Below are 144,179 nucleotides of genomic sequence, written 5' to 3'. Positions count from 1 at the left end.
TACAAAGACATGCCAGGATTGGACACAGACTTGGTGGTACATAAGATTTCCATATATCCCAGTGCAAAGCCAATAAAGCAAAAGCTCAAGAAGCTTCATCCAAAGTGGTCCCTAAAAATTCAAGAAGCGGTTAAGAAGCAATTGGAAGCAGGACTTCTAGAAGTGGCAACCTACCCTGAATGGTTAGCCAACATTGTACCAGTGTCTAAAAAGGATGGGAAGGTTAGGATGTGCGTGAATTTCCGGGATTTAAATAGAGCTAGTCCTAATGACGATTTTCCCTTACCAAACATTGACATTCTTGTTAATGACATGGCCGGATATGAAATGTCTCTTTCATGGATGGATTTTCAGGATATAACTAGATCAAAATGGCAGAGGAGGACAAAGAAAAGATGACCTTCATAACACCATGGGGAACCTTCTACTATAAGGTCATGCCATTTGGGCTTAAGAATGCTGGGGCAACTTATCAGAGAGCAATGACAACGCTCTTTCATGACATGATACACAGAGAATTGGAGGTATACGTAGTTGACATGATTGCCAAGTCCAAAAGGGAAAAAAATCATTTGAAGGACCTCCCAAAGCTCTTCAAAAGACTCAGGAAATTCCACCTCAGGTTAAATCCCTAGAAATGCATATTTGGGGCATCATCAGGAAAGCTATTAGGCTTTGTCGTTAGTAAAAAAGGGATTGAGTTTGACCTTACTAAGGTTAAAGCCATTGTTGATATGCCTCCTCCCTAAGCAGAAAAGGAAGTTAGAAGTTTTTTGGGAAGGTTGCAATATATCCGTAGATTCATAGCGCAACTTACACCAATATGCGAACCAATTTACAAGTTGCTAAGAAAGAATACCCCAGTGAAATGGAATGAAGAATGTCAATGTTAGATCCCCCTAGGCCTGGGGAACCCTTGCTTATGTATTTTTCAGTACAGGAAGATTTTGTTGGATGACCGAGGCAACATGATGAGATGGGAAAAATGGAAAGAGCCATTTACTACCTAAGTTGGTAATTCTGCGACTATGAGACAAGGTACACCATGCTCAAAAAAACATGTCTAGCCCTCATTTGGGCTTGTCAAAAGCTATACCATTACTTGTTATCTCATTCGGTGTTGCTCATTTCTAGAATGGACCCCATCAAGTATTTGTTTGAGAGACCAGCAGTTACTGGTCGAGTCTCTCGTTGGATCATGCTCATTTTTGAATATGACTTTAGGTATGTGACACAAAAGGCAATCAAAGGGCAAGCCATTGTAAATCACTTAGCTGATAACCTCACCTTGGATTATGAGACAATCCCAACAAATTTCTCTGACAAAACCATTTTGGAGATACAAGTGGGGAAAATGTGGAAGGCATACTTTTATGGAGCATCAAACCAAAGCAGATGGGGAGCGGGAATGGTCCTTGTGGACCCCCAAGGCACTCACTTTCCTTTATCTATTTGCTTGGACTTTCCCAACACCAATAATACAAGTGAATGGGAAGCATGCCTAAGAGCAATCAGAATGGCACTAAACTAGGGCATCAATGAATTGGAAATTTATGGGGACTCTTTCTTAGTCATTAGTCAAGCCAAGGGTGACTAGGAAGTACGGGATGAGCAACTAGCATTGTATCATAACTATCTCAAGGAGTTGATCAATAGGTTTAAGTGCATTTCCTTTAATTACCTGCCTAGAGAGGACAACCGCTTTGCAGATGCTTTGGCCTCTCTGGGATCAGCCATGCATTTACCTCTCAACATGGCGGTAGAACCAATTGATTTATGTTGGGATAGTGAGCTTGCCTACATGACTAGCATACTAGCAATCGCAATAGAAGATGAAGAGTCAGATGGTAAACCATGGTTCTATGACATCAAAAATTTGTTGGAGCACCAAGCATTCCTAGAAGGAGCAGATTCCAAGGTGAGAAGAACTATAACTAGGCTAGTAGGGCACTTCATCATAACAAGAGGGGTATTATATCGAAAGTCCCCCAGGATTACCTTGGTTGAGATGTTTAGATGAAGAAGAAGCATAAAGAAAGATGGAAGAGGCACATGGTGGCATATGTGGCCCTCACATGAATGGGCACATGTTGGCCAAAAAGTTGCTCTGAATGGGATTTTATTGGACGACAATGGATGATGATTATTGTCGACATGTGCAGAGATTTCATGCTTTTCAAGTCTTTGATCGAAAGATAAATGCACCTCCCTCGGAGGTATATTGTTTCACTACACCTTGGCCTTCCTCAGTGTGGGGAATTAATATGGTCGGTCCGTTGCAACCTGCAACGAATGGGCATAAGTTCATCTTAGCTGCCATTGATTATTTCACTAAGTGGGTAGAAGCAATGTCCATAGCTCGTCCAACAATGACAAAGACAATTCAATTCATCAAGAGCAACATCATTGCCAGATATGGAGCACCTTGTGAAATCATCTCAGGTAATGGAAATAATTTCGTTGGAAAGGAAGTTACTTCCCTTTGCAATCATTTCAAGATTAAGCAATTGCATTCATCCCCTTATCGACCTCAAATGAATGGAGCAGTAGAGGCTGCAAACTAGAACATCGAAAAAATTCTGAAGAAGATATCTCTTACCTACAATCCACTATTAAATCCACCGTTAAACCAAATTTTAGCCCAAATGCCCATAAATCCACCATTAAACCTACTTGATTCCTTTTTGATGGTCTTGATTATGCCACATCACCATACCTGATACCTGATCAAAATACATCACGTGAAAAAAACCCTCAAACAAACAATCACACAAGATTTTAACCATAAATTCCTAGATTTAGCCAACATTCATCAAAGATTTCATTTCGACGCGTTTAACACTACGATGCTCGTTGAACCTAAAACCCGTGATCTTTATATACTTAACACAATCAAACCCTTCCAAAAGCCCCATAATCCTGATCCATACCTACCCACCAAATTTTATCCCAAAATTCCCTCATTTGACCTAACATCAAGCCTTGATTCTGTTTTGGCGAATCTTATTGATTAAAAGCTCACTTGTCACAAATCTCCATCATCTAAACCTTATTTGACCAATTAGACCCCACCACCATGTTTAGATACCCAAAGAACCCTAACACATCAAATTTTATATCCAAACACTTCCATTTGACCATTGAAAAAGTAAGATTCCATTTTGGACCCTCTCATTGATTGAAAAACCATAAGACTGTAATCTGAACTGAACCAGTAAATATATACCTCTGATCAAAGATTCATCACTTCCATCAGATTCATGACGTTTTACAATGCCTACCCACCAAATTTCATCCCAAAATTCCCCTGTTTGACCCTTCATCAAACAAAGATTCTATTTCAGCAAATCTTATTGACCCGAAATTGTCAGCCACAGATCTCAATCTTCCTGACCCCGTTTGTCCGATCAGACTTCACCACTGTGTTCAGAGGCCCAAGAAACTCCACCACACCAAATTTCATAGCCACATTCATCCATTTGATTGTTAAATTGGAGATATACCATTTTGACACAACAGATTGAATTGCCACATCAGCGGTCCAACATAGCATCTTAAGTGGGAGGGGACTGATGTTAGCTCCTTACTTAACCCCCTTTAAACACCTGGACTAATGAATTTGAGCCTAATAGGCTTAAAAAGCTCAAAATACCAAACATGTCCGTACTTAAAATCAAGAAAAGACAAAATAGGATTTAAAAGTTCTTCAAATTTATGTTTTTTGCCACTATCAGCCCCAAATACGGGGCTGCAACATCTGGCATGCCCCAATCCCTCATTGGACGCATGAAACCCATAAGAATCCACCCAAAATCGAAAAAAATTGTTGCACAAAGAAGGAATGGTCAACTGCAAGCCCCTTTCTCTCAAAATCCTTGCATATTTCAGTGAAAAAACCCTGCTAAGCTACAGACACTGTAGTTGGATGTGTTTTAAACCCATCTCCCTCCATTTTATCTATAAATAGAGGACCAACTCGAGCTTGAGGGGGAGAAGAGAGTTTCTCAACTCCTCTAACACACTTAGTTTGTTTGAAACCCCGAAATCCTTGAAGCCAATCTTAAGCCTCATCCCCTGTTTCTATACTCAACACAAAAAATGCCCAGCTTAGTTTCTACCTTGCTCAAGTTCATTTGAAGTCCTTTCAGTTACTGGAATGCTTATTTCAAGGTCATACACAAGAGGTAAGCCTCCCATTCCACCATATATTTGCTTTTAGTTTAGTTTCAAGTTGCTTAAAGCCTTGAAATCTTGGGAAACTTGTATTCACAACTTCTTCTGGATTGAGAAAAAGAGGTAGTGAGGTGAGGGTCTTAGGGAAACTAGTATCTAAGACCCGATAACATCACCTCAAATAAATTCTGCGCGAAGTTGGGAATTCTTTTGCTAGATTTCAGGAGCTTTGAGCAATCATGTCAATTTGACTGCCGGCAGTTTTGGTTTCCATCAGAGAGAGTACATCCTCAATCATTTACATTGTCCAGCAAAGGGGCTGATCTTGTCATTATGATCACCCACTCAGATGAATTCTTGGACTGTTCCTACATACCCAGGTTTTGACCGCCTCTTAGGATTTCACTGATTGGCATATTGAAGACAACCCAATCTGACACCTAGTGTAGTATCATAATCGAGTCTAGGGGTCAGGTGTAACATTCTAGTTTTGCTCATCTATCTCCAAGGTCTAGGAAAATACTGGAATTTTGGTCTGGTTCATGGTTTCTAGAAAACCCACATTGCATGTACCTCAGTTCTCACCCTGGCAGCTAAGACAAGCCGCCCCAACCAACTTGGCGGCACATCAGTGTCGGCCTTGGCATGATAAATCTCCCCAGATCTATCCAACGACTGTGAAGATTCTAAACTAACACGAGTCTCATAAGTGTCCAGTTTAAGGGTATTACACAGAAACACACCATAATAACATGAATCAAATATATACTTTATTCATTTACATTAAATGTCATAATGTACATCATTCTGATTGGAGCTTAGGGTATACACTGTCTAATAGCTCCCACTTGCACTTAGGTCCAATCGGGTATAAGCCCAAGTCCCATGCTTTCCACGTGTTTCTCAAACCCTTTCTATGTTAGTGGCTTAGTCAATGGGTCTGCTACATTTTCCACTGATGCTACCTTCTGAATCAGGACTTCCCCTCTTCCAACTATCTCCCGCAGTACATGGAACTTCCTCTTGATGTACTTCGACTTCGAGTGGGCTCGTGGCTCCTTAGCCTGAGCAATGGCTCCAATGTTGTCACACAACAATGGAATGGGTGATGTGCTGGATGGAAGTACTCTTAATTCCTGAATGAACTTCTTCATCCATATAGCTTCTTTGGCAGCTTCACTTGCAGCAATGTATTCGGCTTCGGTTGTGGAACCCGCCATGGACCCCTGTTTGCTGCTTTTCCTGTAAACAACGCACGGTCTTATCGTGAAGATATAACCAGATGTAGACTTTCTATCATCTGGATTTGACTAGAAATCGGCATCAGTATACCCTTGGATCTATAGTAAACTACCATCGAATACCAGACAAAACTCTTTTGTCATTCGAAGGTATTTTAGTATGTTTTTCACAACGGTCCAATTCTCCTACCCCGGGTTAGAGTGGCATCTGCTTACCATACTCACTGCCTAAGAAATATTAGGACAAGTGCATAGCATGGCATACATGATGCTCCCTACGGCTAAGGCATAGGGATCCTCTTTCATGCCCTCAATCTCTTCGGGAGTCTTGGGAGACATACCCCTGGAGAGAGTGACTCCATGCCTAAAAGGAACACTTCCTTTCTTGGAGTTCTCTATGCTATATCTCTTGACTATTTTGTCAATGTAAGCAGACTGGGATAATCCTATTATCCTCTTCGATCTATCTCTATAGAGTCGAAGACCCAATATGTAGGAGGCTTCTCGAAGATCTTTTATGGAGAATTGCTGTGAAAGCCATACTTTCACTGTAGTTAACATTCCTATATCATTCCCAATGAGTAGAATGTCATCTGCATACAAAACCAAGAACATAAACTTATCACCACTGGTCTTCCTGAAAACAGAGGGCTCATCCGGATTTTTCTCAAAGTCAAACTGTTTGACGGTAGAGTCAAACCGTATGTTCCAACTCCTAGAAGCTTGCTTAAGTCCATATATGGATCGATTGAGTTTACATACCATGTGTTCCCGACCTGCAGTTATGAAACATTACGGTTGCTGCATATAGATGTCTTAAGTAAGATCTCCATTCAGAAACGCGGTTTTGACATCCATTTGCCAAATCACATAATCATGGTATGCTGCTACAACTAACATGATCCAAAAAGATTTAAGCATGGCCACGAGAGAAAAGGTTTTCTCATAATCGGTTCCTTCTTTTCGAGGGTATCCTTTCACCACAAGACGAGCCTTCTAGGTCTCAACTTTACCATCGAGGTCCTTCTTCCACTTATATATCCATTTTTAACCAATTGCTTTTACCTCGGGGGGCGGATCTACCAGAGTCCAGACTCCATTGGTCTCCATTGATTCCATATCTGCTCTCATTGTTCGATAGTTTTGTATGCCCTTAGCTTCAATCAGAATGATGTACATTATGAGTTTATTGTTAATGAATAAAAGTACATATTTGATTCATGTTCCCTTGGTATGTTTTTGTGTAATACCCTTAATGAGGAAACACACCAGAAAATGGGCTATCCATTTGCTGTTGGGCTTGTCTGAGTATTTCATAAGATGATAGGGGCGTCATAGATCGATGTGGGGGGGGGGGGGGCTTCACCAGAAAATGGGAACTCTCTTACGATAATGATGTGGGAGGGGCATCATAGAACGATGTGGGAGGGGCTTCACCAGCCTGTAGGCATGTTTGTTAAAGCTAGCAAGACAGGCAAGAGAAAGAGGAAGGCAAAGAAGCCTCAGAAGAAAGCCACTAAGGGTAAGAAGCAGAAGAAAGACACAGCATCAGATGCCTGTCACTTCTGCAAGAAGACTGGCCACTTGAAAAGGAACTGTCCTGCCTACCTGGAATCCAAGAAATGTAATTTCAAAACTTATGTTATAGAAACCAATTTATTGGTAGCTTCTGCATCTTGGTGTATTGACTCCGGGCTTCAACTCATGTGTGTAACTCACTGCAGGGGTTCAAGGTAAGCAGAAGGTTGAGTGAAGGAGAAGTCACGCTCTACTTGGGGTCTACTGCAACTGTTGCAGCCGCGGCCATAGGAACCATGAAATTAATTTTAGAGAAGGAACTATTGTACTAAAATATTGTCTTTATGTACAAAATTTAAGAAGAAATTTGATTTCTGTCTCAAAACTATGTGTAGATGGTTATTCTGTCTTCTTTAGTAATACGATTACTATTAAAAGAAATAACAGATTCATCGCATACGAGGAACTGGAGAATGGTCTCTATGTTCTACATTATTCTCTAGAAACTAACATAACTGAAACCACGTCGGCTGAAATCCCCAAGAAGAGTGTCTGTGATACAGTTAATTCCACTTGCCTGTGGCATTACCGATTTGACCACATCGGTGTTGACCGGATCACAAGTTTGGTAAATGATGGTCCTTTGGATTTTCTAACTGTAGAATATCTTCCCACTTGTGAGCTTTGCCTACAAGGCAAGATGACAAAACGTCCATTTAACGGTAAGCCTGAAAGATGTACAGGCACACTTGACCTTATACATACTGATGTATGTGGTCCCCTGAGTGTTAGGACACGAAATCAACATGTGTATTTCATCACCTTCACTGATGATTTTTCACGATATGGTTACGTGTACCTAATGAGACACAAGTCTGAATCTTTAGAAAAGTTCAAAGAGTTCAGACAAGAGGTCAAGAAACAGTTAGGGAGAGAAATTAAATCCCTTCGATCAGATCGAGGTGGCGAGTATCTCTCTGACGAGTTCAGAGACTACTTAAAGGACAATGGGATAGTATCACAATTAGCTCCTCCTGCCACACCACAACTTAACGGTGTTTCAGAGATGAGGAATAGGACCTTATTAGATATGGTCCGATCGCTTCTCATACACTCAAAGCTACCCACATCCTTTTGGGGTTACGCATTAGAGACTGCGATTCACGTCAGTCTCTAATGCATAACCCAAAAAGGATGTTGGTAGCTCTAAGTGTACGAGAAGTGTTCAGACTATATCTAATAAAGTCCGGTTCTTCCTCTCTGACACACCGTTTAGTTGTGGTGTAGCAAGAGGAGCTAGTTGTGAAACTATCCCATTGTCCTTTAAGTAGTCCCTGAATTCGTCAAAGAGATACTCACCACCTCGATTTGATCAAATGGTCTTAATTTGTCTCCCTAACCGTTTCTCTACTTCTTGTCTGAATTCTTTGAACTTTTCAAAAGATTCAGACTTATGTCTCAATAGGTACACGTAAATATACCGTGAGTGATCATCGGTAAAGGTTATGAAATAAACGTGCTGGTTACGTGACCTAACATTCATTGGACCACACACATTAGTATGTATAAGGTCAAGTGTGCTTGTCAATCTTTTAGGCTTACCGTTAAATGGCCATTTCGCCATCTTACCCTGAAGGCAAGGTTCACAGGTTGGGAGATCTTATACGGTTAGAAAATCCAGGGGATCATCCTTTACCAACCATGTAATGCGATCTATGTTAATGAGGCCAAGTCGGTAATGTCACAGGCACGTGGGACTAACTGTATCACGGGTTCTTTTCTTAGGGTTATTATTTGACGTAGTTTCGGTTATATTTGTTTCCAGAGAAGGATGGAGAACATAGAGACCATTCTCAAGTTCTCCTTTTGCAAAGAATTTGTTATTTCTTTTGATAGTAACCATATTACTAACGAGAACATAATATCCATCAACACACAGTTTTGAAACAGAAATCAATTTTCTTCTCAAATTGGGTACATAAAGACAATCTTTTAATGTAATTGATCCTTCTCTGAAATACAATTATACAATCCCTATGTCTGTAGCTGTAACATTTGCTGAAGTCCCCAAGTAAAGAATTACCTCTCCGTCACTCAGTCTTTTGCTTGTCCTGAACCCCTGCAATGTATTACATGCATGAGTAGAATCCCCGGAGTTAATACACCAGGAAGCAGAAGTTACCAACATATTGGTTTCTATGACAAAGGATTCGAAATTACCCTATTTCTTTGTCTCCAGGTACTGAGGACAGTTCCTCTTCCAGAGGTCGGCCTGCTTGTAGAAGTGACAAGCATCTAATGCTTTGTCCTTCCTCTACCTTTTAGGCTTGCTAATTTTCTTATGAGGCTTCTTCTTTGCCTCCTCTTATTCTTGCCCGATTTGCCACCCTCAACAAGCATGGCAATGGCCTCATCCTTCTTTATCAGTTCCACGCCCCTCTACAACATATTGCTGAGTTCCTAGATGCTAACATTTATCTTGTTCATGTTATAGTTCATGATGAACTGCCTTAAGGAAGGAGGCAAAGAGTTTCGGATGGCATCAACCTTGGTGACATGATCTAGCCCTAATCCAAGAGCCTCCAGTTCACTGATGTATCCCATCACCTTAAGACAATGGTCATGAACTAACTGGTTCTTGGACATTTGTGTGGTCAATAACTGTTTTAAGACCTTTTGACGAGTAGAACAATTCTTCTCCTCATACATTGTCCTTAGACTATCCAAGATATCATTGGACAATTCGATCTGATCGAATTGTCGCTGTATCTGATTATTTAAGGAGGCTATGATATAGCACTGGGCAAGAGAATTTTCTCCTCCCAATCTTGATAGTCCCTCTTGCGGGCCTCAGAAGCCCTTTCACCCGAACGTTCCGGAGCAGGGTCCTTAGCTACCTTGTCCAATTTTTTGGACGTTAGGACCAGCATAAGGTTATGATACCAGTCAACGTAATTTGGGCCCTTAAGCTTGTTGTCATCCAACAGTTTAGCGAATTGACCGTTTGCCATTTCTGATAAAGGCAAAGCAAATATTAGTCCACAACCTTATTTGATTCATGTTATCTACATAGATATGGCTTTTAATCTATGTTCCATTTCCATTTATTCATCTCTGAGATTTCCCTCCTGTCTCAGTGATGGAGACTATTAATTGTGTCTCTGGAAATGTGGGAAATCACATAGGGTGTGTGGAGCCAACTGTTTCAGCTGCATAACCCCACCACATTCTGTGAAGGATCATATCCACTCATCTCATGAGCTTTCCCTTTGGCCTCTGCCAGACAAGGTTCATTGCCATTTTAGGTTAAACCTTTCTGTCTTGTGAGTGCTCACCCGTCATATTCGTGAACACCAAGGTACTGTGAGAGAGTCTTCCATTTTAGGATAGGCCCCTCCCACATTGGTCTATGATGCCCCTATCATCTTATGAAATAATCCAACAGATCCAACAGCAAATGGATAGCCCAATTTTATGGTGCATCTCCTCATTTCTGAAGGATTCATCTTCATGTTAATGATGGAAGGCCTTTAGAGAGTTCATCACATGAATCTCCCTATCACATGCACTCATATTTCAGTGGAGGGAACGAAATATTATGCCCTAGTTTAATTTAGGTAAAACCAAAGTGGCTCCCACTGGCTTTCATAAAGCCATATTTAGATGGGCACTAACGGCTGGGGTTCCGCACTGTTCCTCTTGGGGAGGAAGCTGGTGTGGGTCCCACCATGATGGGAGATCATCCACTGATCTTAAGGACACCATGGCAATGATGTGCATTCAACCATGGTGTGCGCAAGAGCCATTATCGAATCATCATGGGCCAAGTACGTATGGCCCAGGAACGTAGCACATCACACATCCATACATTACATGCAGGAAATCCATAATTGATCCAATCAATTAAATAACTCTAAAGCCCATATGTAAAGCTCATTTAAAGCCCATAACATTATCAAATAATATTATTTAGGTATATGGGCTGAACTGCAAAGAGGAGTTCGACATTTATGCTGAATTGGGCTAAAGTAGTTTTAACAGATTAAAACTGGGTTTTACAGAGATGGGCGGAATTGCATCTTGCAATTAATCATCAACTCCTGGACCCATATATCATTTTTTAGGGCTGAGAACAGCCCCCATCGAACCATAGATTAGGTCCGACCAGTTTGGTCCAATCTGGGTCGAATGGGTCTAGGGTTTGATTTTAAATTCAAGATTCAATTCAAGAATGATGATTTGAAATTAAATAATTGATACAAGACAATCAAGAATCAGTAGGAGGGCTGTTCGAAAGACTGCTACCCTGCAAAACAAAGATTAGATCGCAGTATGTAGATTCCAAAACTACAAATCGCAGATGGTTGAACCCATATCTGCGAAAATTTCTCCTCTGTGCAATCCGCTTTATCATCGAATGAAATAAAATAGAAAACCTATTTTTCTATTAATATTACATCATATTCAAATCCTATACATTCTGTCTAAAATTAAAAATAAATACTTACAGACCAAGAATAAATAGAACAACAGATGCCCAGATTTCTTGCGCCATTAAAGAATTTGATCTCCACAATACGAACAGTCCAAAAATCAAGAAAAATATATAGAACAATTCTAAATATAAATCAGATTTATAAAGATTTAATTTCAGATAAATCAGCCAAAAACTAGGAACTAATTTCCCATAAAAATGCTAACTGCGCGAATCGGGCAGAAAGCCTTCTGTCCATTTGTGCGGATCCAGATCTGGTTTAATTTGGTTCAAGATTTGAACCTGGCTCTGATACCACTGAAGGGATGAGAAATCCATCATATGGATGGACAAACTCTGCAGGAAGGTTGGGCAAAATTTCAAAAATTTCTCTCTCCCCCATGTGGGAATCACATTCCCTAGTTTAGAAAACTTCATTTTTAAGGATCAATCTTAAAACATACCAGACCAGATCTGAAACCAAAAGGTAGGAGAGGAATATACCAGATATAGAGTAACACTAACTCCCAATGAAGGTGTTCACACCCAAGGAAAAAACCAAAGATTGCTTCCACCGAAGATGACATGGTGTGAGGTGAAACAGAATCAACAGGACGGTTCTTCAACAAGTACCGAATTCTTCAACAAGAATATAATGGATGCCTTCCTAATCAAATTACGAGTTTTCTAATCCAAATCTTTATTTAGATATGGACTCTTTGAGTGGATAGGGATAATCCCTTCTCCTATCAGCTGATCCAAATCCCAGAACTGCCACTTATTCAATAAATCTTATTAAGCCAGTTTGAATGGGCTTTAGGCTCATTAAGTCTATGTGCTCACTTAACCTCTTAGCCTGCTGCCTAGTTGCCTATCCTTGTAAGGTGTGGGACTCAAACATTGATCTACACATCAGCCACATGGGTTCAGCCCAGCCTTTGTTACAAAGCCTGGCCGAATTCACTGTAGGAGACAATGAACCTCTGAGTCCATCACCATGGGCTCTTAACAGGCCCAACATTTACACTAAATGGTCCTTGGGTCCAGCCACCTTATGAAAATCCAAGGACTGTGGGCAGATGCAAGATTAGCCCATCAGGCATTACCCTTAATGGTCTTACACTTAACCCTTCAGCCCATAATAATCCAACACTGCCCGACAAGAGAGGATCTCTCCCTCGGTTGCAAGGTACAGTGCTGGTCTCTCTACTCACATGGTTCCCGGGAATTAAAACCTTTTGCAAACATTTTGAAACCTTAATATATATATATATATATATGTATGTATATCTCTATATAAATATATTTTGCAAAAACAAATTTCAAACGTTGAAATTGATTGTTGGCAGTTTTGCTTTCCATTAGAGAGAGTGCATCCCCGATCATTCACTTTGTCCGACAAAGTGGCTGATCCTGACACTATGATCACCCACTTAGATGAATTCTCTGACTTTCCCAACATACACAAGTTTTGACCCCCTCTAATGATCTGACTGATTGGCATATCAAAGACAGCTCAATCCGACATTCTAGTTTTGCCCATCTATTATCCAAGGTCCAGGGTAATACTGGAATTCTGGTCTGGTTCAGGGTTTCAAGAAAACCCACACTGCATGTACCTCAGGTCTCTGCCTGGCAGTTGAGACAAACTTTCCCAACCAACTTGGCGGCACATCAGTGTCAGCCTTGACAATATAAAACTCCCCAGATCTATCCAACGGCTTTGAAGATTCTAAACTAACACGAGTCTCACAAGAGTTCAGTTTAAGGGTATTACACAGTAACACACCATAATTGTTAGATAGTTTTGTATGCCCTTAGCTTCAATCAGAATAATGTACTCTATGAGTTTATTGTAAATGAATAAAACTGCATATTTGATTCATGTTCCGTTGGTATGTTTCTATGTAATACCCTTAAACTGGACACTTATTGAGACTCGTGTTAGTTTGGAATGTTCACAGCAAGTGGGTCGGTATGGGGAGACCTATCCTGATAAGGCTGACACTATTGTGCCACCAAGTCGGTTGGGGTGGCCTGTCTCAGCTGCTAGGGTGAGACCCTAGGCACATACAGTGTAGGATTAATTGAATCCTTGGACTGGAGCAGATTTCCAGTGTTGCTCTGGACCTTGGAGATTAATGGGCAAAACTGGAAAGTTACACCCGACCCCTAGACTCGATTATGATACTGCACTAAGTGTCGGATTGGGATGTCTTTGATGTACCAATCAGTGAGATCCTTAGCGGGGGTCAAAACCTGGGTGTGTTGGGATAGTCTAAGAATTCATCTGAGTGGATGATCATAGTGACAGGATCAGCCCCTTTGTCGGACAAAGGTAATGATCGGGGATGCACTCTCACTGATGGAAACCAAGGCTACCGGCAGCCGATTTCAATCGTTGAGACTTGTTTTGCAAAATAAATTTTATATGAGATATAAAAGTATATATGTATTATGGTTTCCAAAATGTTTGCAAAATGTTTTAATTCCCGGGATCCATATAAGTAGAGAGTGCAACACTGTTCCTTGAAGCCGAGTGAGAGGTCCTCTCTTGTCGGGCAGTGTTTAATCATTATGGGCTGAGAGGTTAAGTGTAAGACCATTGAGGGTAATAGCTGATGGGCTAATCTTACATGTGCCCATCGTCCCTGGGTGTTACAAGGTGGTTTGGCCTAGGGACCACTTAGGATAAGTGTTGGGCCCATAGAGCCCATTTGATGGGTTTCAGGGGGTGCACTGTCCATACTAGTGTATTCAGCCAAGCCATGTAACAAAGGCTGGGCTGAACCAATGTGGCTGATGTGTAGATCAATGCTTGGGTTCCACACCAGACATGGAAGCCGAACTGGGCAGCAGTTAGGAAGGATAAGTGAGCACATAAGCTTAATGGGCCTAAAGTCCATTTCGAACTGGACTAATTTAATAAGTTAAATATGTGTGAATTCTGAGATGGATTAGCAGATAGGATAGGGTCTTAACCCCATCCACTCAGAGAGTCCAGATCTGAATATGACTCACATCTAGAAACCTCCTAATGAGATTAGGAGAAGGTTGATCTAATATGTAGATAAGATAAGGGTTTATCCTTATCACCTAAAGAGATGTCTGATCCAAATATGTTTTGGATCAACAACTCCTAATTGGATTTGGAGCTGATCCTTTAGAGTTACAAAAGAAGGAGGGGGCGGCAGCCTTTAGAAGACACATACTCACATCCTCTTCAGCGCTAAAAAATCACAGAAGGAAGAATTTAGGAACCCTGCAGAATTCTTTCTTGCCGCCTCCTTGTTCTTGCCGCCCAGTTTGCCAGTTCGATCTTCAGTTGTGGGAAAAGTCAAGATTCGATCTTGACATCTATTTCTTTGAGAAAGAATTGATAGGAAGTTGTGCTCACATGCCATTCTACTGTTTCTTGCGAAGGACAAAGTTCTTGGAGAAAAACACTGCTGATTCTGCTCCATCCTACACTGCGCCATCTTTAGTGTGAGCAGTCTTTGGATCCTTCATTGGGCGTGAACACCTTCGTTGGAGATATTATTTCTCCGTATCTGCTATAATCCTCTCCTACTCCTTTTGGTTCAGATCTGGTTCAGTTTATGGTTCAAGATTGATCATTGAAAATATGATTTTCTAAATAGGGAATGCGATTCCCAGTTAAAGGGAGAGAAAAATTTTTGAAATTCGCCCCTTTATTCCACAAAATTTGGGCATCCATACGATGGATCTCTCATCCCTTTAGTGGTATCAGAGCCAGGTTCAAATCTTGAACCAATTTATTTCAGATCTGACCTGCGCAAATAGGCAGAAGGCGTTCTACCAAATTTGCGCAGATATGGGTTTTGGGAAATTTGTTACCAAAATTATGGGCGAATAATCTGAAATTAATTTTATATAAATCTGATTATTGTTTAGAATTGTTGTTTATGATTTTCTTGATTTATGGGCTGTTCGTACGAGAGGAGATCGAAATCTTGGGAACCTGCAATTTTGTAGATTAAAGATTATTTTATTACTTTTGGTCTGTAAAATAATTTTTTTTTATTTTGTAGACTGAATGTATAGGTATTCGATCTGATGTTATTATTAATAGAAATTAGGATTTCTATTTATTTTATTTTGGATCGAAGATGGCGGCGCATAGAAGGAGATTTCGTAGATGGGAGAATCGTAATCTACGAATTGCAGTTTATGAAATTGCAAACTGTGATCTAACCTCTGTTTTGCAGGATGGATTGTGCGAACAACCCTATTTGACTGATTCTAGATTTTCTTTTATTAGTATTTAATTTCCGATTATTTTCTTGAATTAAAGATTTAATTAAAGATCAAACCCTAGACCCATTCGAACCAAGATTGGTTCAAATTGTTTGGACCAAATCTAGGGTTCGGTCAAGACTGAAGGTCAACCCTAATTTTCCCACTAATGGGCTTGAGGATTGATATTTAATTAAATGCTTAATTCGGCCCAACCTGTAAAGGCCCAGTTTTAAATGGTTAAAACTGCTAAAAGTCCACTTTGTGGATAAAGCTATATGGGCCGAACCCATCAACCCTAATTCGGCCCATATACCTAGATAATATTAATGGTTAATATTATGGATTTAAAATGGTCTTCAAATGGGCTTTACAAATAATTAATTGATTGGATCAATTTATCCTTGCATGTGATGTATGGATGTGTGATCGATCGACAGTGGCTCTTGCTCGATCGACAGTGGCTCTTGCGCACACCATGGATGAATGCACATCATTGCCATGGAGTCCCTTTTGGTCATTGGATGAACTCCCTCAGTGGTGGGCCACACACCTCATGGAGAGGTTACGTGTGGAACCCTAGACGATTTAGGCCCACCGAAATCTGGCTTTATGAAAGTCAGTGGGAGCCACTTTGGTTTGACCTAGATCAAACTAGTGCATAATTAACTGTTCCCTCCAGCTAATATGAGTGCATGTGATAGGGAGATTCATATGATGAACTCTCCTAAAGGCCTTCCATCATTAGCAAGAGGATGGGTCCTTCAGTATAGAGGAAATGCACCAGAAAATGGGCTATCCATTTGTTGTTGGGCTTGTTTGAGTGTTTCATAAGATGATAGGGGCGTCATAGACCAATGTGGGAGGGGCTTCACCAGAAAATGGGAACTCTCTCACGGTACCTTGGCGTTCACAAATATGATGGGTAAGCATTCACTGGACTGAAAGGTTTTCCTGCAAACGGCTCTGAACCTTGTCTGACAGAGGCCAAAGGGAAAACTCATATGATAAGTGGATATGATCTTTCACAGAAAGGTGGTGGGGTTATGCAGATGAAACAGTTGGCTCCATGCACCCTATGTGATTTCCCACATTTCCAGAGACAACCCGCAGTCTCCGTCATTGAGAAAGGAAGGAAGTCTCAGAGATGAATAAATGGGAATGGAACGTAGATTAAAATCCATATCTATGTAATGAACATGAATCAAATTAGGTTGTGGACTGATGTTTGGTCTTAATCTCTGAGAAATTGGATAAGGTAGCCAAGAATCCTGCCCCGGATCATTCGAGAGATAGGGCTTCTGGGGCCCAGAGAAGAGAATACCTAGAATAGGTGGAGAAAAACTCCCTTGCTCGCTGCTATATCATTGCCTCTTTGGACAACCCAATTCAGAGGTAGTTCGATTAGATCGAATTTGCTAAGGATGTATTGGATAGTCTCAAGACAATGTACGAAGAGCAGAATCGTTCTACTCGGAAGAATGTCTTGAAACAGTTCATGGCCGCGCAGATGTCCAAGGGCCAATAGGTTCACGACCATTTTCCCCGGATGATGGGCTATATAAACGAACTGGAGGCTCTTGGATCCGGGCTGGATCTGGTAACATAGGTCGATGCTATTATCAACACTCTGCCTTCATCCTTTAATCCATTCATCATGAATTACAAAATGAACAAACTGAGCGTCAACTTGCAGGAACTCAGCAATATGTTGTAGAGGGCCGAAAAATTGATTAAAAAGGATGAGCCCATTACCATGCTTGTTGAAACTGGAAAATCGGGCAAGAAAAGGAAGGCAAAGAGAAAGCCCTAGAAGAAGGCTGCCAAACCCAAGAAACAGAGGAAGGACAAGGCATCAGATGCCTGTCATTTCTGCAAGAAGATTAGTCACTAGAAAAGGAACTGTCCTGCCTACCTAGAATCCAAGAAAGGTAATTTCGAAACTTGTGTTATAGAAACCAATCTGCTGGTAGCTTCTGCATCCTGGTGTATTGACTCCAAGGCTTCAACTCATACGTGTAACTCACTGTAGGGGTTCAAGGTAAGCAGAAGGCTGAGTGAAGGAGAAGTCACGCTCTACTTGGGGACTACTGCAACTGTTGCAGCCGTGGCCATAGGATCCGTGGAATTACCTTTTAGAGAAGGAACTATTATACTGAAAGATTATCTTTATGTACAAAATTTAAGAAGAAATTTGATTTCTGTATCAAAACTGTGTGTAGATGGTTATTCTGTCTTATTTAGTAATACGATTACTATTAAAAGAAATAACAGATTCATCGCATACGGGGAACTGGAGAATGGTCTTTATGTTCTACATCCTTCTCTAGAAACTAACATAACCGAAACTACGTCGGCTGAAATCCCCAAGAAGAGAGCCTGTGATACAGTTAATCCCACATGTCTGTGGCATTACCGACTTGGCCACATCGGTGTTGACCAAATTACAAGGTTGGTATAGGATGGTCCTCTGGATTTTCTAACTGTAGAAGATCTTCCCACCTGTGAGCCTTGCCTATAAGGCAAGATGACGAAACGACCATTTAACAGTAAGCCTGAAAGATGTACAAGCACACTTGACCTAATACATACTAATGTATGTGTTCCCTTGAGTGTCCGGACACGGAATCAACACGTGTATTTCATCACCTTCACTGATGATTTTTCTCGATATGGTTACGTGTACCTAATGAGACACAAGAATGAATCTTTTGAAAAGTTCAATGAGTTCAGACAAGAGGTCGAGAAACAGTTAGGGAGAGAAATTAAAGCCCTTCGATTAGATCGAGGTGGCGAGTATCTCTCTGACGAATTCATGGACTACTTAAAGGACAATGGGATAGTATCTCAATTAGCTCCTCCTGCTACACCACAACTTAACGGTGTTTCAGAAAGGAGGAATAGGACCTTACTGGATATGGTCCGGTCGTTTCTCATACACTCAGAGTTACCCACATCCTTTCGGGGTTATGCATTAGAGACTGCGATTTACGTGCTGAATCGGGTTCCAACCAAATCAGTTCCGAACACTCCATAATAACTTAGGACTAGAAAGAAACCAAGTGTTAGAAACTTTAAGATTTGGGGTTGTCCAGCATATGTTAAAAGAACAAGTGCAGACAAGTTGGAATCAAAGACCAGCCGTTGCCTATTTGTAGGCTACCCAAGTGAGCAGAAAGTGTTCTGCAGCTGAAGTGCACAATTCTTGGAAACCGATTACATCCTGGACACCCATCATCCGGAAATAGTCCTTGATGAGGAGAGTTCAGGAGCAGTGGGAGATGTCCCACAAGTTCCAGGTAGTGACCAACCTAGAAGATCCACTCGGGTATCCAGGCCACCAGTTCGTTATGGTTATGACCAAGATAGTTACCTGGCGGAAACCATTACTAGTGAGGAGGATCCCGTGACTTACGCGGAAGATATTTTGGACATAGATTCCTAGAAGTGGGTGGAGGCCATAGGAGCAGAGATGGACTCAATGGAGACCAATGGAGTCTGGACTCTAGTAGATCCACCCTCCAGGGTAAAAGCAATCAGTTGCAATTGTATTTACAAGAGGAAGAAGGGCCCCGATGGTCGGGTTGAGACCTTCAAAGCTCATCTGGTGGTGAAATGGTACACTCAGAAAGAGAGCATCGACTATGAGGAAACCTTTTCGCATGTGGCCTTGCTTAAATCCATTAGGATCCTGCTAGCTATAGCAGCGTACCATGATTATGAGATTTGGCATATGGATGTCAAAACTGCATTCCTGAATGGAGATCTTACTGCAGATATATATATAAAGCAGCTGCAAGCCTTCATTGTTGTAAATCAGGAAAACATGGTATGTAAACTTAATAGATCCATTTATGGACTTAAGCAAGCTTCTACGAGTTGGAGCATCCGTTTTGACTCTGCTGTCAAATCGTTTGACTTCAAGCAGAACCCGGATGAACCCTGTGTTTACTGGAAGTACAATGGAGATAAGGCTACCTTCTTGGTTCTGTATGTAGATGACATTCTACTCATCGGGAATGATGTAAGAATGTTAACTATAGTGAAAGTATGACTTTCACTGCAATTCTCCATGAAAGATCTTGGAGAAACCACCTATATACTGAGTCTTTGACTCTATAGAGATAGATCGAAGCGGATAATTGGATTATCCCAATCTGCTTACATTGACAAAATAGTCAAAAGATACAGCATGGAAAACTCCAAGAAAGAAAATGTTTCTTTTAGGCATGGAGTCACTCTCTCCAAGAAGAGGTCTCCCAAGACCTCTGAGGAGATTAATGGCATGAAAGACATTCCTTATGCCTCTGCTTTAGGGAGCATCATGTATGCCATGCTGTGCACTCATCCTGACATTGCTCAAGCAGGGAGTGTAGTAAGTAGATTTCAGGCCAACCCAGGGCAGGAGCACTGGACTGCTGTGAAAAACATACTTAAGTACCTTCGAAGGACACAAGAATTTTGTCTAGTATTCGACGGTAGCTCACTACAGATCCACGGGTATACAGATGTCGATTTCCAGTCGGATCCAGATGATAGAAAGTCTACATCTGGATATGTTTTCACGATAGGATCGTGTGCTGTTTGCTGGAAAAGCAGCAAACAGGGGTCCACTGCAGACTCCATGATCGATGCCGAGTACATTGCCGCAAGTGAGGTTGCCAAAGGAGCTGTGTGGATGAAGAAGTTCATTTACGAGTTGGGAATAGTTCCGTCCAGCACATCATCCATCCCGTTGTTGTGTGACAACAATGGAGCCATTGCTCAGGCTAAGGAGCCACGAGCCCACTCGAAGTCAAAGCACATCGAGAGGAAGTACCATGTACTGTGGGTGATTGTTGGTAGAGGGGACGTCCTGATTTAGAAGGTAGCGTCAGCGGAAAATCTAGTAGACCCATTGACAAAGCCACTGTCACATAAAGTGTTTGGGATACACGTGGAAAGCATGGGACTCGAGCTTGTACTTGACTGGACCTAAGTGCATGTGGGAGCTGTTAGATAGTTTTGTATGCCCTTAGCTTCAATCAGAATGATGTACATTATGAGTTTACTGTAAATGAATAAAAGTGCATATTTGATTCATGTTCCCTTGGTATGTTTCTGTGTAATACCCTTTAACTGGACACTTATTGAGACTCGTGTTAGTTTAGAATATTCACAGCCAGTGGGTCGGTCTGGGGAGACCTATCCTGATAAGGCTGACACTGTTGTGCCACCAAATTGGTTGAGGTGGCCTGTCTCAACTGTCAGGGTGAGACCCTAGGCACATATAGTGTAGGATTAATTGAATTTTTGAACTGGACCAGATTTCCAATGTTGCCCTGGACCTTGGAGATTAATGGGAAAAACTAGAAAGTTACACCCGACCCCTAGACTCGATTATGATACTGCACTAGGTGTCGGATTGGACTATTTTTGATGTACGAATCAGTGAGATCCTTAGTGGGGGTCAAAACCTGGGTATGTTGGGACAGTCTGAGAATTCATCTGAGTGGGTGATCAGAGTGATAGGATCAGCCCCTTTGTCGGACAAAGGTAATGATTGGGGATGCACTCTCACAGATGGAAACCAAGACTGCCGACAACCCATTTCAATCAGGGGGTGCACTGTCCATAGCATTGTATTCGGCTAGGCCTTGTAACAAAGGTCGGGCTGAACCCATGTGGCTGATGTGCAGATTAATGCTTGGGTCTCACGCCATACAAGGAAGCCCAACTGGGCAGCAGTTAGGAAGGATAAGTGGGCACATAAGCTTAATGGGCCTAAAGCCCATTTCGAACTGGACTAATTTAATAAGTTAAATATGGGCGAATTCTGAGATGGATCAGTAGATAGGAAAGGGTTTTAACCCCATCCACTTAGAGAGTCCAGATCTGAATATGATTCAGATCTAGAAACCTCCAAATGAGATTAGGAGAAGGTTGATCTAATCTATAGATAAGATAAGGGTTTATCCTTATCACCTAAAGAGATGTCTGATCCAAATATGATTTGGATCAACAACTCCTAATTGGATTAGTAGCTGATCCTTTAGGGTTACATAAGAAGGAGGGGGCGGCAGCCTTTAGAAGATGCATACTCACATCTTCTTTAGAGATGAAAAATCATAGAAGGAAGAATTAAGGAACCCTGCAGAATTCTTTCTTGCCACCTCCTTGTTCTTGCCGCCTAGTTTGCCAGTTCAATCTCCAGTCGTGGGAAAAGTCAAGATTCGATTTTGACATCTATTCTTTGAGAAAGAATTGATAGGAAGTTGTGTTCACGTGCCATCCTGTTGTTTCTTGTGAAGGACAGAGTTCTTGGAGAAGAACACTGTTGATTCTACTCCATCCTACACTGCTCCATTTTCAGTGGGAGTAGTCTTTGGATCCTTCCTTGGGCATGAACACCTTCGTTGGGAGATATTATTTCTCCGTATCAGGCATAATCCTCTTCTACTCCTTTTGGTTCAGATTTGGTACAGTTTATGGTTCAAGATTGATCCTTGAAAATATGATTTTCTAAATAGGGAATGCGATTCCCAGTTGAAGGGAGAGAAAAAATTTTGAAATTCGCCCCTTTATTCCGCAAGATTTGGGTGTCCATATGATGGATCTCTCATCCCTTCAGTGGTATCAGAGCCATGGTTGAAATTTTGAGCCAATTTGTTTCAGATCTAAACCTGCTTAAATAGGCAGAAGGCGTTCTACCCAATTTGCGCAGATATGAGTTTTGGGAAATTTGTTCCCAAAATTATGGGCGAATAATCTGAAATTAATTTTATATAAATCTGATTATTGTTTAGAATTGTTCTTTATGATTTTCTTGATTTATGGGTTGTTCGTACAAGAGGAGATCGAAATCTTGGTTTGCGCAGGGAACTTGTGATTTTGCATATTAAAGATTATTTTATTACTTTTGGTCTGTAAAATAATTTTTTTTTTATTTTTTACACTGAATGTATAGGTATTCGATCTGATGTAATTATTAATAGAAATTAGGATTTCTATTTATTTTATTTTGGGTTGAAAATGGCGGTGCAAGGAAGGAGATTTTGCAGATGGGAGAATCGCAATCTGTGATTTGCAGTTTATGAAAATGCAAACTGTGATATAACCTCTGTTTTGCAGGATGGATTGTACGAGACCTGTCTGACTAATTTTTTATTTTCTTTTATCAGTATTTAATTTCAGATTATTTTGTTGAATTAAAGATTTGAGTAAGACCCAAAAATTGGACACTTAATGAGACTCATGTTAGTTTTAAGTGTTCATAGCCATTGGATAAGTCTGGGTAGATTTATCCTGCCAAGGCTGACACTGGTGTGCTGCCAAATGTTGGGGTGGCTTGTTTCAGCCGCCAAGGTGAGACCCAGGGCACATGTAGTGTAGGATTACTTGAATCTTTGAACTGGACCAGATTTCCACTATTGCCCTGGACCTTAGAGATCGATGGGCAAAACTGGAAAGTTACACTTGAACCCTAGACTCGATTATGATACTGCACTAGGTGTCGGATTGGGCTGTCTTTGATATGCCAATCGGTGAAATCCTTAGCGGGGGTCAAAACCTAGGTATGTTGGGACAGTCTGAGAATTCATCTGAGTGGGTGATCATAGTGACAAGATCAGCCCCTTTGTCAGACAAAGGTAATGATCGGGGATGCACTATCTCTGGTGGAAACCAAACTGTCGTCAGTTGATTTCAATCGTTAGAATTTTTTTTTGCAAATTTTATATATATGATATATATATATACATATACGGTTTCAAAATGTTTGCAAATGGTTTTAATTCCTGGGATCCATGTGAGTGGAGAGGGCAACACCGTTCCTTGCAGCCGAGGGAGAGGTCCTCTTTTGTCGGGCAGTGTTTGATCATTATGGGCTGAGAGGTTAAGTGTATCTGTGTAAGGCCATTTAGGGTTACACCTGATGGGCTAATCTTGCATCTGCCCACTGTCCCTGGGTTTTTATAAGATGGCTTGGCCCAGGGACCCTTAGTGTAAGTTTTGGGCCCGTAGAATCCATGTGATGGGTTCAAGGGGTTCACTGCACTTTCCAGTGAATTCTGCTAGGAGGTTTCTTAATCACTAAGAAAGGAGAAAAACCCTAATAATGAATTACATGAATTCGGACCAAGGTTGAAGCAGTAACGACTTCTGCAATCTGAGATAGTATCTCACCTTCCCTAGAGTGAAATTAGCATTCACTTCACTTTCAGCTCTAGGGTTCTCCTCTAGCCGCCGCCACCTTACTGCATAGATCAAATCTCTCTGAAGGGATGATCAAGGATCAGTTCTTGATATCAGTCTTTATTGAAAGACTGATTTGGTTCGGTGCTCTAAGTCTCCAACGGATTCTTGTGAAGAGTTTGGTTCGTAGGACAAACACTGTTGGTACTGCTCCACCATCGCTGTGTCATCTTCAGCGGGAGCGGATCTTGGATATTTCTTTGGGCGTGAACACCGACGTTGGGAGATCTTGATTTTCCATATCAGGTATAACCCTTCCCTTTGTTCTTGGTTCAAATCTGATTTGGTTTGGTTCGAATAGATCCTTGAATATTGTATTCTAAATTTAGGGAAATATGATTCCCTGTTGGAATAAAGGTAGGAAATTTGCCGACCCCTTCCGCAACCTTTTTGGCATCCATACGATGGATCCAACCATTCTTTTAGTGGTATCAGAGCCATAGGTTCAAATCTTGAACCAAGAAATTAGATCTGAACCTGCACAAATCGGTAGAAACTGTTCTATTCGAGTTTTGCGCATATTGCTATTTTATTTCATGAAATTGTTTCTTGTTGTGGGCGATTGATCTGAAATTATTTTTCGTTAAATCTAAAATTAATTTTCAATTGTTCTTAATTTATTTCTGATTTAATGGATTGTTCGTACATGGAGATCGAAGTGCAGAACTAGCGCAGATTATCTGTGCATTCTCTCTTTTTTTTTTTACAGTTTCTATTCATTCTGGTCTGTAAAATAATTTTTTTTTCTAGACTAAATGTATAGGATTCAATCAAGATTGTAATTAATTAATAGAAATAGGATTTCTGTATTTTTTATTTTTCTTGATTGAAGAAGGCGGCGGCGCTGGAGATTTGCAGATCGTGATATCAGATTCTGTGTTTTGCAGTTTATGAAACTGCAACCCTGATTATTAACCTCTATTTTGCAGGTTGTACGAACAATCCAATTCTGTTTTTTTAGTGTCCAAATTCAGAAATTTAATTTCAGATATTTCTTGAATTGATTCTTGAGTTAAAAATTGGTTCTTGGACCGTTTCGGACCAGATTGGACCAAAGTTGTTTGGACCGAATCCAGTGTTCGAAGGGGGCTGTTTTCAGTCCTGTTATTTCCCACTTTTAGGTCTGAAACCAATCTTTAATTGGAAGAAACAATTCGGCCCAACCTATAGAGCCCAGTTTTAAGGGGTTAAAACTGCTAAAGCACAATTTTCTATATAAGCTATATGGGCCGAACTGCTAACTGTGATTCAACCCATATACCTAGATAAGGTTAATTGTTAATGTTATGGATTTTAAAAGGGCTGATTAATGGGCTTTACAGTATGTGATTGATTTGATCAATTCTTCCATTACATGCGATGAGTGGATGTATGATGTGCAGCGACCATGGGCCATAAGCACTTGGCCCGTGATGATTCGTTAGTGGCTCTTACGCACACCATGGCTGAATGCACATCATTGCCATGGTGCCCCATACGGTCATTGGATGACCCTTCCTTTCATGGTGGGCCCCACAACCCCGAAAAGGGATGTGTGCGGAATTGGGCCACCTTAAATCTGACTTTATGAAATTCAGTGGGAGCCACTCTGATTTGACCTAAATTAACTAGGGAGATTCATGTGATGAACTCTCTAAAGGCCTTCCATCATTAGCATGACGATGGGTCCTTCAGTAATGAGGAAACGCACCATAAAATTGGGCTTCCATTTGTTGTTGGGTCTGTCAAAGTGTTTCATAAGATGATAGGGGTGTCATAAACCTATGTGGGAGGGGCTTCACTAGAAAATGGGAACTCTCTCACGGTACCTTGGCGTAACCGAAATATGATGGGTGAGCACTCACTGGATAGAAAGGTTTACCTGAAAACGGCTCTGAACCTTGTCTGATAGAGGCCAAAGGGAAACTCATACGATGAGTGGATGTGATCTTTGACAAAAAGGTGGTGGGGTTATGTAGTTGAAATAGTTGGCTCCATGCACCCTATGTGATTTCCCACATTTCCAAAGACATTTCACCATCTCCGTCACTGAGATCAGAGAGAAATCTCAGAGATGAACAAATGGAAATGGAACATAGATTAAAAGCCAAATCTATGTAGGTAACATGAATCAAACTAAGGTTGTGGACTAATGTTTTGTTGTTTTATCAGAAAATGGCAAACAAACAATTTGCTATGTTGCTTGACGATAACAAGCTTAAGGGCCCAAACTATGCCGACTGGTACAAAAACCTTATGCTGGCTTAACTTCTGAGAAGTTGGATAAGGTAGTTAAAAATCCTGCCCGGGAGCGTTCGGGTGACGGGGCTTAGGAGGCCCGAAGGAGGGAATTCCTAGAGTGGGAGGATAAAAACTCCCTAGCCCATTGTTATGTCATTGCCTCCCTGGACGATCCAATACAGAGGTAGTTCGATCAGATCGAACTAGCCAAGGACATATTGGATAGTTTAAAGATGATGTACGAAGAGCATAATCGTTTTACTCGGCAGATGGTCTTGAAACAGTTCATGACCGCGCAGATGTCCAAGGGGCAACAGGTTCACGACCATTGTCTTCGGATGATGGGATACATCAACGAGCTTGAAGCCCTTGGATCCGGGCTAGATCTTGGCACACAAGTGGATGCCATCCTTAATTCTCTGCCTTCTTCCTTTAATCCGTTCATAGTGAACTACAATATGAACAAGCTGAATGTCAGCGTCCAGGAACTCAGCAATATGTTACAGAGGGCCAAGGATTTGATTAAGAAGGACGAGCCTGTGGCTATGCTTGCTAAAACTAGCAAATCGGGCAAGAAAAAGAGGAAGGCAAAGAAGCCCTAGAAGAAAGCTGCCAAACCCAAGAAGTAGAAGAAAAACCAGGCATCCGATGCCTGTCACTTTTGCAAGCAGACCGGTCTCTGGAAGAGGAACTGTCCCGCCTACCTGGAATCTAAGAAAGGTAATTTTGAAACTTGTGTCATAGAGACTAATTTGTTAGTCACTTCTGTGTCCTGGTGTGTTGACTCCGGGGCTTAAACTCATGCGTGTAATTCACTACAGGGGTTCAAAGTTAGCAGAAGGTTGAGTGAAGGGGAAGTGACGCTTTTCTTGGGAATGACTGCAAGTGTTGCAACTGCGGCAATAGGTACCATAGAATTAGTTTTTAGAGAATGAATTCTTGTACTTAAGGATTGTCTTTATGTATAGAACTTAAGAAGAAATTTGATTTATGTTTCTAAACTATGTGCTGATGGATATACTGTTTATTTTAGTAATATGATTACCGTTAAACGGAACAATAAATTCATCGCATGCGGGGAACTAGAGAACGGTCTCTATGTTCTACGTCCTTCTCTAGAAACTAACTTAACCGAAACTACGTTGATCGAAAACCCCAAGAAAAGAACTCGTGAGACAGTTAGTCCCACGTGCCTCTGGCATTACCAACTTGGCCATATCGGTATTGACCGAATCACAAGGCTGGTAAAGGATGGTCCTTTGGATTTTCTAACCGTAGAAGATCTTCCCACTTGTGAGCCTTGACTCCGAGGGAAGATGACAAAACGGCCATTTAATGGTAAGCCTAAAAGATGTACCGGCACACTTGACCTTATACATATTGATGTATGTGGTCCCCTGAGTGTTAGGACTCGTAACCAACACGTGTACTTCATTACATTTACCGATGATTATTCTCGGTACGATTACGTGTACCTAATGAGACATAAGTTCAAATCCTTTGAAAGGTTCAAAGAGTTCAGACAAGGAGTCGAGAAACAGTTAGGGAGATAAATTAAGGCCCTTCGATCGGATCAAGGTGGCGAGTATCTCTCTGACGATTTCGGGGACTACTTGAAAGTCAATGGGATAGTGCCACAATTGGCTCCTCTTGCTACACCACAACTTAACTGTGTTTCGGAGAGGAGGAATAGGATCTTGTTAGACATGGTTCAGTCACTTCTCATACGCTTGGAATTACCCACATCCTTTTGGGGATATGGATTAGAGACTGCTATCTACGTGCTAAATCGGGTTCCAACCAAATCGGTTCCAAAAACTCCATATGAACTTTGGATCGGAAAGAAACCAAGTGTTAGACACTTGAAGATTTGGGGTTGTCCTACGCACGTTAAAAGAACGAGTAAAGACAAGTTGGAATCCAAGACCAGTCGATGCTATTTGTAGGCTACCCAAAGGATTCAGTGGGTTATCTTTTCTATGACCCAAGTGAATAGAAAGTGTTATGCAGCCGAAATGCCCAGTTCATATAGACCGATTACATCCTGGACACCCATCGTTAGGAAATAGTTCTTGATGAGGAGAGCTCAGGAGCAGTGGGAGATGTCCCACATGTTCCAGGTAGTGACCAACCTAGAAGATCCACCCAAGTATCCAGGCCACCAATCTGTTATGGTTATGACCAGGATACTTACCTGGTGGAAGCCTTGACTAGTGAGAAGGATCCCATGACTTATGCGGAAGCTATGTTGGACATAGATTCCCAGAAGTGGGTGGAGGCCATGAGAGCTAAGATGGACTCGATGGAGGCCAATGGAGTTTGGACTCTAGTAGATCCACTCTCCGGGGTAAAAGCAATTGGTTGTAAATGGATCTACAAGAGGAAGAAGGGCCCCGATGGCAAGATTGAGACATACAAAGCTCGTTTGGTGGAGAAATGGTACACTCAGAAAGAAGGTATCGACTACGAGGAAACCTTTAAGCCTGTGGCCATGCTAAAATCCATTAGGATCCTGCTAGCTGTAGCAGCATACCATGACTACGAGATTTGGAAAATGGATGTCAAAACCGCGTTCCTAAATGGAGATCTATTTGTAGATATCTACATATAGCAGCCACAAGGCTTCATTGCTGCTGGTCAGGAACACATGGTATGTAAACTTAATATATCCATATATGGACTTACGCAGGCTTCTAGAAGTTGGAACATCCGTTTTGACTCTGCTGTCAAATCGTTTGACTTTGAGCAGAATCCGAATGACCCCTGTGTTTACAGGAAGTCCAGTGAGGATAAGGTCACATTTTTGGTATTGTATGTGGACGATATCCTACTCATTGGGAATGATGTAGGAATGTTGACTTCAGTCAAAGTGTGGCTTTCGCAACAATTCTCCATGAAAGATCTTCGAGAAGCCTCCTATATATTGGGTCTTCGACTCTATAGAGATATATCGAAGTGGATAATTGGATTATCCCAGTCTACTTACATTGACAAAATTGTCAAAAGGTACAGCATGGAGAACTCTAAGAAAGGAAACGTTCCTTTCAGGCATGGAGTCACTCTCTCCAAGAAGATGTCTCCCAAGACTTCGGAGGAGATTGAGGGCATGAAAAATGTCCCCTCTGCCTCAACCGTAGGGAGCATCATGTATGTCATGTTGTGCACTCGCCCTGACATTGCTCAGATGGTGAGTGTCGTAAGCAGGTTCCAGGCCAACCCAGGGCAAGAGCATTGGACTGCTGTGAAGAACATACTCAAATACCTTCGAAGGAAAAAAGAGTTTTGTTTGGTATTCGATGGTAGTTCACTACAAATTTTGGGGTATATTGATGCTGATTTCTAGTCGGATCCAGATGATAGAAAGTCTACATCTGGGTATGTTTTCCCGATAGGATCGCGGGCTGTTTGCTGGAAAAGTAGAAAATAGGGGTCCACGACAGATTCCACGACCGAGCCCGAGTACATTGCCGCAAGTGAAGCTGCCAAGCAAGCCGTGTGGATGAAGAAGTTTGTTCACGAATTAGGAGTGGTTCCGTCCGGCACATCACCCATCCCGTTGTTGTGTGACAACAGTGAAGCTATCACCCAGGCTAGGGAGCCTCGGGCCCGCTCGAAGTCAAAGCACATCGAGAGGAAGTACCATGTACTGAGGGAGATCGTTGGTAAAGGGGACGTTCTGATTTAGAAGGTAGCGTCAACGGATAATGTGGCAGACCCATTAACTAAGCCACTCACACAGAAGGTGTTTGAGAAACACGTGGAAAGTATGGGACTCCGGGTTGTACCAAATTGGACCTAAGTGCAAGTGGGAGCTGTTAGATAGTTTTGTATGCCCTTAGCTCCAATCAAATATGATGTACTTTTGTCATTTAGTATGAATAAATAATGTACATGTTTGATTCATGTTGTGTGGTATGTTTCTGTGTAAGACCCTAAAACTGGACACTTAATGAGACTCGTGTTAGTTTTAAGTGTTCACAGCCGTTGGATAAGTCTGGGGAGATTTATCTTGCCAAGGCTAACACTGGTGTGCTGCCAAATGTTGGGGTGGCTTGTCTCAGCCGCTAGGGTGAGACCCAAGGCACATGCAGTGTAGGATTACTTGAATCTTTGAACCGGACCAGATTTCCAGTATTGCCTTGGACCTTTGAGATTGATGGGCAAAACTGGAAAGTTACACCTGACCCCTAGACTCGATTATGATACAGCACTAAGTGTCGGATTGCGCTGTCTTTGATATGCCAATCAGTGAGATCCATAGCAGGGGTCAAAACCTAGGTATGTTGGGACAGCCTGAGAATTCATCTGAGTGGGTGATCATAGTGACAGGATCAACCCCTTTGTCGGACAGAGGTAATGATCGGGGGTGCACTCTCTTTGATGGAAACCAAACTGCCGGCAGTTGATTTCAATCGTTGGAATTTTGTTTTGCAAATTATATATATATGATATGTATATATATATATATATATATATATATATATATATACATATATGAAGGGATAGGATATCCATCGTATGGATGCCCAAAGATTGCGGAATAAGGGGCGAATTTCAAAAAAATTTTCTTTCCCTTCAACTAGGAATCGCATTCCTTATTTAGAAAATCATATTTTCAATGATCATTCTTGAAACATAAACTGAACCAGATCTGAACCAAAAGGAGTAGGAGAGGATTATACCTGATACGGTGAAATAGTATCCCCCAACGAAGGTGTTCACGCCCAAGTAAGGATCCAAAGACTGCTCCCACTGAAGATGGCACTTTGCAGGATGGAGCAGAATCAGTAGTGTTCTTCTCCAAGAACTCTGTCCTTCGCAAGAATCAGTAGGATGGCACGTGGGCAAAACTTCCTATCAATTCTTTCTCAAAGAACTGATGTCAAGATCGAATCTTGACTTCTCCCACAACTGCAGATCGAACTGGCAAAACAGGGCGGCAAGAAAGATTTCTACAGGGTTGCTTAATTCTTTCTTCTCTGATTTCAGCACTCAAGAAGATCTGAATGTGTGTATCTTTTGGGCTGCTGCCCCCGTCTTTTGTTAATCCTAAAGGATCAGCTCCTAATCCCATTAGGAGCTGCTTATCCAAATCATATTTGGATCAGCCTTCTCTTCAGGTGATAAGGATAAACCCTTATCTTATCAGCAGATTAGATTAGCTTTCTCCTAATCTCATTAGGAGGTTTCTAGATCTGAATCACATTCAGATCTGGACTCTCTGAGTGGATAGGATCAAGACTATATCCTATCTGCTAATCCATCTCAGAATTCTTCCCATAATTAACTAATTAAATAGCCAAGTTCAAAATGGACTTTAGGCCCATTAAGCTTATGTACTCACTTAACCTTCCTAACTGCTGCCCAGTTGGGCTTCCTTGTATAGCGTGGGACCCAAACATTGATCTACAAATCAGCCACATGGGTTCAGCCCAGCCTTTGTTACAAGGCCTGGCCGAATACACTGTTATGGACAATGCACCCCCTGAAACCCATCTTATGGGCTCTATGGGCACAACACTTACCCTAAGTGGTCCCTGGGCCAAGCCACATTGTAACACCTAGGGGTAGATGCAAGATTAGCCCATCAGGTATTATCGTCATTGGTCTTACACTTAACCTCTCAGCCCATAATGATCATACACTGCCCACAAGAGAGGACCTCTCCCTCTGCTGCAAGGAATAGTGTTGCACTCTCTGCTTACATGGATCCCGGGAATTAAAACCTTTTGCAAATCATTTCGAAATCATATATATATATATATATAAATATATTTTGCAAAAGAAAATCTCAACAATTGAAATCGGCTGTCGGCAGTCTTGGTTTCCATCAGAGAGAGTGCATCCCCGATCATTACCTTTGTTCGACAAAGGGGCTGATCCTATCACTATGATCACCCACTCAGATGAATTCTCAGACAGTCCCAACATACCCAGGTTTTGACCCCCGCTAAGGATCTCACTGAATGGTATATCAAAGACTGCCCAATCCGACACCTAGTGTAGTATCATAATCGAGTCTAGGGGTCGGGTGTAACTTTCCAGTTTTGCCCATCAATCTCCAAGGTCCAAGGCAATACTGAAATTCTGGTCCAGTTCAAAGATTCAATTAATCCTACACTGTATGTGCCTAGGGTTTCACCCTGGCAACTGAGACAGGCCACCCCAACCGACTTGGTGGCACCATAGTGTCAGTCTTGTCAGGATAGGTCTCCCAGACCGACCCACTGGCTGTTCACATTCTAAATTAACACGAGTCTTATTAAGTGTCCAGTTTAAGGGTATTACACAGTAACATACCAAGGGAACATGAATCAAATATGCAGTTTTATTCATTTACAATAAACTCATAAAGTACATCATTCTGATTGAAGCTAAGGGCATACAAAACTGTCTAACAATATACGGTTTCAAAATGTTTGCAAATGGTTTTAATTCCCGAGATCCATGTCAGTAGAGAGTGTAGCACTGTTCCTTGCAGCTGAGGGAGAGGTCCTCTTTTGTCGGGCAGTGTTTGATCATTATGGGCTGAGAGGTTAAGTGAAAGGCCATTTAGGGTTATACCTGATGGGCTAATCTTGCATTTTCCCACAGTCCCTGGGTTTTTATAAGATGGCTTGGCCCAAGGACCACTTAGTGTAAGTGTTGGGCCCATAGAGTCCATGTAATGGGCTCAAGGGGTTCAGTAGGCTTTCTAGTGAATTCGGGTAGGCCTTGTAGCAAAGGCTGGGCCGAACCCTTGTGGCTGATGTGTAGATTAATGATTGGGTCCCACACCATACAAAGAAGCCCAATTAGGCAGCAGTTTGAAAACTTATTGAGCACTGATTACTTATTAGTTCTAAAGCCCATTTCGAACTGGGATGATATGATCACCCACTTAAGGGGGCGGATCTGAGATTAGGGTTAGCTAAAAGGATTAGGGTTTTAACCCTATCCACTCTTGGAAACCAAATTCAAATATGATTTGAATCTGGTAACCTTCTGATGAGATCAGGAGTAGGTTAACCCAATCTGCAGATAAGATTGAGATTATCCCCTATCCAAATACAGATTTGGATTGGGATAACTCCAAATAGGATTAGGGGGTTTCTTAATTACTAAGAAAGGAGAAAATCCTTAATAAAGAATTACAATAATTCGAACCAGGGTTGAAGCAATAACTACTTCTGCAATTTGAGATAGGATCTCACCTTCCCTAGAGTGAAATTAGCATTCAAGCCACTTTCAGCTCTTGGGTTCTCCCCCAGCTGCCGCCACCTTACTGCATAGTTTGAATCTTTATGAAGGGACGATCAAGAAATCAGTTCTTGATATCATTCATTATTGAAAGACTGATTTGGTTTGGTGCTCTAAGTCTCCAATGGATTCTTGTGAAGAGTTTGGTTCGTAGGACGAACATTATTGGTTCTGCTCCACCGTCGCTGTGTCATCTTCAGCAGGAGTGGATCTTGGATATTTCTTTGGGCGTAAACACCGACGTTGGGAGATATTGATTCTCTGTATCAGGTATAACCCTTCCCTTTGTTCTTGGTTCAAATCTGATTTGGTTTGGTTCGAGTAGATCCTTGAATATTGTATTCTAAATTTTGGGAATATGATTTCCAGTTGGAAGAAGGTTAGGAAATTTTTGAAAGTCGCCCACCCCTTCCGCAACCTTTTTGGCATCCATACGATGGATCCTACCATTCTTTCACTATTTTTGAGCTTGATGTTGAAGGCTTCGAACTTCCTATCAATAAACTAAGAGTTGTTATCATTGATGAGCACTCAAGGGATATTGAAGAGGCAGATAATATTCGTCCATACGAAGTCTTGAGCGTTTTGTTGGTGATGCGTGCTAGGGTCTCAGCTTTTACCCTGTTAGGGAAGTAGTCTATGGCAATGAGGAGGAAGTTCTTTTGGTTGTTCATAGTAGAGAAGGTTGCAAGGATATTAATCCCCCACTAAGTGAAGGGCCATGGGCTAGGGATCGGTGTGAGCGAGGTTGTTAGCTAGTGATGCAAATTAGAGTGTCTCTGATAGCGATCACATTTTCGGACAACCTAAGCCACATCCTGGATCATTGTGGGCCAGAAGTGCCCTTGCTAGAGTGCTTTCTACACCAAGGTTCATGCACTGGAGTGGTCTCCACAAATGCCTTTGTATATCTCCCTAAGGTTGTAATCGGCTTTAATCAGTGGGAGATACCCTAGGTAAGAAAGAGTGTGCGACCTGCAGTAGAGCTAACCCTAGATGAGGCAATACCGAGCTAATATGTGAGTGAATTTCTTGCTTTCATTTAGTCGTTAGGGAAGGTGCTATTTTACAGGTATTGTATGATCAGGTCCATCCATGATGATTATTGCTACACAAGGAGTACTAACAAAGTTGTTTTAAAGATCTTGTGATGTTCTAAGGTGTCCATCTGAACTATTGTTTCAAGGTCCATCCGCGACAAGCTCGCAAACTTGGATAGGGCATTGCCTCGGGCATTCTTAGCCCTGGGTATTTGTTGTATGGTGAAGTTCATGAGCTAGCAATGAGCTCTTGCACCTTTTGTAGATAGCTTGCCATAGCGGACTCCCGTACTTCGAACTATCCAGTGACTTAGTTTACTACTAGTTGGGAGTTGTTGAAGACTTCAATTTGCTTTGCTCTAACGTCCTGTGTGAGCTAGAGTTCGATTATCTGGGTTTCGTACTTTGCTTCATTGTTTGATGCCTTGAACTCGACTTGCAATGCATTCTCAAGAATGGTGTTGATGCACTTAAAACTACATTAGCAAGTGCACTAATCGCTCAAGTAATATACTGATGAGTAATTTAAGTATCGTTCCCACGAGGATTAATCCAACAACTACTAGTAATTAATCTACCTTATGTTATATGGTAATCCAAAAATTAATTAATTAATTCCTAATTAGCTAACTATCCTGATTGCTCTCGAATTGAATCACCCTAACTAAATAAAGAAAGCACTCACGAAAACTCAATTGATCTCAAATTCAATTCCGTAACTATCTTATTAAAATATCCAACCGATTTGAATTTCAGTTATGGGTTGGCGATTTCCCTATTGTCATGAACAGTCTCTTTCGAGCACATGCCAATCTATCTATCATGTAATAACCCCTATATCTCTATTAGGGTTTAATTAATGTAGATGCATTAATGACAAGAAAATCGAATGACATCAGCTCTTGCTGAATGAATGCGAAACGAATCATGTAAATTATCTCTAAGGTACATTCAATTCATTCCCTTGATCAATTAGTCCGATTACCTAACCCTTTCTCAATCAATCTAAGTAATCTCATGAAATAAGAGCAAATTGGCCAAAATTACACTTAATATTAAAAACCCTAATCAAGGAATCCAAATAACTGAATAACCATCAATCGAATTAAATTAAAAGAGTAATTACATAACTGAAATAAAATCAATCATAATCTTCATTGAAGAAAGAATGAAAACTACACAAAAGAAAACCCTAGCTGAACATGGATTTCCGAAATCCTTGAATTAAAGAAGAAGACAACCTAAAATTCCTTGCGTTGAAGTCCCGATCTTCTCTCCAATTCTCCTTCGAAAGCCTAGTAGTCCTTCTCCTAGCGGTTCTCCTATAGTTCTTGTCAAAAGAAATTAAGCGCCCCTGATGTGTGGCTCATTGTGACACTAGCAAGTGCACTAGCCGCTCAAGTAATAGAGTAGTGAGTAGAGTATCGTCGCATGAGGACTTATGTAACAACTACTAGTAAAAAATCAGTCTACTATTATCTTATCAACCGAAATGTAACAGTAATGAAAATCTGAAATTCTAACTACAAAGTTATTTCTAACACATTGGATCAAACACCTTGTATGCAAGTGAGGAGACAAGCTAAAGATGCATAGAAAAATAAATTCAGCAACTAGTTTTCTAGGCAATTCGAGTAGAATAGGATTCAGCCTTGGTTTGGTGAAATCCCAAAGCAATGAACAGCCTCTCTCAAGCGCATGTTCAATCTATGCATGAGTGATGGTCCTTATATCTCTATCAAGGATCTAATCACCATGCATGCATTCAGATCTTAGCAATTCTAGGGCTTCATTTCAGCTGGATGATCATCAACTCAGCTGAAAGAACACCAACTGAATTGTGCAAGTTATATCTAACCTTGCACTCAATTCGGCTCTTGATTGGCAGATCTGAATTCTTAGAGTCTTTCTCAAGCACTCTAGGAATTCCAAGAAAGAGGAGCAATTCGGCCAAACTGAATTAAAGCTACCTGAATTCTTTCTCAAGTAATTCAGGTATTACAAGTTCATGATCTAAAATCACAGATCTGATTTTAAAGAAAAGCAGTTCGGATCTCACTATTTCATGATCTGAATTTACAGATCTGAGATTGGAAAATAGCAATTCAGACCTTGTAAATTCATGATCTGAGATTTCAGACTAGCTATTCGGCCAACAATCCACAATTAAAATTCCAAACAAGAAATTTCAAGATTGAATCTACTTTACTCGAATGAACTTAGAAAACAAAATACAGAATTGAATTTCCATAAAACAAGCTTTGATTACAACAAGAAAGGAAAATTTGATGGAAAAATTACATAAATCTTAACTGAATTCGATTACCAAATGGTGCAGAAATCAAGTGAGGATGAAACTCTTGATCTCCAATTGCTTTCTCCCCCTTCAAATTCAGCTTCTTCTTCTCTTGAAGTTGCTTGTTCTTCCTCTCTTCTCTTCTCTTGCGCCTATCTCTCTCACTTTTTCTCTCTTAGAACAAGAGCTCAAGGAGAGTTGAAATCAGATGTTGGACCCTTTTTCCCCCTCTAGAGGCCTCCTTATATAGGCTTTCAAGGAAGCTCTTGCCTCTTCTTGAAGTCTCTAGAATTGGGTGTCTTACACCCCTCATGAACCTTTTATAGTGCTCCCTCCTTCTCTTCAAGAAACTTCTAGGATTTTTCGCCCCTAGCTCCCTTTGGGCTGCTATTTGTGCTGCAACTTAGTTTACTTTTGAGCACATGTGGGATGCACTCTAGGTTGTTCTTTGGGCTGAAAATGGGCTGGGCGAAAATTTCCTTCTTGCTAGGCTTCTTCCCTTGAGTTTTCCAAAGATTTAGCTTGCACTACTTGGGCCGAATGAAACTCCCTTGCTCTCAAGGCTGGGCTGGGCTGAACTTGATAAATTTTGGCTTTTCTTTTCTTGCTTTTGCCTTCTTTTTCTTGAGTTGGCTGCCCCTGAAATCTTTATTGCAATTAAGCTAAAAATAGGGCAAAATTTAATTAAACCGGCATAAAATTTCATGCAAAAACCTCATAAAATATAGATAAATTGTAGGTTCATCAGCACCCTTTTCTTCCTTCCCTTCGGTTTTATACTCTTTCTTGTAGCTTTAGAGTCCTACTCTTACTCGAACTCTGCTAATTTAGTCGCCCAGTGGAGCCTCCCAGATAGCATACGGCTGTGTCTTTTTTTTTTCTACTCAGGCCGAAGTGCTTCCTTGATAAGATATGGCCATGTCTTCATGCTCTATCACCCCAAAACTGTTCCAAACTCTAGTTTTCCTAAAATTAAGCTCATTTAGGGTAAGAACCACTAAAATGTATCCATAAAACACATTAGGTGTTATCCGATTTGAGGTGTACAAAATCAGCACCACTTCCTTGTTGATTGAATGATCCATCAACATGGAGTGTCCAAGCGGGTGGGGGGGGGGCATTGGTTAGGTTGTAGACTATGAAAGGGCATTTGGCTAAGACATTGGCCAAGGTTGAGCTTTGATGGCAGGCCAAGCAGCATAATCGATGTCAAACTCACTTAACTCCAAGCTCCACTTGATCAGCCAACCAGGTGTCTTCGACCTTTATAGTATTTGCTTTAGTGGTTGGTCAGTCAGAACTCAGATGCTATGTGCTTAAAAGTAGGGCCTGAGATTCCTTGTTGTGGTGATAAGGGCCAAGGTGACCTTACTAGTAGGGCTTCTAGTTCTAGCCTTCTTAAACTAGGACCGAGCTAAGAACCTCTTCCCGCATAGATAGGTAGAGTAGGAGTTGATTGTCAGTGTTTGGCTTCATTAGTAAGGGTTGTGAGCTTAGGTACCGCTTTAGCTTTTGGAAGAACCGTTCTTACTCCACGGTCCAATAGAAATCCTATACTTTTTTAGTGCTTTAAAGAAGGGTAGACATCAGTTTACAAACTTTGACATGAATTTGCTCAACGCAGCTATCCAATCTATGAGACACTACACCTCTTCATGTATCTATGGCGACTACAAGTCCATTTTGGCCTGGATTTTCTTTGGGTTCGCTTCAATCCCTCTTTGTGTAACCATGAAACTTAAAAAGTTGATGGATCCAACCCTGAAAGCGCATTTTGTTGGGTTTAGTTTCATGTGGAACTATTTGAGGAGACTGAAGACTTCTTCTAGGTTGTCCAAGTGTTGCTCTGCCTTCTTAGTCCTTACAAGCATGTCATCCACCTATGCCTCCATGTTTTGGTCGAGTTGTTCTCTGAAGATAAGGTTCACCAACTTTTGATAAGTGGCACCGCCATTCTTGAGTTCAAAGGGCATCACCTTGTAGCAATAGAGACCTCAGTCCATAATGAAGGTGGTCTTCTTATAGTCATCTGAGTGCATTTGGATCTAATTATTGTTATATAGTGTATGCCCTTAGCTCCAATCAGATTGATGTACTTATTGTCATTTATTGTAAATGAATAAAGTGCATAATTGATTCATGTTATTTTGGTGTATTTCTGTGTAATACCCTTAAACTGGACACTTATGAGACTTGTGTTAGTTTAGAATCTTCACAGCCATTGGATAGATCTGGGGAGATTTATCCTACCAAGGCTGACACTGATGTGCTGCCAATTATAACCAGAGAAGGCATCCATGAAACTCAAGACTTCGTGCCCTTCCGTTGCATCGACAAGCAGGTCTATCCTCGGTAGGGGGAAGCAGTCCTTTAGGCAGGCTCGATTGAGATCGGTGAAGTCGATGTAGATTCTCACTTCTCATTGGGATTTTTTACCATCATCACATTCGCCAGCCCACCTGGGTAGGTCACTTCTCGGATGAAGCCAGCATCTAATAACTTCTACACTTCTTCATTGATCGCCTACCACCATTTAAAGAAGAAGCTCCTCTTCTTCTACCTTACAAGTCAGTAGCATAGGTTGGTGTTGAGCCGATAGGTTATGACCTTGGGGTCAATCCCCGGCATACCAGTTGGCTGAGGTCTTCCACGGGTTGGCCATGCTATGTACGTAGCTTGTCTCGGAGGTCCATGTTCTCTATGGCAAGCGCTTTATTGGTGCAAGGTCTTCCTCTACAAGTTGTCATGTAACACTGCCTTGTAGTATGCTAGTTACCCAGGTGAAAAATACCCCGTGTTCAATTGGGAACTTATGGTTAAGTGGTTTTTTGAGACTGGATATCTTAGTACGTTCAATGTCAACCAACCGAGGATGGCATTATATAGAGATAGGACGTAGACGACGTTGAGGTCCACCATTGTCGTGCTTGTGTTGAGGTTGTTGCCTATCAGTAGTGGTAGAGTGAACTTTCTCTTTGGTATTAGCAAGTCTCCTAAGAAGCCTACCAAAGTGGCGATAACCAGCTATAAATGCTCTTTGCCTATGTCAAGCTGCTCGAATGCCCCTATGAAAATGATGTCAGTCGAGCTCCCTATGTCTACGAGGATCCAGTGTACTTCAAAGTTGGCGATCTCTGTGGATATCACCAAGGCACCATCATGGGGTACTTGCACCCCTCTGAGATCGTCATCACTAAAGGTGATAGGGGTGTCTTGCTTTGGCTTCTTCGACTCCCTATCGTCAATCTGGTGTAGTTGGGCATAGGCCTTTTGGATTGAGCTACTCTTTCTTCCTGAGGCCATCCCACCTAAGATGATGATGATGACTCCATCTAGAGGGGCTTGGGATATGAGTAGACCTGTAAACGGATCAAATTCAAATTGAATCAAGCTAGATTCGAATTTGAAACTGATTATAAAGAACAATATTCAAATTTGATTCAATATCTGTTGAATATCGAATGTTTCAATTTGAATTCGAATTTGATTATTAAATCAAATATTCGATTCGATTCGAATTTGACCGGCATGAGGCCTAGAATCCTAAATGACTGAGTTTGCAAAGAAGCAAGTGATTAGCTTGAGAAAAGAGGTAGGGGATTGATGGTGGTAGTCGTGGGTTCCCCGTGGTTAGCGAGTTCTCCTTAGCAGGTCGCCTTAAGTCCCTACAGCTCGACCAACTCATAGGATAGCTCGTTGTAATCCTACGAGGTCAACTAGTTCGGTCTCGCTAAGGTAGAGGTCGGCCTGGGTCAGATGCTCTAAGCTAATTTTACTGAGCTAGCTTGTTGACTGGGCGCTGAGATTGCATCTGGGAGCCACGTATTGCTATATGATTGGGAGGTCCAAATTGCCCCCCACTCTCGAGCCAGCGTTAGCTCGACGAAGAGAGTAACTCTCAGTAAGGGTAATTGGTTTAGCTGGTTCATATGTCACTTGCTTTATTAGCTTAGTCTGAGGCTAGGTGGTTCGCATTTTCTTCTTCAAACATCAAATCTGGGAAAAATGGGAGCACGCGCTGGTTGGTGTAGGATGTTGGCGTGTCGCTGACAATCATCACATCTCAGGACTAGCTCGACTGCATCTGCTTTCTTGGTGGCCAGTAGTACCTTTGTCATAAGGCTTTTTGAGCTAGGGCCCGACCCCCCAAGTGTCCTCCGCAGAGCCCTTCATGGATTTTGTGTAGCACTTGGTCTACTTCAGTTCGCCATAGGCATCGTAAGTAGGGTAGTGTGAAGGACCTTTTGTAGAACAATTCGCCCACTATCATGTAGCTAGCTGACTGTTGTTCTATTCGCTGAGTTGTGTTCTTTTTTATCGGTAATGTGCCATATTTTAGGTAGATGTAGATCGGGTTGGTCTGGTAGCTATTCTATGTAAACCGTTCATTTTGTCGAGTCAATCATGCTCACAAGTCTAGAAAGGGCATCAGCCTCTATATTTTCCGATCTCGGAATTTGTTGGAGGTACTAGGAACCAAAATTGGGGAGGAGTTCTCTTACCTTGGCCAAGTAGGCTTCCCTGGAGGGTTCTCGTGCTTTGTATTCCCCATTTACCAGATTTACGATGAGTTGTGAGTCATTGCAAACCACCAGATGCTTAGCTCCCACTTCCTTTGCTAGTGCCAAGGCAGCCAACAATGCTTCATACTTGGCCTCATTATTTGAAGCCCATAATTGAAACCGAAGTGCATACTCCAGCTTTACGTCACTAGGTCCGTAGAGTATTAACCCAACTCTGCTCCCGCTCTAGTTAGTCGAGCCATCCACATTAAGCATCCAGGGCTCCTCGTCCCAGCTTGCTTTCTCGTGAGTTGGAGGTCGTGCCGCACTTGATGAGGCTTCCACTTTTAGTTCTGTCATCACAGGGGGTGGCGAGCTGAAGGTGCACTCGGCAATGAAGTCTGCCAGGACCTGTGCTTTTATTGCTGGCCACGATTCGTATCGAATATCATACTCACTGAGCTCTATTGACAATTTTGTCAGTTAGGACAACAATGGTGTAGGCCTAAAAATATGGTCTTAACTTTCAGGTAGCTAGCACTAGTGTAAAGGCGAGCTTCTCTATGTTAGGGTATCTTGTTTCTGCTGAATGTAGGACTTTGTGTACGTAATACACTGGTTGTTGTACCTTGTTGATTTCTCTTACTAGGATCGAGCTAACCACCTCGTCACTTGTGGAGAGGTAAAGTTTGAGCTCGACCCCAGTCTCAGTTTTGGTCAAGGGGGGGCAAACTAAGGTATCTTTTCAGCTCGTCAAAGGTGAGCTGCTGTATAGAGGTGGAGTGGCTTGTCGTTGAGTTGTGCTCCAAGGTGGCGACCTACTTTTTCTTCGTGGTGAGTTGTTTTGCCTGCTCCGAGGCGACCTGCTTCTTCTAAGAGATTTACTTCTCTTCTTTATCTTGTTGTTGCTTGTCTCTTCCCTGTTGTTCACTTTGCTTCCCGATGCCTCCCTGGTTGGAGCGATCTGGCTTTTCTTCCTAGCGCGGTGAGCGCACCTTCCGTGCTTTTTCTTGGTCTCTACGGATGAGATTGCAGCCTTGGTCCCAACTGGAGCCGCAGCTCGGCTCTCCATCGGTAGCTGGTTGTTATTGAGGGCCACATTGTCAATGGGAGGCTTGTTGTCGGTGTTCCCTGGTACATCGTTAGATCCTTGAATCTGGCTACGGACTAGGGTTAGGTTGATGTGGTCAACCTGATTCAGGTCGGTATCCTGCTGGAGAGGTACCTGTTGATTGTTCCGAGGCACCTGCCCAAGAGGTACCTGCTGGTGTTGGTGTTGTTGCTGTTGTTTTCGCTGTGGTTGTTGTTGTCCTGCTACAAAGATGAATTTGTTTTCCTTGGATTTGAGTTGCTTTCTCATTCCCTGCATGCAACGTACCAGATCATAGAACTAGTGCGTGTCTACTGCTATAGGAGCCACGGGCTCGACCGTTGAAGGAGGTGCGTTCATATTCTCTGGTGTAGTAACAGGGTGCAGAGGAATGTCGATTTGTCCAATTGTAACAGTGGGGATTCGGTCATTACCACTGTTATTGTTGTTGCTATTATTGGCAAGATGGTTGCTTAAGGAGGTCATTTCTTAACTTCCAAAACAGTAATAGAGAACTTAGCTTTTTGTAACGTGTTCCCACAGACGGCACTAATTGATGATGCGCAATCTGGCCGCTCCCTCGTATCTGTGACTGGGCTCGAACAAGGTTCTGATCTGGTAGTGTCGAGCTGCACTACCAAGCTAGTATCTGTGTGTCCTAGCTAAACAGAGTTGTAAAGAGAGAAGGGTAAGAGTGCCCAGGTAGATTTTACCCAAGGAGAACACTTTGATGCTTAAGTTAGTATGGGAATCTCATGTGAATGTGTGAGAGAGCTTGAGTATATCAGTGCGCATACCTTTCTGGGTGGATCTGGACGTCTTATATAGGCCCCTGAACTTTGAGGGCTCAGGGTAATAGTCTTGAGCTCTTTGTGGAGTTGTTCCCTTATTTTCAAATGCATTAAGGTGTCAGTTGAGAGATCTTCACGGGAGTTACGTTTAACGCCGATAGTGTGACACGGTGAGCCATTCTAATGGTCACACTATCAGCGCCTTTGGTATCGAGCTGCTAGGGATGGTTAGCGAGCTCTTCCTCGTAGGTCGCCTTAGGTCCTCTTAGCTCAACTGGCTCCTAGTACAGGTTGCTGAGCTCGGCCTTGCCGTGGTGGAACTGTAGGGGGTGGTTAGCGATCTCTCCTTAGCAGGTTGCCTTAAGCCCCTACAGCTCGACCAGCTCTTCGGATAGCTTACCGTAATCCTATGGGGTCAGCTAGTTCAGTCTCGCTGAGGTAGAGGTTGGCTAGGGTTAGATGCTCCGAGCTAATTTTACTGAGCCAGCTCGCTGACTTGGTGCTGAGATATAATCCGGAAGCCACGTGTCGCTATACGATTGGGAGGACCAAATTATCCCTCATCAAGCTCGGCCAAAAGGTTTTCTACTAGAAACTTCTTATGAACAAAACGTTGAACCGCAAGTTGCAGCTCTCCCTCGAACTCTACATTGAAACTTCAGCAATCCCTCTGCCATATAGTATCCATACTCCAGCCATTATTGTGAGAAAGGAAGAAGCACCTGTTCTTCCAATCTTTAACTTTGGAGGGAAAGTCAACTAACATCTTATAGCCACCATAGGTGGGAAGGTAAAAATAGTAGGGAATATTGGGGACCTTCTTCATAGAACACAGCTTGGAGAAAATAACTAAATCTAAAGAGAAGTTGTAGTGATAACACAAGGAAATCAGCCCTACCAGAGTTTAGACCGCATTGGGGTGTAGTTGACATAAGGAGACACCATAATGAGAGAGCACCGCAGGAGTAAATGGGTGCAAGGGAAAATGGAGACCGGCAACCAGCAACTCCTCAAAGACATAGACCACATCTCGGCCATGACTCTAGGGATACTCGTCAAGGTCGGGCTGGATATAGTCGAACTCGGCAAGTATCTGGAAAATACTGTACAACTCTACTATATGCTCACTAGAGAGCTCGGTAGGACCAAAAGGAGATTATATTGCTTGGACCTCTACTCCTGCCCCTAACTGAGAACCAGAAGACTCTCCCTAACAATCCTCTCATGAAGACATAGTCCGGTGATGAACAATGTTTCGACATATCGATAAAGGATCAAAAGACTCTCCCACCTCTCCTACCCACCTATAGTCCGGTGACCTACCCTCTAAAGGATCAAAAGACATATCGATAAAGGAAGCTACTCACCGAGTAAAGAGACAAGGAAAACCAGCACCCCAGTGATGAACAATGTTTCGACAAGCGAGCAGATAGCAACACCTCAACTAAGACTTCTTCAGATCGGTTACCCTCCTCCTTAGAGAAAAATCCAAAAGCAGTGCGAATGGGGCCTCAGTAGGGACCCCATATTTATAGTCTGCTAGGAAGATGGCAAACGATTGAGATGTGTTGACAGTAGATCAACAGTCGAGATGCTGTTGCCACGTGCGGGCTATTTCGAATTCAAATGTTGTGCGCTCACTATGCATGCTCTCCTTTCGAATTTGAAATTTGAAATTTGAAATCTATTGCAGTCCCACCTAGTCTCAGACCAGATCGGGTGAGTGGGTCAAGCAACCTATGAAGCAGTTGGACCAATTACCTTATTGAGAACTACTCCCTTCGTCGAGCTGACGAAGGCTTGGGAGTGGGGGCAATTGATGAGGGGTAATTTGGTCCTTCGTATTACATCACGACATGTGGCCTTCAAGCGACACCTCGGCGCTGAGTAAGCGAACTTGCTCAGCATGTCAGCCTAAAACACCTCACCTGGGCTAACAGGTCTCCCAGCATATGGCGACCTACCTCAGAGACTAGCCGAGTTGTAAGAACCTGTGGTGACCGGCAAGGCGAGCCCGATAGCTTGTGTCATAGATACGTTAGCAGCCTGAGATCTCCAGAGTGCTAATGCATCGACCGTTAGGCCGGCCTACCGCATTGCACACATCATAGTTAATTGGAAGGACTGTAACCCCGCGCAGATTATGTAACCGACGTAATTACTCTCCCGAATGCTCGGAAACGGCTCTGAAACATGAGACCTATTGTGAAGAGACTAAGGTCACTCACCTCTATATAAAACCCTCATTCTTACTAGTGGAGGTACATACGATTAAGCTCTCAAACTCTCTTATCCCTTAAAGAACTCTCAAACAACTCTCTAACTTAAACATTGGAGTGCCCACCCCGAATAAAAACAACCCGGGCACTCTAATTCTACCTCTCTTGCAGAACATAACAGGTCGGTCATCTACAGCTCGTTCCCTAACATGACAAGTATCTTAACCAGCACCCAAGTCACCAGACACGCGAGAGCATCCAAATCACACTTAAAAACAGCTCTTACAAAAAATTTTACAAACACTTTGTGGCTCATTTTTGTTTCTCGTGGTACAAATGTCAAAAAGCAAAAGTTTGTCCACACGGAGCTTTAAGTAATCAATGAGGTGAAGGCCTCATATGTTTGATAATTTAATAAATGCAGTGCAGCTGTCAAATTCAGCCACCCCTCTCCTGTCTCTACGCCTTTAGACGATTCTAATTTTTTAAAGTGAGATCAAATCAGCCCCCAACAAGATCCCCACCCCACCCCATGCGGGGATGTGATGTGGGACGATATGGGGGCTGATTTGAACTCGATAAAAGGTAACCAAAAGCATGAACAATTCAATTGTCATTAAGTGCAATTAATAAGGGACTCAAGGAATTCAGCTGCCATCCTATTAATTGTCTAGTCGTCTAATTTAGTATCAATTGAATGCTCTATTTATTATATTAGACAACATTAATTGTTCTCACCAATCTATATCTATATATTAAAATGCAATGGCATTTTAATGCTCTATGGTTTATTGTTAAAGTCAATGATCTTTTCCTTAGTTTCTTCTAAAAGGTACCGTTTTTTTTGGTTTTTTTTATGTTAGCGTATTCTATTTTTTAATTTTAAAATTGAACAAAATAATTCAGGGTACCAATCACCTTTAAGACTTTAACACTCATCATTGAAACACCATTAATTCTCTCTACATATTGTAATTATTATTAAAGATTAATTATATTGAATATGAGATATTCAAGGATATATTATTGCACTAAATAATCTATTTCCATTTAAAATTATAATCCATTTGTATTCCATTTGAAAATAATAAAAATTAATTAGCCATAATAAAATTAATTTAGTTAGTTACTTAGATAAAATAAAAATAGTTATTAATTATTGTTATTGATCAAAATATTTGTATTAATATAATACAAAGAATTCAATTGATAAAAGGAATAAGATAAATTAAAAATGAATATCATTTAAAAATTAATATAAAACTAATACAAAATTATCTAATTATTAGTTTTATAATTAAATTTTATTAATTTAAAACCAACTTAAGTTCTACTAAAAATACGAATTTATATAGTTAATTTAATTTCATTCGGAGTTTAAATTTAATAGAAACTTAATATACCTAAATAAATTCATTTTTTACTAATTTCAAACATTAATGAGAAAATATAAGTTTTAAACATAGTTTAATTATTCTAATATCAATTTAAATTTCATTAAAAATAAGGAAAATTATAAAAACCTCCTTGAGTTTTCTAACAATTCTATGAAACTCCCTAGTGTTTTGACCTTAACAAAAACATCCTCTACTATTTTGAAAAAAGGTGCCAATACCTTTCTTTAGTTAGCATTCCAAATAAAAATTGTTGATGTAATGCATTAATTTTACTTTAGTTCAACCTTTTTACATTTGTCCAAGAAGAGTAAGGAGAATTGTTCTTTAAAAGTTGTCTAGTAAAATGGATTAGTGGAGGGTAAACTTGAAACTTTAAATTATGTATGATAATGCACTAACAATAATAAATGTATTTTCGTAACTTCAATGTCTTTGTTACCGAAGAATGAAGGGAAATGAGGTATTTGCACTTATTTTCTCAAAACTATAGGGGAGGCATTTGTTAGGGTCAAAACACAAAGGTGCTTTATAGAATTGTTATAAGAGGATTTTTTATAATTTTACCTAAAAATAATACAAAATAATAATAAACCAATAAAAATTAATAAAAAAATTTTTCAATAAAATTAATAATAATTAGCATTGAGATACAAAAAATACAAATTTATCTAGAGAAATGGAAATTGACCACTCTCAGAGAAGCGCAACTTAGATTGTGATCAAATAAACTAGACATAACCCCTAAATAATATTTGAATTGAACTTAGATGAACACTATTTAATTGGAAATATCATAAAACTCCATCTTCAATTTTGCAAATAAATAAAGCCCGTACATTGCACGGGTCCTTACTAGTTTGTATTGTTCAACCCAAAATGTTATAGGTAGCTATGCTACTAAACACAATCATACACTAAACAATTAATTGAAAAGAAATAATTAGCATAGTATTAATTTACATGTAAAAAAAAGGATTGGACCCACACTAGAAATTCAAATTGTCTTGGCCCGTGGTGGGTCAATGGTTTAACTATCTAATCCCATGGTCTCATAAATTAAATCATATAATAAAAGTATAAAAATAGATAAATATGCAAAATTACAAAAAACAAATGCTTATATCTTGTTAGACAGTTTTTGTATGCCCTTAGCTTCAATCAAAATGATTTACATTATGAGTTTATTGTAAATGAATAAAGTACATATTTGATTCATGTTCCTGTGGTGTGTTTCTGTGTAATACCCTTAAATTGAACACGTAATGAGACTCGTGTTAATTTAGAATGTGAACAGCCAGTGGGTCGGTCTGGGGAGACCTATCCTGATAAGGCTGACACTGATGTGCCACCAAGTTGGTTGGGGTGGCCTGTCTCAGCCGCCAGGGTGAGACCCAAGGCACATGCAGTGTGAGATTTATTGAATCTTTGAACCGAACCAGATTTCTAGTGCTGCCCTGGACCTTGGAGATTAATGGGCAAAACTGGAAAGTTACACCTGACCCCTAGACTCGATTATGATACTGCACTATGTGTCGGATTGGGCTGTCTTTGATGTACCAATTAGTGAGATCCTTAGCGGGGGTCAAAACCTGGGTATGTTGGGACAATCTGAGAATTCATCTGAGTGGGTGATCATAGTGACAGGATCAGCCCCTTTGTCAGACAAAGGTAATGATCAGGGATGCACTCTCTCTGATGGAAACCAAGACTGTCGGCAGTCGATTTTAATCGTTGAGATTTGTTTTGCAAAATATATTTTATATGAGATATAAAAGTATATATATTATGGTTTCCAAAATGTTTGCAAAATGTTTTAATTCCCATGATCCATATGAGCAGAGAGTGCAACATTGTTCCTTGCAGCCGAGGGAGAGGTCCTCTCTTGTTGGGCAGTGTTTGATCATTATGGGCTGAGAGGTTAAGTGTAAGACCATTGAGGGTAATACCTGATGGGCTAATCTTGCATCTGCCCACGGTCCCTAGGTGTTATAAGGTGTCTTGGCCCAAGGACCATTTAGGGTAAGTGTTGGGCCCATAGAGCCCATGTGATGGGTTTCAGGGGTGTACTGTCCATAACAGTGTATTCGGCCAGGCCTTGTAACAAAGGCTGGGCTAAACCCATGTGACTGATATGTAGATCAATGTTTGGGTCCCACGCCATACAAGGAAGCCCAACTGGACAGCAGTTAAGAAGGCTAAGTGAGCACATAACCTTAATGGGCCTAAAGCCCATTTTGAACTAGGTTAATTTAATCAATTAAATAAGGGGTGAATTCTGAGATTAGATTAACAGATGGGATTGGGACTTAACCCTATCCACTCAGAGAGTCTAGATCTGAATGTGATTCAGATCTAGATACCTCCTAATGAGATTAGGAGAAGGCTGATCCAATCTGCATATGAGATAAGGGTTTACCCTTATCACTTAAAGGGAAGTTTGATCCAAATATGATTTGGATCAGCAACTCCTAATGGGATTAGGAGATGATCCCTTTATGGTTATAAAAGGAGGAGGGGGCGGCATCATTTAGACACTACACACCATCACAACACAAGTTCTTCACTTGTCTTCAAAGCTGAAATCACAGAAGAGAGAATTCAGCACATCTGCGAAAATTCTCTATTGCCACCGCCTCACCTGCCAGTTCGATCTCCAGATCAATGGGAGAAATCAAGATTCGATCTTGACATCAGTTCCTTGTGAAGGGACTGATAGGAAGCTGTGATCACGTGCCATCCTACTATTTCTTGCGAAGGATTAGGTTCTTGGAGAGAACACTACTGATTATTCTCCATCCTACACTGCACCATCTTCAGTGGGAGCAGTCTTTGGATCCTTCCTTGGGCGTGAACACCTTCGTTGGGAGATATTATTTTTCTGTATCAGGTATAATCCTCTCCTATTGGCTTCGTTCAGATCTGATTCGGTTTATGGTTCAAGATTGATCATTGAAAATGTGATTTTCTAAAATAAGGAATGTGATTCCCAATTGAAGGGGAATAAATTTTTTTGAAATTCGCCCACCCTATTCCACAATATTTGGGCATCCATACGATGGATCTCTCATCCCTTCATATCTTTAGTGTAATAATCGGGTTGGTGTTGGATTGTATCCAACCACATCCAAATCCGATCCTATTACTGAAATTTGAAATCCAATTTTGATAAGAAATCCAATATATTACGCTTTGATCATTCAATATATATTACGCTTTGATCATTCAATTGAACCTGTTTGAATGTATTTTCTTTGATATAAAAATTAATATAAATATTAACATAAGATTGGATGTCTAATAATGTTAAAAATAAATAAATCAATTAATATGTCTAGCTCATTCCCAACCAAAACATTCTATATTGTTATTATCTCCAATTGTAATTTTATGTTAATCTAATAACCTATGAATGATTGGTGATATGTCTATGAAAAAATATGACCCATTGAAGTAGTCCATATTTTTTGAACTCTGATGTTACTTTTTCTAACCCAAAAATTTACTTCAAGTGGAGGGCAGAAACCTTGAGTTTTATTAATTAATTCAATAACAAAAACTTATAAAAAGATACAAGGGAGGAAACTATTTATACATATCCTATAGTTTAAAATCTACTTATATGTGCCCTAAATGTTGAGCTCTCTCTCTCTTCTTCTTCTTCTTCTTCACCATGTAAACTCCACTGAATGAGAGCATCTCTATTCCTCCCACATTCTCTTTCTCTCCCTTCCTCCTCAACTCTTTCTTCTTTTCTTTCTGTTAGAGGGTGTAGTAACTAAGTCAAACCCGGGACAATTCAGTCCATTTTACTAAATACTGAATATTCTAGCACAATAACAAACATTAACTAAAGAATGAATATTCTAGAAAGTATTCTTGAATAAGAATAAGCATGTGTATAGTATATGAACATTTTAGAAATAAATCCAGTTAACCATATTCAAGGATAAAAATAAACATGTGATTTAAATGACAAAAGGGTAAACATGAAAATTAACAAGATGATTCTAGAAAGATATTTAACCATGTGTTTTAAATGTGTAAAAGGATCTTCTGGAATGAGAGGGCAAAATTGAAAAAGCATAATTTAAGAAAATTCTAGAATATGCACCCAAGAAACTATAAATATTTAGGTGCTTCCCATCCATTTCAAAGGGCTTTGGAACCATTCCTGCCCCATCACAATAATGTCAACCCATTCTCTCTCTGTCCTTCATCCATATCAATCCTTTCCCCACCTTCCTATGCAGCCATCCTTCATTTTCTCCCTCTTAACGCTGGAATTCCAGCTTTAGTGAGCTACATTGGCTTGATTCCTTGTCGAAGGGTAAACAGGCAGCCCATTCGGGGGGCTTGTCACTTCCTTCCCTTCCTTCTCTCCTTCTCGGTTCAGCCAACCTAAACGACTCCTTGGATTTCAGCTGGGTATAGACCATCTCATGTCCACTGGCCTTACACCTTCTTCCGATTTTCTTCTTTCTCCCTTCCTCCTCATTTCCTCCTTTTTCTTCACGTAGATCCCTTCCTCCCTCTTTTCCTTCTTTTTCTGCACGTAGGTTTCTTCTTTGTTCCATTTCTTGCCCCATAGTATCTATTCAACACAAATATTCTAGTATTATAAAAGGCACGAAAGATGAAAAGAAACCTACCATTGTGATCACATAGGATATCTCCACTACTATTAAGACTTGGATAATCCTTAGAGGCTCCATTCACATTCATCTTAACAAAATCTTCAAGCATAGGAAGCCATTTGACTGCTCTAATCAAAGGGTGTTTTGTTTACAAAATATTTAAATTACGAGCATGTAGTCGGATTTCATCTACAAAGCTTGTTGCTGATTTCAGAGGACTCCAATATAGCTCCATTAGCCATCTGCTATTATCTTTTGAAATTATTGGTTGAGATGTTTATGTTTTATTTTCTATTCTTCTTCTACACCAATACTGTACTCCACAACTCCTAGAAACTTGTGTGATTTTATTTGGAGTATTATTTTAACATAATGTAGCAGCGTCAAACTTTAGAAGTCATCATCTATAGCAGATGCTTGCCTTGATTCTAGTGCAGGTTATAAAGGTTAAATTTGATTTCATATATCTTTACCCTTTAGGCCGTGTTTGGTTGCAATGCAAATAAATTTTCACTGATGCAAAACTATGGTAGTACAAATGGTTTGAGTGTAAATTTTGACCTCTTTTGTTTCAAAATTTAGCCTATCTTGTTTGATTGTAGTACAAATGAAGTAAATTAAAACATGAAGCAGAATAAAGTAAAAACGAGAACAAAATTAAATGAGAATTTGCATTTTTTCCATTTACACTCCTATACATTTTTACTAGTGCAAATAAAATTGCACTACAACCAAACACATCCTTAGGGCCTGTTCGTTTTTTTAGATTTTGAGAGGGGGAAGTCGGTCAATGGGATTTTGGTTCCCATTGGTTCCAGGTGTCATTGGAAGGGAGGATGTCTTTAACTTTGATTTCCAAACTAATATTGTGTAAAATCAGATACTTTCTTTGGTTTCTATGACAGACTATTATAAAAATTTGATAAAAGAATTGAAATAGATATAAGGTTGTTTGAACATGTCTACGGCTATACTATGCATTCATTTTTTTTTTTTTGAACATGAAAAACCTGAAGGCATTTCATTAAATTAGCTCGATGAAATATCAGATATAAGAGTATTCTTCAAGAAAGTAGGTACTGACGACCAAGTAAAATATCTTTGCAACAATAATCCATTTTTTGGCAAGAATATGGCCTGCATTATTTACTGATGGTTCACAAGTATCCACCAACAGGAGGTTAGTAATCAACTGAGCATCACCTTCAATAATAACGTTAAAGCAAGATAATAATTTGGCCAGATTGATACCCTCATAGAAAGCTTTAGTCTTAATTTGCCATATCAGAACATTCACTCCTAAAAGGAATTGCCTGTGCTAATAAAATCTGACCTTGATAGTCTCTAATCACAACACCAGACACTGATTGACCATTTTTAAAGGAAGCATCCACATTAACTTTAATCCAGTCCAATGGTGGTTTACACCAATGAGGCAGTGGTTCTGGAATATCATTCAAGCCCTAAGATATGTTGTTAGCATTGGCTGCAAAAAGGAAATCCATATAACTGAGCTTTTAAAATGACTGCCCAAGGATCAAATAACACATCCTCAAAGACATTAGCTATGCAGGCTTTCCAAATTTGATGCAAGACAATAGCACCTTTCACCAAGGTTCCACCCAAGGTTCAAAATATCGACACGCCCGATATGCCGTTAGGGGCATATCGGGTGATATCGATAGTTTTTTTTGCTTTTTTTATTTTTTTTTTAAATTGGTTTAGGGGGGCTGGTTTAAGGCTCCTCTACCCCCTGAACCAGTCAGAACCCCGATACACCTCCTGTAGGGGCGTATCAGGAAGCCACCGGAACGATACATATTGACCGATATGTATCGATACTTTGAACATTGGTTCCACTATCCATTTCTTGTAAGTGTTTATCACGTCACCACCAGAACAGAATAATTCCACGGATATCCTAAGGCTGTATTTGGTTGCAATGCAAATAAATTTTCACTGATGCAATACCATGGCAGGGCAAATGATTTGAGTATAAATTCTGACCTATTTTTGTTTCAAATTTTAGCTTATTTTGTTTAATTGCAATATAAATGAAGTAAATTAAGACATGAAACAGAATAAAGTAAATTCCAAAACAAATTAAACAAGAATTTGCATTAAATTTTTTTTGTACATTTACACTCCCATGCATTTGTACTAATGCAAATAAATTTGCATTACAACCAAACACAACATAAAGATCATACATATCTAGTTGGAAATTCATGCAAGAACTTAATCAAATGGCTTCGGTGGCTGGACAAGATAGCATTAAATGGCCAATGTCTCATCATCACCTTTGCAAGTTCAAATCAGCCCCCCACAACGTCTCACAGCACATCTCTGCCGTGTATTGAAAACATTTCCCGATGATGACATCATCATTTCTGATATATCATAGGGAGATGTTCCCAATACACGGAGGGGAGGATGTACTGTGGGACGTTGTGGTGGGGGGGGGGGCTGATTTGGTCTCCACCTTTGCATAAATGGAAGCTAGAATCAATATCAGTGTTCCTTTTCCTTAGAATATCAATAGTTGGAGCAATGTTGTGTAAACAACTCCAAGAGAAAAGTTTAACTCCACATATATCTTTGCATAGTAAATCCTCCATGATAATAGATGAGGATGAGGTACTTGGGCTATCTGCCATGAGTACTTTCAAGGATGATGGAGAAGTGAATTTTCCATGCGGTGTTTTACTCCAAATAAAGGTATCCTCCAACTCAATTTCTTAATTGGGCTGGTAATTGGATCTGCAACACCCTTTGAGCATTTTCAGACAACAAATTCAGGTTCCAATATTTGGTATCAGGATCCATAATTTCTGCCACTTTCATATGATATGGATCCAATGCATCATGAGGGTCAATAAAAATATTTGCACCACACCACGAGTCTTAGGCTCAGTTTGGAAAGGGTACCAATACAAAATATATACAAAATAATATAAAATACATGGTTTTGCACTCTACATATTTACATTTGTACTCCTTTCAAACTGAGCCATAGGCTGTGTTTGGAAACGATGCAAATATGCAAAATGTAAAATGGTTCATATAAATTGTAAAGTTGGGTTAGTTTTGCACTGACAAATTTATCTTCTTACCAAACAGACATTTAGCTGTAATGGATGCAAACATGAATTTCAATAAAGCATATCTTTTTTTTATCGAAAATCCACTTGAATGCAAATTTACTTCTTTTTTATTGATGTACTTTTACATCTTGTTATTAATGTGAATATGCTTATCAATGCATAAATGTAACGTTATCAAACACAGTAAAAAATAAACCAGAGTGCAAATTTACCCTGAATCCAGATGACACTCCATACACCACATCTAAACATATCCTTTACATCTAAGTACGTAGTAGAAGCCGCTGAAGAGGCACTAGCTTTTCAAAAATTTTTACCCTATAGATATTTAGCCTTTAAAACACGTGCCTGTAGCGAAATTTCCAACACAATTTAGATAATAATGCTTTATTTTCGAGTTCTGTGAACCAAAGCCCAAGCCTCCTTGAGATTTAGGTTTTACCATCAATGATCATTGTGCTACGTACATGCATAAGTTGTTTTGCTGGAATCTGTGTTACCCCAGCATAAATTATCAACTAAGGACTGCCATTCAAAGCATTTTGTTCTACGTTGCAAAAGGAATGAAAGATTTCTCGTAGTTGATGTCTTGACCTGACCATTCATAGAAAGTTGACAAAATCTCCCATAAACAATTAAATTCATTCATCGAATAGTGACTAAAGAGAAGCATATTGTCTGCCAAGAATAAGCGGTTAAGTTTAATTCTCGATCGTCCAAACCTATTGCCACCTAGACAACCTTCCTCTAATTTTCGTAGCAATAACTGTGAAACCACCTCAATACAAATAATGTAAAGATAAGGGATAAAGGGCATTAAGCCCTCTAAAAGGTCGAAACAAGCTACAAGAGATTCCATTTAATAAAACAATCAATTGTGGAGTTGAGATACATTAATATATCAAATCACAAAACTACTCACTGAAGTTCACAGAACAAAGTACTGAAATCAGAAACTGCCATTCTGCACGGTCATATGCTTTGGAAAAATCTAATTTCCACCGAAAGTGGGATTGCTTACCTATTTGCCTCTTCATAGTGTTAATTACTACCTCTTGAGCAATGACAGTATTATCAAAGATCTGTCTATTTGGTGTGAAGGAACTCTGAAATGGTCCAATTATCTTTTGCAATAGAGGTTTTGTTGATTAGCAATTATTCTGGCTATTATTTTATAGGTGATAACTTACATACTCATGGGCCCATGCTCTAAACAAATGGACTCTAGGCCCAATCCTCTCAAGAGACCAAATCTTGTGGACTCTTCTAGATAACTTTTTTATTTAGGACAATTCTAATTGTCATCTAGGATAAACCCTCTCGTAGACAACTCTCATCTAACCTGGATAATGTAAAATTCTTCTATTCTTATCTCTTGTAAATCTTATTGTAATCTGAACTCTTTCACTATAAATAGAGTGGCAATTAGAGTGGCAATCGGCCATAACCACACAGGTTAGCCGATTTATTTTTTATTGTTAGTTTCTATTATTCTTTCTTTTACTGTTACTGTTTTATTTCATTGCTGTTCTAACTTGGTATCAGAGCCAATATCGACCGAAACTGGAACACATGGAAGCAGTCCCACTCTCTCCAATAGTGGTCATTCATCAACGACTAGTTCATCTCTCCCTTCAATCCAGAACGTCACTCACTATTTACCTATCAAACTCGGTAGTGACAACTACCTATTATGGCGTGCCCAGTTCCTTCCTATTCTGTGGCATCACCATCTCATGGATTTTGTTGAAGGGAAGAAGAAGCTCCCGCCTGAAGTTATTCCAGATCCAGACGGTATGGGAACAATCATCAACCCAAAATTTGAAAAGTGGACAGACATAGACCAACTCATGTTGAGCTGGTTGATCTCTTCTCTTACAGAAGGAGTTATGGATCAAGTGGTAGGTTTATCAACAGCAGCCGAGGTATGGACTTCACTTGCTAGTAGTTATTCTACCCATTCTCATTCCAAAATACTGCAGTTGCGACGACAACTACAAAGTCTAAAAAAGGGATCTCTTTCTATTTATGCATATATTCAACGTGCTAAGTCCATTGCTGATAGCCTATCCTCAGTTGCTGAACCTATTCCCAAATCAGAACTTGTTCTCTACATTCTTGTTGAACTAGGGAGTGAGTACGAATCTATAGTTACTACACCCACCAAATGACCTAACGTAGCTGATCTCAGTATTGCGGATATTATGGGAATTTTCCTCAATCATGAGAGCTAGCTTGAAGAACAATTACACGTCTCTGATCCTCGAAATGCCAACCTTGTTGGTGTTACTCCCAAGACAGGTAACTCTCAAAAACATCCACAACAATTTTATCTAGCATTCAATAATAATAGAGGCAGAGTACCCCTCAATATCAGAATCTGGTGTTACTTTCATGGAGGCGTAAGTACACCTCAATATCAGAATCCGTACAGTGAAAATAGCTTCGAACCCATTTGGTAACCAGATTCAGGAGCTACACATCATATGACTCCAGATTTGGATAATCTGCAAAATCGAACTAAGTATACTGGGTCAGATCAAGTCAAGGTCGGAAACGGTCAAGGTTTGCACATTCGACATACTGGATCATCTTCTATGTTGTTTGATCAACATGCTTTTTCTTTGAAAGATATCTGCCATAGAGTGCCTTACGCAGTTTGTAGACATGAGTGCGATATCCTCATCAAGTAAACCATGTAGAAAGGCATTATTAATGTCCAATTAGTGCACCGGCCAATTGTGAGAGGTTGCAAGAGAGAGAATCGTATGAATGATAACTGGTTTGACAACCGGATTGAAAGTGTCAAAGTAATCAAGTCTCGGAACTTGATGAAAACCCTAGGCAACGAGCCAGGCTTTGTAACGATTAATAGTACCATCAGCTTTCTTTTTTATCTTGTAGATCCATTTAGTTCCTACGATGTTCATGGATGGATCATACGGAACTAACTGCCATGTATCATTAATTATTAATGCCTGATATTCTTTTTGCATTGCCATATGCCACTGTTCCGATTTATCCGCTTGGGAAAATGTTTTGGGTTCTCGTTCTTCATTAGAGAGAAGAGTAAGGAGAGCAGAGGGTATGGGGTACCTTGTGGCAAAGTGAGAGTTCATAAGAGTACTGTCCATAGATCGGATATGCATAGAATGAGAGCGTATAGGTGGTGGCACAGGTTCTGGGTGATCCAACAGTTCTTGAATACTTCTATACCGTTTGCCCGTGGCTGCCTCTAGCCGTCTTTCTAAGGATTCTGGGACACCATTGCCTAATCCGACCGAGTGTCGCAGCACATTCGGAGCTCTCTAGTATGTCATAATCACTCGGCCTGACATTTCCTTTGTTGTTAACAAAGTTTACCAATTCCTTCACTCTCCAATTGATGAACATTGGACCGTAGTAAAGAGGATACTCAGATATCTCAAAGCTACTCTCTCTCTCTCTCTCTCTCTCTCTCTCACGGGCTTCTCTTTCATCCTTCTTCATCTCGCCAACAAATCACTTACACTGATGCTGATTGGGTTAGTTGTTTGGGTGATCGGCGATCGACTGGAGGCTAGGCTATATACCTTGGCTCCAATCTCATTGCTTGGAGTTCCAAGAAACAATAAATGATAGCTCGTTCTAGCACCAAATCTATGTTTTGAGACCTTGCGAATGCCGTCATAGAACTGCTATGGATTCAGTCACTACTCAAGGATGTTGGTTTCAACTCCCCCACCAATCATCTGGTATGACAGTATGGGAGCCACACACCTGGCTTCCAACCCTATTTTTCATGTCTGCACCAAACATGTCGATGTAGACTTCCATTTCCTTCGAGATCTCACCACTCAGAAGAAGCTCCACATTCGGTACATACCTATTGTAGACCAGATAGTTGATGTCTTCACCAAGCCACTCTCGTCCTCAAGATTTACTCATCTCAGGTTCAAGCTTCACGTCACCCCGTTTAGCTTGCGGGGGGATGATAATGTACATACTCATGGGCCCATGCATGGCCCATGCACAAGCTCTAAACAAATGGACTCTAGGCCCAATCCTCTCAAGAGACCAAATCTTGTGGACTCTTCTAGATAACTTTCTTATATAGGATAACTCTAATTCTCATCTAGGATAAACCCTCTCCTAGATAACTCTCATCTAACCTGGATAATGTAAAACTCCTCTATTCTTATCTCTTGTAAATCCTATTGTAATTTGAACTCTTTCACTATAAATATAGTGGCAATCGGCCATAACCACACATGTTAGCCGATTTATTTTTTTTATTGTTAGTCTCTGTTATTCTTGCTTTTACTGTTATTGTTTTTATTTCTATGTTGTTCTAACTATAGGTGACATTACTAAGCTTAATAGGACGAAAGTCCTTTGCCTCCTCTACTGCATCTGATCATTTTGGTATTAAGCAAATTAATGATTCAACTGCACTAATTCCATGCCAACTGTATCTCAACATTTTTGGTAGATTGCTGCATGAACACCATAAGGGCCAAGTGATTTCAAAGGGCCAATACTATATACCCCATTTTTAATCTCTTCAGGGGAAAGAATTTGGCAAAAAATTTGTTTTTCATCTTCAAACACCATGCAAGATAGACCTAGGAAATCATCAAGTGAGGGATTAGTTGATGTAAATAAACTCCTAAAATACTCAGAGAGGATAGCTGCAATTTCAATTTGTGATGAAGTCTAATTGTCATCTCCACATTTAAGTCAACGAATGGAATTACGTCCAATTCACCCTTGCATGCTGCATCCAATATAGTTCTTCTTGAGCAAGCCAGTCTTTCAATTCCACTTATAATTTTGATGGGGGTTCATCTTGCACCACCAACAATTGCTTCTCTAGTTCATTAATTTTGTTTCTAATGGACCCCATGGCCCCATGGCCCCATGGCCCCTTGTTCGATGATGAATAAAAAATCAGAGTATAAGAGGTGAATGATCATTAGCAATAGCTCCAAGAAGCAGAGGCCAACATTCTATCCAAATGGCCTATAGAAGGAACAATAAAGGTCTGAAGGTTGGAAGCAAATCTTATCAACTTTGCAAATTTAGCTTCAAAACATTTTGTCTCAGATAAAAATAAAAACTTTGGCCAATGAACACTCAAAAGTTTCTTTAAAGATGGAATTGTTAGTGAACTCCGCAAACCTTGATAATTCGAAGATATATATAGCACTCATGTTTGCTTCAAGGGTGATTCAGGGCTCGCCTCCCTTGGCTCAAACTGAGAAGTGATTGAAATGTGTGTAGTATGATTAATTGGAGCAGTAGTATCAATAGTTGCATTGTTCCGCTGAATTGTTGTCGCCATAACCTTCATGGAGGACAAACATAGTAAATGAGAAATTTATTATAAATGAGGAAAATGGTTAAAGACATTGATCAAGTAAATCCTTCATAGAAGGTGGTGGAGTTATGTAGCTAAAACAGTTGACTCTATGCACTGTATGTGGTTTCCCACATTTCCAGAGACAAAGTTTGCAGTCTCTGTCGCTGAGATAAGAGGGAAGTCTTAAAGATGAATAAATGAAAATGGAACATAGATTAAAAGCCATATCTATGTAGATAACATGAATCAAATCAGGTTGTGGACTAATATTTGCTTTGCCTTTTATCAGAAATGGCAAACGGACAATTTGCCAAACTGTTGGACGATAATAAGCTTAAGGGCCCAAATTACACTGACTGGTTTCATAACCTTATGCTGGTTTTGACGTCCGAGAAATTGGACAAAGATGCTAAGAACCATGCTCTGGATCATCCGGGTGATAGGGCTTCTGAGGCCCACAAGTGGGAATATCAAGAATGGGAAGAAAAAAACTCTCTTGCCCAGTGCTACATCATAGCCTCCTTAGACAATCAAATACAACGACTGTTCGATCAAATTGAAGTGTCCAAGGATATCTTGGATAGTCTAAGGACCAAGTATGTAGAGTAGAATCGTTCTACTCGTTAAAAGGTCCTAAAGCAGTTTATGACCGCACGAATGTCCAAAAACCAGCTAGTTCATGAGCATTGTCTTAAGATGATGGCATACATTAATGAACTAGAGGCTCTTAGATCTGGGCTAGATCATGTCACCAAAGTTGATGTCATCCTGAACTCTTTGCCTCCTTCCTTCAATCAATTCATAAAGAACTATAATATGAACAAGCTAAATGTTAGCCTTCAGGAACTCAACAATATGTTATAGAGGGTCGAAGAACTGATAAAGAAGGATAAGCCCATATCCGTTATGAAGACTCCCTATGAGCTTTGGACCAGCAAAAAACCAAGTGTGAGACACTTGAAGATTTGGGGTTGTCTCGCACATGTTAAAAGAACAAGTGTTGACAAATTGGAATCTAAGACCAGTCATTGCCCTTTTGTAGGTTACCCCAAAGGCTTTGTACGATATTTATTCTATGACCCACGAGAGTAGAAAGTGTTTTGTAGTCGAAATGCCCATTTCTTGGAGGAAGATTACATCCTAAACAATCATCGTCAGGAAGTTCTTGATGAGGAGAGCTCAGGGGTGGTGGGAGATGTCCCACAAGCTCCAAATAATAACCAACTTAGGAGATCTGCCCGGGTATCCTGGCGTCCAATTCATTATGGCTATGACCAAGAAAGTTACTTGGTGGAAGCCACAACAAGTGAGGATGATCCCGTAACTTATACGGAAGCTATGTTGGACATAGATTCCTTGAAGTGGGTAGATGCCATGAGAGCTGAGATAGACTCAATGGAGGCCAATGGAGTCCGGACTGTAGTAGATCTGCCCCCCTAGGGTAAAAGCAATTGGTTGCAAATGGATATGTAAGAGGAAGAAGGGCCCTGATGGTAAAGTTGTGACCTATAAGGCTCGTCTTGTGGCAAAAGGGTATACTCAGAAAGAGGTAATCAATTATGAGGAAACCTTTTCGCCCGTAGCCATGCTTAAATCCATTAGGATCTTGCTAGCATTAGCAGCATACCATGACTACGAGATTTAGCAAATGGATATCAAAACCGCGTTCCTGAATGGAAATCTTACTAAAGAGTGGTTAGTTTAGGTTGTCGGAAGAGTGGTTAGTTTAAGTTGGTATAATTACCAACAAACACACTCCATACTCTCTCTCTCTCTCTCTCTCTTGCATAGTTTTATTCTTTAGCCTCCTTATGGATTCAACTCGGTTCTAAGCTCCTAAACTCAATACAGACACTTTGAAGATTCTGGTTCTATTTCTACAGCGTATTCTTCAGCTCTAGTTAGTTTAGGTTCTCTTGGAACTCACTAAACAATATTGGGGTTTTGTGTGCTCAAATTTGAGGGAATTTGTTAATGCTTTAGTTATACCTTTAGAGGTTTGACTGTGTAATGGTGGGGCTTGGTTCTATGGTTGGAAATGCAAAATTTGTAGAGATTTCTGGTTTTATTTTGACTATTTTTACTGATTGATGCGTATAGATTATACTAGCAAGTGCATTAGCCGATCAAGTAATACAATGATGAGTAGAGTATCGTTCCCACGAGGATTGATCCAACAACTATTAGTACTGAATCAGCCTTTTGTTATCAGATAACCAAAATATTAAACAAATAAAAACCCTAATTCCTAATTAGCAAACTACCCTAAATAGTTTCGGATCAAACCACCTTCATGCAATGAAAAGAAAAGTTGTATGTAAACACTAGCAGAATCGGTTTAGCAATTAAACCATTAAGCTATTCAACTGATGTGGAATTTAGTCATGGGTTAGCGAAACTCTAATGGTATGAGCGGCCTCTCTCAAGCACAACCCACTCTATCTATGGGTGACAATTCCTATATCTTTATCAAGAATTTAATCCCCATAGATGCATTAAGAACACAGAATTCAAAGGACATCAATTGGTGTATGAATGAACACCAAACGAACCATGCAAATTATCTCTAAGATGCATTCAATCCGTTTTCTTGATTAGATGATATGATTACCTAAACTCTTTCTCAAGCAATTCAAGCAATCCAAAAAATAAGAACAATTTGGCTAAGATTATTCTATCAATTGAAAACCCTAATCAATAAATCCTAAGAATGAATTCAATCAATCGAATAACATAGAAGATTTAATTACAAGTCTGAATTAACATCCAACATGATTCGAATCATAGAAAGAAAGAAAAATTCAATAAAGAAAAGCCATTGAACCCTAATCGAACCTAAGTTACTGAAATCGCAGAACCAAAGAAGAAGACAATCTATGATTGTTGCATCAACCTTTGATCTTCTCCTCTCCAATTCGCATTCAACAGCCTTCTCTTCCTTCTTCAGCACTTCTCTTCTTCAATTTGCTTTTAGGGGTTCGAACCCTAATTTCCTCATTTTCTTTTCTTTTATACTCTCCCCTTCAGCCCTCTTTTTCCTCTCTAGAGGTAGCCACCTTTTTGGGATCCCCCTAGGGCTGCAGTTGGGCCTCCCTCTTTAGTGGGCCGAAATGCTTCCCTCATTGAGTTTCGGCTGGGCTCTCTCCTTGGTGTCTCCCATAGAGTTTCGAATTGGGCTTTGCTTCTTTATGGGCCAAAGTGCTCTCCTTTTGATTCTTAGCTAGGTCTTTCTTCTAGATGGGCCGAAATGCTTCCCTATTCGCTCTATCAGCATGTCTTTATGCTATCTTCACCCTAAGCTATCCCAAACTCTTGATTTTCTGAAATCATTCTCAATTAGGGTAAAAATCATGAAAATCATCATCAAAACCATGTATAAAACAGTAAAAATGATGTGTAGCATACGCATACATCAAACTCCCCCACACTTAAGCTTTTGCTTGTCCTCAAGCAAAGATATTACCCATAAATTGATCATCCCCTAGATTATTTCCATCTATCAAATGACTTTTAGGATGAGAATGCGTTAAGTGATCGGAAATACTGCATAAGCACTCCGATGCATCCCCATGATTAGCCACTCTTACCACATACATAAGAACAAAGGAAGGGAGAACATGAGCTTCTTCATGCTCTAGCACTTAAGTCCGTTCAATATGTATAGCAGCTCCTTGACTGCCATAATTAACCATCATCTCGAGCTTGGTCTCAAATCTTTCAATGCACTTAATTGAATTTCCAACTATATTTTTGTCCCTTTGAACCTCAGCCGTCATCGAATTCTTTTCTTGTTCTTTTTTTTTTCTTTTTTTTCTTTTTTTTCTTTTTTTTTGGTGTGAGTGCATTTTACTCCATCTCACACGAGTCACAGGCTAGAGGTAGATAACAGTACTCATATTCCAAGTTGTTAGTTTTACTATTCAGCTTGGAATAGCGGAGTTGGGACTGATTCATATCATAAACCGCTAGTTTTACTATTCAGTTCATGACAGCGGAGTCATTTGGACTTTGTCTCTTCTTCTTCTTCTTCTCTTTTTGTTTTCTTTTTGCAATTTTTGGAATTCATGCATTAACAGTTCAAGAAGTGCACTAATGGCTCGAATGTTCATCAAGAATTTGATCAAGTGCCCTATACACATGAGTAGAATTAGTGCTGGTCATGATGAAAGCCTTATTCGGCTTACTTAACCTCATGTATTGTGATACAATTGGATAATTCACAGGAATGAATTATAGCATTTAGAGTGATTTCCTTTAACTCATCATATTCCCTCTTGGCGTTAACCTTATAGACAACAATAAATTTGAGGGAAATTTCAGTTTATTCTCCCTATCAATGCATTTATGTATTGGGGTGATTGAGGTGCATAGCTACTCCCTCCCCCACACTTAACATGAACATTGTCTTCAATGTTTATATAATTTGAAGATGAATTCAGCAATGAGGGCAGTGGGACTTCAAGCAATTAAAGGGGTTTAGAGAACTTCCCTGAAGAGCGTGTTGAATTATGAATTGGCTCTTCTGTTTGGCCCTTCTAGGTGCTGAGATCCAAAAGAAACTAGGAGGAGGAGAGAATGATAAACACTAGGTGAAATAAGCAATTTGCGAAATTCAAATCCTAAAAAAAAAACTCAAATGATACGGAAAAAGAAAAACAAAAAAACAAATAAAAATAAGAACTACTTATCAGCATTGGGTTGCCTCCCAATAAGCGCTTGTTTTCCGTTTGAAGCTCGACGTCACAGTGGCATCAATGAACATCTAGGTACACAGTTGATAGGGTAGGCAATGCTCCATCCGCTATATATGGTTTGAGGTGTTGACCGTTGACCTGAAAACATCCATCAACCGCATAATCAATGACATCTATCATACAACATGAGTCATCACCAGAAGATGCATGTTTCCTAGCATTAGACATTTTAAAGGTTACTTCCTCATCTTGAATCCTAAGGCTGAGTTGTCCTTTTTGGACATCAACCGTTGCCTTTCCTGTAGCTAGGAAGGGTCGCCCTAGGATAAGCAGGACATCAACGTCCTCTTTCATGTCTAACACTATGAAATCTACTAGAAAGATGAATTTGTCAACCTTAACAAGCACGCTTCTATGATTCCCCTAGGATGCTTGATGGACCTATCAACTAACTGCAATGCAACTTTGGTGGGTTGGGGTTCACCCAACCCCAATTTCTTGAAAACCGAATATGGCATCAGATTTATACTAGCTCCTAAATCACACAATGCCTTATTAATTTTCAAACTGCCTATAGTGCAAGGAATAGTGAAACTCCCTGGATCTTTCAGTTTCTGAGGTAGCTTATTGAGGAGGATTGCTGAGCATTCTTCATTCAATGCATGTGTAGCCATGTCTCCCAGTTTCCTTTTGTTTGCCAATATCTCCTTCAGGAACTTTGCATAGTGTGGCATCTGGGCTAAAGCATCTGCAAAAGGAATGTTAATATGTAAACTCTTAAAATTTTCAATAAACTTACCGAATTCCTTTCCCAATTTTTGTTGCTTTAGCCTATTCAGAAATGGTACTTGCGGCTGTTGACTTTTCTCTTTCTTTGAATCAGATTGCTCTTCCTCTTTCTTTTTGGTTTCTAGGGTTGCGCTCACCTTGCCTTCTTCTCCACCTCTTGCAGCTCCTTACCACTCCTTAAGGTAATGACTTGCACACCTGTTCTCTTGGATTTGCTTCGGTATTATTGGGTAAAGTGCCTTGGACTCTACAAGATATTATCTGTGCCAACTGTCCCACTTGAGTCTCCAAGTTCTTGATCGATGCTTCTTGGTTCTGAAATCTCGTTTCAGCACTTGATATGAACTTGGTCATCAGCTCCTCTAGATTAGATTTCTTTTCCAGTTGATTGAAATTTTAGGGAAAGGGTTTCACCGCATTTTGATTTCGCTAAGACAGATTGGGGTGATTCCTCCATCCGGGGTTGAGTGCACAGGGGCACTGATTGCCTTGCTGCCTTTGCAAATTACCAACATAAACTACCTACTCAGGGGACTGCATGAACTGATTTTCGACTTGACATTCAGTGCTGATATGACTTCCCCCACACCATTCACAGGCTATGGTCTGAACATGCATGGCTGCCAACTGCATTTCATCTATCTTCTTGCTGAGGGCACTGATTTGTGTAGACAGTGTTGTATAGGTGTTTACATTATGAAGTCCGGGCTGTCTCCTAACTTGTGTTCTCTCGAAATGCCATTGATAGTTATTTGCAGCCATCTCCTCAATGAGTGCATGGGCAACTTCCGGGGTCTTGTTATTAATGGATCCCCCAGCTGCAGCATCCATAATAGTCTTGTTGGATTCGGTCATCCCATTATAAAATGTTTGAACTTGCAGCCACATGATGAGGGACTTTCCTCAATAGTTCCTTGTAACACTCCCATGACTCATACAATGACTCTCCGTCCTGCTGAAAGAAGGTGGTGATATCATTCTTCATTTTTGCAGTCTTGGACGGAGGGAAATACTTGGATAGGAAGCAACTGGCCATTTCATCCCAAGTAGAGATCGATCAAGTTGGGAGAGAGTTCAGCCACGTCGTAGCCTTGTCCTTCAATGAGAACAGAAACAATCTAAGCCTCACTGCATCATCACTAACTCCATTGTGCTTGAATGCGTCACATATTTCCAAGAAGTTGGCGATGTGAGTGTTCGGGTCTTCATGAGCCAAGCCACAAAACTGAATTGTATTCTGAATCATCTAAATGATTGCTGGTTTGACCTCGAAGTTGTTGGCAGCTATTGCTGGTCTCACAATGCTCGAGGCTGCCCCGGTGAGGGTTGGTTTGGCATAATCCATCATGGTCCTTTGTTCGGCCATCTCTGCACTTTCAGCTCTCCCTTGCTTAGAAGCTCTAAGGCGGCGATGGAGAGTTCTTTCAATCTCGGGATCGTAGGTGATGCTCTCCTTTTCACTTCTACGTGTCATAAACTATACAAGTCAAAGTCATAAAGATACTAATACACAAATATAATAAACATAATGTACAAAATTAAAATCAGATTAACAATGACAGATGGTTCCTAATATTGTTGTGATAAATCCCCGGCAATGGTGCCAAAAACTTGATGCGTATAGATTACACTAGCAAGTGCACTAGCCGATCAAGTAATACAATGATGAGTAGAGTATCGTTCCCATGAGGATTGATCCAACAACTACTAGTACTGAATCAGCCTTTTGTTATCTGATAACCGAAATATTAAACAAATAAAAACCCTAATTCCTAATTAGGAAGTTACCCTAAACAGTTTCGGATCAAACCACTTTCATGCAATGAAAAGAAAAGTTGTATGTAAATACTAGCAGAATCGGTTCAGCAATTAAACCATTAAGCTATTCAATTGATGTGGAATTCAATCATGGGTTGGCGAAACCCTAATGGTATGAGCAGCCTCTCTCGAGCACAACCCACTCTATCTATGGGTGACAGTTCCTATATCTCTATCAAGAATTTAATCCCCATAGATGCATTAAGAACACAGAATTCGAAGGGCATCAATTGGTGTATGAATGAACACCAAACGAACCATGCAAATTATCTCTAAGATGCATTCAATCCATTTCTTGATTAGATGATCTGATTACCTAAACTCTTTCTCAAGCAATTCAAGCAATCCAAGAAATAAGAACAATTCGGCCAAGATTATTCTATCAATTGAAAACCCTAATCAAGAAATCTCAAGAATGAATCCAATCAATCGAATAACATAAAAGATTTAATTACAGGTCTGAATTAACATCCAACTTGATTCGAATCACAGAAAGAAAGAAGGATTCAATAAAGAAAAGCCATTAAACCCTAATCGAACCTAGGTTACTGAAATCGCAAAACCAAAGAAGAAGACAACCTATGATTGTTGCTTCAACCTTCGATCTTCTCCTCTTTAATTCGCATTCAGCAGCCTTCTCTTCCTTCTTCAGCACTTCTCTTCTTCAATTTGCTTTCAAGGGTTCGAACCCTAATTTCTTCTTTTTCTTTTCTTTTATACTCTCCCCTTCAACCCTCTTTTTCCTCTCTAAAGGCAACCGCCTTTTTGGGGTCTCCCTAGGGCTGCGAATTGGGCTGTAGTTGGGCCTCCCTCTTTGGTGGTCCGAAATGCTTCCCTCATTGAGTTTCGGCTGGGCTCTCTCCTTGGTGTCTCTCATAGAGTTTCAAATTGGGCTTTGCTTCTTTATGGGCCGAAGTGCTCTCCTTTTGATTCTCAGTTGGGTCTTTCTTCTAGATGGGCCGTAATGCTTCCCTATTTGCCCTATCAGCATGTCTTTATGCTATCTTCACCCTAAGCTGTCCCAAACTCTTGTTTTCCTGAAATCATTCTCAATTAGGTAAAAATCATGAAAATCATCATCAAAACCATGTATAAAACGATAAAAATGATGTGTAGCATGTGCACACATCACTGATTTTGGACTTGTTGAAAGTTGTGGTGATGTAAGAGCTTGGGATCTTTAGAGTTTGGTGTCTCTTAAGAAATTTCCATTTTTGAAGCTTGTGATTACAAGGATTGAGTGGAAGAAGGTGGGGTGGAACTTGGGGTTTTTGGGAAATTGAAGCTTTGTATGGGCTTTTAGGTTTTCTCTGCAAGCTGCAAAGATGTTTCGCAATTTATCACATGGCTAAGCATTACTTTGCTGTTGGTGTTAGAGAGATCGTCATCTTGTGGTAACTGAGTTGGGTTAGTTTCTGACATGGGACGCCAGAGTTGTATAATGTAGAACAAAGTCTGTTGTCAGTGGCCAAATCAATGAAATTAATTACCCCAATTGATGTGTTCACAACAGGATGGTTAAGGATCTTTCATCTTGTCCGAGATGAAAATAGAAAACAAACGCTCTCCATACTCTTTCTCTCTCTCTCTCTCTCTCTCTCTTTTGTGGAGTTTTATTCTTTAGCCTCCTTGTGGCTTCAACTCGGTTCTAAGCTCCTAATCTCGACTCGGTATGGACACTTCGAAGATTCTGGTTCTATTTCTATAGTGTTTTCTTCAGCTCTGGTTAGTTTAGGTTCTCTGGAGATGGAACTCGTTGAACAATATTAGGGTTTTGTGTGCTCAAATTTAAAGGAATTTGTTAACGCTTTCGCTGCACCTTTGGAGGTTCAACTATGTAACGGTGGGCTTGGTTATATGGTTGGAAATGCTGATAATTTGCAGAGATAGAGGTGGAAGGGGAGGGGGCTATTCGCTGATTGGGTTTTATTTTGAGGAATAGTGAAAGGCAAATTCGGCATTTCATTTCTTTTCGTTAACAATTAACGACGAAGTCATTTTTTAGATATAGTAAACGTACTTTAAGACAATATATAAACAGTAAGGGTACAATTTGTCGATTTCGTAAAGAGTAAGGATATTTTAAGAGATTTACCCTAAAAAACTAATTAAACAATCAAATAATAGTTTAAAAAATTTGCCACATCAAAAGCTCATTTTTCATTAATTACATTTAACAAACTTCATGTTTAATAAAAAAAGCGTGGGATTATTAAACTCATCTATGACCGGTTCAATTTCTGATCAAAAGCTCCTTTTTCATTAATTACATTTAACAAACTTCATGTTTAATAAAAAAAGCGTGGGATTATTAAACTCATCTACGACCGGTTCAATTTCTGCATAAAGAAATGTTGTTGTCTTTTGATATTGGCTTGGTAGATTGCTATATTCTAAAATATTTTATTATTTTTCTTAACAAAAAAGAAAATTTAATTATTTAAATCGTTAAATTCAGTCCCCTCCATTTCCTAAAAAAAATTCATCCTCCATAGCCGTCAAGTTATACTCAGTCTACGCGACCATAATTTCGTAGTACCGTTTCCGTGGAACTACCAAATCACCACACATAATACATGTGGAATCATAATACTCAGTCTTGGACGGTGACGATTCCGCCGTTATGATCGTGGAATCATGTGGGCCCCGCATATTTCTACTTCTATCGTTTACGAAATAAACAAAGCCGCACTAGAGTTCCACGTGGCACTACTTCTTCTATCTTTCTTGCGACCAAACGGGATTTCCTGTCCACTACTCTCTACCCACAATCTGCAATTCACGGCGGGTACGGTGTGGATAGGAAAAGTGAGTAGGAAATGTGGGTTTTCTTGGCTTTTACTAGTCCAAGTTCAAAGTGAGAGTCATCCTTTTTATAATAATCGAAGCTTACTCACATACATCCTCATTCTAAACCGTCCGATCCGGATCCACTCCCAGCCATTTAACCTGGCGTGCCAAATCAGACGGGCTCAAAATCTAAACCTCAGATACGGATGCCCGTACGGCGGATTAAACCAGAAACTGTAATCTTGTAAAGAGTTAAAGACAAGAATCCAACATTTCAGAAACAAGATAGGAGAGAGAGAGAGAGAGGAGGGAGAGGAAAGAGAGAGAGAGACGTTAAGTTGTCCGAGAGTTGTTGTTGCTCGGGTGATGGGCCTGATGGCGCGAGTTCTTCGGCGCGAGCTTGGACTGAGAGAAGTAGCAGTCTTCGATGCATCACTTGCCGCGGTTTTTAAGTCATAGAAAGGACGAAACGATGGACGGTGGCTCCAGCCGACGGAGGCCGAAGTTGGAACGTCGGAACGCCGTGAAGAACATCGACTACGATGCCTTCTCCCCTTCGTCTTCGTCACCACCTGGTGATCTCTCCCCTTCTCTCCGCGCTACTCGCTCCCTTGAAATCTTTTCTATCACCAACAAGACTAGCTTCCGAATCGAAGGCGCCGATGAGGTCAACGAAATTTGCCGGAGTTTGGGGCTTTCCGGTCCGGAGGACTTCGCCATTCCGACCGCCGCATGGGAGGCCAGGAAGGCCCGGTCTTCGTCCGATATCTTCCCGAGGCCGCGATTGACTCATCTAGTCGAGGACAGAGATGATATACAGGAGGAACCGGCTGAAGCGGAGGAAGAGGGGGAAGATGGCTCATGGATTGGGTTGTCATATAGGGAGAGAATTACAGGTGAAGCTGCGAAGCAGTCGGCAGAAGATCAACGGTTCCCTTCGGTTTCTCCTCGTGGAGTAGAGGAAGAAGAGTGGGAAGGTAGTTTGTCGACTAGGTCTTCAGATAAGTTTAGAGTTAGTGATGGAGCTGCGGAGCGACCGACAGGGGATCGTTCTTCTTCTCCTCCTCTGTTCAGTGACGGGAATTCACTTGCTCCGGGATCTTCTGGTGCTGGCGTCGGTGGAGGAATTAAGGGGGTTCGGCCGCCGGTGCTCGCTCCACCGCCGGCAATGTTGCTGAAGGTTGAGGATCGTATGGGGTCAGCTTCGACCTGGGAGCTTTTGAAGTCTTTTGCACCTAAAGATGATATAGTTCCTTCGTCGTCAATTCGTCGTGTAGAGACGGGCTACTCCTCCTCCTCTGATGTTGATGATGATGAGGAGGATAGAATACGTGAAGATGGTCATGAAGTGATTGAAGCGAGAGAAGAAGAACGGGTGACAGGGGAACAGGCGAAGAGATTGAGTGATACCAGCGGTTTATTTGAATCTAGTTGGTTTTCGACCTCAAACGATGACGATTCTTCCAGTACGACCACGGAACCTACTAATATTTCGCCTACTCTTAGAGTCAGACGTACCATCACGTCTTGGCAACGGGGAGGGCTTCTGGGCAGTGGGTCTTTTGGAACAGTGTATGAAGGGATCGCTGAGTAAGTAGAGTGCTCTCTCTCTCTCTCAGACACACATTCGCGAGCAAAGTAGTCACTATTAGCTTACATTTGTGATGCTGAACTGTCCTTAAAAGCTAAATTAGTCTCAATCAACCGATTTAAATGTCTTACACAATCTGTTTTCAACTATGCTATGGGGAGGTCAAAATTCTCTAGGGTTTTAATGTAGGCTGGTAGATAGTAGGTAACTCAATGTGTTCTGAATCTAGGAGAAAATGCATGGAATAGTTGCTAATTTGCTTCTAGTAGTAGAAAACCACTAGAAAATAACAAGGAGAAGAAAAAAGCATGTGTTTCTCTAACACTGATTTCAAGGACAACTATATAGAAAAACAAAAACTAACTCATTCAATTTTCATTCAATTCTACTGTTGTAGATAGATTTACATGTATATATAGACTCCTTAAAGCTTAGAGTTTTGGCAATTACTAAAATTGTAGTTGATTCCTGATGCAACTCAAATATGAAGAAAGAAAAAGAAGAAATTTGCTCAAAGAGGCAACAAAGGTTGGGACTTACTTACCCAAGAGAAGACTCTCTCAATTCTGAAAAGAAAGCTCTAAGCTTCACAAAACAATGGAAAGAACTTAATGTCTCTAACTTGAGATTATGAGGCTTTATACAAAGAACAAAAAACTAGCTGTTAGAGCATTTAATACAAAACTAGCTGTTGGAGCATTTTAAAACTAACCATTGGAAACCAACTAACAAACTAGCTGTTAGAAGTTCACAGACAAACTAACTGTTAGAAGTCCATTAACAAACTAGCTGATAGAAACCCACTAACTGAAATGGCTGTTGGAAGCCCATTAGTGAATTTAAATGCAAGGTCCACTTGTCTTATTCTTTGAAAATGATATGGTGCTTCTTGGGGCATGCTTTAGACGTTTTTTTTTTTTTTTGATAAGTAAAATAAATTTTCATTAAAAGGAAAAAAGGATACAATCTAGGAGGGTGATAAGAAATCACCAAAACAACAACAACAATAATATAAACTACCTATCTTCAACATATCCAAAATACAGAATTGAAATTCACCCCTCCCTTAAACATTCACCTGAGACAGCACACATAACTTGAGAAAACTCAGAAAAAAACAAGACCAAACTGAGACATAAAACCAGCAGACGCCACCAGCTTGACCCACATCCAATCCTCGACTTCAAGAAGGTTCCTATCCTCTCCATCTAGATCAAAACAAAATTTGAACAAATCCTTGGATGCAAAATAGGTGAACCAGATACCCATATCCTGAAACTTCTATTAATCTTCTCCCTCTCAACTCTAGACACTACAACAACTTCTCATCACTCTTCATCTACAAGCTCTTCTTCTCTCCCTTCACCTTCCTCCCAAACCTCACCCCCATCCCCAATTGCTTTTGATATGTTAAATGCTTTAGATTGCATCAACTCCTAATTAGAGAGTCTGGATCTGGTCCAAACATAAGGTCCCAACACATGATCCCAACAGCCATTGCAGCCATACATCGGGAACATCTCCCTTGTCCTTTCATGGCCAAATGTTCTTGATGTATGGTTGCAATGGCTGTTGGGTCCAGATCTGAACTACTAATTAGAATCCTAGAAATTCAGAAAATGGAAACTCAAAAAATAGAAACATAAAAAATAGTAGTTGAGTAAGCTAATAATTTCCTAAACAGAAATAAAAAGAAACTACTGATTGCAGATCTTTTAAAACAGCAGTTGGATTATAAAAGAAAATAGAAGCCATAAATTTAGAAACTTCTGTCAGCTTCTAAACCTGGGTGCAGCCATTAGTTCTTCTTTCTCTCATATGTTTTGGTAACTTTGCGGTGTTCAAATCTCTCAAGAAATCGATTTGCTGTATCTTCTATTGCTGTAGAGGGCAGTACTGCAGTAGGTTTCAACTAGCTAATGATTTTTTTTTTTTTTTTGATAAATTTTCAACTAGCTAATGTTAAGAGAGAGAAGAGAGTAAAAGGTGTGTTTCAAATCTCATAGGATCTAAAATGTAATTAGAAAAGTTAATATGTGCAATTAATATTTGCCCCTTTGGGCCAAATGTAAGAAAAAACATATAACACAATACCTAGCAAGAAGGTTGAAGACTTTTCCACTTATGGTAATCTTTCAATTTCAAGGAGCCATTGTTGATGGGAGGCAAATAGTGGACCAAATTCTAGTGGCAAATGAATGTGTGGTTGAAAAGAGAAAGAAGGGAGGAAAATGTTTAATTTGTAAATTATACCTAGAAAAGGCTTATGACATGGTGGACAGGCATTTTGTTGGGAAGTGTTCCTTGGAAAGATCAACACCTGTGACATGCTACAGAAAATGAGGCCTAATTCTTGCCTTTCTCCTCATGTGTGTATTCTTTGTAAGGCTAGTGGTGAGACTATTCCCTACTTATTAATCTCCTGTCCTTTTGTGTTTTGTATTTGGGAATATTTTTGTTCTCTTTTTCATTGCAGATGGGTTACTCCCATAGGAAGTGGTAAGTTTCTTCAACCCCAACTTCTTGAGGCTTAAAGAAAAGAGAGGGAGGATCATGTGGAAAATAGTAAGGGCAGCAATGGTGTGGATGATTTGGGAAGAAAGAAACAATAGATTATTCAATGAGAATAATAGGTCTTAGGAGGAACTAACTAAAGCCATTTAGTGAGAGCTGCACATTGGGTAAAAACATTGGAGCTATTCAGAGACTTTTCAATCAATGACATTGTTAGATGATGGACTGAAGTGCCACAAACAAATAGACACATTGAAGAAGTGAGAATGGATTGTATTGGAAACCTCCTGTTGTGAATAAAGCTGGACTTTGATGGCAGCTCTATGGGCAATTCAGGAAGAGCAGGCATTAGGGAAGTGATTAGGAACCACCAATGAGTAAGGTAGTGATGTAGTTAGGTCCAAGTGGCTTGGGAGACTTGGTCAAGGCTGAAATCATGGCACTCTTACAAGAATGAGATTAGCAGTACAGCTTGGTATTAGAAACTTGGAAGTTGCAGGAGATTCACAACTAGTCATTCATTGGACCAAGCAAGTCAAATCAGCACCTTGGAAATATAGACATGCTTTTAGGGAAATTGATGTCATAGAAAAGCAAATAAATTCTAGTTTCAACTGGGTGAGAAGATATGCAAATGGGTGGCAGATGTTCTAGCTAAATAGGGAGTTGACTCACAGACCTAATTTATTTTGGGCAAAAAAAAGTAGTATTGGACTCCACTCTATGTACAGTCCCTCTGTTCACAGCAACAAATTCACTTTAGGATCTATTTATGAAGGGTTCAACTATGATGCCAGAAAGACATGATATGGGAAGAATTTACAAGCAACTAACCAGAATCATAAAAGTAGAAACCAATCAGGTGGGTTTTCACCAAAATTCACGGGGGGTTGTGATTGGTCAAAGCCATTCCGGTATGATATCTTTCTGGCATCACAGATTTTCCCATATATTCTTATTGATAAAATAAGTCTTTGAAATCTGAAGTCCAAAATAGACACCCATTTGTATAATGCTCAGACGGCTTGTATCAATCAGGGACAAGCCCTTTATAGGATGGCATACAATCTGATGTTTACTGGGGAAGTAAAAACTTGTCTGATCAAGATGGTATGATCATTATTGGGGCATCATTGTAATCTCACTACTGTTGATTTTCTGCAGTGATGGGTTCTTTTTTGCTGTTAAAGAAGTTTCATTGCTCGACCAAGGAAGCCAGGGCCAGCAAAGCGTTTTTCAACTTGAGCAGGTTAGAGTATAATATATCAATCAATTTTTATAGAGGAAAAAGATTTCACCAAGTTCTATTGTACACAAACCATACTATCATTAAATTTGTTGGACTTCCTCATATACTGGAGACTAGATACTAGAATCATAGTGGTTAACACTTATGTTAATTTATAACATGCATTTTTCCCTTTCTCTAATTCCCGAATTATTGCTTCAGGAGATTGCGCTTTTAAGTCATTTTGAACATGAAAATATAGTTCAATATTATGGCACAAAGAAGGTACAACTCCTAAACCACTTGTTTTATTCTATTCTCCACTCCCCCACCCAAAGTTTATGGTAGAATGAGAAAATAGTTGTCATTGGTCACCATCTTCATTTTTTATGAATCCATGCTTGTAAAAATCATATATCCCCCATTTTTTTTGATAGATAACAGGAAACATTTCATTAATATAAACAAGAATAATAGAATATACCGTGAGTTACAATTTACAAATGGGGTATGAGTACCCCTAAGAATAAGTTAAAACAACTGAGCCCAAAGCAATCACTCCCTAATGACCCCTTGCCCACAGGAGCAGGTGAAACAATTGCTCCCTTACAATCCCTTGCCTTGCTAGAGAATCTGCCATCCCATTAGCAGCCCTTGGAACTCACTGAACAGTTACTGTCATTCCCCTTGGAAACCACTTGATATTCTTTTCCAAATATCGATAAATCCAGGCTGCTTTCTTTTCATTTTTTAACCAGCTTACTACTACTTGAGAGTCTTCTTAAGTTTAGCTTTTCTGCTAATTGAATCCCATACAGCACAGCTGACAATTCAGCTTTAGTTGAATCTCTTGAGCAATAGAACACAATCTAAGATTGCTTCCACATTTCTCTCCTCTTCCTTGAAAATTCTTGCTTTTCTTTCTTCTCAAACTGTCCATACAACGGCAGCCCTAGTACATCTCCATAAAATTCTTCCTCTTTTCCTTGGCCACCTGAAGGTTTCACCTGAAAACAGACTATCTAAGCTTGTGGGAGGATTTGCTTTTAATGTTCATTCAAAATAGCCAATGTTTCACTTGTATTCATGCTGATAAAAAAAAAAATGTTGTATTCATGCTGATAAAAAAAAAAAAAGAATGTTTCACTTGTATTCTGTTTTATATGCTATTAGGTGAAAACTGCATATTATGTGCCCGTTTGGGAGGGCTTTCACACAGTGACTTCTAGCTTTGCATGGTGGGCCCCACGTGGAAAGCCTAAAAGCTATGTTTGATAATATGCTTTCATTCATCCAGGAAATCAACTTTCTGGTGAACTCAACGTGGTTCAGTGAAAGCAGCCCAATCAAAGCTGAACCCCCCCAACCCGACTCTATATACAAATTATTTTATATACTATTAGCTGAAACCTGTCTTTGTATTCTGCATCTTCTCTGCCATTGGACAGTGGCTTCTGAATTTTTCTTGAATGGAATACATTATTATTGACCATGAAAAATAGACTAATGCACCAGAGATTGTTGGTTAAAGGTGTTGTAACATGTACTTAAATATCCAACCAGCCCATTGATACTATCCAAAATATCCAAATGATATCTGTTAAATGAGAATGCAACAGTAAGTGACATCATCACAAATCCGCCCAGAAACTGGGATCAAGCCAAAATGAGACAGATATTCCCAGAGGATTTAATCAATAAAATTCAATCTATAACTCTTTCCTCTGAAGATAGAGAGGATGAAATAGTGTGGGACCAAGCCCTAGTGGGGAGCTCACAGTGAAATCAGCATATGCCATACTAAATGAAGAACCAAATGAGTTACAAAAAAAATAAAAAAAATATCATATGCCCTCCAAAGATGAAGTTCTTCTTATGGATAACCATGAGGGACAAATTACCTACAAAGGAAAAACCATGTAGTAAAGGTTTTAATATTGATCTTGACTGCTAGGTCTGTGGTGAAACTGAGAATTCATTACACATCGTTTTCAATTGTGAGGTAGCTCGACAAGTCTGGGGAACAATTGTTAACAACCATGTGTGTCTAGATCAGGACAGACCGAAATATCCTGGAATGGTGGGATGAAATCAGTAAATCTAACTACCATAAAGGATTGGATATGATATAACCGGCTATATTGTGTGGTACCTACGGAAAAACAGAAATGAACAAATCTTCAAAAAGAAGAATTACAACCCTCCCAAGATCATAGATCAAGCTCTACTAAGTTGTAGAGAATATGTGGAGGCCCAAAAAAAGTTGGTCTTATATAAAGAAAGGAATGCGAGATCAACCTTATGGGTAAAATGGACCCCTCCCCAAGTCAAGATGGAATAAAAATAAATTTTCATGCCTCTAAGTTAACAAACAATCTATGCACTTTCAGTTATGTTGTTAGAAACCACAAAGGAAAAGTGATCAAACTAGGAGCAGGCCCTATTGGTTCTACTACCACTGCACTGCGGAGATGAGAGCAGCCCTCAAAGCACGTAAACAGTTAATGGAATCAGGAGCAAACAAAATTTTTATTGAAGGCAACTCCAAAACAACCATGGATGCACTTAAAGGTCTGGGGAGGACGACATGGATGTGCAATGTAATGCTGGAGGAGTGCAGGAAACCAGCTGAAGAGGACATGGAGGAGAATTTCAAGAAGTCATAATCACTCAGCAGGAGCTCAAGTTTCTACTTCTACCAGATAGTCTAGGTGTTCAGGTCTTGGGTCGGGTGTAATCTTCCTATATATCAAGAAAAATAAGAAAAAAAGATAGGGGTTACCACAACCCACAAACCCACCTTTTTTGCCTCTCAAAGTCTTTTCTTTATTCTCTCTTCTCCTCCTATTCTCTTCGACTCTTTCTTTCCTCCCCAGCTTCCTGGCAGTGCTCTACTTCGGTTACTTCCTGTCCTGTCATTCAGAGCCAACGAGTCCACTTGCTGTGCTCCTTCCATTTTGCCTTGAAACAATATTTCAAAATTTAGAGTCCCCCTATTTTCCTAGTCAAAGAATCCTTCATCTCCCCCACTTCCTAGGCTGGTGGCGTTGTTTGAGCTTTCCTCAACATCATCTTCCTCCACACTACAGTCAACCCACCCTTCGTCTTCTTTCTCCCTCTCCTCCAACCTATTCCTCATGTACCGCAGGTTTGGATGATCTATAGAAGGATGTACAACACTATTCTCATCTGAGTTCTGATGAGATACCCACTGTAGAGAGCTTAATTGAGCTTTTGGGTCTGGTTTCTGCTGCTGCAATCCCTTCTCCTCGATGCTTCTTTTTTTTTTTTTTTTAGATAAAACCAGAGGAACAACTGTCACCTTCTAAAGTAAAAGGTGCCCCCTGAATAACAAATAACAAACAAAACCTCCCGATTCACTCCTTGTTTTGCTAGGTTGTCAGCTAAAGCATTTGCTGACCTCCTAGACCAATACACTTGTGCACCCTGCTCCCTTGTGAGGCTCAATAATTCCCTTACATGTTGTCTAAGGGACCACGTTCCCAAACTATTTGATTGCAGCCAACCTATTACTAATTTGGAATCCCCCTCCACTTCTAACTGTTGAAAACCCAATTGCTTGGCCCATCTGAGCCCTTGGAGGAGAGCCAATACTTCAGTTCTAAGCGAGTCCCCCAAACCTATTGGACCAGAATACAAAGCTAGGATTTTTCCTTCCGCATCTCTAAACACACTCCCTATTCCAGAAGGTCCGGGATTCCCAATAGAGCTGCCATCAAAGTTCAGTTTGACATTACACTGCATAGGAGGGGACCAAACTGCTTGTATAGTAGGTGATGAAGTAGAAGACCTTGCTAAAATACTCCAGGCTCTAAACAAATAATCCATAGAGACATCCTTGAATAGTTCAAGAGTTTTCAGCCAATGTACTGCCTTGATGGTGATCCCTTCAATAACTTAAAGGAGCTGATTTTTCTTTCCCTTGGAAAATCCTATTATTTCTCTCTTCCCACACTGCCCACAAGATAGCTGCCCTCGTTGTTCTCCACATCACCCTTCCTTTCTTCTTTGGTTGTTGGAAAAATCTAGGGTCAAATAAATCCGCTACGCTTGTGGGAGGAGTCCACCTACAATCAAAGAGAGAGGAGAACCAATCCCAAATTAGAGTACTAAACGGACAAGAAATTAATAGGTGATTCACCGTCTCACCATTCCTCAACCAAAGGCTACAGACATGAGGTGACAAGCACCAATTTGGTCTCTTTCTTTGAAGCACTTCCAAGGTATTGATTTTTTGGAGAACCACTTCCCAAGAAAAAGCCCTTACTTTTGGGGGGGGGGGGCGGAGCGCTCCATACTTCTTTAACAGGAAAGGAAGATACTGGGTTAGAAGGAAGGACCAAAGCATTGAAAAACAAAGAACAAGAAAAACTACCTGTAGAAGTTTCAGCCCAAATTCTACTATCAGGAGAAGAGTGGTCTAGAAAAACTGAACTTAGAAGAGAAAAAATATCATTTGCCGAATCCACTTTTGAGTCCCTCAAACCTCTCCTTAGTCCTAGATCCCAAGAATCCCCAGAAACACGAAAAGAAGAGATAAATTGAGATTTTTTCAAAGAAAGGGAATATAGGTTCGGGAATCTATCCTTAAGGAGAGATTCCCTAATCCACAAGTCCTCCCCAAAAAGAATCTTATTACCCACACAAGCATCATACTTGATGAAATGAGAGAAGATAGGCAAGATACCAACAATATCTTTCCATGGGGAAAAGCACGAAGCCCTTGGATTGAGTCCAACGTCCCAACCATTTGTTTCCATTCCATGAATACTTCTTATCACCTTATGCCATAGACTCTCTTGCTCCTTAGGAAACCTCCATAGCCATTTGCCTAACAAAGCTGCATTTCTTATTCTAATATTTCCAATCCCTAAGCCCCCTTTGTCTTTCTTTCTAGACACCACTTCCCATTTTACCCTATGATCCTTTTTAGTATCTCCAGGTTCCCACAAAAAATCTCTCATTATTTTTTCAACTTGGTTTGCAATCTTAACAGGCAATTTGAAGGTAGACAAAAAATGCACTGGCAAATTTGCTAGTGTTGACTTAATTAGAGTGATTCTACCCCCTAAAGAGATGTAGTTCCTTTTCCAACCCGCTAGTCTTTTTGAGAATCTTTCCAAAACTAGGTACCAAAAGCGGTGGATTTGGTACTTCTCCTTCTGCTGCAAGTTGCTGCCTTTACCGTTGGTCGAGCATTTTCAAATTCTAGGATACTCACAAGGGCCCCAACACATGCGATCCTTCATCTTCTCCATCACTCCAAACAATGGCCAACTCTTTGGCCACAACATCGTCTTCATCTTCGCACCCACCGGCGGAATCAATGGCACTACCTCTTCTCAACATCTTGGCTTTGTTAACCATACCAACAACGGCAACCGCAATAATCACTTGTTTGGCATAGAATTTGATGTGTTCAAAAATCAAGAGTTCAACGATATCAGTGATAACCACATCGACATTGACGAGAACTCACTCACATCGAAGACTGACGAGCTGACCTATTATTGGGGTGAATCGATGAAGATAGATGTCGAAGGGTGTTCTAGGAATGGAGGTGGGAAAGGTATTTTTGGAATTTTTCATAAATATATTAGTCACATGATATCATATGTAACGGAAAGTTAACAGATGCTAATGGTAAGGGTAGACTTAGTCAATTCGCAGAAACAATATGGGTAGTGTAAGTCAATTTTCAAACAGTAAGGATACACTTAGTCAATTAGCTAAACCATAAGGGTAGTTTAAGAAATTTACCCAGTTTTTAAAACCCAATATTACCTTCCATCCCTCTTCTCTAAGTTAGGTAAGAATCATTGCCTGTGAGTAAGAATTTTATGACCACTGTTATGGTCTTCCTTGATTCTTTGATTGCTCAAATAGAAATCAGTGGCATCTACATTGAATCCAACTTCTCCTTTTCTCTCTCAACTCTTCTTTTTCTTCTTTATTTTTCACAGTTGCCATCGAACATTGAACTACCACAACCACTCTTCCCTTTTAGCTCTCTCTCTCTCTCTCTCTCTTTCTTCTTCTTCTTCTTCTTCTTCTTCTACTACTGCTACTTCCTCCTATGCCCATCCTTGCAATTCTGTCACTGTGAACAATGGTCTCCATCCTACCATCATTGTTGCGCCACCACCACTGAATCCAACCATTAGTTTCATTCTTACAGCCATTGCCTAGTCCATTCCCTGTAAGGCTGATTCATGGACCAGCTACAACCTAATCCTCCTTGCTTGTTTTCTCGTCTCTGTGTTTTACCAGTACATGGAATATCGATGACTCAGATTTAATCTCCTGGTGAACAGGAAGCCCTTGTCACCATTGATCAAAATCCCTTTGCTCAACCTCAGATTGCTCAATAGCCGGTGGAGTAACCAGACCACAGCCTCCCGTCTTTCTGACATGGAATTCCTCGCTTGTCTTCTGTAAAAAAAAAAAAAATCTTAAAGATTACCACTTTGGCACTCAAGAGAAAGGTATCACTGTATTAGAAAGACTATCGATCTCTCTGTCTAGATTTTGATCTCAGTAGGTATTGACTATTGATCCAAACACCTGTTCATGTTTCCATATTTTCATCGCATGTGAATAGATACGATGAGAACTGACCAAAACAATGGTACAGGGCTGATCCTAATACCAGGGCGATGGGGAGATTTCAGTAGTAAAGAGATCCTTAAGGTTTTGAAGTAGAACATATCATGGGGGATTGGAGCTCCCTCTGACAGTGGTAGTTCTCTCTTTCTCTCTCCCCTCCTCTTTCACTTCCCCTGTTTTGCCACCACCACTATGGTGGATTTGGTAACAACCTCTCTCATGGAGGATTTGGGTGATGATGTTTCCTAGCTAAGAAAGCCAGGGATCAAGGTACAAGACTCTTTCCAAAGTTTGTCTGTAGTAGCAAAGAGACCAATGGACTGGACTCTTCTAGAAGTTCGTCTCTCCCATAGGGCAAAAGGGACACTTCATTTTTTATTATGAATGACAATGGCAATTATCAAAAGGGCAATTTCCTTTAACTACCCCTACTATTTAGCTAATTAACTAACTCCACCCTTATTGTTTAGCTATTGCCTTAAAGTACCCTTAAGATTTTTGACAATTGTCTAAAACCTCCCTTATTGTTAATTTGCGTCACATTTCATTCACATGTGACATCACATGAGTGATAATTATTTTAAAATTCCTAAGATACCATTATTGTTCACTGCTGCTGTTGGAAGTTGTAGTGGTGGCAGTGATTTTGGTAGATCCAAAAACAGAGCTGAAGGGAGCAGAGGAAACCATTCTTCAAAAATTTCTAAAATACCCTTCACCATCTTTTGCGGTGATTTTTGGGAGGAAATCTTCCTCCCTAAAGAAAAGACAAAAAAGTTTCATATTCAATTTTTGTTTCTTCATGCTCTCTCTCTCCTAGTTTCATGAATTTATAGTTTTCTTTTTATCTATCCATCGCTTTCCTTCCTTGTTCCATTTGAGCTTTTGCTAGGAGAATTTGAAAGTCAAAATTTCTGGGTTTCTATTTCTGTTCATGATCATTGTAGTGTTTCTCTGAGAATTGTTAGCTGCGAAAGAGGATTTTTCTCTTGTTGCATCTATCCTTGTAGTATTTCTGAATTTTACATTCATATCCCATGGTAATGTGAATGTTTTCCTCTCATCTTGTTTCACCCAAATCATGCCATTTCATATTGATTGCCACTCCGACATGAAGTTTCTCCAAAAAAGAATTTGAATGTTGGCTCTTCTGTAGCTTCTTTTTTTTGGTAGAGAGATAACGACAGATATCATTCTTAATGCTTCACTTGTGCTGGCCTTAGAAATAATTGCTAAGATGGTAGATGCCATAGTCGAGACTGCTGAGGCTCCGAAGGATATGCTTGTTGAGAAGGAGAATTTTGCTGAATTCTCATCTTATTAAAGTCAGTGTTAGAATCGAAGGAGAGTTTTGCTAGAATCACCATTGTTAAAGTCGTCTGACCACCGGGGGAGGAGAGGAGAAGTCATTTGACCCAAGGGTTTGGGTCTGTGAGGGCATCCTTTGATCCCTCTCTTCAACCATTGCTACATCCCTTGCGATTCTTGTCAACGAAGAAAATAGGGAGTTACAGATCTGGGAGGAGGATGGAGGAAGAAGAAAATAGGGAGAACGAAGAAAGGAAGGGGATGTAGGTGCCCTCTTCGAACGCGAATCAGGAAGCAACGGTTCTAGGGAGTTCTAGGAGTTGCAGATCTGGAAAGGGGGCAGAGGAAGAAGAAGATCTGGGAGTTGCAGATCTAAAAGTTCTTTAGGAGCCATAATCCGCCAAGACTCATCCAATTCTAGCACCAACGTTCTTGTACCATTTTATTTGCTTCTGATGAGTTAAAAGGTGCTTTGATACCATGAAAATAAGTTAAAATCGATATTCAAAGGGAAAATGGAGAGAAAGAAATGGTAGCAAAAATCAGTAATAAGAACAATGGAAAAGAGAGAGAGAGAGAGAGAGAGAGAGTAGGAGATCAGTTTAGTAGGAGATTAGTTTTCTTCTTCCTTTCCCTCGATCAAGTATATGGTTGACAAACTCTAATGTGAAACACACTTTGAGAAGTTCCGACGGCGTTCTGGTAGTACTCCACGTCTGGGGGTAGGGGAACACCACTTTCTTTACCATCTTCCGGCGGTGAAACACACAGTTCACCGGGAAAAGGGATCAGGCATCATCATTGGAAATGCTCGTCAATTGGGTTTTATTTTGAAATTTGAGGAATAGTGAAGGGAAAATTCGTTTCTTCTCATTAGCACTTAACGACGCTGTCAATTTTTACAAAATAGTTGGTCAATTTTGCAAACAATAGGGATAGTTTAAGGAAATTTCCCTTATGAAAAACAAAAACATTAAGGATGATTTAAAAAAAAGGGTAACTCTTTTAAACTACCCCTATTGTTAACGAAATTGACAAACTATACCCTTACTGTTTTCATATTGTCTAACACTACCCCTTCTGTTTCTGACAATTGACTAGCTCTACCATTACTGTTAGCATCTATTAATGCTCTATCACGATTTGTGCACATGTAACCCCTCGTGACCTATAAAAGTTTTTCAAAACCCAATATTACCCTCGTCCCCTGAGCCCCCCCAATCTCTCTCTCTCTCTCTCCATTCTCAAACCTTCCCCCTACTTCTGTCTCTCACCAAGCTCTCTCCATTCTCAGACCTCCTATTCCACCTCTGGTCTCTCTCTGTTAGATAGTGAATGCCCTTAGCTCCAATCAGCATGATGTACATTATGACATTTATTGTAAATGAATAAAGTACATATTTGATTTATGTTATTGTGGTGTGTTTCTTGTAATACCCTTAAACTGGACACATATGAGACTTGTGTTAGTTTAGAATGTTCATAGCCGTTGGATAGATCTGGGGAGATTTATCCTACCAAGGCTGACACTGATGTACCGCCAAGTTGGTTGGGGTGGTTTGTCTCAGCTGCCAGGGTGAGACCTGAGGTACATGTAGTGTGGGTTTTCTTGAAACCCTGAACCGAACCAAAATTTCAGTATTTTCCTGGACCTTGGAGACAGATGGGCAAAACTGGAATGTTACACCTGACCCCTAGACTCGATTATGATACTGCACTGGGTGTCGGATTAGGCTGTCTTTGATGTACCAATCAGTGAGATCCTTAGAGGGGGTCGAAACCTGGGTGTGTTGGGACAGTCCGAGAATTCATCTGAGTGGGTGATCATAGTGACAGGATCAACCCCTTTGTCGGACAAAGTGAATGATCGGGAAAATGCACTCTCTCTGATGGAAACCAAAACTGCCCGCAGTGGATTTCAAATATGTTTGAAATTTGGTTTTGCAAAATATATTTATATAGAGATATTCTTATATATTATGGTTTCACAAATTGTTTGCAAAATGTTTTAATTCCTGGGATCCATGTGAGTAGAGAGTGTAGCACTATACCTTGCAGCCGAGGGAGAGGTCATCTCTTGTCGGGCAGTGTTTGATCATTAAGGGCTGAGAGGTTAAGTGTAAGACCATTGAGGGTTATATTTGATGGGCTAATCTTGCATCTGCCCACAGTCCTTGGGCCTTCATAAGATGGTTGGACCCAATGACCATTTAGTGTAAATGTTGGGCCCATTAAAATGATGGACTCAAGGGTTCACTATATTCAGTGATGAATTCGGCCAGGCCTTGTAACAGATGCTAGGCTGAACCCATGTGGCTGATGTGTAGATCAATTTTTGGGTTCCACTCCATACAAAGAGAGCCAAGCTAGCCAACATTAAAAGGAAGTGAGCCTGAAATCTTAATAGGCCTAAAGCTCGTTTTGAACTGGGTTAATTGGGTTAATTAAATAGGGGCGGATCTGGGTTTGGATCAGCAGATAAGGATAAGAGGATAACTCTTATCCACTTAAAGAGTCCAGATCCAAATAAAGATTTGGATTAGGGAACTCCTAATTTGATTAGGAATAAACTGATCTTGAACTGCAAATAAGATATGGGATTATCTTTATCACTTAAAGAGTTCAGATCCAAATAAAGATTTGGATCAAGAGACTCCTAATCAGGTTAGGAGGTTGTCTCTTTAAGGCTATAAATAGAGAGCAGGGCGGGTCTGAAAAGGACACATATACATTACAAAAGACAACTCAATTTGATTGATCCTGCCTTCAGTTCTTTTTCTCCCTGCTCTTGCCGCCCTATCCTGTTTGATCTCCAATTCTTGGGATTGATTAAGATTTGATCTTGATATTGTTTCTTGTTAGAAGAAACAATTCTGAAGCTGTGCTCAATACCTCATTCGATTCTTGCCGAAGAATCAAATGGTTCTTGGTGAAGAACTACTTGCTGATTGTGCCTTATACTAAGCTGTGTTATCTTTAGTGGAGGGAGGATTTGGTACACTCTTTGGGCGTGAACACCTGCGTTGGGAGGAGCTTTTTTGCGTGGATTCTGTATCAGGTATATCTCATCTAATCTTGGTTTCAGATTTGGTCCGGTTTGGCTACAAGAACAAAACTTGAAAATATAGTTTTCTAAATTGGGAATAGGATTCCCGGATGGGGGTAAAGAAATTTTTGAAAATTTGCCCAACCTTCCTGTAGGGTTTGGCCATCAATATGATGGATCTCCCATCCCTTCAGTGGTATCAGAGCCAGGTTCAAGTCTTGAACCAAATTTGATCAGATCTGAATCTGCGCAAATGGGTAGAAGGCGTTCTACCCGATTTGCACAGTTAGCGTTTTCTTGGGAATTGGTTTCCAGATTTTGGGTGGATGATCTGGAAAATAAATCTTTATTATTCTGTTATTTATAGAATTGTTCTGTGAATGTTTCTTGAATATTTGGGCTGCCCATGTGATGGAGATCGAATCTTTCTGGTGCCAAGATTGGCGCACCCTACTGTTTCTTTTCTATTCGATTTGGTCTGTAAATAATTTTTTTTAGACAAATTGTATAGGAATTCAATGTGATGTAATAATAGAAAAAATTAGTTTTTTCTATTTTAATTCCATCTGGAGATTGCTGGAGTGCGCAACAAAGGAGAAGAAGATTTCGTAGAAAGAAGTTTTGCGATTTGCGATTTTGTAGATATCGATTTTGCAATTTGCGATTAATTGTTCTTTGCAGGTTTGCAGGATGTCCAAGAAAATCACAATGCAGCACTTTGATTTTGTTTTCTTGATAATTTGATTATCTAGATTTAATTTATTATTCAAATCATTATTCTTGAATTAAATCTTGAACTGGACCCCAAAACTCGGGCCGATTTACACCAGATTTGGTCCAAACTGGTTGGACCGAATTGTTGGTTCGATGGGGTTGGTTTTTCTAACCCAAATTCGATTTAGGCCAAAGGATTGATGGCCCACTTCAAGTTTTAATTTGGCCCACCTCTGTAAAAACTCAGTTTTAATATGATAAAACTGAATCAGCCCTAATTTAGCTACATGGGCCGAACTGCTTTTTGCAGTACAGCCCATGTACCTAGATAATGTTATATGATAACATTATGGGCTCTGTTGGGCTGATTTTGATTTAATCTAATTAATTAAGGGTTTTACAGATATTTTAATTGATTGGATCAATTTCTTTTTTATGCATGTGATGTATGGATGTGTGATGTGCTACGTACATGGGCCATAAGTACTTGGCCCATGTTAATTCGATAGTGGCTCTTTCGCACACCATGGCTGAATGCACATCATTGCCATGGTGTCCATAAGATCATGGATTAGAATTTGGAGGAGGCTTCCTTACGTTTATCTCCGTCTTCATCATGTTCCTCGCGCTCTGCCCCTCATTGTTCAGAGGTGAAGAAGACTCTTTTGAAACTTGAGCTTGATCTGATATTGTTGCGTGTTGGTGCTAAGGAGTGGAGAGAAAGTCTGAATTAGGCTTCGGGTTATTATGGTTTGAGACTAGAAGCAGCCATGAGGCAGAGGAACAAGCGAAGAAAGATGTCATGGAAGGGTTGGTCCGGTTGGAGTGTAATTAAGAAGAATTCAGGGGCAGTGTGGAGCCAATAGAGCTTTTGCATGATCGAAAGAGAGAGGAAAACAAATATCAAGCGATGAGGTGAGGAGGCAGAGATGCACTGGCTGGCTTTTTGATGTTCGTGGTGGTGGTTCAAGACTTCCATCAAATGTTATTCATTCTACGGAGGAAGTTCCCAAAGTTATTCAAGACTTCCATCGAATGTTCAGTCAATTTTATGTGGACAAAATTGCAACCCTAATCGTGTATATGGATGATAAAGTTATCACAGAATTTGGGATTTAGAGATCTAGAGACTTAAGCAATTCTTATCATCACATTTTTATGTAAAGATCTAGTCCTTTTTCATTATTTTTTTTTTGGGAATTGAAGTTGGGTCAATTAAAGGTATCTGCATTTTCTCAAAGGAAATATATTCTAGATCTTCTTCAAGACATGGGAAAGCTAGGGGGTCAAACTGGCTCACACACCATGCATCAAACTGGCTCTCTCAGACATTAAACAGCTTTAGAAGGTTGTTGGAAGACTCTTGTATCTCTCTATGACTCGTTTAGAAATGGCATGTGTTGTGGGTGTCTTTAGTCAGAAAATGCTTGCTTCAAAGACGTCACATCTTATGGCTACAAAATTTGATGATAAAAAGCCTACTAGTGGCTATTGTACCTTTGTGGGAGGTAATCTTGTTACTTGGAGGAGTACAAAGCAAGGAGTTGTTGCTAGGTCCAATGACGAAGATGAATTTCAACCTTCTTATTGATAAAGTGTTTCTAAATTTCAATATGTTTAGTTCTATCATGAAGAATTGGAGACATCACCTGTGTGAGCTTGTCTTACTTGTCAAGTTGTCATTCCCAAGCTTGGATAAAGGAGGATTGCATCTAGTTGGTTGCTGGCATTTAATTGCCAAACTCTTTAAAAGAGAGCATTAAAGGACATCATTTTGGGTGTATTTGGGCGGGAGGGTAGTTTAGTAATTCTATCTGTAATTCTGTGTTTTTATTTAAAGTTAATATAAAGCTGGTCTGACTGTTTAGAGAGAATTAAGATGTTCTAATCTCTCTCTAATTAGTTTGGCAGTTTCTCTCCATTCTCCTCTCTCTTCTTTATTTCTTCTCCCCTCCTCCCTTCTCTTCTTTTTTCTTTCTTTCTTCCTTTCTATTTCAGTCTAGATTGTTTTGTGCTTCTGTAATAGCATATTTTCACATGGTATCAGGGCAGGGAACAAGAGGAAGATCTGATTAGGGCTTTCTTTCACCATCAAACTGATTAGGGTTCCTTCTAGAAGGCTGTAACTGCTTGCCACAGGGGATCAGACTAGTTTCAGCAGGGTTTCTTGGTGATTAGTGATGGTTCTAACCATTATAGGTGCTGTGATAGGTGATCAGTGATATTTGTGACCCTCTAGTGGATCAAAATCAAGAGGGAAAGTGATGGTTGGTTCTGATTAGTACTGTGAAGTGAAAAATATCTTCTGATTTTGTAATGGAACTAAGGCTATAAAGGGACTTCCAGTGATGTGGTAGGTGTGTTTGTGAGCTGTGAATATGATCAGGTTGATGAAATTTAGTTGTGAATTCATTTTTGTAAGAACAGTAAGATACTAGGAGGTAAAGTCAAATTTTATGGCCCTCACAACCTTTATGTTGACCACCCTTAAGTTGAATGGCAGTGCAAACTATGCTGTTTGGGCAAAATTAGTAGAGGTTTCACTTACAGCTATTGGAATTTGGAAAATTAAAGTATTTCACGAAGCCTGGGATTGATAATTCCATGTACTTGGGGTGGTTACAAGAAGATGCACAGAGTAAAACATGGCTGTGGAATTCTATACAATAGTCAGCAGTACTCTAATATTTCTTGATACTTCAAAGCAGATCTGGGAGCAGGTAAAGAGGATGTACTCAGGAGGGAGTAATAATATTACTAGGAAATATCAGTTATTTCAGTCCTTTTTTTAACTTACAGCAGGTTGATGTATCAGTTATTTCAATCCTTTCTTCTTCCTCTTGCTCTGATCTTTCTCTTGCTTCCTTCTATATTTTCTTGATTAAATACAAATTTTTATTGAAGTTTTTTTTCTCCGGTTGGAACAATGCTTAGATGATGATGCTGATCTTTTCTGTGTGCCTACTGGATTTTATGTAGATTCTGGTTCAAATTCATGTATTAATTTATTTTTACATAATGAGCTCTGCAGGATGAAACAAAACTCTATATCTTCCTTGAGCTTGCAACACAAGGTTCTCTTGCAAATCTCTATCGGAAGTATCGCTTGGGAGATTCCCAAGTCTCAGCATATACACGGCAGATCTTGAATGGTTTGAAGTATCTTCATGATCAAAATGTTGTTCATAGGTGACACAACTAACTTGTTATTTTATTCCTATAGCTATTCCTTCATTTACTCTCTTGATACACATGTTTTTTTCTTGCTTCAGTCATATGATGCTTATTTGTTTAAAACTTGTACCTGGGGGAGCTGATATACAATTTGAAGTTTATGTAGTTCTGTCCTAGAATATCCATAGCTAGACGATAAAATTTTTTTTATCAATAATATGGAAATGACTGATCTTTCTTTTTTGAGAAGTGGTAAAAGTATTGAGTTAATATATTGAAGAGTGGATATCCCAAAAGGCCTAACAGAAACTTTACATGGTTAATGAATTGAAACCATTTTCATACATCTTGAGCTACATCAAAAGAATAATCACAGTATTTTGTCCCAGTATCTTGTGAATTAATCATAGTTCAACCTGAAGAAATCCTTCAAAATAGTTGACCAACTAATCAATGTTTTAGTGGTAGGGTGATGATCCAGCAGAATGGCCATCTTCAGTAATATGGTCGTTAGTGAAGATTTAAGAAAGTCCAAATTTATTTTGAGATGTCAGTTTCTGGGACAATTATTGACGAACATAATAATTAATAGGGGTGACACACTGTATGATCATTCTTTGGTCTATTTGTCCTTCAATGTGCCTGGTCAGGACTCAGATGTAGTTCCATGATGCAGATGCAGAAAAATGGAAGGTAGAAGTGGTTTAATCTAATCTGATCTTGTGAGAAACTCAATTATGAAGCCCAGTCCAACAGGCATCCATATAGTAAGGTAGCCACTATGGGCCAAGTCCGACCAACCTTGTGACTGGAGTCCCATTTGTCATATTTAACAAAAAGTGCCAAGAAAAATAAATCTGTTAAGAGAATAAAAACCTATTCAGGGCCCTCACTAACAGCTTAAGCTTTTAGGTTGAATAGTTCTTGAATAGGTTTTTATTCTCTAACTTGTGCTGAGAATAGTGCCAAGCACAGTCCCATCTTAACTTGTGCTGAACTTTAATTCATTATAATGGGGGTGAGGAGGGTTGCACACTAGACCATTTGGTCAAACCTTGGTCTGATACTATCTCAAGGCATTGTTCAACCTAAAAGCTTAATCTGTTAGGTGAGGTCCCTGAATAGGTTTTTATTCTCTAACATGCTCCCACACGTGAAAGCCCATTGGGCTTGAGGTGTGGACAAGCATAGGCCCATCCATACCTTGTGTTGAAATTTAATTAATTATAATGGGGATGATGGGGATTGAACACTAGATCACTTGGTCAAACAGGCTCTGATACCATCTCAAGGAACCGTTCAACCTAAAATCCTAAGCTATTAGGTAAGGTTCCTAAATAGGTTTTTATCCTCTTACAAAAACCTTTCCTAGAAAGGTAGTATCAAAGGAATATGCATTGTTTTTCAATAAATTTTTCTTGTTTCCTATCAATATATATATATATCAAAGGAATATGCATGAGAAACAATATTATAATTATATTATTCTTGTATTGTGAGACCCACATATAGCTGCTCTGCCACTCCTTCTCTATCAAAGCTATCTGCTGCAGAGCTTGCTGATCTCCACACGCATTGAATGAGGTCTTCACTCTGGTTGCTGAGGCTATAGCTTCTTTAACATGAAGTCTAAGGGCCTACCTTCCTTGAACCACTTGATGGCTGTTTTTCTGTCTCCCTCAATTTTCATATGCTGATAAGTGAAAATCCCTAGATATCATGTCACAAGTGATATGGGAACAATGAAGTCATAATAGATTTTTTTTTTGTTATTTTTTAGTTAGATAGTATATGTATTTTTGGTATTTTACCTGTTGTCTGTGGGATCCAGCCTTGTATTTTAATTTTTCTATTTATAGTTTTGTTAAGTTCAAAATTTGAGTCATTGATTATTGTAGTCCAGCGAGAAAGAAGGAAAAATGAAGTAGGAAAAGAGAGAAGAGAAGAGAAGAGAAGAGGAGAAAAGAAGAAGAAAAAGTGTTCTATTCAAAAGTTCATAGCTGGAGGCACATAAGTTAGTATTTATACTTAGGCGACAACAATAAAAAGAATAGGGAAATACCAGAAATACCCCTGTGGCAATAACATAACATATTACAACAGTTATGTTGCTAATAAAAAAGAAAAAGGTTATTGATTAAGTGGTTAAGGAGTTTTGAGTTGAAGTATGATAGTGGAAATTCTATGATTTCTATTTTTCTTTGTTTTATAAGATAATCTAGCACCTTTAGTGTCTATTTAGATGTGTTAGTAAAAATTTATTGAATGATATTCTGGTTGAGAATTTGTTTACCTTAAACCATTGAGTGATTCTAGGTGCCATTACCAAAAAATGAACATCATTCTAGGTGTCCATTTAGTGTTTTTGGGTTTTCATTTTCATTTCCATTTTGTTATTGTTTTTCATTCTAACATTATAGCCATCACCAACCCACAAATTCTTTATCAGAAAAGATTATTAAGCATCTGTAAGGGACTAAATTTGATCCATGTACTTTTTTTCCACTAAAATTCAAAATTTTCTTGTTTGAACAGTTTTCATCTGTTTTATTGTAAACCTCCTTGCACTTGGAATGCCACCTATTGAGTTGCCTAAAGTTTTAATCACCCTTCATTCCAACAAATTTCATCCCAAAACTTCACTTAATACCCTTCTTGTAAGTTAAACTTTTAGGAAAAAGTATAAGAGTGAAATAGACAAGAGAAGAGAATGTTTTGGAGAGCCAAAAAGTGAGTGGGTGGCGGCCCCTCCCCTCTTATTATTTATGATAGGGCAACCTTAAAAGAGGGCAAAAAGACTAATCTGCCCTTGTCACTAAAAACATAACAGAAAACATAATAAACAACACTCCCCCTCAAGTTGGGTCATAAATGTCAATCGTTCCTAATTTGTTACAAAAAACTCACTATGGCATGGGGTAGACACTCCCTTAGTAAGAAACATCTAACCAATTCAAGGAAGTAACATAAGGAATACAAATATCACCCAATTCTAACTTTTCCCTTATGAAATGCTTGTCCACTTTTGTCCTATCATGTAGAACTGTGTTGTGTGCAATGTTGATAGGCACCTTATTATCATAGTAAAGGTCATAGGGCATGCTATTGGAAGTCCTAGTTGCAGGAGCAAGTTCTTTAGCCACAGTAACTTAGTAACTCCATGTGCTATAGATTACTACTCAGGTTCAAGACTTGATTGGGCCACCACTCATTGCTTCTTACTCCTCCAAATCACAAGGTTACCTCCAACAGAAATACATGAACTAAAGGTTGATCTTCTATCACTTATGGAGCTGGCCCAATCTATGCTTTTATAGGTTTCAGTCTTCAAGTGCCTATGGTTAGCAAATAAGATGCCTCTCCTTGGGTGCTTCTTCAAAAACTTTAGTACCCTTTCTATGGCCCCAACGTGTGAGGTTTTTGGAGCATGCATATGCTGAAGTACACCAATTGGATACGCAATGTTTGGCCGTGTCATAGATAGGTACAACAATTATCGGACAAGCTTTTGAAATTGTCTCACTTCAGTCTAGGACATCTTGCTTCATATCTAGGACATACTTCCTTGGGAAACGAAAATGCCTTTCTTTGATTGGGCAACTTCAATCCTAAGGAAGTGCTTAGAAGACCTAGACCTTTTACATTAAACTTAGAAGCAAAAATCTGCTTCAATCTCTGAATCTTTATCTTAAAGACAAGCTTATACTCAAACAAGCCTTAGGCTCACTAGGCCCAGACTCATATTCTAATGGATCTAGATTCCCACCTGAGCAGCATCTAGAGGAAATCTTGCATAACACCACTAGTCAAGTTTGTTTATACAAGGAAGCCACGTTAGCATAACTGAATGTAATCCTCCATGTGCATGAAGTTGGCATGAGGTGCCCATTGTAATGAGATACTAGTGAAGTAACCCGTGTTGAGCATGGGAGAGTGGCATTGGACGGGGCATTGAGTCAACACAATAGTTAACACCAACTCTGGTGACATCTTTACCACATAATCTCGTTGATGAAGGGACAAAAGTCCGCATTGGATGGTTGTGATTGACCAATAGGTAGACTAACCTGAGTTGTGGGCCTCTTACTTTGTCTGGCATTTACTCATATGACACTACCACCTACTCCAGCGCCCGATACCGAAGGTTAGGTTTTAGGTGCCTAAGCGAGCTAGGATTAGATCATCATCTGAGACAAAATTTGGCAACTTGTTAATGGCGTTCTTCTGAAAGACGTTGTTAAGTCTCTAATGGCTCATTCGATGGCCCTTGAAAGAAACCTCTGTTGAATGGGTTGGTTGCCGTCCCTGCCAGCACCGTCGCCAGGTTAATAATCTTCACCTGCTCTCCTCCTTCGTAAACCCCTCCAACACCACCTTGAGGATGTTGGCTCTTGTTCAACAACAACTGCTGGTTCTCAAGTATCACAATGACATTCTTCTGAAAGGCAACTTCACGGTTAACATTAGCTGGTACGGTAAGTTCTCCCCAGTCCAGCACTCCATACTTGTCAACTTTCTTCAATCCTTGAACGCCCCTCAACTTCGTGTTGCTCCTTCCGTCTCGTCGTGGTGGCGATCTACTGACAAGTACAAAGTGGGTTCTAGCAAACTCATCTTAGCGAGGCAAATCGTAGACGAGGAATGCTCTCTCGGGAAGTCTTTCAAGACCTCTCACATCGTTGCTTTGGCTGCCAAAGAAGACCACAAGAATGTGATCAACATGGTCTTCACGGCCAAAGATGTTGTTGTAGATGGGTTCTGTATGAGCCGTTGCGACACCCAAGGTTTTGCTTGGGGAACTGCGGGAATAAAGAATAGTAAGTTCGTCTACGTGTGTCGGTAACTCGGAGACTCAATGCCCCGACCAATGCGCCTGGCCCTTCCACCAGCCGATTTACGGTCCATAGACACCGCCGTTGGTGCCTTTGAATGGCGATGTCGGGGTCGACGACAAGATTATTAACCTGGCGACGGTGTTGGTAGGGACGGTGACCAACCCATTCAACAACGGTTTCTTTCAGAGGCCACCGAGTGCGCCATTAGAGGCCGTGCACCAATGCCCTGTTCGAGTCCATCGCTGGTCACCATTTCTTCGATAGTGACGGTGTGAACATGGTTCACGCTATTAGCATCCATGACGGCTCGGTTGCCTTGAATGCATTAGGGGAAGAGGACAAGTACCCTGTCATAGAAGAGAAGGAGTCGAGCAATTCCAAAGTGGCTGTGAAGCTCACTAATGGCCTTCGGAGAGACAGGGCGGCCAAGGCCTCGTTCCTGAATGAAACGCTACGTCTCAGTGAAGCGACAAGCGTAGCTAGTAGAGCCGTTGTGGATGCTAACAACATGAACCATGTCGTCACCATTGAAGAAATGGTGATCGGCGACGAGCTTGAATAGGGGATCGGCGCGGTTACGAACGTAGACGCCTTGAATGCAATCGAGGAAGAGGACAGGTGGACCACGACTCCTTTTGAACAGAGGTTTCAGTTTCATTGGTTTTGTCATAGGGAACACTATTTTCGCACGGAAAAAATGATTTCACGTGTGGATACCTTTTCTTGCGGAAAGAGAAGGCCACGTCGCCCAAAACAAAGGTCCATCCCGCCTTAGTATATATAATAGATAATAAATACCCTACCCAAGATCTAAAGGAAAAACCACACTTTTATCTCTCTTCTACTTTTCTCTACTTCTATAATTCTCCATTTTAGGAGGAAGTGCTCCTTAAAGAAGCTCATTTTGCTCAGATTGTATTGGATTGTATCAACTGCTATCAGAGCATTGATTTGGGATGACAAACACTAGATTGAGTACTTTCTATTATTGATAAAAAAAACCACTAGATTGAGTACTATGGGAGATGGAGTGGATCTCTTAGACATTCAGCTGTGTAAAATGGATGGAGATTTGGAGGAGATCAAAAAGATTCTCTCCACCTTTGTCTCCTAGCACAAAAGGTTGTCATCGGTCGTTGGTAGAGAAGGCGACTTGGAGGGATCTAAAGGTAGCATCCAAAGACTAGTTTGCAATCACCATGGTCAAATAGTTAAGATTAACTTTCCAGTCTTCTTAGGTGATGACCCCTTACCTTGGCTTTATTGTTCTGAGCAATACTTCAAGTTCCATGAAGTATTGGTGTCCTAGTGGTTAATCCTTGATTCATTTGGATGGGGAAGCTGGCCTTTGGTACTAGTGGTATTGGAGTTCTCATGGTTGGATTTCACTAAGGCACTCAACATCTGATTCGGGCCATCTGGGCTTGAGGACTTTGGTGAATCCCTTGCCAAGTTGAAATAGACTAGCTTGGTAAGGGAATACCAAAACCAATTTCAAAGACCAACGTCGAGGGTTCACGGGTGGCCGGGATAGGCTCCCACTAGCTACTTCGTGGGGGGACTTAAGGATGATATCAAACTAGAAGTGAAGGTAATGCAACCCTCAACAGTAATGGCAATTATGGGGCTGACCCAATTGTATGAAGAGAAGATTGAGTAGGCTAGGAAATCCACTCAAGCCATGGCACCTATACTAACGACACCCATAGACCCTTTGTTTAAAACCCCTCAAGCTTGTGTTGAACCGAGACCCAATAAAGCCGCTGGTCACATTGCCTTGCTTCTTAAGAAGCTTGCTGACCCAATTGTATGAAGAAATGATTGAGTAGGCTAGGAAATCTACTCGGGCCATGGCACCTATACTGACGACACCCGTAGACCCTTTATTTAAAACTCCTCAAGCTTGTGTTGAACCGAGACCCAATAAAGCCACTGGTCAGATTGCCTTGCTTCTTAAAAAGCTTGCTTGGGCCGAGGTGCATGCCTGTAGAGACAAGGGCCTATTCTATAACTACAATGAAAATTTTGGACCCGGACCTTGGTGCAAGGGTGAAGGGGAAGTAGATGGTGACCCTATATAGACCCCATTATCCCATGACTATTGTGAGAGATCCCTGCACACCCTTATTCGGCTGGGGTCCCCTCAACATGAAAGTCCTGGTTAGTCTTATGGGTTGAAGTGTAATGGTGTTGATTGATGGTGGCAACTCCTTAAACTTTATTACCACTCAGTTGGTTAAACAATTGGGCATGACAGTTTAGACCATAGCACTAATGGTAATTGTATCACTTGTATTGTGATGGCCTGTGAAAGAGGGTTGATCTCAAGCTACAGGTTTTATTCCACACAGACCTGCATCCACTAGGATTCTCAGGGGTTGAAATCATTCTTGGAATCCAATGGCCTCACCAATTGGGCCCAAATGGTCTGTGACTAGGCCAGACTGATTATGAGATTCACTATTATTGGGACCTCCCTTCAATTAATTGGGCTGGAACCCTGCAGCCCTAAGCACCCCTAAGGCATTGGAGAATTATTTGATTAGTTGGGGAAGGCTATTTTCTTTTCCAAGTTGGATCTGAGGTCGGGGTACCATCAGATACCGTGTACACCCTGAAGGCACACACAAAACAGATTTTAGAATGTTGGATGAGCACTATGAATTGATGGCTATGCTGTTCGTCTTGGTCAATGCCCCATCAACATTTCATAGGCTTATGAATGACATCATTAGGCCCTTTTTGCACCGTTTTATGTTGGTTTTGATTGATTATATTTTGGTCTACAGTCACACTTTGCAATCTCACATGGAACTGAAGGAAGGTCAGATCCATCATATGGATGGCCGAACCATGCTGGATGGTTGGGTGAAATTTCAAAAATTTCTTTCAGCCTTTCGGGAATCACATCCCTAGTTTCAGAAAAACTGCATTTTTCTAGGATCGTTCTTGCACCAAAACTGGATCAGATTTCAAACCAAAAGGAGGGAGATGTATACTTGATACGGATTCCACAGATGTAGCTCCCAAAGTAGTAGTTCACGCCCAAATTGAATCCCAAAACCAGCTTTCACCGAAGATGGTGCAGCTTGGAATGAAGCCGGTTCAGCAATGCAGTTTTCAGCAAAACTGCAATCCAACTGTATGGATCGAACAAGGGAGTGGAGCACGAAAGTTCTCTGAATTTTTCTTGCAAAAATCAAAGGTAGAACTGATCAAAATCAGCCCAAGAAACTGGAGATCGATTCAAGGTTTCTGGGCGGCAAGAGTAGAGAGAGAGAGAACTGAAAGCAGAGAGTGTTTTGGAGCAGTTTGATCTCTCTTTTCTTAAGCCTTAAAAAGAGCACCACTCCTAATCGAATTAGGAGGTTTGTAATCCAAATCTTTATTTGGATCTGGACTTTATCAGTGGATAAGTCTTATCTTCTTATGAGAATGGGTGCTCCAAACCCATATTCAAACCCATATTCGCCCATGTTAAGTTGTCATGTAACATCTTGATTACTCTCATTAATCATGGGCCTTAGGCCAATTAAGCAAGTGGCTCATGTCTCAAGATAGTTGTTGGCCCATTTAAGTTCAATTTGTATGGCATGGGACTCCAACAATGACCTCACATAAGCCCCACATGGGTTCGACCCAGCCTCTGTGAAAAGGCCTGACTGAATTCTCCGCCAAATATAGTGAACCCCTGAGTCCATCAGTATGGGATCAAAATGGGCCCAACATTTATAGTTAAATGATCCCCGAGTCCAACCATCCTATGAAGGCCCAAGGATAATGGACTTAAGTAAGATGTAGCCCATCAGGTAAACTGCCTTTAATGGTCTCTTACACTCAACCTCTTAGCCCACAATAATCAAACATTGCCCGATAGGGAAGGACCTCTCCCCTGACTGCAAGGTGCAGTATTGCACTCTTTGCTCGGATGGGTCCCGGGAATTAAAACCTTTTGCAAACATTTTTCTTAAAACATAATATATATATGTATATATATATCATATAAGTATATTTGCAAAACAAATCTCAAACACGGTTGAAATCGACTGCCGACAGTTTTGGTTTCCATCAGAGAGAGTGCAGTCCCGATCATTTACTTTGTCCGACAAAGGGGCTGATCCTATCACTATGATCACCCACTTAAAGTGAATTCTCAGATTGCCCCAACATACCCAAGTTTTGACCCACAAAAGATCTCATTGATTGGCATATCAAAGACAACCCGATCTGACACTCGGTGTAGTACCATAATTAAGTCTAGGGGTTATGTGTAACTTTTCAGTTTTGACCATCAGTCTCCAAGGTCCAGGGCATAACTGGAAAATGGTCCGGGTTCAGTGTTTCAAACAAACACACACTATATGTGCTTCGGGTCTAACCTTAGTAGCTGAGACAGGCTGCCCCAACTTTTTTGGCAGCACATTAGTGTCGGCCTTGGCAGGATAAACTCCCCAAGTCTATCCAACGGCTGAGAACATTCTAAACTAACACAAGTCTCATTAGTGTCCAGTTTAAGGGGTAATTACACAGAAACACACCAATGATAACATAAAATAATTATGCACTTTTATTCATTTACAATAAATATATTAGTACATCAATCTGATTGGAGCTAAGGGCATACACTGTCTAACAGGAACACTTGTGCAGCACCATGACTCTACTTCAGCAAAATCACCTATTTTGTCAAACTGGTCAAGTGTTCATTTGGGCAGACATGTATTCAACAATTGGGCACATCATATCTCAGTGTCGAGGCAGATGCTTCCGGTAAGGTGATTGGAGTCGTGTTAATGCAATAAGCCCAGCCAATAGCATTTTAAGGTAAGGGCCTAACAAAACAAGCCTAGTCCAAGCTAACATATGAAAAGGATTTGATGGTCATAGTTTTAGCCATTTGAAATTGGCATTCCTATCTTCTGGGCTGCAGATTCACAATCTCTACTGACCATAAGAGCATCAAACATCTCTTAGAGCGTAGAATCCACAACCAGAACAATAGTGCTGGGCCTATAAACTATTGGGTCATGGGTTCCGTGGCTGATGCTCTCTACTGGGTTGAGGAATTGCACCTGTTGGGGGTCTCACAACCCAGGTATTTGCTTCTGGATTAATTGACTCTATATTGTTTTACAAGGGTAGGATGGTGGTTGCAAATTCAACCTATTTTGATAAGCTTCTCTGACTCTTTCACGATTCAGCTGTTGGGGGCCACTTAGGTGTCCATACATATAAGGGTTTGGCTATGCATTACTACTGGAGGGGAATGAAGGGAATGGTTCGTAGATGTGTTGTGAAATGCCCTGTACCAGAAATAAAAATATAGCACACAATCTTCTGCAGGCCTGCTACAACCAGTACGCATACCTGAGAAGGTTTGGGAAAACATAACCATGGATTTTGTCACATGTTTACCCAAGTCTTCCTGCAAATCCATCATTTTGGTGGTGGTTGATTGTTTGAGCAAGTTTGCTCATTTTGTAGCTCTTCCACATCGTTATACAACTTCTACAGTTACTAAGGCCTATATCAATGAAGTGGCCAAGCTGCATGGAAATCCTAATTCTATCCTTACCGCCTGGAATTACGACCAAGTTCCAAATTGCACCCGGTTTTCTATGTCAGTCTACTAAAATCAAGGATCAAAGTATTAGTATCGGGTATTGTATCGGATAGTTTGGATATGGATACAGATATGGATATGCTTTGAAAACGCATTGATACGGACGAAAGATATGAAAACACATGGATACGCTACGAAAATGATACAGATTTCGTAAATACATCAATTCCACTAATTTTAAAAGTCAATAACCACAAATAAAGTATAAATACATAAAGAAATATACTACTAATATAACAAGATACATAAGTATCTTACAATTCTATTGATAATCGAACAATCAAGAGTCCAAGACTCATATTATATAGTTTTTACAAAGTAAAACATAAACAAAACCATTATTATGTTAAATTCTATAAGTCCAAGACACAACATATGCAATTATTATATTTTAATTACTATAGCAATTATTTTATATTTTTGCTTTTCAACATTAACAAAAAAGTCAATTAAATATTAAATTTTGAAATGCTTGATAATATCAAAATTACTATAATATGAAATTTATAATTTTTCTAAGATACATATATTATTATCATATTTTTACTTTTAATCTTAACTAAAAGTATATGAAAATTATTAAAATTTCTAAAATACATATCATTTGAAATTCATGATTTTTAATTATTAAAGTAACGATTCCATTATTAACAATTTTATTTTCTATAGTTTTTTTCTGAAATAACAAATCATTTTTATATAAATTTAAATTAGTGGATTTGATAAATTCAATTTAATATTATATTCTTTGAATATTTTGTAAACAATTTTTATTTTTGTAAATAATAAATATGTTTTTTTAGTCTAAATTAATGAATAATTTATAAACAAATATATAAAATTTGAAGATACATATAATGTACAAATTTATGAAATTTAAGTACTAAAATAATTATCTATTATTAATATTTTTATTTGTATAAATTTATTGAGAGTAAAAAACAATTTTTGATATAAATGTAAATTTGGTAGGTTGTTTACTTCATTAATGTTTATAAAGTAATGGAGTATTCGGAACCGATTTGGTTGGAACCCGGTTCAACACGTAAATCACTGTCTCTAATGCGTAACACCAAAAGGATGTGGGTAACTCTGAGTGTATGAGAAGCGACCAGACCATATCCAATAAGGTCCTATTCCTCATCTCTGAAACACCGTTAAGTTGTGGTGTAGCAGGAGGAGCTAACTGTGATACTATCCCTTTGTCCTTTATGTAGTCCCTGAATTCGTCAGAAAGATACTCGCCACATCGATCTGATCGAAGGACTTTAATTTCTCTCCCTAATTATTTCTCGACCTCTTGTCTAAACTTTGAACTTTTCAAAGAATTCAGACTTGCGTCTCATTAGGTACACGTAACCATATCGTGAAAAATCATCGGTGAAGGTGATGAAGTACACGTGTTGATTCCGTGTCCTAACACTCAGGGGACCACATACATCAGTATGTATAAGGTCAAGTGTGCCTGTACATCTTTCAGGCTTACCATTAAATGACCATTTTGTCATCTTGCCTTTTAGGCAAGGCTCACAGGTGGGAAGATCTTCTACAGTTAGAAAATCTAAAGGACCATCTTTTACCAACCTTGTGATTCGGTCAACACCGATGTGGCCAAGTCGGTAATGCCACAGACACGTGGGATTAACTGTATCACGGGCTCTCTTCTTGGGGATTTCAGCCGACGTAGTTTCGGTTATGTTAGTTTCTAGAGAATGATGTAGAACATAGAGACCGTTCTCCAGTTCCCCGTATGCGATGAATCTGTTATTTCTTTTAATAGTAATTGTATTACTAAAGAAAACAGAATAACCATCTGTACACAGTTTTGAGACAGAAATCAAATTTCTTAATTTTGTACATAAAGACAATCTTGCAGTACAATAGTTCCTTCTCTAAAAAGTAATTCCATGGTTCCTATGGTCGCGGCTGCAATAGTTGCAGTAGTCCCCAAGTAGAGCGTGACTTCTCCTTCACTCAGCCTTCTGCTTACCTTGAACCCCTGCAGTGAGTTACACGCATGAGTTGAAGCCCCAGAGTCAATACACCAGGATGCAGAAGCTACCAATAAGTTGGTTTCTATAACACAAGTTTCGAGATTACCTTTCTTGGATTCCAAGTAGGCAGGACAGTTCCTTTTCCAGTGGCCGGTCTTTTTGCAAAAATGACAGGCATCTGATGCCTTGTCCTTCCTCTGTTTCTTGGGATTGGTAGCCTTCTTCTGGGGCTTTCTCTTTGCCTTCCTTTTCTTGCCCGATTTGCCAGTTTCAACAAGCATGGCAATGGGCTCATCCTTTTTAATCTATTCTTCGGCCCTCTGCAACATATTGCTGAGTTCTTGTAAGTTGACGTTTAGCTTGTTCCGTTAGACAGTTTTGTATGCCCTTAACTTCAATCAAAATGATGTACTTTATGAGTTTATTGTAAATGAATAAAAAAGCATATTTGATTCATGTTCCCTTGGTATGTTTCTATGTAATACCCTTAAACTAGAGACTTGATGAGACTCGTGTTAGTTTAGAATATTCATAGCCAGTGGGTCGGTCTGGGGAGACCTATCCTGACAAGGCTGACACTTTGGTGCCACCAAGTCGGTTGGGGTGGCTTGTCTCAGTTGCCAGGGTGAGACCCTAGGCACATACAGAGTAGGATTAATTGAATCTATGAACTGGACCAGATTTCCAGTATTGCCTTGGACCTTGGAGATTGATGGGCAAAACTGGAAAGTTACACCCGACCCCTAGACTCGACTATGATATTGCACTATGTGTCGGATTGGGCTGTCTTTGATGTACCAATCAGTGAGATCCTTAGCGGGGGTCAAAACCTGGGTATGTTGGGACAGTCCGAGAATTCATTTGAGTGAGTGATCATAGTGACAGGACTAGCTCCTTTGTCGGACAAAGGTAATGATCGGGGATGCATTCTCACTGATGGAAACCAAGACTGCCGGCAGCCGATTTCAACCGTTGAGATTTGTTTTGCAAAGTATATTTTATATGAGATATAAAAGTATATATATTATGGTTTTTAAAATGTTTGCAAGAAGGTTTTAATTCCCGGGATCCATATAAGTAGAGAGTGCAACACTGTTCCTTACAGCCGAGGGAGAGGTCCTCTCTTGTCGGGCAGTGTATGATCATTATGGGCTGAGAGGTTAAGTGTAAGACCATTGTGGATAATACCTGATGTGCTAATCTTGCATCTGCCCACAGTCCCTGGGTGTTACAAGGTGGTTTGGCCCAAGGACCACTTAGGGTAAGTGTTGGGCCTATAGAGCCCATAAGATGGGTTTCAGGAGGTATTCATAACAGTGTATTCGGCCAGGCATTGTAACAAAAGCTACGCTGAACCCATGTGGCTGATGTGTAGATCAATATTTGGGTCCCACGCCATACAAGGAAGCCCAACTGGGCAGCAGTTAGGAAGGTTAAGTGAGTACATAAGCTTAATGGGCCTAAAGCCCATTTAATTAGTTAATTATGAGGCTAATTCTGAGATAGATTAGCAGATAGGATAGGGTTTTGATCCTATACACTCAGAGAGTCTAGATCTGAATGTGATTCAGATCTAGAAACCTCCTAATGAGATTAGGAGAAAGCTAATCTAATCTACAGATAAGATAAGGGTTTATCCTTATCACCTGAAGAGAAGGCTGATCCAAATATGATTTGGATAAACAGCTCCTAATGGGATTAGGAGCTGATCCTTTAGGATTAACAGGAGAAGGGGGCGGCAGCCTAAAGAGACACACATTCAGATCCTCTTGAGTGCTGAAATCACAAGAAGTGAGAATTCTGCACCCTGCGAATACTCTCTTGCCGCCTCCTTTCTGTCGCCGCCATTACCTTCAGTTCGATCTCCAGTTCTTGGGAGAAATCAAGATCTGATCTTGATACCAAGCTTTTGGGAAAAGATTGATTGGAGCTGTACTCACAAACCATCCTGCTGATTCTTGCGAATGACAGAGTTCTTGGAGAAGAACACTGCTGATTCTGCTCCATCCTGCACTGCGCCATGTTCAGTGGGAGCAGTCTTTGGATCATTCCTTGGGCGTGAACACCTTCGTTGGGGGATACTATTTTCTCCGTATCAAGTATAATCCTATCCTACTCCTTTTGGTTCAGATCTGGTTCAGTTTATGGTTCAAGAATGATCATTGAAAATATGATTTTCTAAATAGGGAATGCGATTCCCAATTGAAGGGAGAGAAAAATTTTTGAATTTTGCCTCCTTATTCCGCAATCTTTGGGCGTCCATACGATGGATCTCTCATGCGTGTAACTCACTGCAGGGGTTTAAGGTAAGCAGAAGGCTGAGTGAAGGAGAAGTCACACTCTACTTGCTGAGTGAAGGAACGATTGTACGGAAAGATTGTCTTAATGTACAAAATTTAAGGAGAAATTTGATTTCTCTTTCAAAACTGTGTGCAGATGGTTATTCTGTCTTCTTTAGTAATACGATTACTATTAAAAGAAACAACAGATTCATCGCATACGGGGAACTGGAGAACGGTCTCTATGTTCTACATCCTTCTCTAGAAACTAACATAACCGAAACTACGTCGGCTGAAATCCCCAAAAAGAGAGCCCGTGATACAGTAAATCTCACGTGTCTGTGGCATTACCGACTTGGCCCCATCGGTGTTGACCGAATCACAAGGTTGGTAAAGGATGGTCCTTTGGATTTTCTAACTGTAGAAGATCTTCCCACCTATGAGCCTTGCCTATAAGGCAAGATGACGAAACAGCCATTTAACGGTAACCCTGAAATATGTACAGGCACACTTGACCTAATACATATTGATGTATGTGGTCCCCTGAGTGTTAGGACACGGAACCAACACGTGTATTTCATCACCTTTACAGATGATTTTTCACGATATGGATATGTGTACCTAATGAGACACAAGTCTGAATCCTTTGAAACATTCAAAGAGTTCAGACAAGAGGCCGAGAAACAGTTAGGGAGAGAAATTAAAGCCCTTCGATCAGATCGAGTTGGCGAATCTCTCTCTGACGAATTCAGGGACTACTTAAAGGACAATGGGATAGTATCACAGTTAGTTCCTCCTGCTACACCACAACTTAACGGTGTTTCAGAGAGGAGGAATAGGACCTTATTGGATATGGTCCAGTCGCTTCTCATACACTCAGAGTTACCCACATCCTTTTGGGGTTACGCATTAGAAACTGCGATTTACGTGCTGAATCGGGTTCCAACCAAATCTGTTCTGAATACTCCATATGAACTTTGGACCGGAAAGAAACCAAGTGTCAGACACTTGAAGATTTCGGGTTGTCCAGCACACGTTAAAAGAACGAGTGCAGACAAGTTGGAATCCAAGACCAGCCGTTGCCTATTTGTAGGCTACCCAAAAGGCTCTGTAGGTTACTTATTCTATGACCCAAGTGAGCAAAAAGTGTTTTGCTGTCGAAATGCACAATTCTTGGAAACCGATTATATCCTGGACACCCATCGTCAGGAAGTTGTTCTTGATGAAGAAGGCTTAGGAGCTCCCACAAATTCCTGGTAATAACCAACCTAGAAGATCCCCTCGGGTATCCAGTCCACCAGTCCGTTATGGTTATGACTAGGATAGTTACCTGGTGGAAACCTTGACTAGTGAGGAGGATCCCGTGACTTCCGCGGAAGCTATGTTGGACATAGATTCCCAGAAGTGGGTGGAGGCCATGAGAGCAGAGATTGACTCAATGAAGACCAATGGAGTGTGGACTCTAGTAGATCCGCCCTCCGGGGTAAAAGCAATCGGTTGCAAATGGATTTACAAGAGGAAGAAGGGCCCCGATGGTAAGGTTGAGACCTTCAAAGCTCGTTTGGTGGCGAAAGGGTACACTCAAAAAGAGGGCATCGATTATGAGGAAACCTTTTCGCCTGTGGCCATGCTTAAATCCATTAGGATCCTGCTAGCTATAGCAGCATACCATGATTATGAGATTTGGCAAATGGATGTAAAAACTACATTCCTGAATGGAGATCTTACTAAAGATATTTATATGCAGCAGCCGCAAGGCTTCATTGCTGCAGTTCAGGAAAACATGGTATGTAAACTTAACAGATCCATTTATGGACTTAAGCAAGTTTCTAGAAGTTGGAACATCCATTTTGACTCTGCTGTCAAATCGTTTGACTTCGAGCAGAATCCGGATGAACTTTGTGTCTACAGGAAGTATAGTGGGGATAAGGTTACCTTTTTGGTTCTGTATGTAGATGACATTCTACTCATTGGGAATGATGTAGGAATGTTAACTACGGTGAAAGTATGGCTATCACAGCAATTTTCCATGAAAGATCTTGGAGAAGCCTCCTATATACTGGATCTTCGACTCTATAGAGATAGATCGAAGCGGATAATAGGATTATCCCAATCTGCTTACATTGACAAAATAGTCAAAAGATACAGCATGGAAAACTCCAAGAAAGGAAATGTTCCTTTCAGGCACGGAGTCACTCTCTCCAATAAGATGTCTCCCAAGACTTCTGAGGAGATTGATGGCATGAAAGACGTTCCCTATGACTCTGCTGTAGGGAGCATCATGTATGCCATGCTGTGCACTCGTCCTGACATAGCTCAGGCAGAAAGTATAGTAAGCAGATTTCAGGCCAACCCAAGGCAGGAGCATTGGACTGCTGTGAAAAACATACTTAAGTACCTTCGAAGGACAAAAGAGTTTTGTCTAGTATTCGACGGTAGCTCACTACAGATCCAAGGGTATACAGATGCCGATTTCTAGTCGGATCCAGATGATAGAAAGTCTACATCTGAATATGTTTTCACGATAGGATCGTGTGCTGTTTGATGGAAAAGCAGCAAACAGGGGTCCACTGCAGACTCCACGACCGAGGCATAGTACATTGCCGCAAGTGAGGCTGCCAAAGAAGCCGTTTGGATGAAGAAATTCGTTCACGAGTTGGGAGTAGTTCCGTCCAGCACATCACCCATCCCATTGTTGTGTGACAACAATGGAGCCATTGCTCAGGCTAAGGAGCCACGAGCCCACTTGAAATCGAAGCACATCGAGAGGAAGTACCACGTACTACGGAAGATTGTTGGTAGAGGGGACGTCCTGATTCAGAAGGTAGCATTAGCGGAAAATGTAGCAGACCCATTGACGAAGCCACTATCACAGAAAGTGTTTGAGGAACACGTGGAAAGCATGGGACTCCGGCTAGTACCTGATTGGACCTAAGTGCAAGTGGGAGCTATTAGACAGTTTTGTATGCCCTTAGCTTCAATCAAAATGATGTACTTTATGAGTTTATTGTAAATGAATAAAAGTGCATATTTGATTCATGTTCCCTTGGTATGTTTCTGTGTAATACCCTTAAACTGGAACTTAATGAGACTCATGTTAGTTTAGAATGTTCACAGCCAGTGGGTCGGTCTGGGGAGACCTATCCTGACAAGGCTGACACTGTGGTGCCACCAAGTCGGTTGGGATGGCTTGTCTCAGCTGCCAGGATGAGACCCTAGGCACATACAGTGTAGGATTAATTGAATCTATGAACTGGACCAGATTTCCAGTATTGCCCTAGACCTTGGAGATTGATGGGCAAAACTGGAAAGTTACACCCGACCCCTAGACTCGATTATGATACTGCAGTAGGTGTCGAATTGGGCTGTCTTTGATGTACTAATCAGTGAGATCCTTAATGGGGGTCAAAACCTGAGTATGTTGGGACAGCCCGAGAATTCATCTGAGTGAGTGATCATAGTGACAGGATCAGCCCCTTTGTCGGACAAAGGTAATGATCGGGAATGCACTCTCACTGATGAAAACCAAGACTGCCAGCAGCCGATTTCAATCGTTGAGATTTTTTTTGCAAAGTATATTTTATATGAGATATAAAAGTATATATATTATGGTTTCTAAAATGTTTGCAAGAAGGTTTTAATTCCCGGGATTCATATAAGTAGAGAGTGCAACACTGTTCCTTGCAGCCGAGGGAGAGGTCTTCTCTTGTCGGGCAGTGTATGATCATTATGGGCTGAGAGGTTAAGTGTAAGAACATTGAGGATAATAGCTGATGTGCTAATCTTGCATCTGCCCACAGTCCTTGGGTGTTAGTAGGTGGCTTGGCCCCGGGACCACTTAGGGTAAGTGTTGGGCGATAGAGCCCATAAGATGGGTTTCAGGGGGTGCACTGTCCATAACAGTGTATTCCGCCAGGTCTTGTAACAAAGACTGGGCTGAATCCATGTGGCTGATGTGTAGATCAATGTTTGGGTCCCACGCCATACAAAGAAGCCCAACTGGGCAGCAGTTAGAAAGGTTAAGTGAGTATATAAGCTTAATGGGCCTAAAGCCCATTTCGAACTGGGCTATTTAATTAGTTAATTATGGGGTGAATTCTGAGATAGATTAGCAGATAGGGTAGGGTCTTGATCCTATCCACTCAGAGAGTCCAGATCTGAATGTGATTTAGATCTAGAAACCTCCTAATGAGATTAGGAGAAAGCTAATACAGATAAGATAAGGGTTTATCTTTATCACCTGAAGAGAAGGCTGATCCAAATATGATTTGGATAAGCAGCTCCTAATGGGATTAGGAACTGATCCTTTAGGATTAACAAAAGAAGAGGGCGACAGCCTAAAGAGACACACATTCAGATCCTCTTGAGTGCTGAAATCACAAGAAGGGAGAATTCTGCACCCTGCAAATACTCTCTTGCCGCCTCCTTACTGTCGCCGCCATTACCTTCAGTTCGATGTCCAGTTCTTGGGAGAAATCAAGATCTGATCTTGATACCAATCTTTTGGGAAAAGATTTATTGGAGCTGTACTCACAAGCCATCCTGCTGATTCTTGAGAAGGACAGAGTTCTTGGAGAAGAACACTACTGATTCTGCTCCCTCCTGCACTGCGCCATGTTCAGTGGGAGCAGTCTTTGGATCCTTCCTTGGGCGTGAACACCTTTGTTGGGGGATACTATTTCTCTGTATCAGGTATAATCCTCTTCTACTCCTTTTGGTTAGATCTGGTTCAGTTTATGGTTCAAGAATGATTATTGAAATTATGATTTTCTAAATAGGGAATGCGATTCCCATTTGAAGGGAGAGAAATTTTTGAATTTCGCCCCCTTATTCCGCAATCTTTGGGCGTCCATACGATGGATCTCTCATCCCTTCATGTTCATGTTGTAGTTCATGATGAATGGATTAAAGGATGAAGGCAGAGAGTTGAGAATAGCATCGATCTGTGTTACCAGATCCAGCCCGGATCCAAGAGCCTCCTCTTCGTTTATATAACCCATCATCCGGAGACAATGGTCGTGAACTTGTTGGCCCTTAGACATCTGTGTGGTCATGATCTGTTTCAAGACCTTCTGTCGAGTAGAACGATTCTGCTCTTCGTACATTATCTTCAGACTATCCAATACGTCCTTAGCAAGTTCGATCTGATGAACTACTTTTGAATTGGATTGTCCAAAGAGGCAATGATATAGCAGCGAGCAAGGTAGTTTTTCTCTTCCCATTCTTGGTATTCTATTCTCCGGGCCTCGGAAGCCCTATGTCCTGGACGATCCGGGGCAGGATTCTTGGCTACCTTGTCCAATTTCTCAGAGGTTAAGACCAACATAAGGTTCCTGTACCAGTCGGCATAGTTTGGGCCCTTCAGCTTGTTGTCATCAAGCAACTTTGCAAATTGTTCGTTTGCCTTTTTCTGATAAAAGAGCAAACATCAGTCCACAACCTAATTTGATTCATGTTCATTACATATATATGGATTTTAATCTACGTTCCATTTCCATTTATTCATCTCTGAGATTTCCCTCCTTTCTCTGTGACGGAGACTGCGAGTTGTCTCTGGAAATGTGGGAAATCACATAGGATGCATGGAGCCAACTGTTTCAGCTGCAAAACCCCACTACCTTTCTGTGAAGGATCATATCCACTCATCATATTAGTTTTCCCTTTGCCTTTGTCAGACAAGGTTCAGAGTCATTTTCAGGTAAACCTTTCTGTCCAGTGAGTGCTTACCCATCATGTTCGTGAACGCCAAGGTACCGTGAGAGAGTTCCCATTTTCTAGTGAAGCCCCTCCCACATTGGTCTATGACGCCCCGATCATCTTATGAAACATTCAGACAAGCCCAACAGCAAATGGATAACCCATTTTCTGGTGCGTTTCCTCATTACTGAAGGACCCATCCTCATGCTAATGATGGAAGGCCTTTAGAGAGTTCATCATATGAATCTCCCTATCATATGCACTCATATTAGCTGGAGGGAACAGTTAATTTCGCCCTAGTTTGATCTAGGTCAAACCCAAGTGGCTCCCACTGACTTTCATAAAGCTATATTTCGGTGGGCCTGAATCGGTTAGGGTTCCGCACGTAACCTCTTGATGAGGTGTGGGGCCCACCACTGAGGGAGGTCATCCAATGACCAAAAGGGACACCATGGCAATGATGTGCATTCAGCCATGGTGTACGCAAGAGCTACTGTCGATTGAGCATGGGACAAGTACTTATGGCTCATGTACGTAGCACATCACACATCCAAACATCACATGCAAGGATAAATTGATCCAATCAATTAATTATCTGTAAAGCCCATTTGAAGCCCATTTGAAGCCCATTTTAAATCCATAATATTAACCATTAATATTATCTAGGTATATGGGCCGAATTAAGGTTGATTTGTTTGGCCCATTTAAAATTGGGCCTTTACAGATTGTGCCGAATTAACCATTTAATTAAACATCAATCGTCAGGCCCATTAGTGGGAAAATTAGGGCTAACTTTCAGCCTTGATTAAACCCTAGATTTGGTCCAAACAATTTTGAACCAATCTTGGTTCGGATGGGTCTAGGGATTGATCTTTAATTAAATCTTTAATTCAAGAAAATAATCTGAAATTAAATACTGATAAAAAAGTCAAGAATTAGTCAAACAGGGCTGTTCGCACAATCCATCCAGCAAAACAGAGGTTAGATCACAGTTTGCAGTTTCATAAACTGCAAATCGCAGATTGTAATTCTCCTATCTGCGAAATCTCCTCTGCGAAATCTCCTTTTCTGCGCCGCCATCTTCGATCCAAAATAAAATAAATAGAAATCCTAATTTCTATTAATAATTACATCAGATCGAATACCTATACATTCAGTCTAAAAAATAAAAAAAAATATTTTACATACCAAATGTAATAAAGCAATCCAAAACTTGCAAAATCGTAGGTTCCCTGCGCAAATCAAGATTTCGATCTCCTCTTATACGAACAACCCATAAAACAAGAAAATCATAAAGAACAATTCTAAATAATAATCAGATTTATATAAAAAATTAATTTCAGATTATTTGCCCATAATTTTGGAACAAATTTCCCAAAACCCATATCTGTGCAAATTGGGTAGAACGCCTTCTGCCCATTTGCGCAGGTTCAGATCTGAAACAAATTGGTTCAAGATTTGAACCATGGCTATGATACCATTAAAGGGATGAGAGATCCATCGTATGGACGCCCAAATCTTGCGGAATAAAGGGGCAAATTTCAAAAATTTTTCTCTCCCTTCAACTGGGAATCGCATTCCCTTTTTTGAAAATCATATTTTCAAGGATCATTCTTGAACCATAAACTGAGCCAAATCTGAACTAAAAGGAGTAGGAGAGGATTATACCTGATACGGAGAAACAATATCTCCCAACGAAGGTGTTCACGCCCAAGGAAGGATCCAAAGACTGCTCCCACTAAATATGTGAATTATCTCTACCAAAGGCTCAGCTCCAATCCAATTAGAACTTTCTGATCCAAATCTGATTTGGATCAGACATACCTTTAGGTGATAAGGATAAACCCTTATCTTATATGCAGATTAGATTAGCTTTTTCCTAATCTCATTAGGAGGTTTCTAGATCTAAATCACATTCAGATCTGGACTCTTTGAGTGGATAGGGTTAAGACCCTATCCTATCTGCTAATCCATCTCAGAATTCGCTCCATATTTAACTAATTAAATAGCCCAATTCGAAATGGGCTTTAGGCCCATTAATCTTATGTGCTCACTTAACCTTTCTAACTGCTACCCAATTGGGCTTCCTTGTATGGCGTTGGACACAAGCATTGATCTACACATCAGCCACATGGGTTCGGCCCAGCCTTTGTTATAAGGCCTGGCCGAATACACTGTTATGGACAGTGCACCCCCTGAAACCCATCTTATGGTCTCTATGGGCCCAACACTTACCCTAAGTGGTCCCTGGGCCAAGCCATCTTGTAACACAGGGACTGTGGGCACATGCAAGATTAGCCCATCAGGTATTATCCTCAATGGTCTTACACTTAACCTCTCAGCCCATAATGATCATACACTGCCCGACAAGAGAGGACCTCTCCCTCGGCTGCAAGGAACAGTGTTGCACTCTCCACTTATATGGATCCCGGGAATTAAAACCTTCTTGCAAACATTTTAGAAACCATAATATATATACTTTTATATCTCATATAAACTATACTTTGCAAAACAAATCTCAACGATTGAAATCGGCTGCCGGCAGTCTTGGTTTTCATTAGTGAGAGTGCATTCCCGATCATTACCTTTGTCCGACAATGGGGCTGATTCTGTCACTATGATCACTCACTCAGATGAATTCTCGGACTGTCCCAACATACCCAGGTTTTGACCCCTGCTAAGGATCTCACTGATTGGTACATCAAAGACGGCCCAATCCGACACCTAGTGCAGTATCATAATCGAGTCTAGGGGTCGGGTGTAACTTTCCAGTTTTGCTCATCAATCTCCAAGGTCCAGGGCAATACTGGAAATCTGGTACAGTTCATAGATTCAATTAATCCTACACTGTATGTGCCTAGGGTCTCACCCTAGCAGCTGAGACAGGCCACCCCAACCGACTTGGTGGCACCACAGTGTCAGCCTTATCAGGATAGGTCTCCCCAGACCGACCCACTGGCTGTGAACATTCTAAACTAACACGAGTTTCATTAAGTGTTCAGTTTAAGGGTATTACACAGAAACATACCATGGGAACATGAATCAAATATGCACTTTTATTCATTTACAATGAACTCATAAAGTACATTCTGATTGAAGCTAAGGGCATACAAAACTATCCAACATCGAGGGGCCGTGGTGTTAGAGGTGGAGCTCAGTTTGATCGTAGTGGTAGTAGTGGATCGGTATATGGCCGGAGTGGTGGTGGTGGACCTACCTATAACCGTGGTGGTGGTCATACTAGAGGTAGAGATTCAGGAAGAGCCCGTGGCCGAGAACGTAGTTTTGGGTCCAAGGAGGTGTACACATTGTGGTATGGATGGACGCACCATTAATTATTGGTATGACTTGCATGGTCCACCTTCAATTTGGACCAATCATGCCATGACTAGTGACAGTAGCTTCAGACAGGAGGGTCGTTCAGCTGATTAGATGCTTCCCCGTGATGAGTATGAGAGGTTTGTTCAGGCCACATCTCAGTAGAACATGACTACTCTCGCACACCCAATCCTTGGATTATTGACTTTGGAGCCTCCGCTCACATGACTGTAACTCTAGGTGTGTTTTCTTTCCTCTCTCATTGCTCAACATCATTATCCGTCACCCTTGCTAATGGCTCCACATCCTCCATTTGTGGTGTTGGTAATGTTAACATAACCCCTTACCTTTATCCTCAGTTTTGCATGTCCCTAAGTTTCTGTTTAACCATATGTCAGTTAGTAAGTTGACAAAGTCCCTTAATTGCTCTATTACTTTTTACCCTTCTTCATGTGTTTTTCAGGATCTATGAAGATTGGTGGAGGACATGAACCCGATGGATTGTATTATCTTGACAGTGGTGGAAGAATGTCAACAACTCTCCAGTCATCTCTCTCTCCTCTCTAGTGGCATTGTCGATTTGGTCATCCTTCTCTGAAAGTTTTGAAGTCTTTGGTTCCTCCATTGATTCATCTTTCTGTTTTGGATTGTGAGTCGTGTCAGTTGGGGAAACGTCATCGTGTTCCCTTTAGTCCTAGGGTTGATAACCGCATGTCGAGTCCTTTTTCTTTGGTTCATTAAGATGTTTGGGGTTCTTATAAAGTAATGTCATACAATGGATATAGATATTTTGTCATTTTTGTTGATGATTATTTAAGGATGACGTGGCTCTATTTAATGAAAGAAAGGAGTGAATTGTCTACCATTTTCCAAAAATTTTATGTTGAGATTCGCAACCAATTTGGTGTTGACATTAAAATTTTTCGTTCCGATAATGGCCGTGAATATTTCTCTTCATCATTTCAAGAATATTTGAACCAACATGGCATTATCCATTAGACTTCATGTACCTACACCCCACAACAAAATGGAGTGGCTGAGAGAAAGAATCGTCATCTTTTGGAAACAGTTCGATCTCTCATGCATCACATGAATTTCCCCAAACCCTTTTGGAGTGATGTGGTGCTTACTTGCTTCTTGATTAACCGAGTGCCCACGTCTATCCTTGATGGTCATTCTCCATTTACCACTTTGTTTCCTACCTTGTCTCCGTGTCCTCTTTCTCCTCGGTTTTTTGGGTGTGTCTGCTTTGTCCATAATCTGGGGCCAGAAGGGACAATTTAGATGCACGATCCATTAAATGCATCTTCCTTGGCTATTCCCAAACTCAGAAAGGGTATAAATGTTATCATCCTAGCTCTCGACGTTCCTTTATGTGTGTTGATGTTACCTTCTTTGAGTCTACTCCGTTTTTCTTGGGGTCCGGTGATGTTTCTTTCTCCTCGTCACCTCCTCCCCTTCCTCTTCCAATTGCAGATTTTGTTCCTCTTGTTCCAGCTGTGACCAAGTCCTTGCCTCCGGTGCCACCACCTGTTGAACGGCCGCCTATCCGTCAAGTGTATACACATTGCCCACATGTACCGGCTCCTCCTCCAGCTCCATCATCGCCAACAGATCCGATAGTTCTCCCTACACCAGCTCCACCCCCAGTATCTGACCTTGATCTTCCCATTACTATGCGGAAAGGTAAACGCAGTTGTACCCTTCACCCTATTTCTAATTATGTTTCTCACTCACCTTTCTGCTTCCCATCGCCAGTTTATCTCCTTGTTGTCCTTTGTTATTGTCCCTAAAGCCCTTGCCTCTCCAGGATGGCGCCATGCAATGGAAGAAGAACTCTCAGATTTAATTCATAATCATACATGGGACCTCATTCCTCTTCCTCCTGGTAAGTAGGCTATTGGTTGTAAGTGGGTTTATACTGTTAAGTACTTACCTGATGGTAGTGTAGAGCAGTTGAAAGCTAGACTGGTTGCGAAAGGGTACTCCTAAACCTATGGTATTGACTACATAGAGACCTCCCCGGTTGCTAAGGTTGGTTCAGTTCGTGTTGTGATCTCTCTTGCTGCTATGTATGATTGGCCCCTTTATCAGCTTGATATCAAGAATGCTTTCTTGCATGGTGATTTGCTCGAGGAGGACTATATGGAGCAACCACCAGGGTTTGTTGCTCAGGGGGAGGACGGTAAGGTGTGCAGACTAAAGAAGGCCATTTATGGGCTTAAACAGTCTCCTCGAGCATGGTTTGGTAGGTTCAATGAGGTGGTAAAGAAGTTTGGTATGAAACAGTGCCAAGTTGACCATACATTCTTCAGTCATGACTCTCAGGTAGGAAAGATCTTATTGGTGGTGCATGTAGATGATATTGTTATTATCGGAAATGATAAAATGGGCATTGATAGGTTGAAGGCTTTTCTGTAGGAACATTGTTAGACAAAGGACCTTGGTAAATTGAAATATTTCTTGGGGATAGAAGTAGCAAGGTCTAAGCATGGTATTAACTTGTGTAAGAGGAAATGTCCTTGATTGGCTGGAAGAAACAGGTTTGTTAGGTGCTAAACCAGCTAAAACACCTATGGAAACAAACACTAAGCTGAGCAGCGATATGGGTGAAGTGTTTGAAGACCCTTGCAGATACCGGCGGCTTGTAGGTAAACTGAACTACCTAACCATTACTCGGCTAGATATTTCATTTTCAGTTAGTCTGGTAGGTCAGTTCTTGCAGAATCCTCTAGTTCCACATTGGGATGCAGTTCTAAGGATTGTGAGGTATTTAAAGGGGGTTCCTGGTCGTGGTTTGATATACAAGAGTGGTGGAAAACTTGAAATAGAAGGATATACTGATGCTGACTGGGTCGGTTCTATGTCTGATAGGAGATCTACCACAGGCTATTGCACTTTTCTTGGGGATAATCTGGTGACATGGAAAAGTAAGAAGCAGTTGTGGCAAGAAGCAATGCAAAGGTAGAATATGGAGCTATGACACATACTACTTGTGAATTAGTGTGGCTGAAGAACCTTCTACAGGAGATGGGATACACTGTTAACACTCCAATGAAGTTCTACTGTGACAATCAGGTTGTAGTTCATATTTCTTCTAATCCGGTGTTTCATGAGAGAACCAAGCACATAGAGGTTGATTGTCACTTTGTGAGAGAGAACGTGCTGAGTGGAGTGATAGATACTGCATATGTTAACACAGGGAACCCTTGGGCAGACTTGTTTACTAAAGGGTTGAGTCGGGGAAGAGTCGACTACATATGTAACAAGCTAGGATTATATGATATATATTCTCTAGCTTGAGGGGGATTGTTAGTGTCGAATATGTAGGGGTATTTCTGTCTTTATACTTATGTTTATGTGCTGATGTGTAAGATTATGTTAGATTTAGTGTCCCTTACTTAAGTAGGGGCGCATGTGTCTTTTCCACAATATAAGTAATATAAATCAATTCTGGCCGAATGTGAGAGTGATCTTTTTCTCTCATTCGAACCAGATCTTTCTCCTCCCTTTCTTCTCTTCTCTTCTTCTTCTTTCTCTCTCTCTCTTTCTCTTCCTTCTTGACTGTTATCAGCTTAATAGGATTCAAGGGCAGGCCGAATCCTAATAATATTAATACTAATATTAATGGCAATTAGAACAATAATAGGTGCAGTATTGATATAATGAATTATGATTAGAATAATTGCAGTTATTATTGTTGGCTTTGCTCCATTTTTTTTCTTTATTTAATTTAGTGAAATATTAGTTTTTGATTTATTGATTCCTAAGCTTGGTTTGGACATAATTTGTTTTATCTAGATATGATTTGGTTAGGATTCTCATCTCTGGAAGTTTTTGTGTATTACTTATGAATGTCCATGCTTGGATAATCTTTAATATTGAGCATATACAAGTTTTAACATGGTGCAAACAGAAAATGTAATTTTTTTTCCTTCTTGTCAATATTGTTGGTCTAGAAAAGTTTACAAGAAGTATGTATTTTGAAGGCCTGATAAAGTACAAATTTCAAGCCCTCACAAATGGTGATATGAAAAAAGTGGAATAATTTAATTATGTGCTCTTTGTACTTTTATCAGTTTGATTTTAGATCTAGATGAGTGTAACTTATTTAGAGTATGCTGTTAGATCAGAATTATATATTTGCTTCAACTTCCTTTAATGTCTTTTTTCTTCTTTTCTTTGTCTTAAAGGGATATCAAGTGTACTAATATATTGGTGGATGTAAGTGGGTCCGTTAAGCTGGCAGACTTTGGATTGGCGAAGGTTTTTTTAAATCCTTTCTCATTGTGTTAGCTCTGTCATGTTTCTTACAGATTCTTGCATGGATAAACCCTTTTTCTGCTTTTATTTATTTTATTTGTTCTTTTATCTTACTTTGCCAGTTGTGCACTTTCTCAGGCAACCAGAATGAATGATGTGAAATCATGCAAAGGGACTGCATTCTGGATGGCCCCTGAGGTTTGCTTATTCTCTATACAATATTTTGTTTTAACCAGTAGTTATTGGATCTGACATGTTGGAAAATGTCAATCCCAGATTAAGCTGACACATCAAAGCAATAATAATCCCAAGTTATTAAGCCTTTCCATCTTTTTGAATATCTAGTTTAGTAGTATAATAAGAAATTGATTAGGCTTGGCCTGATATGGCCCTGTATTTCTGTATATTACATATGTCCTATCATGTTCTTTTTCTCCTTCGTTTTTGCTAGTAAATACAATGTTTTATTAAGAAAAAAGGATATTAGAAGGAATCTGATAAAACATCATCATCAATAAAGCCCAACCAACACAAAATGTACTCTTTCAACTATACAATGGAACCACAACCTTTTATCAACAAGCAACAACAAACAATAACAGCCAACTTAAAACATGTAACAATCATAATCTAAAGCCTCTTTAGCAAATACGATCAACCAAACTATGACCTTGGAGACTCTTTCGCAAACCTTAGATTACTGCTAAACCTCTTTCAACCATGGTTGCATATTGATGGACATTCCACCATGCAGAGATGGGGAAACTTTAGGAATATATTATTAATATTGCTAATGTACTTGGAAAACGTAAAGAAATTGCATATTTAAGACTCAAAAAACAACTGTATATAGGGAAGATTAAGGGACTAAAATGCTAATAAAAAAAAAAGATTTAAGGGACATAAATGGATATGCCTCTATGCTGAAGGTGTACACCTCAAGGGTCTGTACTCTTCTAGGCTCCGACTCCAGGCACTTTCATAGTGCTTAGCCTGGAAGCATGCCTCCAGGCGTATGCCTCCAGTGCTTTCTAAACCACTGGTTATATCTCTCTGATTCCCTCTTAGTCTTTTAAACATGTTCTTTTTCTGTATGTATAAGCTGACCATAGAATTTCCATTTGTTCTTATTGAGAAATGATTTTTGAAAACTTTCAATAATTTTAACGAAATATCAAAAAGCTTTGATGATATTCTTAAATTTTAAATCTTACATGTATAATTATCAATGAAATTTGAAATTTGATATACCAGCAATTCATTAGAGGCATGAAGTTAAAAAATATTCTTGGAATATTTCATCACTTATGATGAAATGGGGAGATGTTTGGGGTGATGTTAACAGGGTACCTATACAAGGGCTGTATCTTCTCTCCTGCATGTGAATTTTACTAGAAGCCTTTCTACGGAAGATTTCAAGTGAAAGGTTTTCAAAGTTTTATTGTACTTATATCGGTCAATGAAAGCATAATATAACTATCTCAAATGTCGTTTATTTTTTGTTCTATATAATCTGTAGGCTGAGATGCTGTCAAACATGTTATTAGTGATCAATATGGTCAAGTACCTTGTAGTGTGGCCTGGACAGATTAGGGATTTAGAATTTGACACTTGTCAGGCAGTACACTTTAGAGGTCCATGGGATCCTATGATCCAACAATCTGCAGTTTTTAATTGACTCTGATTTATTAACTTCTGCAATTTTAGGTTGTTAAGAGTAGTGGCTATGGACTTCCAGCTGACATATGGAGCCTTGGTTGCACTGTCTTAGAGATGTTAACTGGTCAGCTTCCTTACTCCAGTTTAGAATGGGTAAGTAATGGACATTTTATTTATGCATTCTCATGCATGTCTGCATTAATATGTTTTCATTTTTTTTCTTTTCTTCTATTTTCTTCTTTGGCATGCCTGTCTGATATTTTAGTTTCCTTTGTTATTATTTTTTAATGTTTTTCTCCTTGGGATTGCTTTTCTTCTAGCTAGTAGTTTATAGTTGATCTGTATTCTGTATTACTTATCCTAATATAAGAAGCTAGGATGTGTTAACTTCGTCGAACTTTCATCATTTTAAATCACTTATTAGTGGTGCAAATCATTCCCAGATTTTTGGAATGTCAAGTTATTGGTGCCTGAGTGCATTAAGCCCATTCAAAATCTAAAAGTTTCTCAACCCAGTTTGCCCAAGTTACACTCCTAAAGTGGGCTCTTGGTAGGCAAGCCTAGCCCTCACTTATGGGTCTTATTCCTCTCTTTTAGGTTCAATGCCACTAGTGCCACTGGACTCCTTATCTAAGCCCATAAATAAGCTCACATTCACAGCCTGCACCAATGTTTTAAAAGGTGTGGTGCATTTTGAGTGTTGTACCTTTCCTGAACCCAGGTGCAGTGTGTGGCCATGCGCCTGGTTAGCCTTGCTCTTCAACCTGAGTATGTATGTTTTTAAAATATGCCTTCTTTTGTTATGCTTTTCTAGATTCTTGTGTGTTTTATACATTTGTACTGGTTTGTTAATTTCTATATTACCTTTTATTGCAGTTTCTATACTAGTTATGCTCTATGAACTTTAAAATAAACAAAAGGAAAGACTTTTTAATTATCTGAAGACTTAATTCTTGCAAATAGGAACTCAAACAGAAAAAAAATCCACTAAAGAAACAATAACAATGCAAGTATTATTTGATCTCTAATCCTAGATAGAAAGAACTACAACTAAAATCACAAAACCAACCCCTTTATGTTGGTTAAAATCTGAGGTCTGGGGTGCTGCCATAAACCCCCACGTAGACATTTTGGGATTGCTTCAAGGGGCCTTTATGGAGCAGAGTAGAGATCTTCTCTGATTAAAAAATGCAAAATGTTTAACATCACACTAGGTACTAGGAGGTAAATAAACACATTGAAAGTTCCACATACTTGAATTGTTGAGTGCTTGAATCTTTTTGGTATGATCTGAATCTCAAACAGAAAAATTCCACTGAAGAAACAATAAGAATGCAAGTATTGTTTGATCTCTAATCCTAGATAGAAAGAACTACAACTAAAATCACAAAACCAACCCCTTTATGTTGGTTAAAATCTGAGGTCTGGGGTGCTGCTGTAAACCCCGGTGTGGACGTTTTTGGGATTGTTTCAAGGGGCCTTTATTGAGGCAGAGGAGAGATCTCCCAGGATTAAAGAATGCAAAATGTTTAACATCACACTAGGTACTAGGAGGTAAATAAACACATTGAATGTTCCACATACTTGAATTGTTGAGTGCTTGAATCTTTTTCGTATGATCTGCATATGTTTGCTTTCATTTCCACATTTTCATTATGAATATTATTTTAACAAATGGTAATTATATTGATTTAGGGAAATAGAGAGACATATTCCTTATTGGTCCTTAGAAAAAGCCGAGTCCTAGGCTGGCACTCGGTATGTCTCAATGGATGTCACCTTTGATGAGCTTTCTTCCTTTTATGGTTCTTCTCTGGAGAGACATTGTCCAAAGGGGGAGGATTTGTCACAGGTGTTTGCTCTTCCTCTTCCTGTCCCAGTTAAGTCTTTTGCTGAGTCTCTTCCTCCTTCAAATGAGTCAAGGGAGGATCAGTCACTTCACTCTCATTCCAGTGTTCCTATTCCTCCTTTACCTCCTCGCCCTCTTTTTAATCCCAGGTTGTATCAACGGCAGAGAACCAGAAATGAGCAGATTGTTTCCCCTACAACACATGAGCCTCATGCACTTCCAGTTACAAATGAGACAACAGGTACTGTTACAGCCCCTTTGGAACCATCCTTCCCAGACCTTGATATCCCCATTGCTATTAGGAAAGGAAAAAGGAAGTGTATTGCACATTGCATTTTCAAACACCTTTCTTATTGTTTGCTCTCTCCTTCATATTTTTCCTACCTTTCTTCTGTTACTTCTAACCCAATTCCCAGGTCTGTGTCAAAAGCTCTTAATATTCCAGAATAGAGGGATGCTATGAGAACAGAAATTGATGCCCTGCAGAAGAATGACGCTTGGGAAGTGGTTGATTTGCCTAAAGGGAAGGATCCAGTAGGTTGTAAGTGGGCTTTTACTATCAATTATCATGCTGATGGTACCATTGAAAGGTACAAGGCTAGGCTGGTTGCAAAAGGCTATACACAGACATATGGGATTGATTATCTAGAGACCTTTGCCCTGTTGCCAAGACGACTTCTGTGAGAGTTCTGCTATCTTTGGATGCACACTCAGACTTGCCACTTTATCAACTGGATGTAAAGAATCCATTTCTGAATGGAGAGTTACATGAGGAGGTCTATATGTCTCTTCCTCCAGGGATGTATGAAACAAATATGAAAGGAAAGGTCTACAGGCTGAAGAAATCTTTTTATGGACTCAAACAGTCCCTTAGAGAAAGGTTTGAAAGGTTTAGGGCTTCCCTTGTTAGCTTTGGCTATGTACAGACACAGTTTGATCATACCCTCTTTGTGAAGAGGAGAGGATCCTTGGCCGTTTTCTTGATTGTGTATGTTGATGATATTGTTGTGACTAGTAATGATGTCTTAGGGATTAATGATCTCAATTCTTTCCTTCATACAGAGTTTGAGATCAAAGATCTGGGGGAATTGAGATACTTTCTTGGCATAGAAGTTGCTAGATCCAAGGATGGGATCCTTCTCTCTCAGAGAAAGTATGTTATTGATTTGCTCTTTGAAACAGGGAAAATGGGTGCTAGACCAGTTGCTACTCCTATCGATATGAGCCATAAACTCTTTGCTTCAGATGGAATATTGTTAGAAGATAAGGGAGTCTTCCAGAGACTACTTGGAAAACTTCTTTATCTATGCATGACTTGGCCAGACATTGCATATGCTGTCAGTTGCATCAATCAGTTCATGCATGCTCCCAGGGATACTCACATGGCAGCAACATAGCGGATTCTGTGTTATTTGAAGGGCTCCCCTGGAAAGGGAATTCTATTTGCTAAGCATAGCCATATGAAACTTGAAGCCTACATAGATGCTGACTGGGCCGGAAACATTGATGACAGAAGATCTACCTCTGGGTACTGTAGATTGGTGGCAGGTAATATTGTCTCTTGGAGAAGCAAGAAACAATCAGTTATTGCTCGATCTTCAGCCGAAGCAGAATACAGAACCATGGCTCATGGAGTTTTGGAACTATTGTGGCTTAGATCCTTGATGGAGGAACTAGGTATTGAGCATGATAACCCAATGATGTTATACTGTGATAATCAGACCGCCATCAACATTACTCACAACCCAGTACAACATGACAGAACTAAGCATATTGAAGTTGACAGACACTTCATTCGAGAAAGAGTGGCTTTTGGAGAAGTGTATCTACCTTTCATCACCTCTGAAGGATAGTTAGTTGATTTTCTCACCAAGGGCATTCCCAAGGCTAAACTTCAGCATGATACTGGCAAGTTTGGCATTATTGACATCTATGCTCAGCTTGAGGGGGAGTGTAGAGAAGATGGGCCAAATGGCCCATAGGCTATTTATCCTTTTTATCTTTTATATTCTTTGTTGTAATGGGCCTTAATCTGGGCTTTATTCTTTCTTATGTTATGTCTTTTTAATTTTCTGCCCAACTAGGGGCTTCTCTGTAAATTACTAAAGTTTAACTTAATGAAATAGAATTAAGGGAGTAAGAGAAGAGATTATGTTCGAAAATCTCTCTCTTTGAACCCAAGTTGCCGCCACCTTCTTCTTCTTCTTTCCTCTTGAACTCTGATTTCTGCTACTTTCTTTTGAATTTTTGCAACTTTCTAAACAGTCCTTTCTTCTCAAAAGGCTGTTTTTCTTCCCAGAGATTCACCACCCATGATAAGGATATCATCCACTTGGAATGTAATGTCTTAAGTGCATTGAGAAATGAATGAGGAATTATAAGAACTTTGAATATACCAGGCCTGCATAAGCACCTAAAGAAAAGATCAAAATATGCAGAAGGGGTTTGCTTGGGTCCATAAAGAGACTTCTTGAGGTAACAAATTAGTGTGTGATCTATGTAGTAGATAGTTTCCTTTAGATATGATCATCTTAACAGCGGGAACAAAAATCTCCTCATAATTGATACCATATTCTTGAGTGTATCCTTGAATAATTAGTCTAGTTGATTGGGATACTCGGTTCTACAAAAAAGTGGCTTTAAATAGAATGGATTGGCAAAACAAGATTCATGTAGCTGACCCCATATAGTTGGGATAAGGCATGGATGATGATAATAATGATCCTTGAGTAACTAGCTGAGATTTGTATTTTTAAATGCACCAATCAGACTTATGTTTGATAGAATAAACCCGTCTACTTCCAATAAAGGAAGAAGCACTAGAAGGAAGAGGTGCCATGTTCCATGTGTCATTCTCAAGCAAGGCTTTCACCCTAGCATCCATGGCATCTTTCCAGCATGGATTTATGAGGGCTTTCCAGCATGGAATTGTGATAGGTATTTCTGTACTATTAGGAACGGAAAAAAGGAAGCTATGGGTCAAAGAAAACCCATAATGGTCAGGAGGATGGGAAATACGAGTGGAACAATGCAAAGGAATACTCTTAGAAGGTCAAAGGTGCTCACAAGAAAGGAAGAGGAAGGCTGTCCACTGGTGTGGCATTGAGGGAACCGATGGTTGGTGATAACGGTAGATCTGTAGAGGATGAGTTGGGACTTGATTTGGCAAAGAAGGCATGTGTGAGTTGGAAGCATCAAAGTCATGCAAAGTTGCAAACCAACGGAAGAATAACTAAATGGCTTGGATATTTGCCCAAAATAGGAAAAACTTTTCAAGAAAAGACAACATTTCCGAAGACTTGGATATGGCAGAGCAAAGGGTGATAATACAGGAAATTCTTATGGTTAGGACTGTAGCCAACAAGAACATAGAAGATAGATTGAGACAATTTTGTATTCTAATGAGGTGGAAAATGAACAAAGCAGACACAACCAAAGACATGTAACTGAGAGTAGTCAAGGGAATGATGATAATGACTTTGGAAAGGAGAAATATTAGAGAGTACTAGAGTAGGATGACAATTGATAAGATAAACTGAAGTGCTAACAGCTTCAATCTAAAATATAGGAGCATTAGAATCCTGGAGAGACATAGTCATCTTAAGAATATGTTGTTTTTTTCGTTTGACAATTCCATTCATACATACACATGTATGTCAAATTTCAATGTGGATTGATAAACCAACTCAAGCTTGGCCTGGGCCCAAGCCCAACACAATTTTGTCAAATCTCAGTGCAGTCTGGTCCTGGTCTGAACAGATTGGGTGATAGGTTCCGCTTCTATTCTGCTTTCGGTGAGCTGGTTCGAGGGAGCTTGCCCTCCTGAAATGGGCATGAGGTTGAAGACGAGAGAGAGAGAGAAATATCAAGGGAATTATTCACTGTCTTTCATGCATTCGCTGATTGGCCTATATAGTGCATGGCCAACTAACAACTTGTAACCGACTCTGAGCATTTTACACAGACTACGATTGCTTCCCATTACATGGATGTCGGGTATACACGAATTTAACGGGTGGTGCCATACGCGTGATGCGTGTGGTGTTCTGGGCTGATACTTGGGCCTGCTGCGCCCGAGTTTCTCCATCTGGGTTGTCTCCTTCTCTAGGCTTAACATTCCCGCCTCCTTCGAGAATGACCTTGTCCTCAAGGTCAAGGGTGGGAAACTGCTTCCAAAGTTGGTCATAATCCTACCACATGGCATCTTCTTGAGGCAAGCCATGCCACACGACTAGAGCCTGCTTATGGAGCTTGCTGCCCTTGCGAACCCAATGTAAATCCTTAATCACCAGAGGTTCGAACATTACTTCTCCTGCCTCTGTGAATTGAGGGAGAGTGGGGCTGATAACATTAGTGGAAGCCAAGCACGGCTTCAGAAGGCTGACATGGAAGATGGGGTGCAACTGGCATTCTGCAGGTAAGTGGAGGCGGTAGGCGACAAGCCCAATTCGCTCTGCCACCTGAAATGGGCCGAAGTATCTTGGAGATAGTTTCTGGGATGCCCTCCGAACCAAAGATGCCTGTCTATACAGTTGGAGCCATAGATAGACCTAGTCCCCAACAGAGAACTCTAATTCCCGATGCTTCTTGTCATAGGCTAACTTCATTCGTTGCTGGGCCTGTTGTAAGTGGAATTTGAGGAGCTTAAGTGTACCGTCTCCGGTACCACCTCCATCTGCTGAACCCCCGGGTCACCGGTTTGGGTTTCAAAATCATCGTCTCCTACTTGTAGAGGATACACATGTTGGGTCTTGCATTTGTGGCTCGGGACGAATTTTTTGTCACAATTATAGCAGAGGCCTTTCTCCCTGTGGGCCTGCATTTCCGTCCAAGATAGTTTCCAGTAAGGGAGGGTCAGAGATCCAATCCTCTTGTTAGGTGGAACTGGTTTGAGGGTAGTCGTGGTTGGGGTTGGAAGAAGAGGCCCAGGTTTCGACTTAGTCTTGGGATAGGGTCCCTTCTGGGTTAGGCCCGCTTGAGGCCCAATAGGCCTCCCCAGCTTCTTAAGCTGGTCTAGTCTCTCATCTTGGAGCATAGCCAATCCCACCGCAGCCATCAAGGTGGTCGGCTGCATGGTATTCACCTCTATTTGGATGTCTTCCCTTAAGCCCCCTATAAAGCATCCCAGCAGAGCGGCCTCCGGCCAGCCGTGAACTTGGGTGGCCAACCTTTCAAATTCATTCTAATACACCCTCACTGTTCCCGTTTGTCTCACCCGGGAGAGTGACTCATTGAAGTTTTCATAACCAGAAGGACTGAACCTCACGCCCAAGGCTTCGATTAAATCCAACCAGGTGATCTCGGGGTGTGTCTTACGGTACCATTGGTACCACATAATAGCCTCTCCATCCATGTGTATGGTGGCAATGGAGACCCCCCTGATATGTTGGGATCTCATGGAATTCAAAGTAGTGTTCAGCCCGATAGATCCAAGGAACGGGATCATCACCTGAGTAATGAGGAAAATCAATTTTGGCAGCCTTGACTGGAAACGCTCCTCCCCTCCTAACGCCGCTGCTGCTAGATCCTTCAATATCAGTGGGTCTCGAAGCTGATGACATCTGTTCGAACTGACCTACCAGAGCTGAGAGGGTCTCTTTGATTTCTCTCAACTCGCTGGTGGTCTGCCACACTTCTCCTTTGTTGCGGTCGATCCTTTCTTATGCAGATGAAGACCTGGTGGTTGGCATCGCAGCTGGGCTCTGATACCAGTTGATAGGTTCCGCTTCTGTTCTTCTTTCGGTGAGCTGGTTCGAGGGAGCTCACCCTCCTGAAATGGACGTGAGGTTGAAGACAAGAGAAGAGAGAGAGAGAGAGAGAGAAATATCAAGGGAATTATTCACTGTCTTTCATGCATTCGCTAATTGGCCTATATAGTGCATGGCCAGCTAACAACTTGTAACCGACTCTGAGCGTCTTACAGACTATGATTGCTTTCCATTATGTGGACATCGGGGTATACACGAATTTAATGGGTGGTGCCATACACGTGATGCGTGTGGTGTTCTGAGCTGATACTTGGGCCTGCTGGGCCCGAGTTTCTCCATCCGGGTTGTCTCCTTCTCTGGGCTTAACATTGGGCTTTGAGCTCGGACTGAGTCTGCTCTCGGGCCTTAGGCCTAATTCTTAGGGTTAGGGCTGGGATGACATTAAACCCAGCCCAACCCAACCGACTTGCACTCCTTGTAAACTATAGAACCTATCTGATGACATCTAAATCAAGTGAAATAAACGAGTTTTAATAAGCACATCTTTCTCACATGATTTTGACTTCAGATTTTCTGAAAGCTACTTTTGCAAGGGTTTCTCTAGGATGATTTATTAAATCCTCTTCATTGGAAGCTACAAACTTGGACTGACCTAATGAAGGAAAAACATTCCAAAATAAAAATTGCTTTTGCTCAAATTGAAGCTGTGCATTTCATTTATCTTAATGTGTTGCATATAACCATTACATCTGGAATACTTAATTAGTTGAGTGAATTACTTGCTCCATTTTATCAGCCATATAAATGGAGTCGTACCCATTATGCTGCTTTGGAATTTTTATTGTTATTTCTTTGTCTTCGACAACAGATGCAAGCATTATTTAGGATTGGCAGAGGCATACTCCCACCTGTACCTGACACTTTATCTATGGATGCACGGAATTTCATCTTTGAATGCTTAAAAGTTAACCCAAATGACCGCCCCACTGCTTCTCAGCTTTTAGAACATCCATTTGTGAAGAGGCCTCTTCTGGCATCATCGGTCCCTGCATCTCCTATGCATCCCAATGCCAGACGCTCTTGAAGTCAATAATGATGAGGTAAATATCATATTATTGTGGTAGTATTCTGAGAAAAAATTATGGATCTTCACATTTGTAGCATTTGAACAATGCTGTCCAAACTGTTTCAGGTTTTCCTCTGGATTAATTAGGTTCAAGTAGATCACCCTGAACTATGATATTATGGTTTTGGAACCAACAAGCATCCATTTTATGCATTATACATGCCGAGGATGCTTTTTATTTCATTATTTGTTGATAAAGAAAACCGTGTAGACATTTAATTTGTCTAATTCTGTGATGCTATTTCACTCCTGAAAGCAGATCATCTTTCTGCACAGTAGATCCTTGAGCTAGTTGATTTGCTCTGAGGCTGATGTGCTGTTTTTGACATGGCTTGGATGGTACACCATAGGGAGGGTGTGCAGTTAAAACTCAAATTTTTGCATACAATGAAGATGGATTCTAGTTCTGAGTTTGGAACCTCAGATGGCTGTGCATCTTTCATTTGGTATTTTTCCTTGGGAAATTCTTTGAATGGGAGAGGTACCTATACTTTTTTGGGTTTAATCTTTTCTTGTCAATGTGTGTAATTACATTTCCTTTCCAATTCATTAGGTAGATGGAAAAAAGAAAATCTGGGATCAAATTTGTAAGTGGTGGCTGTAAAAATTGACAAGGAATCAGATGCACATGTATATATCCCACCATTGTATCAAATATTGTTTATATTTTAACAAGTATCCAACCAAATTCTCATCCTTGAGACAGTCTTATAATGTCCCTCACTTTTGTGATTCTTTGATTGGTTTTTTGTTTTTGACTCCATTAACTGTTTAAGATGGGCATATTTGTTGGTGTTTGATCTGTCTTCTACATTTCTTAGTAAAATTAATCGGATACATTCCAACTTATTTCTCATAGTTATGGAGAAGTATGATTTCTTATTTATAAGATTTGGTGGGTCCAACCGTCCAAGTATTCACTTCTTTTTCTTTTCTTATTTATTCATTTGTGAAGAAAAGGGTTTATGGGATTACTTGGACGGTATAGTGATGAGACCAACTAAAGACAAGATGAAAGAATATCAATGATTAAGGATAAACTATGTATTATTATCTCTTGTGTCTCAGTATTTGTTGACGCCAATGTGGGCGTTGTCCTTTCTATTTATAATTTGGTAACTGAATAATTTATTAAGGAAAGATGGAAGCAATACAAGGAGGCTAAACACGTCACTCCTCTATACACCTAGATCCAAGCATTGATGCAGCTAGCGAATTGGTTGCAGTATTAAACTTGGACCCTTAAAAACAAAGGAAATATACTCGATGTGCTCAACCATTCCACGAGTATCAGCACTGAGAGATGCCTAGCACCAAGGTGGAGTACTTACACTGTTCTGCAGGGGAGAAATCAGATAAAGCAACTCCCAACAAAACAGATATCACTGCCCCTTAATTGAGGGCATGCTGAACAGTCAAGTGAAGTGCATGGCCTTCTGCTACCTCTGGGTCTGTTGCATTTAAACCACCTGCTTTCGAGGACAAGAAATGATGATCCTTGTTTGTACAATACAAGCTATAGCCGCGTGGACATTCTTACAAGCACCATCAAACGACACTGGAAATGAAACTAAGTTATACTTGGGCAGATCAAGTATATATACCAATGTTTGGTGGGCGTGAGAATTTGGAAACATTCCCAATCCGATTATGGAGATTTCTCTTTTCTTCTACTTGTTGCATGTTTGCTTGTTTGCTTTTTTCTTTCAGATCTACTAGTTAGGTATCAAAATGTTGTCATTAGGGGTGAGTTTCCTGATACCTTGGTCAAGCAAAGGAGGATCAAACACTAGACCACTTGGTCAAACAAACTCTGATATCATCTCAAGGGACCATTGTTAGGTGAGGTTCCTGAATAGATTTTTATTCTCTAACAATATAGACATCTGCATGTGAACAAGGACTAATTTTGAGACGGTTATGTAATGGTTTGGATGTTGATTTGGCTTTTTTTTTGTTATTTAAAGTAGAAAAATGCAGTTTTAGCTTTTTTGCCTTGGCTGGTTGATGGAAACTTGGTCTTGTCGTAGAGGCTTCATCATTTGATTTCTGGCATATTTCTAAATCAGTTGATGTTTGATTTACATTTTTCAATGCACTAGTAGGAACTTTTTTTCTAGCGTTGCTTTACCGTCAGCCCTTGTTTTCTACTTTTTTCTAGAATCCTGTCGATTAGTGTTCTGGTGCTGGTTGCAATTTGCGAGGTGTGGTGAGAAGTGTTTTGCGGATCTTGGTGAAGAATTGAGGCTTCAAAGGAGTTAAAAAATTATACTAGTGGGTACATAGTAATTGTTGAGAGTTCCAACCCCCAAATGACAATTGTTAAAGTTGATAGGATCAATTTCTTGGAATGGTCTCAATATTCACCAGGTTGTCCGTGGGTGGACACGGAAAGATGGGATTCTGGTGGGGGGGACAGTCTGGTGATCCCTTGTATGGCCGCAGGCCGCTGCCTGCCTGGGAATAGGAAAACATGCTTGTTATGTCTTGGCTAATTTATTCTACGTAGCCCAGTATTACTCGTAATTACATGTTCAAGGAAAATGTTACCTAAGAATACAGCCATAACCTATGGTGACTATTAAAATTAAATGGGGGAAAGCGTGAAGAAGTGGTTTGTGATTTTCGAAGGAAGGTAAAGCATAATCAAGATCATCGTTGGAGGCTAGAAGTGGAAAATCACACGTTTGATCATTCTCTTTCTTTGCCTAGTCGTATCAAGATTCTTCTTTTTTGACAATTTATACTTTTCTTGCCTAGGATTAGGGTTGGTTAACTATGTATTTCTAGACGGTATGCGGAAAAATCGAGCTATGTCTTCTCCTGTATTTTCATCAGCTTTGTTTTAATTAATAAAATCTTAAAGGTAGATTCCCCTCCACCAGGTATAAAATTTGAGGTTTGAAAAATTTATCATTATTGAAAGTTATATATATATATATATATATATAGTCGGGACCCGTGAGATGTACAGACTTTGTTAATTCAAATTAAAGCAGAAGGAATCTCATAACATTCGTAATTGGGCTAAACCAAATTGAATTCATCCCAAGTATTACTTTTTGTACTCATGTGTCTAATAAATTTTTAGTATTTTTAGTTTTATTTATTAACATTCATTTTTAGATAAATATTATTAGATACTATTATTTTATTATTTTTAAAATGAATTTAAATAGATTTTATTTTTAACAACAATTTTATTTTTATTAATTATGTTTGAAATGCATGGGCTTTTCTAAATAAAATTAAAGTATAAGAAGCCTTAAGACATTCCCATTTAGGAATATCCAGCCAAAGTTCAACCCAATTCTAAATTTGTGATTATGTAGTATTGGACCAATTTGTATTATTTTTATGGGTTTTAAAATAATAATTACTTTTATAGTTAATAAAATTTTATTATTTTTAAATGGAATCTAACTGGATTTTTAAATTTTTATAATATTTGTTAATTATTATTTTCACTAATATTTTATGTATATTAGTTATTGTTTGATAAATTTGCATTAACCTTAATTATTTCTAATTGACTTTATATCAATAAAATTACTTTTATTAATTTTATGAATTTTATTATTTTATAAATAATTTAAATTAATAAGATTAATTTTAAATGATTAACTAACTAAATTAATTAACTATTAGTTAATAAGTAACCAGTTTTCATTATTTTTAGATTATAGGAGAGTTATATAAAAACCCCATCCCTACCCTGTCCTTGTTTGGGGTATAAAAATTTGCGTATTCCTACCCCGTCTCTATTTAAGATTGGGAAAAACCTCCCCATTCAGAACAGGGTGGGTTTGGAGACTTATATGGTGACCTTATCCTCTATATGTCCTTCATTTGGGCAATAGAAATCCCCATTCCTACTGCATCCCTATTTAATATCAAGCAAACCCATTCCATTCGAGATGAGGCCCTAAATTGCCATCCTTAGATGTTGATATGGATAATTATGTTTTAAGTACATAGAATAAATTATGACTAATAAATTTAATCAATTTAATTATTCCTTTTATCAAGATAATTTAATCATTAATTATTATGCTGTTAAGTAACCTAAGTTACATTAATGTAATCATATTTACATTTTTATCTAGATTGAAATTATATAAACTAAAATACTATAATTAAATTTAACTAAATAACAAAATTAATATTATCTAAATTAATCAAATTAATGTAAAATGATCTAAAGTTGTATACTGTTAAATTTATCTATATATAATTATATTAAGGTAATAGGTAGTAGATCATTATCTTCACTTTTAGGGAGAGAAAAATTATGAACAAATAGAAGAAAAGATGGCAAAGAGGTGGGACATTATGGGTTAGAGAGGAGTGTAAGATGGACAACTACATTTTAAAATATAGTATATCTACATATTAGATTTTGGTAGAGAGAAATTTTAGATATATTTTTAGGTGGGAATATCCAAAGGGGGCAAACATAATAGAAAGAGGGCTGCTGACTTGGCATATGAGAATGGTGGGAAGGGAAAAGGAGAGAGAGAGAGAGAAAGCGAGAGAGAGAGAGAGAAGAGTTATGAAGAAAGCAGGAAAGGGGGTTTGGAGAAAGGAGAGGCATACTGACATGGACCACCTTGCTTTATATATATAATATAGATTCTCACAATAGAACAATTGGCAATCACATTTAAATGTACATATCCATTTCCATAATCAAGTAACCAAGCATTAAATCTCAGTTAAGTAGGCTTAGGTTCGCAGTATTGATATGTTTCATACTGTACCTTATGATACATATCAAATTTCAGGGTTTCCTATATGTTAAAGCGTATCATAAAAGCGATAACCAATTGGGTGGGTTTTCATCAAAATTCACGAGAGATTTTGATTGGTCAAACGCTTTCGGGTATTATGTAGGACAAAACCAAATTCAGAATGCAGTTTATTAATTGTTAATCTTTTCTATCTTTTCTTTTTCTTTAGCACACATGGGGATAATTAGTTTATTAACAATCCATTTCTCCTTTTACATGTGACATATGGGGTTTACATTCCCAAATTGAGTAGGAAGAGAAATGAGAATGAGATGGACCTAAAGCTTGTCAAAAATTCTACCCTCATCAACTTTAAATAGCCACTTGGCCAGCTAAATCTGGTATCTTCATGGTGTATTATTTGTGCATTTCCATTTTCCATAATACCTCATATTTCTAGTTTAACCAAAATGTTGCTATCTTTAGCCCTCTCAAATTTTTGGAGCTAGTGATAATGCAACTTAAAATGTTCTGGTGGTGTTCCTTTCAAGGGTACTATCCAAGGATGATGTTGGAATAGTGTGTTCCATGTCTTTTAGAGCAATACCTTTATTATAGGGCATTTTTTGGCTCGTCTTTTCTCTATTACAAAGTCAATGTTAGCAATTGCAAATACATACTTAATGTCTTGATTCCATTCCTTTAAAATTTGTCCTACTCAAAAGTCCAAAATTCCATTTACCTAAAAGAAAGTAAAAATTTATTGCACTTGTAGCTATGATGTCTAAATAAACTCACAAAAAATCCTTTATAAATAAAACAACAAACCATATATTCGTGGAATTATGGGTGAAAAATTGGAACCTAATTGGAGTAGTCAATTAGATTCATGAGAGTTATTTCATGTGATAAACTTTGTTAAGAAACCCAATACATCATCACAATATCCCTTTTTGGACCAATGATAACATGCAACTGATTCTTTTATATTATAGGAATGGTAGGAAACCCAATGAATTATTATAGTCCCTCCTTTGGGTTTTGGCTTAATTGGTTTCTTTTCTTGGGTTCTCCTGATTTTAGAATTATTGTTGGATAAGAATTCTTTCTTTGCCATCACACTTACTAATGGTGCACGATCTGGTTGCTCCTAGCTGGGTGGCAATTCGGATGTCGATTTCTTAGGTGGCCGGTTGAACTGCAAGACAAGTAGGATCAAAGAACCTAGGGTGGTCTCATATCTAGTATAGCCTTTATTTTATTCGGGTTGGCCTCGATGCTACACCGGTTCACTATATAGTCGAGGAATTTTCCCGATTTGACCCCGAAGACACACTTGTTTGGGTTGAGCTTCATGTTATACTTTCTTAAAATTTGAAAAACAACATTTAAATCATCAAGTAAAGAACTAGAAAATTGGATCTTCATGACCATGTCATCAACATAGCATTCGGTTTTATTGCCTATTAAAGGCTCAAATATCTTGTTTACAAGGTGCTAGAATGTCGCTCCAGCATTTTTCAGCCCAAAGGGCATTACTTTATAACAATATAAGCCCAGTTTGGTTACAAAAGTGGCCTTGTCCTGGTCGGCTAGGTCCACCATAATCTAGTTGTAGTTGGAGTAAGCATCCATGAAGCTCAGCAACTCATGCCCCGAGGTCGCGTCTACCAAGCGATCTATTCTGGGAAGGGGGAAGCAATCCTTCAGGCAGGCTCAATTAAGGTCAGTGTAGTCGACGCACATGCGCCACTTTTTGTTAGTTTTTTTTATGAGCACAGGGTTGGCTACCCAGCTCAGATACTAGACCTCTTTAATGAAGTCTACTACGAGGAGCTTCTTGACTTCCTCATAAACTACCCTCCATTGCTCTGGGGAGAGGTTCCTTTTTCTTTGTCTAACTAGCCTGACTAAGGGATCCACATTTAGCTTGTGAGTTATGAGGGTCAATGCCAGACATTTCTGCTATCGACCAAACAAATACATCTAAATTACTAAGTAAAAAACTTACCAGTTGTGACCGGAGTGGTTCCTTTAGGCGAACGTCGATCTGGAGGGTCTTCGTCAGCTTGGCGTCAGAGACTGAGACCTGGATTGTCTTCTCCATTGGGGCAGCTCACTCCTCTGTGTGCTCAGGGGGTGGCTCCAGTTCGATGTCGTTCACCAACTTTGCCTTCTCTTTAGTGTAGCCACGTAGCATTTTCGCGAGTCTAGTCGGTTGCCCCGTACTACCCCTACACCATAGCTTGTCGGAAATTTCATCGACAAGTAGTAAGTCAACACCACTGCACGTAGGGCATGCAAGATGAGCTGACCTAAGATCACGTTATAGGGGAACAAAGTCACGACTACCAAGAAGGTATGCTCGAATTGTACCGTGTTGTACCTTCCGGATGGCTTCACCACATCAACATTGAACCCGACCAGGGGTGTATCTGCTGACTGCAAATCCTTCTACTCAAGCTTCGACTTGTCGAACACTTCTAGGAATAGGATGTCTTCGGAGCTGCCTGAATACACTTGTATCCACTTCACCTCGAAGTCATTGATTACTAACTTAATCATGAGCGCGTCATCGTGTAGGTACTGGATCCCGCGAGCGTCAACCTCGGTAAAGTAAATCACTGCCTCCACCCGAGGTCTCTTTGGTGGGTTCTCTTCCTCGTGCTCGAGCTCCTGAACTAATGCCTTTCCCGTTGTTGTACTGCACCCCACCATAATGGATCCACTGGTGATCATGTTGATCACTCTACGGATCGACTTGTCCTATGGAGGCGATGGTTGCTAGTCGTTCCTCTTGCTTGGTGCCGATGCATCCCTCTGTTGGTTGGACGGTTAGTCCGCTACTTCCCTGTCTTCGTGCTTGATGAAGTGCTTTAGGTATCCATGGTGGATCAACTCCTCGACCCATCCTTGATTTCAACCATTGAAATTTGTTTTGCAAAATATGTTTATATAGAGATATGCATATATATATATATATATTATGGTTTCAAAATGTTTGCAAAAGGTTTTAATTCCCGGGATCCATGTGAGTAGAGAGTGCAACATTGTTCCTTCCAACCGAGGGAGAGGTCCTCTCTTGTCGGGCAGTGTTTGATCATTATGGGCTGAGAGGTTAAGTGTAAGACCATCGAGGGTAATACCTGATGGGCTAATCTTGCATCTGCCCACAGTCCTTGGATTTTTGTAAGGTGACTGGACCCAAGGACCATTTAGTGCAAATGTTGGGCCCATTAAGAGTCTATAGTGATGGACTCAGGGGTTCACTCTCTCCTATAGTGAATTCAGTCAGGCCTGAAAGAATGGTAGGATCCATCTAATGGACGCCAAAAAGGTTGCAGAATGGGTGGGCGAATTTCAAAAATTTTCCTACCTTCTTCCAACTAGGAATCGTATTCCCTAAATTTAGAATACCATATTCAAGGATCTTACTTGAACCATAATCGAACCAGATCTGAAACCAAAAGGTAAAAGGGAGGAATATACCTGATCCGGAGAAGAAGTATCTCCCAAAATTGGTGTTCACGCCCAAAGAATACACCAAGATCCATTCCTGCTGAAGATGACACAGCTGTGGATGGAACAGAACCAGCAGGGTGTGTCCTATACACTGGATCCTTCGCAAGAACCCTCTGGAAACACTAAACACTGAGTCTTTTCAGTCTTTCTTGCAAGACTAATGTCAAGAACTGATTTCTTGACTTCCTTTTGCTGCAAAGATCGAATCTTGCAAGAAGGAATGGTGGCGGCTGGAGGAGAACTCCTGGGACGAAGATGGCTGAACTTGCTTCTCTTCTCTCTGGAGTACAATTGAGATCTGATCTCAATTCGCAGGAGGTATCCCTTGTGTATCAAAAGGTGGTTCGAAATCTGATATTTCTCCACCTCTTTATTTTTCCTCTTTTTTTCTTGATTAAGAAAACTCCTGGTTAGGAGTTATCCCAATCCAAATCAGTATTTGGATAGGGGATAATCTTAATCCTATCTGCAGATTAAGTTAGCTTACTTCTGATCTTATCAGGAGGTTATTAGATTCAAATCTAATTTGAATTTGGTCTCCTAGAGTGGATAATGTTAAAGGCCCTATCCTTTTGCTAACATTAATCTCAGATTCACCCCATATGGGTGATCATATCAGCCAACTTCGAAATGGGCTTTTGGCCCATTAAGTGTTCAGTGTTTAATTACTTTCCAATCTGCTGCCCAGTTGGGCTTTTTTGTATGGCGTGGGACCCAAGCATTGATCTACACACCAGCCACATGGGTTTGGCCCAGCCTTTAGTACAAGACCCAGCCGAATTCATTGAAAAACTCAGTAAACCCCTAAGCCCATCATATGGACCCTATGGGCCCAACACTTACATTAAGTGGTCCCTGGGCCAAGCCATCTTATAAAAACCCAGGGACTGTGGGCAGGTGCAAGATTAGCCCATCAGGTACTATCCTAAATAGTTTTACACTTAACCTCTCAGCCCTTAATGATCAAGCACTGCCCGACAAGATAGGACCTCTCCCTCGGTTGCAAGGAACAACACCACACTCTCCTCTCACATGGATCCCGGGAATTAAAACCATTTGCAAACATTTTGAAATCGTACATATATATGTAAATATATTAATTTTGCAAAACAAAATTCCAACGATTGAAATCAACTACCGGTAGTTTGGTTTCCATCAGAGAGAGTGCCTTTCCCGATCATTACCCTTTGTCCGACAAAGGGGCTGATCCTGTCACTATGATCACCCACTCAGATGAATTCTCAGACTATCCCAACATACCCAGGTTTTGACCCCCATCTAAGGATCTCACTGAATGGCATATCAAAGATAGCCCGATCCGACACCTAGTGAAATGTCATAATCGAGTCTAGGGGTCAGGTGTAACTTTCCAATTTTGCTCATCTGTCTCCAAGGTCCAGGGCAATAATGGAAATCTGGTTCGCTTCAAGGATTCAAGTAATCCCATACTACATGTGCCTCGGGTCTTACCGTGGTGGCTGAGACAGGCCATCCCAACACTTGGTGGCACACCAGTATCAGCCTTAGTAGGATAAATCTCCCCAGACTTATCCAACGGCTGTGAATATTAAAAACTAACACAAGTCTCTATAAGTGTCCAGTTTTAGGGTCTTACACAGAATTAAACCAAACAACATGAATCAAACATGCACTTTTATTTATTTCCACTAAATAACAAAAGTACATCAAATCGGATTGAAGCTAAGGGCATACAAAACTGTCTAACAGCTCCCACTTGCACTTAGGTCCAATCTGGTACAAGCTGGAGTCCCATACTTTCCACGTGTTTCTCAAACACCTTCTGTGTCAGTGGCTTAGTCAATGGGTCTGCCACATTATCCGCTGATGCTACCTTCTGAATTAGGACGTCCCCTCTACCAATGATCTCCCACAGTACATGGTACTTTCTCTCGATGTGCTTTGACTTCGAGTGAGCCCGAGGCTCTTTAGCCTGGGCGATCGCTCCATTGTTGTCGCACAACAACGGGATGGGTGATGTGCTAGATGGAATCACTCCCAATTCGTGTATGAATTTCTTCATCCACACGGCTTCCTTGGCAGCTTCACTTGCAGCAATGTACTCGGCCTCGGTTGTGGAGTTTGTAGTGGACCCCTATTTGCTGCTTTTCCATCAAACAACACACAATCCTATCGTGAAAACATACCCAGATGTAGACTTTCTATGATCTGGATCCGACTGGAAATCGGCATCGGAATACCCTAGAACTTGTAGTGAACTACCATCGAATACCAGACAAAACTCTTTTGTCCTTCGAAGGTATTTGAGTTTGTTCTTCACAGCAGTCCAATGCTCCTGCCCTGGGTTTGCCTGGAATCTGCTTACCACACTCACCGCCTGAGCAATGTCCGGGCGAGTGCACAGCATGGCATACATGATGCTCCCTACGGCTGAGGCATAGGGAACGTCTCTCATGCTCTCAATCTCCTCAGAAGTCTTGAGAGACATCTTCTTGGAGAGAGTGACTCGATGCTTGAAAGGAACGTTTCCTTTCTTGGAGTTCCCCATGCTGTATTTTTTGACAATTTTGTCAATATAAGCAGCTTGGGATAATCCAATTATCCGCTTCGATCTATCTCTATAGAGTCGAAGACCTAGTATGTATGAAGCTTCTCCAAGATCTTTCATGGAGAACTGCTGTGATAGCCGCTTCGATCTATCTCTATAGAGTCGAAGACCTAGTATGTATGAAGCTTCTCCAAGATCTTTCATGGAGAACTGCTGTGATAGCCATACCTTGACCGAAGTCAACATTCCTACATCATTCCCAATGAGTAGGATATCATCCACGTACGACACCAAAAAGGTGATCTTATCCCCACTGGATTTCCTGTAAACATAGGGCTCATCCGGATTTTGCTCAAAGTCAAACATTTGGACTACAAAATCAAAACGGATGTTCCCACTCCTAGAAGCCTGCTTTAGTCCATATATGGATCTATTGAGTTTACATACCATGTGTTCCTGACCAGCAGCAATGAAGCCTTGCGGTTGCTGCATGTAGATATCTTCACTAAGATCTCCATTCAGGAATGCGGTTTTGACATCCATTTGCTAAATCTCGTAGTCATGGTACGCTGCTACAGCTAGTAGGATCCTAATGGATTTAAGCATGACCACGGGCGAAAAGGTTTCATCATAATCGATGCCTTCTTTCTGAGTATACCCTTTCGCCACCAAACGAGCTTTGTAGGTCTCAATCCTGCCATCGGGGCCCTTCTTCCTCTTGTAGATCCATTTGCAACCAATTGCTTTTACCCCAGAGGGCGGGTCTACTAGAGTCCAGACTCCATTGGTCTCCATCGAGTCCATCTCAGCTCTCATGGCCTCCACCCACTTCTGGGAATCTATGTCTAACATAGCTTCCACGTAAGTCACGGGATCCTCTTCACTAGTCAAGGCTTCCACCAGGTAACAATCCTGGTCATAACCATATCGGACTGGTGGTCTGGATACCCGGGTGGACCTTCTAGGTTGGTCATTACCTGGAACTTGTGGGATATCTCCCACTGCTCCTGAGCTCTCCTCATCAAGAACTATTTCCTGACGATGGGTGTCCAGGATGTATTTGGATTCTAAGAATTGGGCATTTCGACTGCAGAACACTTTCTGCTCACTTGGGTCATAAAATAGATAACCCACCGAATCCTTTGGGTAGCCTATAAATAGGCAACGACTGGTTTTAGATTCCAACTTGTCCGCACTTGTTCTTTTAACGTGTGCAGGACAACCCCAAATCTTCAAGTGTCTTACACTTGGCTTCCTTCCGGTCCAAAGTTCATATGGAGTTTTCGGAACTGATTTGGTTGGAACCCGATTCAGTACGTAGATAGCAGTCTGTAATGCGTATCCCCAAAAGGATGTGGGCAATTCTGAGCTTACGAGAAGTGACCGGACCATGTCCAACAAGATCCTGTTCCTCCTCTCTGAAACACCGTTGAGTTGAGGTGTAGCAGGAGGAGTTAATTGTGACACTATCCCATTGACCTTTAAGTAGTCCTTGAATTCATCAGAGCGATGCTCGCCACCTCGATTTGATCGAATGGCCTTAATTTCTCTCCCTAACTGTTTCTCGACTTCCTGTCTGAACTCTTTGAACTTTTCAAAGGATTCAGACTTATGTCTCATTAGGTACACTTTACCATATCGTGAAAAATCATCTGTAAAGGTGATGAAATACACATGTTGATTCCGTGTCCTAACACTCAGGGGACCACATACATCAGTATGTATTAGGTCAAGTGTACCTTCAGATCTTTCAGGCTTACCGTCAAATGGCCGCTTAGACATCTTACCTTGAAGGCAAGGTTCACAAGTGGGAAGATTTTCTACAGTTAGAAAATCCAAAGGACCATCCTTTACCATCCTTGTGATTTGGTCAACACCGATATGGCCAAGTCAGTAATGCCAGAGGCACGTGGGATTTACTGTATCACGATTCCTTTTCTTAGGATTTTTGACCGACGTAGTTTCGGTTAAGTTAGTTTCTAGAGAAGGATGTAGAACATAGAGATCGTTCTCTAGTTCCCAGCATGCGATGAATTTGTTATTCCGTTTAACAGTAATCATATTACTAAAATAAACAGTATATCCATCAGCACACAATTTAGAAACAGAAATTAAATTTCTTCTCAAGTTCTGTACATAAAGACAATCTTTAAGTACAAGTACTCCTTCTCTAAAAACTAATTCTACGGTTCCTATTGCCGCAGCTGCAACACTTGCAGTCGTTCCCAAGAACAATGTCACTTCCCCTTCACTCAACCTTCTGCTAACTTTGAACTCCTGCAGTGAGTTACACGCATGAGTTGAAGCCCTGGAGTCAACACACCAGGACATAGAAGTAACTAACATATTAGTTTCTATGACACAAGTTTCGATGTTACCTTTCTTAGATTCCAGGTAGGCAGGACAATTCCTCTTCCAGTGGCCGGTCTGCTTGCAGAAGTGACAGACATCAGATGCCTTGTTCTTCTTCTGCTTCTTAGGTTTGGCAGTTTTCTTCTGGGGCTTCTTTGCCTTTCTCTTTTTCTTGCCCGATTTGTTAGCTTTGGCAAGCATAACCATAGGCTCATCTTTCTTGAGTAGATCCTCGGCTCTCTACAACATATTGCTGAGTTCCTGGACGCTGACATTCAGCTTATTCATATTATAGTTCATTGTGAACGCATTGAAGGAAGAGGGCAAAGAATTTAGGATGGTATCCACTTGCGTGCCAAGATCTAGCCCGGATCCAAGAGATTCTAGTTCGTTAATGTATCCCATCATCCGAAGACAATGGTCATGAACTTTCTGCCCTTTGGACATCTGCGCGGTCAAGAACAATTTCAGGACCTTCTGTCGAGTAGAACGGTTCTGCTCTTCATACATTGTTCTTAGACTATCCAATATGTCCTTGGCTAGTTCGATCTGATCGATTTGCCTCTGTATTGAGTTGTCTAATGAGGCAATGACAAAGCAGTGGGCTAGGGTGTTCTTATCCTCCCAATCTTGGTAGTCCCTCCTACGGGCCTCAGAAGCCCTATCACCCGGACGTTCCGGGGCAGGATTTTTCACCACCTTGTTTAACTTTTCGGAAGTTAGGACTAGCATAAGATTTCTGTACCAGTCGGCATAGTTTGGCCCGTTAAGCTTGTTATCGTCTAGAAGCTTTGCAAATTGACTGTTTGCCATTTTCTATTAAAACAGCAAAGACGTTAGTCCACAACCGTAGTTTGATTCATGTTACCTACATAGATACAGTCTTTAATCTATGTTCCATTCCCATTTGTTCATCTCTAAGATTTCCCTCCTTTCTCAGTGATGGAGACAACGAAATGTCTCTGGAAATGTAGGAAATCACATGGGGTGCGTGAAGCCAACTATTTCAGCTGCATAACCCCACCACCTTTCTGTGACGGATCATATCCACTCATCAAATGAGTTTCCCTTTTGGCCTCTGTCAGACAAGGTTCAGAGCCATTTTCAGGTAAACCTTTCTGTCCAGTGAGTGCTTACCCATCATATTCAGGTTACGCTTAGGTACCGTGAGAGAGTTCCCATTTTCTGGTGAAGCCCCTCCCACATCGGTCTATGACGCCCCTATCATCTTATGAAACACTCTGACAGATCCAACAGCGAATGGATAGCCCAATTTTATGGTGCATTTCCTCATTACTGAAGGACCCATCATTGTGCTAATGACGGAAGGCCTTTAGAGAGTCCATCATATGGATCTCCCTATCGCACGCACTCGCTGGAGAGAACAAAATTACGCCCTAATTCTAATTTAGGTCAAACCAGAGTGGCTCCCACTGACTTTCATAAAGTCAGATTTCTGGTGGGCCTTAATCGGCTAGGGGTTCCGTATGCATCCCTTTTCAGGGTTGTTGGGCCCACCAAGCAAAGAGGGGTCATCCAATGACCTTAAGGGACACCATGGCAATGATGTGCATTCAGCCATGGTGTGCGCAAGAGCCACTAACGAGTCTTCATGGGCCAAGTGCTTATGGCCCATGGTCGCAGCACATCAATCATCCAAACATCACATGTAAAGGAGGAATTGATCCAATCAATTAACTGCTGTAAAGCCCATCGAATAGCCCATTAGAATCTAAATCATTAACAATTAATGTCTACTAGGTGTATGGGCTGAATCACAGTTAGCAGTTTGGCCCATACAACTTATCTCACAATAATGGGCTTTTGCAGTTTTAACCCTTTAAAACTGGGCTTTATAGGTGGGCCAAATTAATCCCTATAATTGAACATCAGATTTGGAATAGCAAGTGTGAGAAATATGGACTGAATAACAGTCCCTTTCGAACCCCAGATTCGGTCCAAACTGTTTTGGTCCAATCTAGTCCGAAATGGTCCAAAACTAATTTTCAATTCAAGAATTAATTCATGAAAGATCTGAAATTAACAAACTTGATTTTAAACAAACACAAATCAACTATGGACTGTTCGCACCACCTACAAAACAGAGGATAATCACTAATGTTGCAGTTTCATAAACTACAAATCGCAGGAAGCGATTTCTCCATCTGCAAATCTCCAGCGCCACCATCTTCTTCCTTCTTCTTTAATAAAAAAAATAATAATAATAGAAATCCTATTTCTATTAATTAATTACATTCTTGATCAAATCCTATACATTCTGTCTAGAAAAATAAAAAAAATATTTATAGACCGAATTGAATAAAATAAAAGAAAAAAGGGTGCGCAGACCATCTGCACCAAAACTACACTGCGATCTCCAGGTTCGAACAGTCCATTAAATCAAAATAAATAAAGAACAATTCTAAATAAATTTTGGATTTAACAAAAATTAATTTCAGATCAATCGCCCTTAACAAGAAACCATTTCTTGAAAAAAAAAGAAAGCAATCTGCGCAAATCTTGGAAGAACAACTTCTATCTATCTGCGCAGGGTCAGATCTGATTTTCTTTTGGTTCAAGATTCGAACCAGTGGCTCTGATACCACTGAAAGAATGGTAGGATCCATCTAATGGAC

At 40.3% G+C, this 144,179-nt stretch overlaps 1 protein-coding gene, 1 non-coding gene and 1 pseudogene across 4 annotated transcripts; all 3 read left to right on the top strand.

The window, feature by feature from the left end:
- The first annotated feature begins 66,132 nt into the window (after positions 1–66,132).
- LOC148803093 (small nucleolar RNA R71) lies at positions 66,133–66,239 on the top strand. Its single transcript, XR_016081670.1, has one exon. It is a non-coding gene; the product is annotated as a small nucleolar RNA R71 (small nucleolar RNA).
- A 3,891-nt stretch (positions 66,240–70,130) lies between these two features.
- LOC104589658 (mitogen-activated protein kinase kinase kinase 1-like) lies at positions 70,131–129,108 on the top strand. Of its 3 annotated transcripts, none has more exons than XM_010248051.3 (9): positions 70,131–71,449; positions 75,129–75,213; positions 75,415–75,477; positions 89,919–90,076; positions 118,001–118,073; positions 118,209–118,268; positions 119,778–119,882; positions 128,155–128,386; positions 128,672–129,108. In XM_010248051.3, the coding sequence occupies exons 1-8, from the start codon at positions 70,287–70,289 to the stop codon at positions 128,368–128,370; spliced, it is 1,923 nt and encodes a 640-aa protein (XP_010246353.1). In that variant the 5' UTR covers positions 70,131–70,286; the 3' UTR covers positions 128,371–128,386; positions 128,672–129,108. The 3 variants fall into 3 exon arrangements, with proteins under 3 accessions (XP_010246353.1, XP_010246354.1, XP_010246355.1); XM_010248052.3 differs by lacking the exon at positions 128,672–129,108 and adding an exon at positions 128,479–128,616 and having other exon boundaries at positions 70,137–71,449; XM_010248053.3 differs by lacking the exon at positions 75,415–75,477 and having other exon boundaries at positions 70,137–71,449.
- LOC104589661 (protein EXORDIUM-like 2 pseudogene) lies at positions 94,304–95,276 on the top strand (annotated as a pseudogene).
- Positions 129,109–144,179: the final 15,071 nt, after the last annotated feature.

This window comes from Nelumbo nucifera, chromosome 1 (assembly GCF_055504915.1).
Source record: "Nelumbo nucifera cultivar China Antique chromosome 1, China Antique-T2T, whole genome shotgun sequence".
In the NCBI taxonomy this organism is placed as follows: Eukaryota; Viridiplantae; Streptophyta; class Magnoliopsida; order Proteales; family Nelumbonaceae; genus Nelumbo; species Nelumbo nucifera.
This window is presented reverse-complemented; position numbering and strand designations above follow the sequence as displayed.

Coding starts and splice junctions, on each gene's coding strand:
- LOC104589658 (XM_010248051.3), top strand. CDS start 70,287: ATGCATCACTTGCCGCGGTTTTTAAGTCATAGAAAGGACGAAACGATG. Junction 71,450..75,128: donor GTGTATGAAGGGATCGCTGA/GTAAGTAGAGTG, acceptor GATTTTCTGCAG/TGATGGGTTCTTTTTTGCTG. Junction 118,074..118,208: donor CAGACTTTGGATTGGCGAAG/GTTTTTTTAAAT, acceptor GCACTTTCTCAG/GCAACCAGAATGAATGATGT.